Raw genomic sequence first — 144,179 nt, 5'->3', positions numbered from 1 at the left:
TAAGGCACATCTTGAGTTACGCATCATGAGCAGAAGGCCCCGTAACCCGCCTCCCGCCAAAAAGAAATATGAAAAAATCAAATTCATACTAAAGATGTGTGTGCTAAAGGCAAACCTGACTTGGAAATGTCCGAACCAACACAGGGATTATATATTTCAATCTCAAGACTATTTTACTTTTAGCATTACCAATTCAGCCTATATAAATGGGTAATTAAGGTTTTGTTCTGAGCATTGAGCCCAAACAATTTTCTTTTTCTATTTCTCATTGAACTCACAATCATTCACATTGAATCAATGTAAGACCCAATTATCTTCAGCCCAAGGAGTTAATACAGTCGTCAATCGCAACTCTATAGTAACATAGATTAAAATTGACGTGATTTAATCTGTCAATAAATCCAATTTCACAATCTTGAGGGTTTGAAACTGCTCCCAGTTCAACAAATGGTTTCTATTAAGGGCCCAGTTTTACAGTTATTTTGTTCCACGTGTCCCTGAATCAAGTTTTACAGTCTTGTTTGCTTTGACTTGTTATCCCGTTCCACCATTTAGTCAGTTTCATACGCCTCTATCACGGTCATTAGGGACTAATTTGACTTTGCATCCAGTCCCATACATTTTAGGTCTATTTGACATAACAAGTTTGAAAACGTTATTTAGTTTAATAATATCGGATCCTGAATTTTAAGAAAAATATTCCAGACGAAAAAGTTTCATATTTCACCCGTTTCCACTCAGGTTTCAAGTACTGAAATTAGCACCTGTTGACAGCATTGAATAGATAATCAAATACTATATTTAATGTATGAAGCATAAAATTTATGAGCGAATTTTCAGCTTAAAGGTTCCAATACTTAATGCTGCAACCGAACTTTAACTAGAAGGCAGAACCGTAAGTAGATAAGAAAGTGGCCGCGATGACCGTATCGTGTAGTTTATTAAGAGATTCTTATTATTTTTAGATGATTTCGATTCAATTTTTATGAATTTCATAGCCTTAAATTCATTTTGTAACTATGGCGCAGACTTTATTTCATTCAAAAGATTCTCGACAAATAAAGGAATCTGTAAACTTATTTCAATTAATCGACCTTCGTGTTCACAATACGTTGAACTATTAACCGTGTCTAATAATTCCCAGCAGACACAGGGAAGAGAGACCGACGATTTTTCCTGTTTGTCTGATGCCAATCACAAGCAATTTGACCGCCTCGCACTAACGGCTATTGAAACACTCCGCCAACAGAAAGTCACGTGACTACAAGAAGTACTGTATATGCCATTGAAGTGACTTCAAATTGATGAAATGTTACAAGAAAATATTCACTAAATTGGTCATATCTTTTATTCTCATTAAAAAAAAGATGAGACTTAGATGAAAATCAAAACTTTTCATAGTATAGCACTTAAACCAGCAATGCAGAAAAAATCGTTATCGCTGCGTTATTCATCTATGGAGTAATTTGTTTTGATGCAGCATTATTTTCAATCTGTGAAAGACTTTTTACTGAGAGCCCATTGAATACGTGGTAATGATTTCTCAAAATGCCAAATTGCTACTATATTGAATTCAAATTCTTGGCGGTAAAAATGATTGCTTTTTCTAATGATTCTCGTATTTGTTAAAGGTCTGATTGTAGTCTGTAGTCGTTTGCTGCAGGTAATTAATGCAGGCAGTTTAATACGCTTGATTTTATAGCATGTTTTGGATATAAATCAGAATCTCAATTATCAGTAAACAACAATTGTTTTTGATTGGTCTGATTTAATACTAAATCTTTTAAAATTTGTGTTAAGTGGGTGTATGTATTTTTCAATCATTCATTCAAATATCGTTATTACTGTACAAGTCTCCAAACCACTAAGTTTTAAACGAGCATCTACATTTTTCAGATCTCGAAGACACTAAAAAACAGTTTGTGAAATCTGGGCATTCGCAATTAGGACACGTGCTTAAGACGTGTTTTCTGACTGTTGAATTGATGATAGATAAAGATTGATATGATAGATGCGTTTTAAATAATGTCGTTGCTCTCGAATATCTTAAAACATGCATATGGTCAATTAACATACAAAAATGCATTTACAAATACGAAATAAAGAGCACGAAAATGTGTTTACAATTATGAAATAAAGTCCAATTCTTACCAAAGGACCTGTCCTTAAGTTTGATTTTGTCGCGCAACTGATGATACGGTGCAATTACAATGTTTATTAAAAGTCCGTGCAAAACAACGAATTCCCCTTTTAGTATCGCCATCCAAAAGGACATACAGAGCAAGATATATCTTTATTAGGGAAATTCTGCATCTTCTATCATAAGTTTTGCCACATCACCAAACGTGGAAACCTAGGAGTCCCCGTAGCCTTACCGCGATCAACCATTTTCGTAGACCGAAAATGGGAAAAGTGAAAATAATAGTAAGATACTTGGTTTAATCGAGCCGTTCTTGTTTGAAAAAATCAGACGGCATTTGAACCGTTGTTTACAGGTAGTTTTTTCAGTTTTCTTTATAAGTATAGATTTGATGAATAATAATTACAGTCATCGGGGGATCGTCGTATTCTCCCCGTTCCAAGAGTTCTGGGTCGCTGTATAGCGCCAGAGCTACATCTCCGGCATAAGTCGTCGCTTCATAAGGAGTGCTAATCTCGAAAGTTCGCCGCTGATTTCTATTCACAGTTTCACAGTCTCCTCTTTTCTTCGTCTCATGGAAAAAGAAAATCACACATCATGCTATAAAATTAGAATTTGATTGTTTTCAAAACTATGGTGGCTGATTAGGGCCAAGTTAAAAAAAAAAAAATTCGTGCAATATACCATGCAAAAAATATATTGCTTCGTTTCTGCGTCCGTTTCTGCGCGGCGCAAAAACGAAATTTACCGCGCAGAAACGCGCCAAAACGAGCGCAGAAACGAACCTTCGTTTTAGCGCGGTGATTTCTCGTTTTTGCGCCCCGCAAAAACGAAGTTCGTTTCTGCGTCCGTTTTTGCGCGGCGCAAAAACGAAATTTACCGCGCAGAAACGCGCTAAAACGAGCGCAGAAACGAACTTTCGTTTTAGCGCCCGTTTTGGCGCGTTTTAGCGCGGTGATTTCTCGTTTTTGCGCCGCGCAAAAACGAACTTCGTTTCTTCGTTCATGCGCGGTAATTTTGGTCGGATGGTGGCGCCAGGGTTCATCTCGTGATACTAATTACGGCCTTAAAACGTTGTATTATTATACCAATTATTTTCTAATTAATTTAATTTTCAGAGTTACGTTTATACGCAATAAAACTTCCTTTATCGGTGATTTTCTGATTTTTTACGAAAGCCAGTAGCACTGCCTTCACTTAAAAGTAAACAAATTCAAATTAAATATTTGTAAAAATTGACGTTTTGATGCGGTAGCCAGTGCGTCAAGAATAGTGGTTATATTCACGGTTGAGAAGAGAGTAGGGCGTGCGCGTGTAGTTTTAATACAATACAATAAGGTCAGTTCAGTTGAACGTCTGACTGCCCCATTGATACGTGTGATATTGACGACGCGCTATAAGGGTTCCTACGCCGCTACGGCCTCCCAAATCCCACAAATAAACCCCTCGCGCGGTAGATCATGTCGTGTTTTCTACAAGAAGAAGGACAGGATGATGATGTCAGCTCAGGTATGGAAATTGTCTGATTGTCAATACTGATATTTCGAAATTTCATCAAAATATTAATTCTTGGTATTCTAATCCACTCTGAAAACTGGTTATATTTCTTTATAGAGGACAATATCATCACACAATTGTTCAACGACGGATTTACTAATAAGGAAATTTGCCACTCACTCGAGACTTATTTTGGATTGGCAATGAGGTAAGAGGTTATGTAGCCCCTAAATTAATGTTACATGCTGAGAGATCGATTAGGCTTAATTATGCATTTTTGCTAAAATATTCGCAGAATCGTTCTCAAAACCTTGCTCTCTTTGCAGTGAGCGTACATTAAAACGGCGACTCAACAAACTGGGATTAAAAAGGAGATGTAACTATCAATTACATGAAGTTGTCAGTGTAGTAGAGGTAATTATACGGTGAGACCTATCCATATTTAATTTCTAGTGTTTCATTAATATCAAAATGTGTCATCGTAATATCAAGAATGTATGAATGGAGATTCAGATATCATTCTGACAAGTTAATTACTGCCAGTAATATAGGTTTCTTTAATTATAGGAAGAGGTACGTGGCAGTGGTAGCTGTTTGGGCTACAGAGCCATGACTAGTCGATTGAGGAATCGCTATGGAATTCGTGTTCCTAGGTACGATGATGGTCCGTAATTATCAGGAGTGATACATCGACTGTTAACCTATATTTTAACCCAGCATTGATGAATTATTTTCAGGACAGTTGTTTCGGGTGTCCAGCACTTGATTGATCCAGAAGGAGTCAGGGAAAGAGCTAGTGGTATCCTCCGTCGCCGTAATTATTCAGCCAAAGGTCCTAATTATTTGATACATGTTGATGGGCATGATAAGCTTAAGCCGTACGGCTTTGCTATACATGGAGCCATAGATGGGTAGGTAATCGGTTGTTTTTCCATATGCTGGCCTGGATTGTTCTATTATTTGATCTGATATGTGTGTGTGTGTGTGTGTGTGTGTGTATGTCTAAGGTATTGCTCCAATGTATAGTTATTCTAGGAGGATTCTTTGGCTCAACGTAAGCAATACAAATAATGACCCTGCTGTTATTGGCTGGTATTTTGTCGATTTTATAGAGCAAATAAAAGGTAGGTATTTTGTCATTATGCAACAACCCTGAAAATATCATCTCAATTTTCCAATATTTTCGATACTCTAATCGAAATAATGCATGAAAAATATTAAATTGTTATTGCCTTACAACGACTGCTTTGAGAAATACAATGACTTCACTATTACAATGCAATGCCATATATACATGAGTAATAGGGGTTTAGTTGTTTCATACCAAAGGTCGAAAGGTCGAGCCCGAGAAATTTTCCAAAATGTTAAAATAACAATAATTTCTACTTGAATTAGTCGCGTACACTCCTAATTCAAGTAGAAATTATTATTATTTTAACATTTGGAAAATTTATCAACCTCAACCTTTCGACCTTTGATATGAAACAACTAAACCCCTATTACTCATATTCATATATATATGAATAAAATATAAATCATTGAACTTCTAAAATCAATTTTAATAAAAAATATAGTATTAAAATGGAAGCAAATAAGTACTACTGCCCAACATGTAATATCGATATAGATAAATCCCAAAAAGCAAGACACAATAAAACTAGAACACATTTGTTTTTAGTCCAGTTGGTTAAAGCAAAGACATTTATCGAATTAAGGAACTCAACATATAGTGAAAAATATGTTGAATCGTTATAAACGCCTGATAATACTCAGCTATATAGTTGGTTGTATTAGCTCTAGTAAACATATGTTACCAGCTTATATTTCAATTGTAAAGAGTTAATTAATTTCATTGATCTAAATGCCTTTATTATTGATTTTTTTCAACTATATTTACAAGTCTCAACGCGTTGTGTATTATACATCATACGGCGGACGTTAGCGAATCACAAATCTCATAATTTACAAGTCTCAACGCGCTTTTTAGATGTTTCTGGACAACTAAGCTCTAACCAATCAAAAATCTCATAATTCGCAAGTCTCAACACACTTAATCTAGATGTTTCTGAGCATAGAATAGTATAAATAGGCGCGCACATCAGACGCTTGACAGTCTACGGGTGAAAAGCAATTAGTTGCGTATACACACAAAACGAAATACCAGCATATATCGATCGCTTTTCAACGGATATAGTCTCATAAACATTGTGTCATAACCAGGATATTCTCATAAACGCTGTATCATAACAGTCTCATAAACGCCACATCATATACAGTTTACAGTTCGCGAGTTAAATGTAAGTACAGTTTTTGTTTATTAAGGCCGCTAAATATGAAACCTTTAAATATATTTATGTGTAGCAATTTATATTTTGATATATCTTTTAGATAACTGTGGAACTAGGCCCAGAGTCAAATAAACCTATATACAACTGTGGAACTGGTGTCAAATTAAACACGCACAAACCGGTGGATATCAAACCAATAGAATCGCTAAAAGATCGAAGAAGAAATATAAGAATTTCAAAAACATTAAGACTCCAATGATTTAGTTTAACATTTGTTGATGTAGTTAAATATTTACCAGCAATTGAAAAAATGTTTGTAATTATAAATTGTATTTATAGAAATCAAATGATGTATTAGAAGAAATGACTGAACAACTTGTATAATGTATTGTGTAAATCTGATTTGTGAATTTTTATGTTCAGTCGTTTCTATTATGTTTAACACATGCGAATTAAGCAAAACCGGCCATCAATGGCCGCATGTGACGCATTTGACACATGTAACGTATGTGACGAGAACATGAATGCGTTTGAATTTTCTATATTCAGTTGTTTCTATTTTACAGAATTTATAGAATGAATTTATAATTATGTTTAACGCATACGCATTAAGCAAAACCGGCCATAAATGGCCGCATGTAACGCATGTGTTGTTTCTATTTTACAGAATTTATAGAATGAATTTATAATTATGTTTAACGCATGCGCATTAAGCAAAACCGGCCATAAATGGCCGGCCGCTTGTATTATTTATATATCAAGGAATCGAAAAAACTTATCAAAAGCAGCTAGGAATGAAAAAGGATAACGTTAGTCGAAGAAATAGAAGAGGATTATAAATTATTAACCAATTTAGTAAAAAAATACGTATAATAAATGGAACCAGAACAACCACAAACTATCAATATTACAAATAACACTGGTGTTATAAATATATGTTACAAGAAATGTTCTAAATGTGAATTAGATAAATCATTAACAGAATTTAGTAAGCGTAAGATTAGCAAAGATGGTTTTCAATATTACTGTAAAACTTGCATTAAACTATATACCAAACAATATCGAGAAGATAATAGAGAATCTTATAATGATTATATGACAGAATATATGAGAGAAAGATATCAAACAGATCTTAATTTTAGATTGAAACAATGTTTACGGTCTAGATTAACACAATTATTTAACAAAGAAACATATTCAGAAACACTATCTAATTTATTGGGTTGTTCAGATGAATTTCTCAAATCATGGATTATATTTCAATTCGATGATAAAATGAATATAGATAATTACGGTGAATACTTTCATATTGATCACGTGTTACCAATATCTAAATTTAAAAAGGAACGATGAATACAATAAAAAACTTATTTGGAATTGGAAAAATTTAAGACCTTAGAAAAGAAAGAAAATCAAATCAAATCTAATAGAATAGATTTACAGTTATATTTGAATCAACTGGAAAAAGTAAAAAAATTTATTGAATTATGGAATTCAACACATAATGAACAATACGTTGAGTCTTTAATGAGTGGTTAAAGAATAATAGATTTTAAATAAAAAGTATTTAAAAAACAATCACTTCAACTAGCTATCGAATTCTATTATATTTTTAATATTTTCTTTTCAAAAAGAGAATACTTTATATTTTGAATAGATCCGAATAGAAATTCTTTAAATTCAAATAGCTAGTATCAGTAGTCAATACTAGAATTCTTTAACTTTAACTAGCTAGTATCATTTTATAATACTTATAATACTATTCTTATTAAATTTCTCTAATATAAATGTCAAAGAAATCTAATAAGAATAGTATTGATATTGAAAAAACATTAGATGATTTAGGTATTAGTGATAATAAGGATACAGTTGTTTCTAATTCTATTCAAGTTAATAACAATATAGATTATGAATACTATTTATATTGTAAGCATCATCTAGAACTATTGATTGCGAGTGGAAAAACTAAAGAGTTTATTGGTAAAACAACAACTTTTCAAGAATTAGATAATATGAATAAAGAAAAAGTAATAAAATATTTTAAGATTTATGAAGAGGCAAGATTATCTAAAATAAATGATTCTATTTCGAATGGTATTGTCAAATGTTATTCAAAATTATGTAACCAGTTAATACCAATTGATGATGAAAATAAATTATATAATGATTTGAAAAATGACTACTTAGTTATGACTGAATTACAAAAATGGGTCGGTTATGCTTCATTTCAATTAGGATCGGTTATGACATTGATTTCTACTGGCGTCATAACATTTTCGAACATCAAACCTATGGAATATAAATCAGGTAAGAACGAAACAGATGTACTACAACCAAACGTCGAAACAGAAAATGAATCAGAACAAAAATTAACTAAAATAAATGAGTGATGGAGTTAAGAAAAAGGCTAGATCCGAGAAACAAATTAAATGGGCAAGAGAATTAGGTAAAAGATCATCAGAATTAAAAAAAGCTAAGAAAAAGAAATTAACTGATATAAATGAATCACAGAAATTATCTGATGGTGCCGTACGGCACCCACACGGTGGTATTGATTCAAATAATAATCCATCTAATTCTTCTAATGCTGGAAGTAATTATAAATTATATATTACAATTGGATTAGTAACAGTTATTATATTATCTGGTGTAATATATAAATCAAAATTCAAATCTGATGATAAAGATGATTCCAATGACAATAAACCTATCATACCAGAAAATAAGTCAAATGATAAAGTCATTGAAAATAAACCAAGATTATTATTAATGGATTAAAATAAGATGAAAAAAGAACAATATTTGAGAGATTTATATTACAACCCAGAACGTGAAGTATCATATTCTAACGTTTCAGAATTATGGGATAAAATTAAATCTGATAAAGAAAAAATAAAATATAGTGAATTAAAATCATGGTTACAAAATCAACCCACATATCAAATTCATAAAAAGATGGATAAAAAATATTTAACAAGAAAAGTAATGGTTTCATATATTGACCAACAATGGCAAGCTGATTTAATTGACATGAAAAACTTAGAAGAATATAACAAAGGATATTTTTGGATACTAAATGTTATAGATATATTCAGTAGATACGCATGGAGTATCCCGATTAAAAATAAAACTGGTATAGAAGTTACAAATTCTTTCAAATTAATATTTAAAGAAGCTATCCCAGATAAAATACAATTTGATGAAGGTAAAGAATTTTATAACAAACATTTCAAAAAACTATTATCTGATAACGATGTAGAATATTTTTCAACACATTCAGATAAAAAAGCATCCGTTATAGAAAGATTTAATAAAACATTGAAAACTAGAATGTGGAAATATTTCACCGCTAATGAAACATATAAATATATCGATGTGTTAGATGATTTAGTTAAAGGTTATAATAATTCTAAACATAGTTCTATAAATATGAAACCTATACAAGCTAGAAAAGAAGAAAATTCAGAAATAGTTTGGAATAATTTATATGGTGCGTTTGTTACACATGATTTTGGAGAACCTAAATTTAAAATAGGACAACACGTTAGAATTTCTAAATATAGAAAAACATTTTATAAAGGTTATACCCCTAATTTTACTGAAGAAATATTTAAAATTAAAAAGATAATATTAACTAAACCATTTGTTTATAAATTAGAAGATCTAAAAGATGAAGAAATATTAGGTTATTTCTATGAACAAGAATTATCACTTGTACCAAATCCAGATGAAATAGAATACAAAATAGAAAAAGTATTAAAAACTAAAACTCTTAAAGGAAAAAAGTATTCTTTGGTGAAATATAAAGGATATGATGATAAATTCAATGAATGGATTTTATCTAGTAAAATTAAAAGAATAAATGAATAAAGATTTATTTATATTTGAACCACATAATATGTTAGTTACTGGAGTTACAAATTGTGGTAAAACACACTTCATATTAGACTTGTTAGAAACTATTTATAAGAATCATTTTGATAATATAATATTATTCTGTCCTACTTATGAAATGAATGAAACGTATAATAGAGATATAGTTTTTAAAGATAAAAAGTTTATTATATTAAATTCTAAAACAGTGAAAGATAATTTAGATAATTGTATAAAAATTGCAATAGATATTTATAAAGGATCTAATACATTATTTATTATTGATGATTGCGCAAATTTACATGATTCAAAAGTTAGAGAAAGTGAGTTATGTTATTTAGCTTTCTCTGGTAGACATTTTGGGATAACAACATGGGTTTTAAATCAAAAATATAATTCAATTGTGAAAGATTTTAGAGAGAATATAAGATTTCTAGTTTTATTTTATAACAAAGATAAAAAATCTATGCAACAATCATTAGAAGAAAATCAAATTATACCTACTGAATTACATGATGAATATATGAATAAATTAAAGAATAATAAAGGTTCCAAATTACTTATGAGATTACAATTTCCATATGAATATAAATTTATAAAATAACTATTTGTATACCTATGTATTAGATACCTTAATACCTAATACCCCATTAGATGCCCTAATACCTGATACCCTATTAGATACCTTAAATAATTAAAACCTTTTTTTATTTACTATTATTTTATATAATTTTCAACCTTTATTATTCGAGTGTTAGATAATTAATTTCTGAATCACTTTCACTATCAGACGACCCTAACAACATATTTAACTGCTCTACCGAATCTACATCAACATCTTTATAATTTTTTTCCACCTTTTTCACCTTTTTTACCAAATCATCAATAGTTGTTTCATTGTTATGCTTATTCATCCTTTCTATTATATCATCAATAGTTTCTTCTTCATGTTTCATAGAATATTTATTATCAATATGTTTATCTGTAACTATATCACTTTGTGGGTGCTGTATGGCACCATTTTCATTATTATCTTTATTAGTGTTTGCTCCTAATATTTCATTTACAGTGTTTGATCCTAATATTTCATTAGCATCGGTTAAATCTAATTCATCGTTATTAGGTGTTGCTAATAATAAATCTTTATATAATTCTTTACCATTTACTTTTTTATTTGAAACAAATTTTGTAACATATCTAAATGGGTGTTCTATAAATTCTTTTTTGCCAACACGTTCTATAACATTAGTAATATGTGAATTTGTATTCATATGTTTATTCCAATTTGATGGAGCGTTTGAAAATTCACCATTACAATAACCACAATAATTTCTATTTTCACTAACATTTAATATTATTGCATTATTAGATGTAGAAGGTATTACATTATTAGATGTAGAAGGTATTACAGGTGTAGAAGGTATTACGTTATTAGATGTAGAAGGTATTACAGATGTAGTAGGTATTACAGATGTAGTAGTAGGTATTACAGATGTAGTAGTAGGTATTACAGGTGTAGTAGTAGGTATTATAGGTGTAGTAGGTATTACATTACTTAAATTATCAACAACACCACTTTTATTATTATCGATTTCTATCAGTTTAGTTTTATAATTTTTAAAAATAGGATCAAATATCAATGCTATATTACAAGGTATTACATAATATAAACCATCATTATTTTCATGTGTATCGATGTATGGAATATGTTTATATACTTTACCTCCTTCCATTTATTATATACATTTTTATTAAAGTTAAAATTTTAATACATAACACTATCTAATTGTGAATTTACAATATTTAATTGCGCGTCAGATAAAATATAAATATGCATTTTAAAATTTTTGATTCCCTTTTTCTTTGTCATGAATAATTGTATTCCATCTTTTGTATTTTGTAATTTTTTTCCAGAACCATGTAATGAATTATCTTCAGTTGTTCTAAAATCTAACCATAATGCATATTTATTACCGGTATAATAATCAATTTGATTAATGTTACAATTTTCAAATGATTTTATTTTTTCATTCATAAAATGTTTTTTAATTTCTACCCATTGATCAATCATTCTCATTCCTTGACAAAATATTTTATTCGCTATTCCTTCGATAGTTATTTCTACTTTTGTTATTTCAGGATTATAATAATTATCAACATTTATTGCGCCATTAGTATACGTTCCAATGGTAAAAAATATTAATATACCTTTAATAGATCTTCTAGGGAAGTTAATATTCTCATTAATTATTTCATCATTTGCATTAATAGTTACAGTTTTAAATTTATCAATATAATCATATAATAATGAAAACCCTTGATTGTATTGAATTTGAATTATACTTGAAATATTTTCATCAGTTACTGTATCATATTCTAAACATATATTCGATAATTTATAACTCATATCTTTATTAACGCTAGATAATACAATTTCATTTACAGGAGCAAATGTTATCTCAAATATAATATCTTCTTGAATTGCGTATTTATATAAAGGTGCATTATTATTTATCAATTCAAAATCTAATGGAATTTTATATTTACTTCCATATATACTTTTTATCAATTTATCTACATCATTTGTTAATATTGCGCTATTAGCTTCTGATCTTAATTTATTTTGGTTTTCTGATTGAATACCCTGAAATATCATATTATTTCTATTTTCTTTAGTTAACCATAAATCTTTATAATGCATAAATAAATTATAATCATCTAATGAGAAAACTGTTTCCGGACCAATCTTTATTGTTAACTTTTTAATCAAATATCTTCCAACATTATCAACGACATAATTATTATTATTACCGATTACTTTTATATCAGCTGATAAATAAATACTATTTGGAACATAAAAAGTATTTTGTGTTAATCGAGGAATTCTAACATATAACGTTTCATCGGGATTAATATTTGAAGGGTTATGAGTAATTATATGATGTGATCTTTCTGCTTTAATAGCATTAGATATTCTAGAAATCTTAGAAGGACTTATATAACTCCCACTCATTTATTTAACAAAAAAAATTAATTATTTATTTTTAATCATGGTTTACTTGATATTTTTTGATATCATGGTTTACTTGATATTTTTTGATATCATATTTACTAAACCAAAAATAATAGCACTTACAACTGTAATTAAAAATAAAATAATATGTTCAGCAGCAAAGTTAATAATGTTTCCTGCAGATTTCAATATAAAACCAACAATTGAAGCAATAACTCCTGGTAAGGCTGCAGCAGATTTCTTTGATAGTTCCCATAAATATTTTGCTAATTTCTTTAAACCATCTTTAACTTTATCTTGTATAGAATTATTGCCTGGAGGTTTATCTGGTTTATTTGGAGTAGGAGTAGATTTCAAAGCATTTGATATTGCTAAACCAATTGTTGTAAATAACATAGTTACAGCTGTTAGAATTGAAAGAATTGTTATTCCTTCTAATTTAAATAATAACTTTATTCTGTCTTTTAATGATATTTCAGAATTTGGTTTAATCAACAAATCTTTAAAAATAACTTTTAATCTATTAATATTATAATCATATGATTTTAATAATAATTTAATTTCTTCTTTTTGTAATTCTATGTTATATTCTAAATCATCAATTTCTTTTTCTAAATATGCATTTCTTTTTTTAAATTCAATTTCTTCAATAACTTTATTATCTCTATCTAATTTTAATTGTTCTATTTCTTTATTTTTATCAGTTAATTCTTTTTCTAAAGTTCTAATTTTAAAATCTCTTATACTTTTATCATGCGCAATTTTATCAGCTGATTCTTGCGTACCTTTAATTTCTCTACGTGTTTGTTCAGGAAATGCTTCTAATTCATCATCAGTTAAATCAAATAATCCTTTTTCTAGTAAATATTGCAGTCGATTTATTCCAGTACTATTCATTTCTTCTTCTGAATCTCTTAATCTATCAATTTGTTTTTCTAATTGTAATTTACTTGAATCATTATCAATTTGTTGAGTGTCTCTTCTCGATGTTTCGGGTGTTGAAGATCTTAATCTATCTAATCGATTTCTATTCTCTTCCATTTCTGGATCAAAATCAGTAGGATTTGGATTTGGATTTTTAAATGGTGAATATTTGTTTATATCAATATTAGGAATTGGTTCTTTTTCATTTATTCTATCGATTGCATTCCATATAATTCTGAGAAATTCTCTACCACCTTTTGAACCTTCAATTGTAGATAATGCTCGCATTCCAGGTTCAAAAATATTTTCTTGACCCATTCTAGATAATTGAATTGATACAGTATTCCTATTTAATTCAAGATTATAATACCATGAATCATTTTTAAATTCTAAATTATTCGTGAAATATGGGTCATCTTTAAAAATTTGTTCTACAATATCTTCAGTATCAATTTCATCTATTACAGCTATTGGTAGTAATTCGTTAACAATTGTATCTGTTACTCTAGATTTCATTTTATATAATTCCATAGGTTTATCAGGATATTTTTCTTGTTGTTTTACTAATAGTTTCATAAATTCTTTTCTTTCTGTTCTAGTTGAAATTCTACCCCTTTCAGGAGCTTCTAAATATTTATTTAATTTTTCACGTAATTCGGGATCATCATCATAATCATCATCTTCACCTAAATTAGTATTATATGCCGTTTTATTATCATTACTGAAACTTGTTTCATCAAAATCAGGTTGTTGTTCATCACTTATACCAGGTTCATCTAAAGGATCCAATGGAATATCTTCTCCACCTTCTACATCCATTTACATAATAAAAAAATTAAAATTTAAAATATAATATTCCTCCGATTACAATTCCTATACAAGTTATAGCTAATTTAGTATTTTCATGTGATTTATTATCATCATTTTGTTTAATTATATCATGTTGAATTTTATCAGTTCTATTATCACCGTGTGGGTGCCGTACGGCACCATTTTCTGATGTATTGTAATCTTTTATTTTGGAATCATTATTTAATTTAATATTCTTAGTTTTAGTTTCTGTTGATTGAATATGTTTTTTATTTTTTTCACCTTCCATTAATTTTGGGGCAGTAATAATCTTTTTATTTATATCATTTAATCCAAATGAATTATTTATTGTTGCAGTTTTAATTAGATTATTATAACCAATTATATTTCCCATCTTCAATACTAAATCATTAGAAATAATTAATAGATTAGGGCCTATACAATAATTAAGTCTTACATGAGATTTATCTAAATAATTTTGATATCTTATAATGTTTTCTGGAATCGATCTATTTTTATCATTATGAATTGAATCTTCAAATAAAACTTTAAACTGTTTCTGCGCATCGAATGAAGTGTTATCATTTCCAATTATTGGGGATCTTGTTTCAACTTGAGCGCCTAGAATACATATCAAATAAATTCTAATAGATTGATTTATTCTTTGTATACCTGATTTTGTAAAACCTTCACCATTTTCTAAAATGAAATTAACCCAACCATTATTATTATCAATTTTATAATTATGATAAGCTCCAATTCTATGCATATAATCAATTCTTTTTATTTCATACTGTTCACCGACACCTTGCAATTTACCATGCGCTCTAAAATCGGAATTAATATTTATATTAAATTCATTACATATTTTATAAAACTTGGATATATTAATATTATTATCCAATTCTTTAAAATATTTAGACCCAGGTAAAGGACATTCTAATTCATTTAATATTATTCTGATTTGAAAATATGTGTGAAATCTAAATATTGTGTGAATTAATTTTAAATCAGAATACTTCAAATTTTTATCTAAGTTATTTAAATGATCATTCCAACTAATTCCACATCCTGTTGTTGCACAATAAACAGCAAAATTTAATTGATTCTGCCAATATTTCATATTAGATTTTACTTTATATATATTATATTCATCTCGAGTAAAAGTAACTTCATATGTATTAAATATATTTTCCATTTTAGAAATAAAAAACTGTGATTCAGTAACATAAATTTCTAAATTAGTTAATGAATTTAAAACTATATTTTTATATGTAATATTTTTCTTAAAATCTATTGCCGGAATATTATATTTAATTGATTTATTATATTGGAAAGCTTTTGGAAACCCCATTTATATAACTAAAAAATTAATAATTTATTAATTCTTTTAATAATTTATCTTGTTCTTCAACTGTTATATGACCATTTAAACTTATTATATAATCTAGTGTGTTCTTTAATTTATTAATTTCTTTTATATTAGTTTTAATTTTTTCTTTATTACTTTTTATATTTAATTTTGAACTTATACCAGTTAAAACACTTGAACTTAATCCTAATACACCAATTGATATAGCTAAAGGTGTTAATGGGCTGAATATTGCTAGAAATGTTATTACAGAACTAATTGTAACCGAACCACTTATAATCAAATAATATATAATTTTACTTTTTAAATATTTTTTCTTTTTTATCTTTAAGTCACTTTCAAATTCTAATATTTGTTTTTCTAAATATATTTTTAATTTAGTTTTATTTATATCATGAGGAATAATATCAATACTATCAACTTTATCTTCCATTTATTTAGAATAAAAATTACTAATTAGTAAACTTATAAGCAACAAATATAACAATAACTGTTCCACCTAAAATCCATATTATTTCATATTTCTGTTGTTCTTTACTTGGGGTATAATAATCTGATAATTTAGGTTTGTATAGATGTAATTTTTCTTTATTGGTTACCGCGTTATATAAACTCATTGCATCATCAACTGATTGAAAATCTCTATGTGAAATCTTCTGATCATATAATTCTTTATTGATGTAATCCATATAGTTTTGTCTTTTTTCTCTATATTCTTCTGCAGCTTTATTATATTTCTCTAACGCTAAGTTATGTCTTCTTTGTTCTCCTAATGAACTATTTTTATCAATATGTTTAAATAAATAACCACCACCAGTAAATGCTAAAGCGTTAACAATTGCCGATCCTATAATAGTTATAATTGCAGAAGCCATTTATTTAGCAAAGAAATTATGCATTTATATGGGAGGAATATATTTTTGTTTTTCTAAATAATCAATAGTTAAATTAGATAAAGTAACCGCTAATGTTAACTTTAAAATATCATTTATATCAAATCTATCAACATTAACACTTCCCATTTTGAATACTTTTTTTAATACCATTGAATAACCAACAGTTCCAACTGATAGTAATGCGCCATTATATAATCCAGTTATTATCCACTTATTATCACTCATTTATTAATCAAAAAAATTTCTATCATCAAAATATTTAGTTTACTTATTTATGATTAATTCAACATTTATTTCATTACTAGTTTTATGATTATCATATATTTCAATTATTATTTTTTTAATATCATCGATGATAAAATCTTCATCTAATTCATAAAATCTTAAAGATTCTCTAATTAAATTAGTAATCTTTTCTATATTTAAAGTTTCTTTATCAATTGTTGTTTCATACTCAAATGTTGTTTCATTAGAAAATGCAATATTTTTAATATGTGTTATTACATCATTAATGTTAAATTTCATTTCTTTCTCACGTTTAAAATCAAATCCAAAACATATACTCGGTCCAACCGTTATATTCATTTATATATCAAAAAAATTACTCTTTACATCTTATAACTAATTCATATATCACAGGAAAGTTATTTAAATCAATTAAGTATCCATTATGATTTCTTATTTCTAATTTAAAATTATTAAATTTAGGAATGCATGGTTTAAAATCACATTCTGTTAAATTATAATTTATTTGAGTTCCAAATTGTTTAACATTTTTTAGCGGTAAAATATTTAGTATACTAGAACTACAAATTGTTTCTTTAGTTGCTTCGAAAGTTTTTGTAGGCTCGATTAAATTGCAATAAATATAAAAGTGTGTAAAAGGTATTATATTTGAGCTGCCTTCTGCGTTTCCAGTAACTGTAAGCGGTTTAATTCCTAACATTTTAGCCAGTGGTTTGTTTACCATAAATTTATGTTGTTCATTAGATATCTTTATTCTTATTTTATTAGTACTATCAATTTTATTAAATTTAATTTCAAATACAGAAGTGCCCCCGATTTTCAACCGAGCCCTTCTATTAATTTCCTGCGCTAATGATTCTAAATTATATAATCCTGGTTTTAAAAATATATGAAACCATTTATCTTTATTTCTCATATAAATCATAAACCCTCTATGTTCAAAAGTTTTATCCGATATATTATAAAAAGAATTACATAAACTTATATTAACTAATTTTAAATCTACACAATTCTTAAATTCTCTATCTAATTGAACTAGTAAATTATGAGATTTATAATTTGTAAGCCTTCTAGAATCTACAAATATTCTGTATTCTTTTAATTCTACCATTTATTTTACATATTTTCTTATTCGAAATCTATTTCATGGTGCCCTTTTTCATTCTTACCTTTATATACGAAATAGAAATCTCCAGAACATAATTCTTCTAGATCTTCACTTGATAATCTATGAAATCTATCTGGTAAATAAGTTCTGAATTTATATTTATTTCCTTTTAATCCTTCATATTCTAAATGAATTACTAATTTATCTCCATATTTATTAGTAATTGTTTCAATGTTAGTAATTAAATATTTCTTGTGAATTGTTAACTCAGTTAGTTTTTTAAATTTATAATCTACAGATTTGACGCTTGAAGTATCTTTAATTCTATCTAAGAATTCACTGTGTACTTGTTTACTCTCCATTTATTATACAAATTTTTATTGAAATTGATTAACACGTTAGAATCCTTTTCATAATCTCATTTTCTTTTGTTTCTTCTCTTTTGAATTTTATATATTCATCTAAATTGCAACCATAGGCGACTGTGTGGATTCCATCATCTAAAATATATCTTTTATCATCAAATGGATTCAAACTTATCTTCTCTATCTCTTCAATATACATTTCATGATCTTCAGATCTTAAACATTTCATCTTATGTTTTCTAACTTCTTCATTAAATATACAATTGATGTAATCTTTAAAATGAATATTTTTTTCTACTACACTTTTGGTTATTCCTTTTAACTTTTTAGCTTCATGAGTTTTGGTTTTATATGAATACATTTTAGATCTAATACCAATGAACTCTATCATTTCTTCACCACCTAATTCATCCTTAAACTTCCCAGGAACTTTTTTATTATCATTGCTAAACAATTCATGATTTTTAGGATAATTACTAAAATCAAAATGGTGTTTTAATGTTTTTAAATCATCTGTTATGTTATCAGTTTTTATCTTTAATATGTAACTGTCGGTATCAAAGTATAGAATTTCTATGTGTTTTTCTCCAAAATGGGGTTGTAATATGTTATAGTAAAATTTATACATTAGGAATTTTGAAATTTCTAGAACTGCAGCACCAACATAAATAGGTTTATTGAACTTCATTGAAGTTCTTTTCATTTTAACTGCTGCTAAATTTTCATCAAATATTCTGTTACCTATAAACTTAGGATATGATTGTAAATGCCTAATTCTTTTACCATTACTGACTAACTCGATATCATTTCTATTTCTAATATTTTCACAAGTCTTACCATAGAATGCATTATTCATTAACTTAAAAAAATCTTTTTCAAAATCAGTTTTAGATTTAGTTCTCTGTGTAGTATTAAAATCTATATATTTTTCTAACCATTTAGATTGACTGAATGAAATATATCTATGTACTTTTTTTAATATCATTCCTTGATTCAAATAAAACTTCAACATTCTATAATGTACTACATAATTATATTTATCTTCTTGAGTTACCATTAACTTTTCAGTATGAATATGATTATCGGGTTTAATTCTTTTTTGATAATTTGATAATTCTTCATGTTTAACAGTTTTATGTTCGGGACAATATGCTAGATTTCTAGATTTGAATTTAATATTTTCAGGGTATTCTAAATCTACAACAAAGAAGTAACCAATATCTGAATCATCTGCAATATCTAGGATTCTTTTCTTCCAATCAAATTTATCAATTTGTAAAACTTCAGTTATTTCAAACATCCCATAAGGTTGTGGTTCCATCATTGCCCAACCATAAAGATTATTTGCATCTATGTATAATAATTTATATCCAGGATTATCATTTACATTGAAATATCTATCACCTAATACACCTGAAACACCTCCTCTTATAGATTTTTCAAATAATAGTAATTGATCTATATTTGTTAACAAATCCATTTTTATATCTGTAAATTTTAATCCACAATCCCATGTTAATCCTGGCGATGAATAACAATGACAAGGATCAATGTTAAAATATTTTAGGTTTACATCTCTAAACCTTTCGAATATATCGGTTAATAATAATACATCTGATTTTAAATATAAATCTACTAATTGACCATGATTTTCTATTTTGAAATGATTCCAAATATTCAATGTTCTATTATAAACTTCATCTTTAACATATTCATTTTTTAATTCATCATAAAATTGTTCTTTTAATAATTCAGTTATATTAAAATCATTATGATTTTTATAGAAAGAATATGGAATTGCTCCTTTATATCTCATTAATTGAAAATCATCATTATTTGGGTAATATTCTTTTAATATCTTTAATTCATAATCAACTAATGATTTTGATAAGTTATCTAATGAACTACTTAAAAATCTATATGAATCTATAAATCTTAAGACAACCAAATTGGAATGATATATAATTCTCAGATGTTTTAGCTAACATTCTAAATTTATAAGTTGGTATTTTATCTTTTGATCTATTTGAATTTAATATTTCTATTTCATTATTGATTTCTTCTATTTTATGACATAACTGTTTGATAAATAAATGTGCATCATATCCTGATAGATTATGAAATATAACTGGTACAAAGTTAATTTTCTTAGCTTGTAAGTTACAATTCTCATGTGCAGCGCCTCTAAACTTTCCATTCAAATGATTATGGTCTCTTACTTTTTTATCTTTATAATTAAATATCTTTTCACAATAATAACATTTATCTGCAAACTCAAATTCTTCTTTATCTTCTTCTGTCATTATAATTTCTATATTTTTATTTAACTTTTCATTAAATCTTATTTCATATTCAATTAATAAGTCACAAAAATGATTGATAACATTTTCATTTCTATAATTATAATATTCACTTTCGATTAGTTCTGGATAATTAGATTTAATATATAACCCGAAAGCTGCAGCTGATTGATGAATCTTTTTAATTGTATTTGTTTTTGGTGGGTCTTCTGAATAATCACTTTCATTAGAATTTAATTTCTTTCTTTTATATTATATATCTTTTCTATCTTTATCTGTTAATTCTTTATTTAATGATTCAAAATCTCCATATATTACAAATGGTACTTTATTTTTGTAATCATATTTTTTGAATTCTAATATTTTATCCTTTTCATTTGGTAAAACTAATTTACAATAATCATGATTATCACATAGTTGTTTATGATTTAATAATGTACTTTCATTACTAAATCTATGTAAACATTTTCTACATAGATATATTTTATTATGGTGATCACTTTCTGTTCTAAAAAATAAATCTATTTGTTTAATCCACATATAATGATTCTCATAATATAATATATCTATAACATCGTTTGAATCATAATCTTTTGATAGGTATAAAGGTTCTAATGTATAATGTTTAATATTATTTCCTTTTGTATTTGGTAATTTAATTAAATCAAATACATTTATTTTAAGATTATTATCTCTTTCTATTTTGGGGATGTTTTTAATTCTAACAGGATACTTATCTATCTTATAATTATTTTCAAATGGTTTATAATGAGTTAATCTAAAACTATGTGTAATATCTTCTGTTGGATGTAAACAACTTATTATAGCCCATAGAAAACATTTATCATCTTCATTTTGTACATTTATTACAGCATTAGTTTTAAATGGTAGTTTAATATAACTTGTTCCATTTATACTATCATCTTTATAATATGATAAATTATTTTCATCAATTGGTTTTGATTTAGTTAACTTATTATATTTTGTGTTATAAACATGTAAAGTTATAAATATTATCTCATCAAATATTAAACCAGATCCTTCAAAATATTTTTCTTCTATTTTAGTTTTTATTTCATTATAACATTTTTCTAATTTATCATCTATATGTTGTTTAGATATAATATGTTGTGAATGAGAATTTATATTATATATTGGTTTATCTTCAGATTTTATAAACTTTACTTTAACTGATATACTAATTTTAGGATATTCAACACCTGTAATTATTTTTATTATTTCTTTCATATTTTCTAAATGTTTTTTATTTTCTTCTAATGTTTTACCTTTATGAAATTTAAACTCGATAGCTGCTGGACCAATATCACTTTTAAATGCTTCGGTTATCTCTATATCTTTTTTATTATCTAATGAATTAATATAATTTCTTACATCTTCCATGTATGGTCTTTTATTGTTTAATTTATTTTTTATTCTTTTAATTGTCTTCTGTTTCTTATCGTTATCATTATCAAAATAATCTTCACCTAAAATATCATTATTCTTATTTCTAATATGACTTATAGATTTTAAATGTTCTTTATAATATCTTTTATCACTGAATGATTGATTACATGTATCACATTTATATGTTTCTTTTTCATTCTTTAATTCTTCTAATTTAGTTTCTAATATATCATCTTTATATTCTAGTTTCAATTTATTCTCTAAATGTGTTATAGTTTTATTGTGTCTTGCTTTTTGGGATTTATCTATACTTATCTTACATGTTGGGCAGTAGTATTTATTTGCTTCCATTTTAATACTATATTTTTTATTAAAATTGATTTTAGAAGTTCAATGATTTAAATGTTATTCATTTATGTGAATATTTTAAGAGTAATAGGGATAATAGGCTTTCGTATCAAAGGTTGAAGGGGCGAGTGAGTAAAAAAATGAAAATAATAATAATTTACAGTTGAATTAGGAGTGTGCGCGACTAATTCAACTGTAAATTATTATTTTCATTTTTTTACGAGCTCGACCCTTCGACCTTTGGTATGAAAGCCTATTATCCCTATTACTGCAATTTTAGCCAATTTTTAACCCTTTGAATTTTAGGTGGCAGATATTAAGTTGAGGTCAAAGGCACAATATGGCTCGCTGGTATACTTTCTCGATCGATTTCCAGTGATTCTCGGTGATTTGCCAACAAGAGATAACCTAGAAATGGAATTCCTTGAATTTCAAACAGTTTTGGAAGATATATTGCCGAAGGATTTGTTTAAGAAGCAGAGTGAGCCCCCTGAGGATAGAAGTGCTGAAGACCAGTGGAGGCTTATATCTCAAATGAAGGATACCAATGGAAATGTAAGGTAAGAAATAATTTTGATTTTATTAAGAGAAACTGGGACATGAAGTAATGATAATTTCATGATAGTTTATCTGTTTAATAAGTTTAAGAATCCATACATTACCATTAATTTTATGCTTTCAGGCTGATTGATTTATTGAGGATAAAATCATGATGCTATATTTTGAATTAAATAAGTATGCTAATTTCCGTGACCTTATTATTGATTTACAGATTTAAAGTTCTCCCTAGGACCATGTGTAGCGTCCTTCTTATACCTGTGAGCAACTCTCCATGTGAAAGAATATTTAGTTTTGTGAAAAGGAATAAAACGGACTTTCGCGCTTCACTTGGTGAAAGAACCTTGGAATCGTTAATGGTTATGAAATCGCAACCAGGATGTTGTCACCAGTTCGAGCCATCAATGGGACTATTGAGAAAAGCAAATTCTGCTACTCATCACGCTCTTTCAACTTAATTTTCTCATATGTTTTGTTAGCCCACTTGTGTTCACTGTTCATCCGTCCGTCTGCATGTACAGTAGTGAAGAAGAGGTTTAAGAATATAAACAGTATTTGATAGATTTAGTCTGCAATAAGATGCAATAAACAAAGATCTCAACTGAAGTAGATAGTTGTTGGCAGTTCATAGTTTTATTTTCTCTTAGAATATAAACAGTATTTAAAAGGGTTAACCAGCAATAGATGCAATAAACAAAGATCTCATTTGAAGGAAATATGTGTTGGCATAAATAGCTTTATTTTCTTTTAGAATATAAACACTAACAGTATTTGATAGGGTTAGTCTGCAATAAGATGCAATACATTCAGAGGACTCGACTGAAGTAGATAGTTGTTGGCAGTTTATAGTTGTATTTTCATTAAAAAATTAAGTAAGTTTTTCATTAAAAAATGTTGCGCATACAGCATATTCCATCAAAACTGATTGTTATTGCGGAATAAAAAAGTTTTCCTACTTAAGTTTTACTTGTTCTTAATTCTATTTGATCACGTAAAAGTGATATTTTAATGTTACTCCTTGAACCACTGAAAATATGAAAAAAAGTTAAAGGCGTCCTGAATTTGAAAATGATAAGGTTGGCAGCACTGTACTGGATTCAGAGTAAAATTAAACACACATAACACTGGAACTGGAGCCAGAGTCAAATGATTTGGTTCATGGTCGAAAAAGACCTGAATAGAGCGTTAAGTAATTGTACGAACCTTATCTGCAACACCCCTTAATTAATAGTCTATGATATGTAGACCGATATATAAGAATACTCCATCATATAAGGTAAATGAATTTTTTTCCACTTGGATATTCTTTGAACCAATGAGTAATTGCTCATATATTAAGTGGAACCTGGTTCAGGAGCAGTTTTCAGTTTTCTTTGCCTTCATTTACTTATAGAAACCACAGTCCCATTAGTATTTCCATAGATTTCACGACTTCGAATTTAGAAATAATAATTCTCATTATAACGTATAACTATCTAACTATAGGTTAAACTTCACCTAATTGACCTCATCCGTCGCTTGGATATGTTTCAGTTTTATGTTGGTTCATTGCTCAAGGAGATCGGTATCGAATTGACTTTGAAATTGAAGATTCTCGAGTTTAAGAAAAGAAAACTCTCTTTGGATTAACAACACAGTTTCTGCAAAAACTATAAATATGCATGGCGACAATAATATCTAAATGTCCTTTTCAAAATGCGAGAATCATCTTATATAGATAAGTACCTCAATTCACACCAATTTTAGGCGGTCAGTAAAACATGATAATCGTTTAAATGAAAATAATCAATCGGCCAAAAGCATTCGTGTTTGTCAATGAAAGCACAGTCAACACGTTGTATCATATGACGGCACGTCTTTTAACTATAAAACCGTTGTAGTTTGCGGAAACCACGCTACGTCTCTACTGATTGTAAAGATACGTCCTAGTACGGTATTTACACAGAGTTGGGATGGTGGCTTAGATTATTTGCAAATTAGTAGGCCAAATAAAAAATAAAGGATTTGACAGTCCACAAATTTTTGGTAGATTTAAAAGCACTGACGATGACCCGATTGACGGTAAAAACAGGGCGTGACAACTGTGCATGTCGTTTATACAGCGAGTAACTGTGATCTACGGCATTAATTCGGCAGTCGGGACCAAACCCAGTGGTCGACAAAACACGCGCTGGAAATTTACAATCCACACAACCATCGGATTCCATGGTCACTTACAATCGCAGATGTAAGGCCGGTCAGAATAATACGTTCTATACACACACATGGTACATCAGCGAAAATATTTTATTCGATCTCACAGGAATATATCATATTTGATTAGCATATGACAAATTAATATTTGAAATTCTGGAAAACGACAGCTAATCAAATATGATAAATTCCCGTGAGATCGAAACGTTATTTAAACTTAAAGCTCTGTGATGAGCGCAGATCGATTTTAAAGGGCCGTGTGCATATCGATTCTACATCGACGCAAATTTCAATCAATATCAAGCTGTGCAATCATTGGTATAATTTCAGTTGAATTGTATAAGCGCAGAGATGTAATATTCAAATCTATATTTTTCATTATCAAACGTTATTATAAGAAATATCATTATACAAAATGTATAAGTAAATTAGATTAATTGTCATTGTTTTTTCAATTTCGCTAGGGTGGTGTTTGGGTTATGGTGAAAACAAGGGCGGGGTATAAGTAGTAAGAGTGTTACCCTTCAAGTCAATCCTATCCCTTATTTGATAATCTATCGTTTCTTTGTTATATCTATTTTACTTTTCGTTTGAATTTTGTGACTATGATTTACGTTGCTTTTATGTAAAAAACGGTTACGAATATCAGCGCGTTGTTTAACTTTGATTTCACTTTCTGCCCCTTAAGTTTCAGGCTCCAATGTAATATATTATTTTGAAACTTTTTTCAGTTTTCACCTAATACCAAACGCAAGCAACGTGCCCACCCCCAATCTCTGGGCCAGAGAATTACTCAACAACAGGGAGGCCGGTGGCTTTAAAATGTACAGCATATTCCATTTCGTCGATTTCATATTAGTCTAAATTTGCCAAACAAATATTCCCTGAATAAACCATAACTGTGCTGTTGTGGCGAGATTGACCATGGAACCAACCTTCAGACCTGATGACCAGTCCGCGATAGCATTATATCCGTCTTTTGAGGAAAACTCGCCAATTCAGGGCCGCACTATTCAAAATCGCTGAAATCCGGAAGTGCCGTATCACCTCATCGTAGACGGCCGTTTTACGAAATAGTTCCTTTTACCTGGGATATTGCCAAGTCTTTTCCGTGAAGGGTTTCTGCTATTTTAATAGCAAATATCCAAACGAGGATTGATTTTGAGATAGTTCATCGAAAATTCCAGTCATGTGCGCCTACCCAAAGCCGCGTGCGCCGGCGTTTTTTGTCGCGCAGTAATTTGGCTATTAGCCAATCAGCGTAGAAGGCGGCCTATTTAAGAGCGGTCAGAACCGCATTCCTGACATTCCGTGTTTGAGACACGTTGAGAGAGGTTGTAATCACTCGCTGAATAATCGATCTCTTAAAAATCGCCAGACGCACAGTCTAATTGCCTTATTCAGGTCTGTATTGACCCCGGAATGATGCGATAAGTCATTTCAAACCACGTCCCTCGGACAGGGCTCCGGCCCCGCTCGAATACTTCGTCTGAACCCGAAATCAAAGGAGAATCTGACCAAGGATCACTGCAATGGAAGAACATCATAGCCTTTTATCCCGTATGAATTACGTTTATTCGACTTCGAGTGGACTCGCCTCGATTATTAGTCTCTACCTTTTCTCGCTCGAAGACTTTCATCGCTTGAGCTTCGAGCGAATTCTCTCGAATCATGACCCGGGTAATCTGCGTTGTCTTGACAACGCGGGTTTCTTTCGAAGTCGGATACTCGCCCTTGCCGCCTCTCGACCCGAGATCGCTCGGAGGTCCGAGGCCTAGTCAAATCCTAATAGCCCGTTCATTTCGCCACGACTCTCGACCTGAATAAATCAATAAATATTCATACATGTCATTTTTAACTATGAATTGTTACTTTTTTGATTATGCGTTCGATTTTTCGGAGTATATATATTCGAGCATGATATTCTAGTAATGCCATTGCCTTATTTGCCTATGACTGTCGCGAGATTCAGTGGGATTCGGTAGAGCTTATGGAAACCGGAATAAAATTCAGACTGCACTTGAATTTTATAGTCGAGGAAACCGATCGCCTATTTTTAGTTTCTCTCGAATTTACGGTCGGCCTATTTTTAGTTTCTCTCGAATTTACGGTCGGAGCCGATTCGATTACGAATGGCCGACGTAACGAAAATGGTGACTTCCGGCTATGGTTCTTGAGAAATTCGACCGACTGTACTGGTCAGTTATGTTTAGGCGGGGAAACCGAATCGAATGTCACGAGTTAGCAAATCGCATAGTATTTTTCGACGATTGTCCTAGGGCGGTCATTGACTCCTTATTCTGTCCTCTCCAGGGGCAGAATCGACCTAGGCGTACCCACCTGTAGCGGACCTATTCTGGACTTACCTGCTCTCGCTACCAAGATTTAATGCCGTATATACTGTCGACCCCGTGCCTGTACAACCGTCTGGAATGCTTAATACACTACGCTCAAAGCCTTTTTTAGCACACTCAAACGCAATTTCAGTAGTCTGTAATTTCACTACTAATGGGCGAATTGAACGGATTAAGCAAAAATATATTTCGTAATTCGTTTTTCTTTATGGTGCGAAAAATTGAAAGCCGTGGGTTTCATATTTTTTTGAGAAATTAACCAAAAAGTGTCAAAAATTCGACTTATCTGAGCACGTTTTTTTATGCAGCATCTTTAATTGTCCAAAATAACACATGTGAAAATTCAATGCTATTTGCGTCGGTGGAACTTTATCTCGTCAAGATCCGACGCTTTGTTCGGTAGTTATGGGCTTTCAAAGACGAAACCCCCCAAAATCTCGGTTATATATAATTTGTGTTGACCTGTTTTGACTTCATGACGTCATATCATTGAATATGTATGAGTAGGTATGCGTCATAGAATGTTTTACTCAACAAAATGGCGGCACAATTGAATAGGTTGATATTCATCGTTTCTAGCGCGACTACTGATACTCGAGGCGTATTGTATAATGATTTATTTGGCAAAATGTGTTAAATGATTCATATGATTTTGTCATTCCGTGCATAAAGTAACGTTGCATCAAGATATCTGGCGAAGACGTGGGCTGAAAATGCAGAAATTTACCGTCGTGTTCGCCATCATCACCACAGCACACGGCTGATTCGATTGGCAACATCGGATTTTTATTAGTGATAGAAGTGAATATCTGATATTATACGACCGGAATACTTGATTTATCGTCATTAATTAAATACATTTTATGGACTTTTGCGTTGAAGATCCTTTTTGGAGCTCAATTATCTGTATTTAGCGGCACAGTCGGTGACTGGCGAATGCGCGTTGATAACAGTAAGTACGCTCGCGTCGGCAATATCGCCTTATATTCCGCTTTCACCGCACGTATATATCAGTAGTAGATAACACCCGACACAGGGTAGTTTGCGCATACAATCTTACGATTTGCCAAAGAAGGTCAACAACTGAGGATGTTTAGCTTGAGTCGCATTCTTTTTAAAGCTTACTTTATGCGACCTAGATTTCGCCAGTAACCGACCCGGTTTAATTGTACTGCCCTAAAATTTGAAGAACTTTGAGCTTCTGATGATTAAAATGAATATTTGCTTACAGCTTTAGATTTTTACGGTTTGGCGAGCCACTGGACCATTGGTCCTTTATTTTAGACGTGCTATTTTACTAGTCAGTGTATGCTGCCATTTTGTATCGAAGATCTTGAAAGGGATCTACAAAATAGCCAAGAAATAGTGAGGGGTGCAGTGGCTGATACAGGGGGTGGGTTCCGTGGGTTCGAACCCACTCCTTTTTGGTCAGGTGCCCTTTTCAAAAAATACCACTAAAAAATCTGGTGGCAATTTGGAAAATCTGTCTGCGCTAATTTCATTAGAATGTTGTTTTTACTTGTATTTGGGGTCATCTTGACCCAATTAAAGGAGAATTCGGAGTGAAAATGATAATCGGTTTGGTAAGCTTGTACTATTAAACGTATTATCTATTGGATAATATGTTTCTGGATAACGGAAAATGTCTAAAATTGTTACAAATTAACACAAGTATATCGAGACTTAGATCATCGTGATTTTGAGAACGATGCCACTCGAGAGATGGGTGAACCCACCCCTTTCAACCATCCTGTATCCGCCCCTGGGGTTGGTCCAGCTAGGCATAGGGTTAGAGTAAGGTTGAGTCCTATATGCAATTGAAACATGCCGATTTCTATAGCGTTCATGGTCTAGTGGAGGGACTCAATGATAGCAATTTGCTCGCCCGGGTTCGAATACTACTCTGCTCGTAATATTTCTCTAATTTTTTCCCCCACACTTTCTTTGCATTTTCTAAATCGGGCTTCTCAGTACGCATGCGCGGTGTAGATTTAAGCAACCTTCATTTATGAAGTTTAATCACCGTATTCGGCTAAATATCCACTGGCTAGATATTTACTTGACTGATAATGATTGCTGTGATCTGTGTTCTGGCGAAAAAGCACTACCGATCTGACCCCTAGACCTACCAACTGTTATTTTACATCCTTCTTATTGTCTAATGTGTTTCTCCCTGGATTAAACATGCACCATCATTTGAAATTATGAAAGTCAATGTTAAGAATTTTGTTTTTGTTAAGTATTTGTACCGGTTGTATCCAGCTTGTTAAGACTCTCTTAATCAATATAAAGTGTTATATTTTTAGTGCCAACTTCTGGGACATTAGCTGCCTTGAATAAGCTGCAGATTTGCTATTTCTGCGAAAAGGGAATTCTCAAAATTGCACGTCATCTTACCGGACAGCAAAGTACTGAAGCTGCTGTAGCAAAGGCAATAGCTGATACAAAGGAGAACTTGAACAAAACTTTGAAGATGTTAAAGCTTATGGGTAATTTCAACCACAATAATAAAGTCATTGCGAATGGAGGAACAGATTTAGTCATGGAAGTTTAGACGACCATCCACACCAAGAACAGTCGATGAATGTCTGCCGTGTATCTACTGCTATGGATTTTATGTTTTTTTATGAACTGTGGCGGCATTGTAGCAGATGTGAGTTTTCCCCCTCTGAGGGTGAGAAAGAAGATGAAAATACCAAGCATATGGCATTCATTGCAAGATCTCGTCTTTAGATTGAGAGCGCATTAGTTACAATCAAACTTTTCACTCGCAACCATTTTCAAGCCTGAAAATGCAGGTTCTGCCCCAAGGAAAGCGAGACGATGTTTATTTAGCCATACAAAACGATCCTCTCTTGCTCAGCTTTGGAACAATATTATTGAAGAAACTTGGCTCACAGGAGGCAAATGATATTTGCCAAAGACTTCAACAGGTTGCCCGTTTAAAGATGCAACTGAATCTTGACCAACCCAAAAAGGAGATGAGTTACTTCATAAGTGCACAAAGATTTAACAATGTCATCGAGGCAACCGAATTATTGTGTGGTCGGATTACAACAGAAACTGGGCGTGATGTCTTTAAAATACCATCTTTGGCTTTAAGATTTGGTCATATTTTGTTGAAATTGGCTCGTGTAAACTCTGGAATAGCAATAAGGCGTCAAGATTTATCAGTCTTCATGAGAGTGAATGGACGCACACGATATCGTCTGTTGCGTTGAACACATTGAAGAGGAACATAGATTCGAAAGTAGAATTGTTGCCTCTAACGTCTGACCTCGTCAAATTGCGTGATCATATCGTACACAATATATCGTCTATACTTGCGTCAACAATGGATACCTAGACTCAGTGGCGTAAGCTTTCAGTGTATGTTTCAGCCCACACGACGATCTTCAATAAGCCCCGTGAAGGTGAAGCTTCCAAACTGTTAAAAGATGCTTTTGTTCAAAGACCCAATTGGGTGGAGATAGCCAATGAAGAAATAAAAAAGATATTAGACAGCCTTGAATTTAAACTTATCGAAAGGTAATCATACAGAATAGGTAACATATTAATATTTCTTAGTTTGTTTTGAAAAAGTTTCTAAATTCATTTCCAAGCTGAACGAAGGGTCCGAACCAAACCGAATTCTCTAATGACATGGCTTGAGCTTTGAATTACATTTTTTTGCATAGATCCATGCAATATGGTAGCCTGTTGGTTTTTGTATATGGTCACCAGTGGGCTAGCCAACTAACTTGGTATTTTCATATTCTATTGGTGCCAAAAAATAAAAATAGGAATGGCAACATTGTTTTATTTGTGAGCCTCAAAAAGCCGTTTCAGCCATTTTACATTTTTTTACAGGCTTGACATGGTTTTTATGCCTGGGAAAAAAAAAACGAAAAGTTCCCATGCTTCTAACACCAGAAGTTGTCCGCGCTATGGACACACTTCTTTCGCTTCGTGAGCGTGTCAACATCCCATTAACTAACCCATATTTCTTCGCGAGCAAGTCGAAGAATGGCCATCTGAGCGCGTGGCAGGCCATCAATATTGTTGCAAAAGAGGCAGGCATCTTTCATCCAGAGGTTATCAATACAATAAAGTTGAGGAAGTATAACGCGACTGTTTGCCAGGTTAGTGGATCTTCGCCATACCCCAGGGATTATCTTTTATGCATAGTTTTGATGCATGCCAACCTTTTTTGACGCCTTATAAAACGTTACCATTATGAAACCTAAACAATGATAACCATTCAGCGTCATTTTACAAACGACAACCGTAAATCGATGTGCAAAACGTCACAGGTTTATGTGTACACATGCAAGCTATTTGGCAAAATATTATTGATAAAGATGTAGAATGGCTCCCTGGGATTATATAATGACCTCTATTTGAACGTCGAAATGTTATATCGCATCGAATATCACGAGAAGACGTATTGTAATAGTAAAGGATGTATGATTATATCAGGGGCGGCAGGGATAAATAGAAATGATAAGTAAATCGGATTATTCGGTTAAATGGCGGATGTATACACGATTTGGAAGTCCGATATAAAAGTCAGACCCAGACATGGGGATGCTAGTGGAATGACGAAGCTATCTACGATCTGAGTTGGGCCGGCGTGAATTTCATCGGCGGCTACAAGCGGTCTATATAAAAACGTGTAAACATATAATTTCAATATTCAAATGTTTTAGAAAATATGTTCGATATTAGACGTATGCAGGTTTCATGAGATTAGCAATTTATAATAGCATAGCTGTCATATACGGCTCCGCGTCCACTGATGGCATGTGTATAAGGTGACAATTCAATTCAATACTTTATTGCATATGCTTATTACATTGAAATTCCGGGATAAAATTCCAAAAATCAATAAATTTACCAATTTTGAAATTAGAAAATACAAGACACACGGGTAATTCATACAGAATAACATGAATAAGTTAATTATATGACAATGTCTACTTCAACCCAGACTCAAGTCTAGGACATCAAGTGACAGCCAGACCGGGCCCTAGGACAGGACTGGCTGGCTACACGATATGCTCGAAGTCACGATGAAGCAGACATCAGAAGAGCTCTTTCTTCAACCATGGAGGCAATGAAGTGGCAGACCAGCTTAGAGGCAAAAGTGAATCGAAGTCACAAGTTGACAATTTCTTTTTAAATTAGACCAGTTGAAGACTGTATCATCTACCCAATCGCCAAATCTCATAATTCCCGAAATTTCTTAAAACTTCGATTTCAAATTTGCAATTCCACATTAGCTTATACCAGAAATTCTACATTTTTTCGCAGGCGTCAAATAATTTATTAAAGTTAATTTTCTTGTTGATTCTGTCATACTTAGTTTTTTGTCAAAAGATTAATGAAAAAGAAAATCTGAAAATGTGGGTTGAAGGAATTTTAGAAACTGTTTGATTTTTACAGGATATCGAAAATCATATGATGCCATAATGGTTCTTCCACATTGTATTTTGGGAATTTAGTCCCAGCGAGCTATTGCGTTCACTTTTCGTCAGTATGTCTTCGTTTATCAGACAGAATCCAGTTATTTTGGGAAGTTTTGAAGACCCTTCAATGGACTGTCTTCATATTTGGTTATATATGTATGTACCCAAGATACATCTTCAACCCACAAATTGGCCTAAACAGAAGTTTTGAAGACTATTCGATCAATTATCTTGATCTTTTACATATATTTGTTTTCCCCGTGGGCCCATCAGCATGAAAAAAAATTGTGTCTATTGGACTCAACATGGCTGTCTTTTGACCTTTTTTTGTGCCCAATTATATCAGTTTTGGCCTGAATTCTGAGACCTGTTGCGTCCTAATGATATGCCCTTTTTTCATTGAAATTTTCGATGGGCATTCTATAAAAGAAGTCATTAATACATCAGACAGGTAGTATTTTCGCAATTGGTGGTCATCTTACTGTCATCAGTACTCATTCGTAGGTGGAAAAAAAGTGGTTTTTTTGGAGGAAAATATCGACAGGTTTTAACTGATAGCCTTTATATTTGAATTTTATTAGCAATGTCATAGGACGCATCTCCTCACTTATAATTGGGATCAACATAATTTTTGTTTTTGGTTTATCTTTATCATTGAGCCAATTATGTTAAACCGCGGTACGTTTTATTATGTGAGCATATGTTCCATTGGTTCTCGGCCTAAACGACGTATAATGATGCGATTGAAGACATGGGAAACCTCCGTCGATGACATGGTCAGCTTCTTTTAAATTCCCCTTTTTGGCGGGAAAATTCTTAGCTCTCGAAATATAAAATTGCAATGAACTTGATTGGGGGGCGTCGTCTCTACAAGCGAATGTGATTGGCTCGTTTTGGGATATACAGGAAATTCCATGAATTTCGGGAGCTCATGACGTTTGGGAAAACCTTAGTATCAAAACAATCTAAAAACAAAATGGCGAGCATTTCATTTGGCTAGGTACAGGTAAGGTACCGTACGTGGTTCACTTGCAATTTGGATGACATGTTGTTATGAACATAATCTAATGGGTTATTTAATTTAGTAGTACGTATATCGGTAGAGTCCTGTCTTGGATTTGTCTTTTCAATGTCTTAGCCCAAAGAAATAGGCTAATATACCTTTGTTTACGGTTTCCGACAGGCCCTGTCAGTCAAAAAAGTGCTGACTGAAAATAGCTTTTGGAATTACTGGAAGAAAAAAATAATGAAGAGCAAATTCTGACCGTTTCAGCTTATGGGAATATAGGATAATAAAATATATTTCACGTAGGCCCATATATCCGCTGTCAGTACTGTCGGATTGCCTTCTATGCGCTAGTGTTGAACACACAGACAGTAGGCCTACATACACAAATAGTGATAGTGCTGCAAACCACGCTCTAGCCTAATGCTCGCTCTAGCATGTATGAATGCATTTGTTTCAAATGGTGTTCAAATGAAAGTTTTTTTCTTGATAAAGTAACTTATCATCGATAATCATTTAAACTATTATAACAGAAGATGAGCAGTGTGTGTTTTCTGTTTCATGGAATTTGTAATACACCAAAATAGTTATTCATATCAAAATTTTGGGCATGGACCGTAAACAAATGTATATTTCTGGCCTTATTTGACTACAAAATATTTCTTTGAAAAAGATAAAATACAATATGATTAAACGATAACCTTGAACTCTAGAATTAAAAAGATTTCTCATTGGCAATGCCCTTGGCTCCAGTTTTCAGGGTAAATCACTTTGCCGTGGGCAATTTATTTCATAATTGTGAAAAAAATTTTTTTTTCAAAATATAAAATAGTTTTCCTGCCTACCTACCCTACGAAATTTTGGACGTGCACCGTAAACAAATGTATATTTTTGGTCTTATTTGACTACAAAATAATTCTTTGAGAAAGATAAAATACAATATAAACTCTTTGAAGTCACGAATTAAAAAGATTTTTCGTAAGCAGTGCCCTTGCTCCAAACAACCAAGGTAAACCTCACTTTGCCCATGGGCAATTTATTTTCTTATTGTTTTACGTAGCTCATGGACCTGAAGCATGGTGAATTGGAGTGGCTAGCCAATCATATGGGCCATGAGTTAGATATCCATCGCCAGTTTTATAGACTACATGAATCAACGGTAGAAATGGCCAAAGTCGGTCGTCTTCTCATGGCAGTTGATGCCGGCAAAGTTGCAAAATTCCATGGCAAACGCATTGAAGACATCAAACTAAATGGTATATTTCTCTTCAACCTTGTGTACCTTGTTTTTTATGAGGGACAGATAATTCCTGGGTATGAATTTTGAAGGGTTAATTTCGTTCCGCAATCTCATCAAGAAGACATAGAAAATGATTTATCTGAGGTACTGATTCCTACCATCTCCCTGTGTTACTTTGAACACGGTTGTCATGGTTCATAGGACAAAGCTTCTGACACACTGGGTGGTTCAGTCTGCTGACTCGATCAACGGACTCTGTCACCGGTGATTTTCTGAACGATTTGATAGCCAAGAGTAGCTGACACTGTTGGCTATGCTATCATGTGGTTTAGTGCACAGACGTTGTGAAAAAACAGGATGCTAGCACCACCCTATTTATTGAATACCTTACTTAATGAACACTCTTTGCCCGGAACCAAATTTTCCCTACTCATTTTCAAGTAACGTGTGACAGTGAACTATAGTGAACAGTGAAAACTTTTTTTTGGTACCAAATGAGAATTTTACCTCTCTATAGTGAACAGTGGTCCCATCTGAAATTCTGCGAAAAACTTCATGCCGAAGATAGGTACCGGTATACATTTTCATTCATAATTTGAAAAAAAAGAAATCTTTTTCTTGATAATTTCCGTCCTTATTTTCGATTTGATTATCTGTAAAAAGTAAGTTTTCTCTCATCATTTGAATTCAATCCAATAGAGTTTTCACTCCTTTTCATTTGTTCTGCTTAATCTTTAGAGTACCGGTACCAATGTTTAATTTTGATGCTGGATTAAACATACACTACACTATCATATTGTAAATTTAGGAAAGTCCGTATTAAGAATTTTGTTTCTTGTTTACATATTGTATTGGTACCTAGGCATACCACAACGAATTGCAAAATTGTAGCTTGTGGCATGTTCTATGAATGTGTTGACCTTCTAGGACATTGGTACTTGTATATGGCCACCTGGTGGCAATGGATAGCCGAATAACTTGGTATTTTCAGATAATATTGGTATCTAGGCATATTTTGTAATGCAAAATTATAGCTAGTGACATGTTCTATGATTGTGATGAGTTCTAAGGTCATTCCTGTCTTAATATGTTCACCAGGGGGCATTGAATATTGAAATTTCCTTGTGTTGAGCATGTGAAGTGGGTCCCTGGACTCCTAGTTGTCTGACTGTCAGTTAGTTAGATTCGGTTAAGAATACACTTTGTACCACACATAGTCGTATTTTTTCAAAGAAACGTCCTCCTGAGGCATCCGTGGCATCCGTCTACTATATTGTCAGGTACTGATTGTTTGTTTTTTGCGAAATCATATCACTTAGAGCAAATAATACAAGTAGACATAGTTACATAGTTATAAGAGGACTATAATTCGTGATTGAAGTGTGTATGCAGACAGGACAGTCAATTGAATCAATTTAACACGGACTGACTTTGATTGACAGACGAAAAATGCCCTGTTCGGCGTGATAATAGAAAAAAAGATATATACTTAATGAGAAAATTGAATTTCTTTTCACTGATATCTCGCATCCACCTCACTACTAGTTAATTTTAAACTCTGTCTTCCACCATATGCAGACCTGTCAACTGTTCCTGATTTTCAGTAATTGTTTCTATTTTATGATGAGAAATACTGATCATATTTGATTTGTTCGATGAATAAAGAAATATGAAAGGTGTTACTGAGGGTCTTATAGTTGAATTAAATGTTACTGAAAAAAATTAAAATTGGTCCTCTTGTCTTTTATAGGTAAAATCAATACATTTTCCTGCCCATGCTTTATAAAAATATCTGTAGAAATATGTTTTTAAAATGCAAGGAAATTCAAATAGAATTGGGTTGTGTCTATCCAATGCCCATCCAGTGCTATGGGCTGAGAGCTGGATCAGATACTGTAAACAGATGTAGTTAAAACAGATTTATCACATATCTGATATTTTTTAATATGCCTGAATTCATTTTCACATTATTTGAAATAAAAGTTTACATCAACTTTATTTACATTATGAAATATTTATAATGAGCTATTTCGATTTTCCTAGGTCCGGAAGGAAAAAGATAAATGCCATTAAACGCTCGTTATGAAGTTAACTGTTTTATAAGCTTTTGATCATGTGCTAGTTAGTTTCAAGGTTATTGGTATCTTTACTTGTTCACCAGGGGCGTCGAATATTGGAACTGTCCAACATTTCATCTAGCACCCTAGTTTTGTTGTAATATTAGAGAACATGTTTAATAAAGTGTTTCAAACGTTTGCAATTATTTTACACATGTATCACTTTGTAACTAAGGCTTTTTAAAATCTTTTAAGTGCCAGAAAGAAAAAGAAAAGCTCCATTAGACGTTCGTCATGAAGGTAACTACAGTGAACTCCTCTTAATCCGGATCCCATTAATCCGGATTTGCTTATTTTGTGGTTTGTTAAGTCCGTTTTTTCTTCAAATCCTTAATGAATAATTCAGTTCATCTGTTAATTAGAAATCCATATTTCCACTCTTACCGTACAAACATTTTGGTCCATTCATGCATAATCAATGGTTTCCATGTCACTTATTCCCGTATCGCTAAAGGTTGAATGGGTCATACTACTGTGAGGCCTAGTTCATACGTCAAACTTCGTTGATTACTTTTCTATCCTTTGGGAATTCCCCATTTTTAGCCCACTTGGGACTTCAGTCCCAGCGGGCTATTGCGTTCACTTTTCGTCCGTCGTCCGTAGACGAAATCCAGTTATTTGAGTTATTTCAGTTGTTTTGAAGACGCTTCAAGGGATTGTTATGACATTTGGTTTACATATGTTTCTAACCTAGATACATCTTCAGCCCAAAAACTGGCCCGGCCAGAATCAATATGGCCGACTGGCAGCCATTGTTGTTTACCGAAAGCAGCACTTCACACAGCTTTGAAGTTTTCGAGGGGAAACTCGAAGCCACTCGAATTTATTAACTTGATCATTCATGTATATTTGTATCCCCCAAAGGCCCATCACCTTTAGGAAAATTGGGTCGATCAGACTCAAGATGGCTGTCCTGTGACCTTTTTTTTGTGTCGAAAAATGTCAATTCTGACCCAAATTCTTGAGTCCTGTAGCTTCCTATTGGTTTGCTATTTTCCATTGAAATTCATGATGGATATTCTATGAAAAGGGACATTAATACATGAGACAGGAATGATCAGCCAATTACCACGCAATTGGCGGCCATCATAGTGTCGTCAATACTCATTCGTTGGTGGAAAAAAGTTTTTTGAGGAAAATATCAACAGGTTTTAACTTATAGTGTTGCTATTTGAAAGTTTTAGCTCATGACTATGATTGTGGTGAGTTTCAGGGTCATTGGTTTTTTTAACCCACTTGGGACCCCAGAGGGCTATTGCGTTCACTATTCGTCCGTCCGACCATTCGTCCGTAGACGGATTCCAGTTATTTTGGGAAGTTTTGAAGACACTTCATGGGATTGTCTTGATATTGGGTTTATTATACCTGTATCTGGGTTTATACGTGTATCTACCCTAGACCCATCTTCAGCCCGATCAGAATCTAAATGGCTGACTGGTGTCCATTGTCATTCGCCGAGCCCGAAACCAGCACTTTTTACACATTTTTGAAGTTTTGAAGGGAAAATTTGAAGACGCTTTCATTAATTATCTTGATCTTTCAAATATATATATTTGTAAACCCCCATCAGTGTTAGAAATATTGGGTTAATCGAACTCAAGATTGCCGTCCTGTGACCTTTTTGTGCCAAAAATAGCCAATATTGGCCTGAATTCTGAGACCTGTAACTTCCCACTAGTTCAGCATATTTCATTGAAATTTGTGATGGGCATTCAGTGGAAAAGGATCTTTAATAAACCAGACCGGTATTTTCGATCAGCCAATTACCACGCAATCGGCGGCCAAATTGGTGGCCATCATAGTGTCATCAGTACTCATTCGTAGGTGGAAAAAGGTTTTTTGAGTAAAATATCAACAGGTTTTAAGTTATTGTCTTGAATTTTGTGTATCATTAGCACTGTCATAGGATGCATCTCCTCACTTGGAATTGACACGATTTAATGGATATACCATGTTCCAAACAGTATCCAGGTTGCATTTTGTTTTCTCTACTTATACAAATTGGTGCAAATGCATGCACGTGTAAGTAGTAGATGACGCGCATCGGGAAGCAGGTCATGCATCAATCCACGTACATATCAACCTATCATCCTTGATTTGTCAAAAAGTCTTTTATAGTCACAGAATTGTTGGTGTGAAGCTTAGGTCTATGACTTTTACTGGAAAAACTATCCTAAAAAACGAGTCAGACGATGGACTTTTGTCAGTAATTAGTTTTAACCTGACTGTTGTTTGGTTCCACTCGGATATTTTCAAAAAACTGAAAATCTGATTTATAAAAGCTTACCACCTGCAATAAGGTAACTAACTTTTCAGCAACTGGCCTGGTTTAATTTGTAATGCCGTAAAATTTGAAATACTTAAGGGCTCCTGGTGTATGATATTTTGTTGATCGAGCTTCCATATTTTGAGCCTCAGGACTTATCAAAGTGCTAACGTTTTGGATTAATACATCTGTATATCGTCTATATTCCCAACTCATTGTCTAATCCAGTTGAGCTTCGTTTGGACCAACTTGCAAAAATGTTTGATAAGCATTATAACACTGTACAGTGTGTACCAACCAAGCTAACTCGTCATCACCCAGAGTTTGAGTTTTGATTTCTCTTTCGTCCTATTAGAAAGTATCTTTCTAGTTTTTTACGCAGGTATAACTTTAAAACTCACACTTTTTACTATCTTTTAAGGGCCGGAACGAAAAAGAAAAGCTGCATTAGACACTGTTTGCGAAGGTAACTAGTTTAGTGGCCTTTGATTATGCGCAAGTTTGCACTACAATTTTAGTGTCCAGCAACAAATGGTGCTTGTGTCCAAACTAAATACAATTCAATTCACAGAAGTTAACTGACATCCGGTTACAAGCTGTTAGTGGTCGAATCTGAGGGGAGAAACATTTATCTTTTTTTATATTTGCTGTCTGGAAAGGGGAGTCATAATAATCTATATATGTGTATGAATGTGAATGTAATTTTTTAATTTTTGGTTGTATTGGAGGATGACGAGTTATGCGATTCATGAGAAGAATGGACAGTCGGAGGTTAGAGAAAGTGATCGTTATCGATACCAATATTTACCTATGTTGTGTGAGAATTGGTGTTCAATGTATAAATTTGTAGGCCAGCTTTAAGCTGAGCCTGTTACTATATAAATGGAGCGAATTCAAATGACATGGTTTCCAATAAAAGGCCTTTCGACCATGCGACTAAGCATATATTCTTACAAGTCATGCATTCAAGCTGATCCGCAGCAAGATTTCGTAGTACCAAAAAAATGTTTGTAATGTTGATTTCCTGAATGCGTTGGTGGTTATTAATGGTTTCAGACAACAAACGTAGTAAGATGTAGTAAGCAGGTTGTTGTTTGATGCTTTGATCTATCAGCGCTGACCATAAATCAGCCTGGTGTAAAAATAATTCTTTCTCGGTTCTTCCGCTGCGTTATCTGGCAAACATTCAGAAATCTTTTTATAAACTTAAGGATAGACGGAACCGTATTTGGTCGGAACAATGGGTTGCATTAATTATGCGGCTGGTGAAAGAATCACGCTGTTACTTCATGATACTCCCGACTACTTTCTATAAAAAGACAAAAAAGGAAGTATGGGGAGATATTGTTGTTATGCTTTGTCCCGTATTATAATCAAATTTATTTAATATAACAGTTATAGAATGATTTTAAGAAAGATAATGGATCATAATGAAGTTCCGAATCAAATGTATTTTCAATAATTCAAAAGGGAACATTCAGTGTTCATATATTTGATTTAAATATCCTGGATGTTGATTGAGAACAAAGTCTCTATAATCGCTAAAGTGTAATGAAAATTAATTTGTGTTAACTGTTAATACTAGCTCTCTAAATTTTCTCTTGTTGTATACGTCTGTTGGTAACTTGCTGGGAATAGCTGTTCTCTCAACAATGATAAGCAAGGAGTGAGTAAATCATTCCGCGTCATGACAGGAGGGTTGGAAGGAAAATGTTAGTTCAGCAAATCAGTTTTGAAAATAATTTTAGTTCAGCGAATCATTAAGGCTAAATTTTATATAACCAAAACAGTCATGACAGTTAGGTTGCTGCTCCTTGCCAAAAGTCGAGTGGGGGAGTCGGTATTTTAAGAATGCCGATTCTTTCTATAAAAGGGACCCGCATCTTGAGAGAGCAGACACTTGGTAAACACTCAAAAGATACTCGATAGAGGTTCGATAGATACTTATTAAAAGCTTGTTTGGGACTTGATTCAGGACGGGTTACCAGCAGGAGAGTGCAATAGGAACTTAGAGCTAGGAACTGGACTGTTTTTTAACTGGAGAGCTGAGTTTAAATATTAAGGTAAATAAATTCGTCTTGTTATTGTTATAATCATCCAAATTTCCGGTATTCTAGTTTTTTACTTGGGTTTGTGCGCGGACACGTTCTCTCGCCAGGGACTGATCATTACTTTTATTAATTAACGACTAAGGAGAGGATTGTGACCGGCGTATCAAAGCGTTATCCATTCTCCAGGTTGCTGGATTTTTAAAAAGGGCCTCATTGAGGTGTAAAAGAGGTTTTTCGAAAAAAGCTGAAAGCAAAAATATCAGTTTTAAAAAGCCAATCTCCTCTATGATTGGATTAGCTGCAGAAATCAGCAGGTGTTCATGTGAACCCGCGGTATCGTTTACTGTTTTACTTCAGGTTTTATTTTAAGATTTAAAATTGTATTTCAAGATCGATTTCTGTGAAATCTATATTTGATTTTGTTTCGGAGGAATCATTATTTACACTACAAAAGAAATTCATCCTTGACAATTGCGCATCCCTTACAAAAAAATCACACATGTGATTTTTTAAAAAACACGTGTGATTCACATGTGTAAAAATGGGACATTATCACACATGTGATTTTGTATGTGAATCACACGTGTGATTTTGTCCCATTTTTACACATGTGAATCACACATGTGATTCGCATTCAAGCTGTATCACACGTGTGATTTTCTAAATCACACATGTGATTTTGTCCCATTTTTACACATGTGAATCACACTTGTGATACAGCCCAGAATGCAAATCACACATGTCATAACACAGTGATGTGTGATTTATAACGCATGTGATCTGCAGTCATCCTCATTGTTCCAGCTCCGCACGACTGTATTCAAGAAGAAGTATAAGTACACATTCATAATGGTCAAAATTTGACCACTTCTTTCATTGGACATGATGTTTCATCCATACTTCACAATTTCCTAAAAACTCATTGGCTGAAAGGAGATCCCCATAGTGGCAAAACAAAATGAAATTTCAAAATTACCAACGAAATGTAATAACTCACTTGTGTAAGCTTACATATTAATGGGAATTTTATTTTCAAATATTTACAGATTTACCTCGTCAATTTATACTGTTTCAGCATTTGTCCAATCTTCTTTCTAATTTGGGCCGCGGTAACCCCCAATCTACAATTCAGAACATGATCTGGAATGAGACAAAATTATAAAACATTTAAATACTACACACAATTCCAAACAATTCAAATCAATAAATCAATAACCCTAATATCAATCATTTGATAAAAAAAGCCAAAGTTACATTATTATGATAAGTGAAACAAGACAAAAATAAACGGTGCTATTGTAACACTAGCTTATAATTTTTTGCAATCAACACTTACCATAACAGGACTCAAAACCTCTTTTTCAGTAATTTGTTCCGGCTGAAAGTATACGTTTCATTCTCCGTGAAGATAAATTACTACTCCAGGAAATGTACTGACTCCCTAGATTAATAACGGAAAATTCCATTTTAATTTGTAAATGATTCATTCAAATGTAGAAAGAATTGGCAAATACTGTTCAATACCGGCTGATCATTCAGTTTAGGAATTATACAGTAGGCTTATAGTATGCAAACGAGTGTCTTTTTCCTGGACATATCGTGATTTAAAAATAGTTCATGGTGTAATCTAGGCCTACTTGTTAGGCATGGACATGTTGTACTTTGCATGCATCAATAAATGAAATATTTGTAATGCATCAATCATGTCCATGAAATAAAGTTTGGATGAATTTGATTTAATTGATTGATTGGTACACGCCACTGATTTTACCGACTACAGTACATTCAATTAACATCATCGACGATAAATATTTGATGAAACACAATAATACTTGCTTTTGAGCTTGGATTCAAACACCAGACTTTTCGAACTAAGAAATTAACCATGAAAATTGATTAAAAACAGCAACGACTATCCTCGAAATAATTGCAAATGGCGCCGTGCGTGCCTGCACGCTCATTCCAAGTCCTTTGCTAGCCGTCGTCAACAGTTCGAATCCCGTAAATACCTGCGGATTTTTCGAAGTCGTTTTTGAATATTTATATTTTTTTAAGAACTCAACAGCGAGTGTAAAACATATCATAACCTTATTTTATTTATTAAGCCGAATGAAAATACAAACTCAATAGTCCGTGGACATTCGTACTTGGTTTTTGCACAGTAGGGGCGCCAGTGTTAGATAAAATCTAACCATGTGTTACAAATATTGAAATAATGAGTTCAGTTATGGAAATATTCTTATTCTAACATGGATTCTATGACGAAAATGCAGATGTTCATAATTTGGAACCAACATGGGAATGGTTCATATCCGAAATATTCACACTGTGTTGCAGATTAGAATAACTGATGTTAATCACATGTGTTATTCTAATGACATGTGTGATCCTAGCGGTTACACATGTGATCTGTGTTGTTGAGCCAATCACATGTGTGAATCACACATGTATTTCTCAATCACACATGTATTTCAAACGTACATGTGAACATGTGTTATTCAACCATGTGATATGCTCCACAACACAGATCACACATGTGATAGCTGGAATCACATGTGTTTTCTGTGTCTTTCACACCCTTCACACATGTTATGTGTGTTATTCACACACATAACATGTGTGAATTTTTTGTAAGGTAAAGGTCAAGAAAATTATCTTTGTCTCATATCGGATAGATGACCTTGATATGCTAATTAGCCATGTGCTCAAATTGCAAATTCAATAGGCAATCAATACAGGACTGATATTTAATGTATTTCCAGTAGGTCACCGAATACCTTTCTCTGTGTCCGCCGTGCGCTGGTCCCTTTACACCTCGTTTGTGCGATACAGGCTGCAATTCTTAATGGATTCTTATTATGGACTCGTTTGAGTCCATTTTGCTAGCGTGTTTCTTCAGAGGTTTCGCGTCAGCGACAAAAGGAAGTTGTTGACGTCGGCTCTGCGCGAAATGGGTGGCTCGTGCAAAGCAGCAGTGCTGGCCAAGCAGCTGGCGCATTCGCTTAAAACGGCCAATATTTCCAAAAATGGATGTATTTTTTCACCACAAATGGAGGAAATAATAATAAATCGAAAAGGATAAAATAAACACCGACAGAAGGCGCGATCGTGCATTCCTATGACAGACCCGAGTACGTGAAACCAATCCTCGAGAACCATTCAATTCATGCCAAACAGGTCGTCGAGTTTGATTCGACTATTCATCGAGACAGAGATCAAATATCGAATGCTACGATTTTAGCCTAAAATTTCGTACCGAAATGTTATCTAAACTATCCAATAAACTTTAGTGGAGATTCACTTTATATTTCCGTATATCTTTATACAATGGTGCAAACTCAATCTTAATGTTGAAGGATTTGCTTCAGGAATTAAGAATATGGTCTAAGGCTTTGTGCAGTCACGCGGCACTATTGTGTAGTAGAGCGTATGGCAGGTCTCCAGTGAGTGATTCTCTATTGGATAGTCGTTTTTTATACACACGTTCGCCAGACATCGCCGGGTACCGTACACATCTACTCCGAATGTAGTCTGCAAAGTGAAAGAAAAAAACTATAGTTTTTCCATCACTTGAGAAATTAACTCGGAGATTGATCACCGAACTACGTGTAAAGATCTACGGAATTCCTGCTGCGATTTTCTTCAATTTCTTTGAGGAAATAAAACAAGAATAAAAAAAGTTTCCAAAACCCTCACCAATCAACTTAGAATAACAAACTAATATTGTAAGAAAAGTCGAAGGCCCCTGTTGGAATTACTCCGCAGCCTGGACCGGTATTGTGGGATAAATAAATAATTCGGCCAGAAACGACTGAATTAAACATGATTTACCCCACACCAGATATTTTGTAGGACTCACGCATTAGTAACCTCATTCCAGGGAGGACAACTCTCGACTCGCTCGCTTACCGGAGATCAATTCACATCCTGACCCGCCCCCTCCGAGACTCGAACCTGGGCCACATCAGTGACACACTAGTCGCCGACCTACTAAGCCATCCGGTCCGCCCGAACATATTCGTCGGCCGCGACCGAACAAGTGGTGACGTCACCGAAGCCTAGGACAGCGTGAAGACAATTCGTCTGGTTTTCGCTTTTTAAGTGCTAATTTAGAACAGCAATAAAGAACAAATATGAAATACTGATTGTATTCAAATCCAAAATAACTTCAATGATCTTTGGTTTTATATAATTTATTTTATATCACCTATTGTCGACAATCCAAAATCAATCAGTTCATAAATTCAACCTGACTATTATGATATTTGACATTTTTGGCATTTTAATCGTTTTTTTGTCAATTTATGATGTCCAGACTGGCTCGTATCAGAGTTGTAGATTAATCTAAAAACGATAATGTGAATCAAATGTCTATAACATGTATAAAATGATATATTAGTTATTTCATAGTACTATACTATAGGCATTTGATTAACAGATTATTTTTACAGTATTTGCAACTCTGATACAAGCCCCTGTGTCCTATACCACTTAGGAATTAGATAATGACAGATAATGACTAGACCTGACCATCGATTCTATAGATATATCGTTAATTCCGTAAATTCCCCCGATTACATCAATATATAACAATTTGCTAAATTCAAATTCGATACTTGGTCGACTTTTTTCGTTAGATACGGTTAGAAAAAGCGAACGCGAACCACCCGCTGCGTCTGACTCAAACTGCATCGCCATACAAGGATGACTGTGGCCTAGGCGCTGAATATAAGATGCACACGGTGGTCCCGGGCTTGCGAACCCAGTAATGACCGATACTGATTCTGAGAGGTCCGGAATGTGGATTACCGGGTTTACATAGGATTTTATCCAGTTTCAAATCCAGAGTTTCCAGTTTCAATAATCGGTTTACTAAGTGAGCAATTTATCATTATGTGTTAATGATAATTGCAGTGAATATCTTTATATGTACATGTATATACACATATACGTTAGATTGAAAAAGTCAAACAACAAATATAAACCACTACAGCACCCGCATACATTAAAAAGGAATTCTGACAATTAACTTCTCATCTTTATTTATAAGTCGTATCACAACAACCATCTTCAACTGAGATGCATTCCCAAGTTCCATTTGTCTTGTTGCACTAATTCTATCCTCCGAAAACACGCGTTCCTCAATCAAACACAGTGATTTTCTCGGAATTCGAACCGTCCGTGCACTGTTTAAAGGCGAATATATCCTCGATAATTATACACTGTCTTCAAACGTAACAAAACCTGTAGTCAGCAACTTGTCTGTGGTTTTGGTTTAGTCAATGAACTCGAGTTCTATGGATTAATTTTCACGATCAGATTCACCCAAGTCCATCCGATGAGAACAGCTTACCACCAACAGTGGAACCTCGTTACAGCAAAGTTTACTGGACCAGAAAATATGTTCGTTATATCCAGTATGCAATTAATCAAATTTTCTTACTTGGGTCGAAATTCTATATTTGTTAAATCCGACGAATCGTTGTATCCGAGTATGTTTGTAATGAGGTTTTACTGGTAGTGGGGAAACCCGTATGCCAGACGCATATCCACCATCAGTACGCTCGCTATATTTAATGTACGTACGAATAGAGGTGTAATGTGGCGTGGTCAGTAACCCGGTCAATAGCTTATGCGGCTCTAAGTCAACGCTTCAATGAAATCAAAATCATTGAATATGGCCACTGCGTAAATTATATGACATCATCACCATAACGGCATCGAGAGAAGTGGTCGCCCTTTGAAGAAAATTTTAGAAGGTCTAGCGATATATGGCAACGGAAAGGAATTGCTGCATTGATTCGCCCCATCCGGAAAATGCAATTGCCATAACGCCATCAAACGTAGTTACACCAAAACCAAAGGAAATGACAATGACCAAATATACATTTATATATAAGGATATTCTTTATTCTGAATTAGAATATGGATGAATTATTATCACAATCTGTCGCCTATAAGGACATTCTAATAATACGTGAACCACATCGTTCTGCTATTTTCGGTTTTGTGTTCAGTACTTTACCGGAGAAAAACTGATTGTCCACGTTCCATATGTATTCAGCGCTTCAGCTGAGACACCTTTTTTATCAAAAATGAACTACAAACACCAGACATTGGACATTTTATCAGCACACTTTAAAAAATTGATCATCCACACTTCAAACGTGTTCATTCTCCCCTTGAGACATTCTTAATCGAATACCAATTTCAAACACCAGGCATTAGATAGTCTATCAGCACACTTTCCAATACATCATTTCATACTGAATCGGTGAATGTCTTAAGGGGTGGTTTTTAGGGCAGCAACGAAGTAGATTTGATTTTTAAAAAAACATATTGGCTTCAGATACGTAAAAGATCAGTAATTAATGATTAACCCAAAAAAATCGTAATGAGTATCCGCAAAAATTATTTATGATTATGATTAAAATTATGCGAAAATCTATATCACCTTGAAATGTAGAAGGTATGATAGATAATCTTTCTACATTTACTCAATTCTCGATTATCAAAACGAATGCATCAGTCATTTTTATAAAAAAATCGTTATGATCTATTCCAAAAAATTGCGATGGTTAAGACAAAAAAGTTTAGATAAACTCGAAAAATTGGGGATCATTAACGCCAAATAATCGCAAATCATTAACACCAAAAGTAGTAAAGAGTAAATGCAAAAATCATGCTGATTCACAAACAATATGTTACAATTAACAAAAATATGCAAAGAACAATTATCTTAGGAATGTAGATGTCATAATAGGAAATTTCTCTACATTCAACTAAATTCTCGATTATTCAAATGAATGAATCAGTCACTTTTACAACAAGATCGTCATGATTCTTATTCCCGAAAAAATTGAGACGATTGACACAAAAAAGCCGTTAGTTAAACACCAAAAAATCGTAATGATCAACACCAAAATTCGTAAATCGTTTTGATTTAGTAACAAACAATATGTTTCAATTAACAAAAATTATGCAAAGAACAGTCATCTTGAATAATCTCTCGACATTCGTTTAGTTCTCGGTTACCTTATTACTCAACTAATTAACATGACTTTAATCAATCGATTTTAATACAAAATTGTTAAGATCTACTCCAAATAACCGTAATGATTGACCTAAAAAAATGTTATGATTAGCCGCCAAAAATTGCGATGAGTATCCACAAAAAAATCGATAAACGATTTATAAAACATGTTTCAATTAACAAAATTATGCGAAGAACAATGATCTTGAAATGTAGACGGTATAATAGATAATCTCTCTACATTTACTGAATTCTCGATTATCTGATATTTCACAATTGATTGACACGATTGAATCAGTCGATTTCATTACAAAATCGCTCTGTGATTCCGATTCAGTCACAAAAAAATCGTAATGATTAACCCCCGAAACATTCTCATGGATGATTGACAAATCGTACAAAAAATGTTTCAACGATTAAAGCCAGAAAATCGTCAACATTAACAAAATACGTTTTTAACAAAAGATCACCAAAATACCTTTAAATTTACAAAATGCGATTCAATCAAACAGAAATTTTCAATTGATAAAATACGCTTCAATCATTTCAATCGATACAAGACAAACCGTTTCAGTTAACAGAAGAAAAGAAATCGAAAATGCTTTACCGTGATACGAAATCTGGATTTATATGTAACCTATAATAAACCGTTCCTTTATAAGTACGTCCCCGCCTGCTGCAAACGCTTCGGTTTCGTGCGCAAAAAAACACGAAGTCCAGTCAACGTGAAGAAGCGTTATCCATTTCACAACCGCGCCTCTATCTGAAGTTGGCGTACATGTCGAAATCGCGGAAGTACAAGACGAGAATTTCGTGCAGAATTCGAAATTGAGCCTGAAACAAAATATAAAAGTACGTAGTACTTAAGACTCTCAATACGCAGGGAGCTGGGAACAATTTCGCCAAACTGGATGGTGCGTCACCTTAAGCGTTTAGGAGACAACTTTCCCGTCTGGATGGCGTTTCCTACCGCGTAGGTAGAAGCGGGGTGTTTTGATTTTATTTCACTTGCTATTTTTCTGACTTTTCCCTGACATGCACGTCATTTTCCCGGACTTAATCTGCTAAGAATCCGATCAATTAACGCAGTCAAATATGCGGACATAGACGGAAACTGTTTGATTTTACGCGCGATCTAACAATCACAACAAATCTAACCGACATTTGCCTGATCTTAAGCTTTTTTACGAAATCCCCTGACTTTTGTAAAGAAAAGATATTTCCCTGATTTCTCCGTGATATCCTGGTAAGTGGCCGCCCTGAGGTGATCAGTATTTTACCAATAAGGACGGTGTCTCCTAATATGACAAAGAGGCCGCTTTCCAAGTCTGGCTGCTGTTTCAAATTAACGATCGAGAAAGCGTCACGACAGTGTACTGTGGTATGAGATTCTCTCCAATCAAAAGTATCACAGATACTCACGCAGTTGGGGATGAATTGAGCGCGTGTTCTCCTCATGTACTGCAGTTCGTTGTAGATGTCGATAGTATCGTCAGACGCCGCTCTGCTCAATAAATCGTAGGCTCCGCAAAACAAACCAGTCCGCGTCGCGCCATCCCTATCAAACCACGAAAACAAAATCACGATTTGTTACTGTAAACGGCCTAGACCCCATTCTAATCGAATTTAACAAATCAGTAAAATTATGATTAGTTACTAATGACGATCTTCTCACTCTCGATAACTTCAACGATTCATTAAGTTATACTTACATGCAATGTACTAGAATCGGGCTCGTTTTGCGTTCGTTGGTGACGATGTCGACGAGCGAAAACAACGTCTCTTTACTCGGAAGCAGTTGATTGGCGTCCCATTCCGTGAACTGGAATTGGCAAACGTATCTCGCCGCCTACAAGAACAATGCGCACACTTCCAGCTTGAAAAAGAAGAGTCCATTAAGCCATCTTACAATGCAAGGATACCATTAAATATGCCCCTGGGTATCATTGAACACCCTTAGCAACATTTGAGTACTTTTCTCTGAGGGCAAACGCTTGCTGTCATTGAAGATAATTAGCTCAAAACACCGCCGATGGAGAAAATGAACTTACGCCGCCTTTCTTTTCGACCTCGAATTCCCGGCTGACAACTGTGGAGTTGGGGACAACGATCGCGCCTCCTCGTGGCGTGACGGTGAACAATCCGTAAGTCGTCGGTGCGTCGCTCGGCCAGTAGTCGCAGTAAGTCTGTATATAAACATATAATATATTATTACAAATGCTCAAAAGTTGTTTAGAGTTCAACGAGTGGATAGTTGAAATGGTGACAATTAGAATTCCGTTGTTTCTACGGTACTTATCGGCCGGTTATCGTTAACCACCCTTTGAACAACTGTCATTTGTCTCGTGCGTACTAACCCGGTCATTTTGATCCTCTTGGTGCATCATGACGAGTATCTCGCATCCGTGATCGAAAACCGTGCACCAGAATTCGTTGACGGTTGACGGCAGCGGCGTCTGAGTGGCGATAAACATGTTGTCTCGAGTTGAAGTCTGTAAGAAAATGATTTTATCAACGCGAGTCTATTACCGAGAAAAATGTATTCAACTCGCTGCTTTCCCGCTATAGCTGTGAGGAGAGGGGGTTCACCGATAACCTATTGCATCTGGTCTACTCGCTGCTCTCCCGCTACAGCTGTCAGGAGAGAGGGTTCACGGATAACCTATTGCTTCTGTTCTACTCGCTGCTCTCCCGCTACAGCTGTGATGAGAGGGGGTTCACAGATAATCTATTGCGTCTGTTCTACTCGCTGCTCTTCCGCTACAGCTGTGAGGAGAGTAGGTTCACCGAGAACCTTTTTGTCGAGACACCTGTTTGTATATATACAATGAATGTTTCTCCTCACGTGTATAAAGGTCGCGTTGACGAAGGTCGGGTTTTTCACCGGGTCGGCCGCAAATTTGTCCATCGACGGTAACGGAACTAAATGTTGCTTTTCGGGTATGATATCGGGGTGTCGCGATTTGGTGGCTATATTCGCCGACTTGGCGTACGCGACCGATTCGTTACTTTGCACGACTGTCGACGCCTTGTAAACCTGTAAAACAACAACGTGAAGATCAGTCTCTCGAATTCAAACAAATTTTCGGTTATATTCAAATATGTAGTTCGCAGCTTTAAGGAACGCCTCAATCGAGCCCTATTTGACAGGCATTCACTTATGCGGACTGTAGACAATCAGTTTTTTGAAACTGTGCAGATAAAATATCTAATATCTAGTGTTTGTAGTTCATTTTCTTTTGAACATATCTCAGGTGAAGCACTGAACACACTTGAAGTGTGGACAATCACTTTTTCGAAAGTGTGATGAAGTGTGTAATGTCTGGTGTTTATAGTTCATTTTAAATTCGAAATGTCTCGGGTGAAACATTGAACAGAATGTGTGGACTATCAGTTTTTGAAAGTGTGCGGATAAAAAAATGTCTAATGTCTGGTTTTTTTGTAATTCATTTTCAATTGAAAATGTCTCTCATATGAAGCACTGAACACATGTGAAGTGAGGACGATCAGTTTTTGAAAATGCGCTGATAAGATACACGTATTCACAAAGCCCGGTGTTCGTTTTTTTGTGTATACGTACCAAGAATTGCTCCTCGATTTTGTCGTAGATCGCCAACGAACGCGACGAGACGATATCGGTCGAATCGAGCAGTCTGCGGTACGACTGTTCGAATCCGGCGACCGGATGCCGCGATACGCCCAACACAAGTTCCTCCAGTAAAATCTGGTGCACGAGCAGGTACTGTTTCTGTAATCGAGAAGAAAGAAACCACGAGTCAGTACCGGCAGATTAGGCTGGCCACTTTCCACCCGTTCCCAAATCCCCTGGGGCCGGTTTTAAAGACTGGTACTAACTTTAACCCGGGGGCTAACTTATTTCACTTTCAATTGAGTTAACCCCTCGGGTTAAATATAACACCAGTCTCTAAAACCGGGCCCTAGGTTTTTTCCCTGCCATGTGATTACATAAAATTCCCCGTGAGTGAATCAGAGAAATTACTCGGTTTAAAATGTTACAATCCATTCATCTTTGATTGAATGACGTATTGATAAAGAAACACGTGGTCAGTATCACTATTCGAATTACCAGGTGTTTGGTCAAACTTGTAAAACTCCCTGAGTAATCCCCGATTTTTTCCTTACCAGATTTTGGATCATCTCCGGCCTGCTATCCCGCATCTGTTTGTATATGGAGAAAATGCTCGCTTTGCCGCAGCGAGCGATTTCGTTCATCAAATACTCGGCCGCCAAGTAGCTGCCTGTCCATCCACATCCGGAGCTTGGAATAAAGAGAAAACGACATGTCACTTTATGCGTTGATAAAATGCCTAATGTCTGTGGTGATCATTTTCAATATTTCATGTCAAATTCTGATCATACGTGTGAAACGTGGATGATCGTTTTTTAATTTTGAAGTGTGCTGATTAAATATCTAATGTATGTTGTTTGTAGTTCATTTTTCAATTAAAAATGTCTCAGGTGAAGCGGTGAACACATGTGAAGTGTGGACGATCAGTTGTTGAAAGTGTGCTGATAAAATGTCTAATGTCTGTTGTTTGTAGTTCATATTCAATTTTAAACGTTAAAAGTGAAACCGATATCACATAAGTGTTGCGCGGATTGCTTGAAAATTTACCTGCAGTGGACGACTACCGGTCCGGGGATGCCAGCCATGCGTTCCTTGATGAACTGCTGCAAAATGACGACCTCCGAAGCGGGGAACGGCACCCCGTGATCGGGCCAACCCTTGTATTGGAATATTACCAGATCGTGGCTATCGCACTTTGGCTGGAATGGAACGGGTTATATAATGAGGAAAAAACTAGAATCTTTAGAACTGGGCAACTGCAACACGAACCATCCCACTAGAGAAGCACGCAGTCTTACATTGTCTGAAAGTTTATAATCTTCGATCAACTTTAAACTTGATTTTTAGACTCTTGAATCCATAAATCATCGCAGGACCATGAATATTTACATAGACGAATTTTTTTCTACTCAACAATTGGTATATTTTTCATTTACGATCGAATTATTATTTAAAAGAAACCGAGTGATTTTGACTAAAAAATTTCGCGAACAGAGCGGACGATCCTTCTTTGCGGTAAGTATAGGATTTTTAGATTTGAGAGAACACGAAAGATCTATATACCTTCGATATCGTCAGGTAGTGACAGTAAACCACCGGATCGCTGTATATTTTCGTTTCCTTGCGAATCGACACGGTCAAATTCCCGTACGTTCTCGGCGCTTCCGTCGGCCAGTACGGCGTACATTTTACCTGAAATCGAATAGCACCCTATTGTTTCCCACGAATTTTATGTTCCGGAGATCCTTCATTCCCAGGGTGAAAGGCGTTTTTAACGGGGGAAATTTCATAGATTTGACCAGAGAGGGCGATAGGGTCACATTTCAGCTCGCTTTATGAGCCTAAATATGAGAAATGCATTAATAAATGAATATAATAGGTAGCTATCATTTGGACCCAGTATTAACGCATCATTTCTGAACAAACCACGATCGAAGAAATTATCCGCCGCAATATACGTGTTAACTACCTTTCCTCCTTTGTTGGCCTCGGTGAGTTCGGTTAGTATAACGATACACGGACATTTCAGCTGCCACACCATCCGCCAGTGGTCTTCGATAGTCGACTCCAACGGTGCTGAAAACGTATAATGACAGTATCAGTCCACGACCCGGACCGTCCGTCGCGTTCGGGCATCGTGTCTAATATCCGGTGTTTATCATTCAATTTCGATCGATATATTTCAGGTGAAATCCTGAACACTCGTTTATCGAGTACGATCACGTTTTTTTCTCGTGAAGTTTGTTATTAAAACGTTTATGTCCGATGTTTGCGAGGTTCAGGCTGTACATTGATACCAGCAAGATTCACTTGCACCGGCAATCGGTCGTATATACTCCGCACATTTATTGAAGATTTTCAATAGAAAAAACTATTAAAAATAACTGCAAGGTTCAAAAGTCTTTACATTTTGAAAACAAGACAAAGCTGATCGCCATTGCTTTACTAAAACGACGAAGAACGCAAATAAATACCTTGACAAGCGATGTGTCCTTCTCCCTGTACAAAGCCCTGCAAGTTCAACAACGAATACGTGTTTGTATTGAATACATTCGCTTGTAATTATTGGGTAACCCCCTATAATATCTGTCCCTATGCCTCATCGCACCCCCTAACCTCATTATTACCTGTATGTAGTTGGCGTTGACATAGTCGCTATAAGGATCAGCGCCCGGCTCCACTTCCAGCACGACTCGAGAGGCATCATCTGGAAGATGAAAGACAAAGATGGTCGAAACGACAAAGTACGATAATCAGGGCGAGGAGGGCTGAGCGCGGTAAAAATGAGATCAACGTAGTAAGCATTGACAATGATAACAACATTTAGTACAACGCTGTAATTCTATGCCGCGATTAAGTTCGAAATGTCAAAGTAAGCCTCAGAAAAATACTGTTTCGCACAGCCAAAGGAGCCGTAAGGTCAGAAAAAGGAAGAGAACCTAACGCGGGAGTTAGGAAGAATTGGGAAAAAAGCAACGAAATTAATGCAAAATTCTAGATTAGAATTGAAGAAGCAAAACTCCGAAGAGCACACTTACAGGGCACGATGTTACGGTATCTGTTCTTCATCATATTCTCTTTGTTGGATGCCACCTCGCTGGCGCCTTCTTTCAATTTCGGAACGCTCTATCGAAGAATTGAGAATAAGGGATACGATATACGCCGATTGTGAATGATAATTTACGTAACGTCGGATTAAAGCGTAGGATCTGGTCGCTCTACCTCGAATTCGTTTTTAAGAATCTTCATGTTATCGTCCAGTTTATGCAGCGTATGCTTGAGAAGGTCGTGAACAGAGACGCCGGACCACACGACCGTTTCGTACAAGTCGTCTTCAGCTTCTGCTCCTGAAGTGGTGGCTCTTGCTGCTGCTGCCGTCGCTGTTGCTGCTGCCACTGATGTGGAAGCTATTGCTACAGCTGGTGCTCCTGTGGCTCTCGTTACTGCTGCTACGGGGGCAGCTGCAAATGTTTCAAATATCAATAAAACCTGAACAGAATAAGTGAGCTGAATAGGCCAAGACAAACTAGCCGCGTTGGCACATAACCACTGTTCACTAAAGGGAAGTAAAATGAACCTTCTGTACCTGACACATTGTTCACTGTTCGCTATTGAGAGGTGCACACGATTAGGGAGGTACTGATCTATGTATCTTAGATAGTAACATTTTGGGACCGGGCAAATGGTGTTCATTATAGGGAGGTGTTCACTAAGGAAGTTGGTAGACAGACCTGGATGTGCGCTCGAGGAGGGAAGAATGAAACAGGGCCGAGCTTGCTGTAAGCATGCTTTTGAATGGCTATGGAAATGGAGTCGAACCAAAAACAAGAAATAAGGATTTTCCGAGAAAAAGGAAGAGAACCCCACGCGAGAGTTAGGAGGAATTGGAAAAAAGCAACGAAATGAATGCAAAAGTCTAGAATTAAATTAATGAAGCAAAACTCCCAAGAGCACACTTACAGGTCACGATGTTATGGTATCTGTTCTTCTTCATATTCTCTTTGTTGGATGCCACCTCGCTGGCGCCTTCTTTCAATTTCGGAACGCTCTATCGAAGAATTGAGAAATAGAAATACGAAATAACGCCGATTGTGAATGGTTATTTACGCAACGTCGGATTAAAGCGGAGGATCTGGTCGCTCTACCTCGAATTCGTTTTTAAGAATCTTCATGTTGTCGTCCAGTTTATGCTGCGTGTGCTTGAGAAGGTCTTGAACGGAGACGCCGGACAACTCGACCGTTTCGTACAAGTCGTCTTCAGCTTCTGCTCCTGAAGTGGTGGCTTTTGCTGCTGCTGCTGATGCGGAAGCTATTGCTACAGCTGGTGCTCCTCCGGCTCTTGCTATTGCTGGATCGGGGACAGCTGCAAATGTAACAAATATCAATAAACCTGAACAGAGTAAGTGAGCTGAATAGGCCAAGACTAACTAGCCGCGTTGGCACATAACCACTGTTCATTCACTATAGGGAAGTAAAATGAACCTCATGTACCTGAAACAGTGTTCACTGTTCGCTATTGGGAGGTGCACACTATTAGGGAGGTACTGATCTATGTATTTTAGTAACATTTTGGGACCGGGCAAATGATGTTCATTATAGGGAGGGTTCATTATATTGAGGTGTTCACTAAGGAAGTTGGTAGACCTGGATGTTCGCTCGAGGATGGAAGATTGAAACATGGCCGAGCTCGCTGTAAGCATGCTTTTGAATGACTATGGAAATGGAGTCGAACCAAAAACAAGAAATAAGGATTTTCCGTGACTGAAAATTAGGAACATTTGAATCAGAATACTGAAAATCAGGAAACAGTTGGCCGCTCCACACTCTGAGCGGATCCTCCTCGCCTGCCGCAGTAGACGTGCCGGTACAACGTCAAATTTCACAGATAAAAGCTATTAATAGAATGCTCACTTATGACGGGTTGACCGCCTGAGGTGGCGGCGGGTTGTCGACCTTGTATGTTCTGCATCGGCGCCGACTCTCCGGTTGTTTCGTTCGACCGCTTCGTGAGGCATACCACACGCCGTTTGTTCCTGCGATGAAAAAAACGTGAAATATGCATCGCCGCCGTACAATAAATAGATCGTAACGATTCGACTATGATTCGACTATTTTGGTTCTATTTCTGGGAAACGAGTTAACGAGATTGTACTGAAGGCGGTTTAAATGTAATCGATGCAGACGTTTCTGTTTACAAAACAGATTGTAGTCTGACATGTCGATGGTCGTTTTGGAAATTGCACTGATCAGATGTCTCAGGTGAGATACTGAACACATGTTCAGTGTGGACGACAAATCTTTTGAAGGAGGGCTGATAAAATGTTTGATGTCTGTATGGTGTTTGTAGTTAATTTACAATTTAAAATGTCTCGGGTAAAGCGCAGAACACACGTGAAATGTGGACGATCAGTAAGTTTTTTTAAAGTGAGCTGATAAAATGTCTAATATCTGGTGTTTGATTTACATTTTCAATCGAAATTCTTAGGTGAGGCACTGAACACATGTGAAGTGTGAACGATCAGTTTTTGAAAGTGAGCTGATAAAATGTCTAATGTCTGGTTGATTTTGAAATCGTTCTTAGTCAAAGACTCCTCAGGTGAAGCGCTGAAGCCTGGACGATCGAAAATCGCTGTAGCTCGGAAATAACCTAAATCGCGATAGTTCGCCGGCGTCAATTCTCGAAATCTGGGAGCGGGACAGGGGCGAAATATCGTATACGTTACCTCACGAGCAAGAAAACAGCGACGGCGCACAACACGACGAGTAACACCGCCGCCGCCACCACTACCAACAACACGACCGAGCTCTGATCATCGCGAGGGTAGATCGGTTCGCCTTGCATGCGCGTGTACGTCACGTCGACATTCTGCTAAATTTCGAGAAAAAAAATTTTTCAGACTCGATTTATTTCATTCTTGGTCTAGGATTAGTGGGAAAGCATAGGGATATGACCCTCATAAAGCTACAATATACCGGGGGCCTTAAAAACGTATTCCCATTACTCATCTTACTGCTTAATGACACATAAATGCATTAAACATTTGTTATACTGCACCGTTGCAGATTTCTTGACATCCATAATACGTCCGATAGTAGCTGTGCTGAGCTAAGCCTGTTTTTGCGCCCTACTCCCCCACCCTACCCCTTAGAGGTATACGATCTCAATCGACACTTGTTGTATTATATCACGACCTCAGCAGTCTACACTAATGCGCCATCTATCGAAATTAGCTGTCATTATCGTCGCGGCTGATTTGCGACTTAAAGCACTCTTTAGGGTTAAATAATATCTATGCGTACCCCGTCGACGGTAGTTTCGACGCCCAGTATGACGACGTACGGCGTCTCTTTCTGTAACGGCGCGTTGTAGAATCCGCTGTAGTTCTTACCGTCGCCGATCGTAAACGCCGTAAGCGACAATTCGACGACAACCGCCGCCAGGTACGCCTTCAGTCCGCGTCGGCGCGCTTCCTCGTAGTTCTCATATCGACGTTCGCCGCGGATCGCCACAGCGCGCTTCTTGCGACCGCCGATTGGGACGTCTTGTTTCTCGACCACGAAGTGGTACGCGCTGAAATCGATTCAAGAATTCAAAAGTAAGACCCTCAGTAACGTCTTTCATATTTCTGTTCAAATTAATCAGTAATCAAAAGTAATATCCCCAGTAACATCTTTCATATTTCTGTTCAAATTAATCAGTAATCAACAATAAGACCCTGAGTAACATCTTTCATATTTCTGTTCAAATTAATCAGTAATCAACAGTAAGACCCTTAGTAACATCTACTCGCTTTGACTAGACCCTTAGTCATCTTCACAAATACAAGATTGCTGAAAAGTTCAGATAAACTAAAAGCTCGAAGAAAAATTTCGGACTTTTCGTTTTTAATATTTTTCTACCATCTCTACAACGCGGGCTCAAGAGTATTTCATCAAAATTGTCGTCGTTACCTGACATTGCCTTTGGTCACGGGCGTCAGTTTGATGTCGATGGTCGAATTTGTGACTCTAACTACCTCGGGCGGTGAAATGTCGAGTTGACCTACAGAGATACCGCACGATCAACGATCAATGAATATTATAATTGTATAAATCTCTCTGTAAACATTTAAAATCGTTTTTCGTTTTATTTATTTCTCTTTTACAGAAGCGTATCTGTGACTATTTCCCACTGCTTACCCCCTTACGCTAAAAAAATTCGTTTCAAGGGATCCGCCCTGAGGGGTCCCTAGTTTCGCTCCAGGCTGGCGTACAATAGAAGGTTTGTAAGGGACACCGAATCAAATCAAAGTCAAATGATCATATTTATAAGAGGGACAGTCCGCATTGCAAGATACAAAACCAGGACAATCACGCCTACCTGATGTCCAGAATTTCCACTGCGCCGAATTACCATACCCCTTGCCGGTTTTAGCTGTCACGTTACAGGCGTACTGCGTAAAAGACTCGAGTTTAGTCAATTCTTTCCGCGTTTCCTTTACTTCGAATTCGATCGGCGTTCCAACTGCTTGTGCTAACGCTTTGCCCTGTAAAGTTTGCACGGGTTTACACGCCAACTGTTTTTATTTTTCACCGTCCATATATCGACATAGGATGTTACGGGGAAAATGAAATTAAAAGAAAAGAGAAAAACAGCTAAGATGTCGTGAAATCCAACACTGAGAAAGAGAGAAGGGATCGAGGCATTTCCTTGGGCTAATAATCTATCTTTATTTATACAACGTTTCGACTATATTCTTATGAAAGTCAACAAGCGGATATAACAGGATCTTCTGTATACCTGACGATGACCATAAGGATATAGTCGATACGTTGAAATAGATCATCAACTCATCAAGGAAACCTATCTATTAAGACTCCTATATTTTCACTCAATGTGGAATTATGTCTTCATTTAGGGTGCCTGATATTACAAGCTCTGTTTTTCTCTGGTTGCCCTGCTGTTTACGTTTATATAATGTATATGCAAAACAAATCAATTATCTATTGTCATCTGGTGATTCTGGTATTCATTGATGTAAATAATTCAGGAAATAAATAAATAAATAAATGAACAAATAAATAAATGCATGTAATATCGTTACAGCATTTACAAGGACGAGGGATATTTCAGGTACACGGTGATCACGTTAGGTGGATTAACAATAAATACAATATCATTTGTTGCAAATGACAAACGAAGTCAGTCGATACTTCTCATTGATGCGTTTATTTTCAAATTACGACGACAAAAACAAACGACGAATATTACACGTTTCTACAAAAACAAATATTATAAGGGTAGGAAATGTTGTAAACAGTTACAATAATTAATTTATATAAATTTGCACAAAACTTACATGACGACTGAGGGAGATTCCAATATAGCAAGCACACAGACAAGCACTGATACTCCGAGGAGCTCCAACGACCAAGTGCCAAAAATATTACACAAAATGCGGGAGTAACCCGGAAACGGATATGCCAATAAACTTTGAGGCGGGAAAATAACAATACCAGACAACAACAACAATACAACACAATACTACAGAATACTGGAATACTGACAAGAGAACGAACAAAAGAACGACCAACTACCGTTACACTTTATACAAACAAATAACTTTACATATAACATATACATTGACTTCACATCATTTATTCTATCACGAATATTTCTCGGAATCTCAACGTCGCCTACGGCAGGGTTTCGCTTCCTGCACCGCGGCTCATATACACAAAATGCGAATAGTAACGGTGTATTGTTGACTATAGGCACTGTATATATGTCTTGCAGCCACAGACTTCCCTGACTTTTTCTAAAGAAAATTCCCTGATCCTGAGCTCTTTTTTACAAGATTCTCTGACTTTTTTGAAGACAAGAAAATGCCCCGACTTTCATTTATTTCAAGGTAAGTGGCTAACATGTTCGTCCATACCTTATATCCGGAGATTTTCCCGTTCGGACTTTTGGGCGGCTTCCACGTCAGCTCGGCGCCGGATTCGGTTATGTCGGACGCGTTGACGGCGTCGGGGGGCCCGGGTTCTGAAACGTGTGTACAGATGTTATCAAGAAAGAGGAGAAATGCGTCTAGCAAGTTTCGAATGATTTCATGTCCCGAGCGGTGATGATCATAGCCGCGATCACACGGAACTAATTTGGCACGGATCAGGCCCCGAGTCAAATTTGGCCTGTGTCTAATAAGAGAGCGCGTTCACTCATAAACCACTCACTCGATACTAAAAACGAAGCGAAGCTATTCACTTCTGAAACCAGTTGCAATTCACATGCAATAATTTGACCCGTACTCACAGAGATCTAGTATTCGAGTTTGGTTATCGAAAAAAGAATCATTTTTATGTATCGGTATACGGGTAAGTGAACTATTGAATGAGATCATAATACAGGGTCTCTACCGATCAGTCAGTCATTCGAGAATGCAATGACTTTTCAGGAAGAAAATTTCAAATTTTGAGTTAGTGTCCGCATCAATTTCATATCCAAATTACTATCGACTCCTCCTGAATCGGTAAAGAGTTCTCGCTGATTCATTTAATTCGGTGGTATCTGTGCGTATAATAACAAGGCCTAAAAAACCTAACAATTTTCTAATTGCTAATTTCACAAAATTCCACGAGTTTTCAAGGACTTTTGGACATTTTGCTCAAATTCAAGGATATTCAAGGACCTTCAAAACTATTTTTTGGTTCGGAAAGTGTTTTCAAGGAATCAAGGAGTCGTTGGGACCCTGTAATAAGCGTTTCGACCGGTTAGAAACATTCGAATTATTGTAGCTATATTCCGGCTTAGAATCGGTATTTTCGAAGAAGTCTCTTAATCTCAGTGCCTTACACATGCGATCCCGCGGAGTCAGTTTCATATTTCTAGGTACGCTAGCATTGACTCTTGAGTCCAAATATGGACTCTAAAACGAATTGATTTTTATAGTCCGTGGTCTAAACAATCGGAAATCGACCTGCAACAACTGACGAGGAATCGGTTTGTATTGTGTGTTATTGAAACGTTTGTTGTGTCTTCATTTATCAATTTACGAGCTGCACTTACTGCCTTCTATTGTGTAAAAGTAAACCATTCGACTGTATCCAGACCATCCTTTTTTACCGTTGGCTGCCACCTCAAATAGTAAATATTGACATATTACAGTACAGTGTATAGAGGCCGTCCATAGAAGACAACCACGCAGTTGGGGAAGGGGTTTTAGATTTGTTGGACTTGTGGACAAGGGAAAGGGGGTTCCTCTGATATGGATGTCCATCTTAAAAGAGGGGGGACACTAGTTTAGGGACATCGTTTGTGGATGAAAGTATGAGTAAAACCACTCAATCCTCAATGACTAGTTATCAGAACTTACCAGAACAAGTTATAACTGTAATACCAGTTTAAGGGAATAAATGTAAATACGTTAATAATATTTAAGTTTTTTTTATGCTGCATCAAATCTTTATCAAGTGTGAAACTTAAGGTCTACTGTCCATCGGACTAGGAGGGAGGGGGCACCAAGCTGATATATGGATTTTAGGGGGGTCAGATTTTCCATATTTTGTATGGACGTCTTTTATGGATAGCCCCATACCTTTCAGTATTACAACACTCGGCTTTTAACCCCTCACCCATACCACGCATGCTCCCAGGTCACAACTGCTCACAACCATGCACTCATCCGGCTTTTAAATCATCCTCCCCGGGAAAGATTAAGTCTGATGGTGTCGAATCTCGCCACGGTACAAAACCCTGCCACACATACATGCAGGAGTGCGCAGCTTAGATTAAGTCATCATTAGCGAAACATCCTGTATTATCTTAGCACAAGTACCTGCGCACCCGGTCTAAGTGTGGCAGGGTTTCGTACCAAGGCTAAGTGTAGCGATGCCATCAGGTTCAAATCCCAGCCGAGGGAGGATGATTTTGATGCACCGTATATCACATCACGAAGATTACGTATTAAGATATCTTACCCGGCACCAGTACCAGCTACTCGCTCTCAAATTCTTCAGGATCACTTGATAATGCGGCGGACGAAACGATTGTCTGTAAAAGATTCGATGCTGTTCTCCCGATGCTGTTCGATTACCAGTTGCATTACCGCATCGAACGTGGTACCCGGTGATTTTAGCGAACGGTGGCTGTTTCGGCTGCCAGGCGAATATCAACGAATCGGTCGACGCTGATTGCGCGATAGGTTTCGCAACTTGCGGAACTATCGACAAAATAAGAAACAACACTCACAAAACGATAACGATTAGAACATTTACAGTTCGAGAATGAGACGTGAAAACTGCAATTAAGCCCATGCGCCTTTTTCATTACTCGATCGCGCCTCATGTTAAATTAACATGACAGATATCAGGGCTGCAGTTGCTCAAAAGTTGGTGGTCGAAGATATCCAGCGGATAATTACCATAGTAACAATGAACTGAACTGTTAATTGTCACTATGTCAACTATCCACTGGTTAACTCTAACCAACCCTTGAGCAACTGGCCCCTGGGCCTTATCTAGCATTGGAATTTTTTTGAACTCGAAAACGGTCTGGGTGTTCTATTAGATTTATGAATAATATCTGTAAAAGGGCACTTTTGCAAAATTTCTGGAGGGCAACTGCCCCGCGCTAAGTACGACCCTTGATACCAGTAGTTTCTAGATTCCCAGCATCATGTTAATAATTTACATTACAGATAGCAGTAGTTTCTAGACGTATCGGCCCGATTACGATGACGATTTATTTACACTCCAACCATTTCCATGGTATATGGAGGAAAACTATTAAACATGTATATACAAATATTTACAAAAGCCCCACTCCGCGCGGTTGCGCCACCGCGCGGGATTTACGCGAAGCAGCAAACACAAACATGGCCACTCTCTCAATTTTCAATGATAGAAATCGTGTGTGCATTTCAATTATTTCGGCTGTTAGGGTTTTAAGGCACAATATCAGTTGATGATGTGATATGGCGATGTTAATAAATGATAATTCCGCAGTGAAGCTAGTCACGAACGGTGCAGAGTGAGTGTACAGCTGCCAAAAACACTGAAATGTGCGTAGTTGCGTAACTATTTGCAGTGAATTGCAGACGAAACATGAAGCCTTAACGGCCGTTTAAAAAAAAATATACCAATCGCAATTGTAAAATAAAAATGAGATAGAACCTAAGTTAAAATTCTGGCCATTTCTAAAATGTTATTACTAATTTTTAGTCAGTGCCGAACGTTTAGTTTTCCAACAATAATGAGGGGTGGTAGGTAGTCATGCAATTCAAGTCATCATTTATTACACGTTACTTCAGTGTTGTTGAAAATCTCGCGAGTCCTGGACCAAACCCCATTGAACAATGTGATCTGTGTGCTGGCCACAAATGCACACAGATCACACTACACTACCCATTACACACTCCAGTACCCACAGCTTTCATATATCCATCAAAATATTTAGAGTGTTTTTCTTCCTGGATTACCAGTATCATGTTAATGGTCAACATATTCCAGTAGTTTCTAGATTACCAGTTTCATGTTAATGGTCACATATAACAATAGTTTCCAGATTCCCAGTATCATCTTTTAAGCTCGCATTAAAGATCCCAGTGGTTTCTAGATTCCCAGTATCGAACAAATAAAGCCACAACGGAATCGCAACCGAAACACAATTCAGGTATAATGTATTGAATGAACTATGTAAAGAAGCGCATACAAGCCCCACAGCGGAAATAAACAAAGTGTACATACTAAATACATTGACTAAATACATTGACTAAATACATTGTACCTGATGAGGCTGAAATCGGTCGCACTGGAATATTATATTTTTCAGCTTTGTTTTTGTGCGCGCGGTGTAGGCGAGTGGTCAGAGCGTTCGACTGTGGTAAGCCAAGTCTCAAACCCCGAACATTACGGTAGCGTCCTCGGGCAAGACACTTATCCTCATTGCCTCTCTCCACCCAGGAGTAGATGAGGAACTTAGTCTGATAGATGACACCCGGGCACCTATAGCAGCTGCTTGGATATCACTTCTCCCCAGGGAGAAGTGACTGATACATTGAATAGAACTATAGGCTGGGGGTGATAATACCAAATTTGGAGCGCATTTTGAACTGACTCCGGTTATAGGATACCTGCGCTATATAAATAACATTATTATGAAATTATTTTTCCAGGATGAACCTTTTTTTAAAAAAATGTGATTCTGTTGCTGTTTTATCGTTCATTCGACTCTCGACAAAAAGTCTCTCGTGTAAATATTCGCACGATACGATACTTTTTTTCAGGGCCGGATCCAGGATTTAGACATAGAGGGGCGAAATCCGGTGGTAACGGCACGCGGGTCCCGCCACACTCATCGCACGAAACGACCCACGATATATCGGCGCCCCGATAAACGAGCCATACATCATAGTCATTGTATGCGTGAAGTCCAAGATTAATTACGCTCATACGAAACCATTCATCAAATCATTGCTATAATACGCGACAACGTAATTTTCCACGAATTTCCTATCACCGAAAAAATGTATTTCATAACTCATTTCGACGTTCAATACCTAGTCTTTGGCAAAACCTTCCCAACAGTTTACACATTTCTAAATCTCTGCGTGAACTCAAATACTCCAACTATATGATTTAGCTAATTATTCGCCATTTATTACATTATTGATTTTTCTTTTGTACGAATGTGAATGTGTATGTGATTATGTTATAATTTCTATGTAAATAAAGATTATTATTATTATTATTATTATTATTATTATTATAACCACTGAAATAATAGAGCGCGGTTGAAATACTCTATGATTAGGGATTGCTAATTCTATACGTAAGCGGTATGAGCAGCAGAGGGTTTTCAAAGTAAAAGATGACGAACTTACCTGATTCATCGGTTTTGAATATTGTCTTTTGAGAAAATTCAGTTTCGCCTATAGAATTCCCCCATTTGTATTTGAGATAATAATCGGTGTAAGGCGTCAAACCAGTTATTGCAGACCAGTACTGATGTGCAGTTTTGCTGTCAACTATCGTATGATCAGATGTCTTCCTAACTTCATAGTTGAAACCAGTGAATTTTCCATTCATATTCTTACAAGTGAACCGCGGAAACCTGACAGTAGCTCTAGTTGTCATATGTTCTGTTGATACAGTAGCCTTCGCCGGTGTACCCACAGGAGCTGTAACGATAGACGACAGAGTCAAATTCGAAAACCGCATAACCGTAGAAAAGGATCAACACGGTCACGCGAAACTTCAATCTGATTTCTAAATGATCCTCATTCGAAGTATGGATTTTTAATTCATCTCTGGATCCAGTTCCGCAGTTGCGTAGATTTAATTTGACTCTAGATCCAGTTCCGCAGTTGCGTAGATTTAATTTGACTCTAGATCCAGTTCCACAGTTGTGTGGGTTTAATCTATCTGTGGATCCAGTTCCACACTTGTGTGAGTTTACTTTGACTCTAGACCCAGTTCTATGGGTTTGATTCGATTCTGGGCCCTGATTCACAGTAAGTGAGGGCTTAACCCGACTTAAAACCCAGTTCCATAGGTTTAATTTGATTCTGGACCCAGTTTCAGTTTTGTGGGTTCTGTTGCCACTGGCACGCTTTCATCGGCGTAGCCGCGAACTCATACATAATCTTAAACTAAAAACACACCATTTATACCCGCACTGCAATGAATCGATAGTTCGGCAGTCGTGATGAATCCGCGGGAGGCCACCAACCCCACCCCCTTCCGCGAGTTAATCTAATTGAAGTAACTATCAAAATTTTGAGATGCTCCCTTAAAGAATTTGAATGTTTTCGAAAATCTCGCTACAACGATATTTCGAATCGACCTGGCGTCTCCTGACACTATCACCTACCAGCTGGTTCAGTCGATGCTGTGATACATTCTTTATTTTTCTCTGATCCAGTACTAGCTGAAGTGAACGGCTGAACAGTGATCTCGTATTCGCTAAACGGGATTAAACCGGTTATAGTCTTGGTAAGCAGTGATGTTTCAGGTTTTTGGTGAAACTGATCCGCGACCGTCTTAGAGCACGCTTTATACTTGAGTTGTCTATACCAAACTTTGTACTTGGAAATCTCCCCGTTTAATGTCGTTGGTGGAGACCAGTTTACTGTTAAACTAGTATCCGACTTCACTGTAGTTTCCAAATCGCGTACCGGACCTGGAACTATAAACAAATAAAACATACAAATCATCATATATCCAATACGTACGCATAAAACCAGACAACTGAAGGATCTTTTTTTCGATTCATCAAATTCCATAAGTCGGAACCGTAACAATGGTTTCATCGATCGAATAAGTTTTTCTGCGCGCGTAGGTTGATTCGTGCGGGCGCTGGGAGTCGTCAGGGAATCCGTTTTTTTCGAGAATGTGCCGATCAAATTGGAAGCGGTGTGAAATGCAATCATCGAACGATTGTTCTAACGTACATGTAGCTCTGGGGTGTGGGTTTACACCAGTTTTTGAAAGTATGCTGATAAAATTTCCAATGTCTGATGTTCGTAGTTCATTTTCAATTAGAAATGGTGCAGGTAAAGCACTGAACACGTGTGAAGTGAGGACGATCAGTTTTTGAAAATGCGCTGATAAAATATCTAATGTCTGGTGTTCGTAATTTATTTTTTGTTGTTCATTTTCAGTTAAAACTCTCTCGGTCGAAGCATCCGTGAAGTGTGGACGATCTGTTTCGTTCGAAAGTGCGCTGATGTTTACTGTTCCGCGGTGTTCAGTGGTATGGGGTTCAGAAGTTCCGCGGCCACACATGAGGTGCGGAAGATCCGGTTTGTTTTTGAAAACGTGTCGATTGGAATTGGAAGAATAGCGATATTAAGTAATTGAATGAACGAACCTCCGGTAGCTGTTGTTATCTCAATTTCGTCGCTGTACTTATAGGTGGCACCGGATTTATTCCTAACTCCTACTCTTATGATATACCGAGTATAAGGAGTCAACCCGGTGATTGTCGCTGATGGGATACCAGTCCCGGCATTGAGTTTCATCCATATCTCTTCGTCTTTCTTCTTGTATTCGACCTGATACCAAGCGCTGTCTGCTTTGCACCGGAATTCATCAGCCGTCAAACCCTATAACGCGAAATTCGAATTTAAAAACATACGCACATCTCGAATTATCATCAATCCGCTTCGGAAATAGATATTATAGAATGAACAAGGTAATCAACAAAAATATAAATCCCACAATCACGAGATCGATAAAGTTTTTAGGATATCGAAACAATCTAAATTTATTAAGAACGCGAATTTTCGGTCCTACACTAAAAACCATTTTCAAGGGGAATGAACCCGAAAGAGTGTAAAACCGAACATTCGGGCGGGTTCATGAACAAATTTTGACAGTAGTTTCGATATTTTAAAAACTTTTTCGATCACGTAATTGTGGGATTTATACCGTACTCGTCTCTCGCGATTCAGTGCGTAGATTTACCGCGTTGGGCTTATCTACAAGACAACGACTCGAAATCTATCCGTGAATTATCGAGTTGAAATAGTCGTCAACGCCATAACAGACTATATCAAAATGAAGACTAACCGTCTGATACCCAATTCGAAGAATATCGAAGGCCCAATCGAACGCGCTTATCAGTAATAGGGATAATAGGCTTTCAGGCCAAAGGTCGAACGGTCGAGCTCGTAAAAATGAAAAACATAAAAATAATTACAATTTCTACTTGAATTAGGAGTGAAACTCATAAAAATGAAAAATAAATTCTCACACGCTCGAATTTATTTTTCATTTTTATGAGTTTCACTCCTAATTCAAGTAGAAATTGTAATTATTTTTATGTTTTTCATTTTTACTCACCCACCCGTTCAACCTTTGACCTGAAAGCCTATATCCCTATTACTCTTAAATGTTATTCATATATATATGAATAACATTTAAATCATTGAACTTCTAAAATCAATTTTAATAAAAAATATAGTATTAAAATGGAAGCAAATAAATACTACTGTCCAACATGTAATATCGATATAGACAAGTCTCAAAAAGCAAGACACAATAAAACTATAACACATTTGTTTTTAGTCCAGTTGGTTAAAGCAAAGACATTTATCGAATTAAGGAACTCAACACATGGTGAAAAATATGTTGAATCGTTATAAACACCCGATAATACTCAGATATATAGTTGGTTGTATTAACTATAGTAAACATATGTTACTAGCTTATATTTCAATTGTAAAGAGTTAATTAATTTCATTAATCTAAATTCTTTTATTATTGTTTTTTTTCAACTTCAACACGTTGTGTATACAGCGAACGTAGCGAATCACAAATCTCATAATTTACAAGTCTCAACACGCTTGTTCTAGATGTTTATACTAGAACATGATTCTATTTGAGCCTATATACATTCAATGTATAGAGCCATAGAATAAATCTATAAATTCACAGCTGTTACAGTTGTTACTATGACGACGAGACATTATTACACATCATAATTAGAAACGTGTAGAGAATATTCTAGAAAGGCGTGCCGGAACTAGATGGCGCTGTATAATTAACGACGTGTCATTCTAGAAATCGCCCCGGAAATGGATATACGCTGTAATATTGTGCTCAGGATATTCTATCTTTCGAAACGAAATTAGGAGTTTATAGTTTACAATTATAAATCTAAATGTAAGTACTGTTTGTTGTAGTTATTAAGGCTATTAAATACGAAACCTTTAGATATATTTAAGCGTATTTAGAATATCTTTTAGATTGCTAGAGTTACCGCTAATATCTTTTAGATTAATAAAACGCCATACGCATCAAGAAGCGATAGAGAAACTCAAGATACTCTTTCTGACTGAGGAATCAACAGCAATGGATATCAAACCAATATAAATTAGCACAAGAAACACAAGAATCACCAAAAGATCGTCGAAGAAACTATATAAGAATTTCAAAAACATTAAGACTCCAATGATTAAGTTTAACATTTGTTGATGTAGTTAAATATTTACAAGCAATTGAAAAAATGTTTGTAATTATAAATTGTATTTATAGAAATCAAATGATGTATTGGAAGAAACGACCGAACAACTTGTATAATGTATTGTGTAAATCTGATTGATGAATTTTTATGTTCGGTCGTTTCTATTCAGAATGAATATATAATTATGATTAACGCATGCGCATTAAGCACAAGCGCGCATGAATGCGCGGTTTTGCCCAGTGGTATTATTTAGATATCAAGGAATCGAAACTGACTTATCAAAAGCAGCGAGGAATGAAAAAGGATGACGTTAGTCGGAGAAATGGAAGAGGATTCTTCCAGAGGGAAGAGAACAACCACAAACTACCAATATTACAAATAACACTGGCGTTATAAACATATACTACAAAAAGTGTTCTAAATGTGAATTAGATAAATTAGCTATAACAGAATTTAGTAAGCGTAAGATTAGCAAAGATGGTTTTCAAAATTGCTGTAAAACTTGTTTTAAACTATATACCAAACAATATCGAGAAGATAATAGAGAATCTTATAATGATTATATGACAAAATATATGAGAGAAAGATATCAAACAGATCTTAATTTTAGATTGAAACAATGTTTACGGTCTAGATTAACACAATTATTCAGCAAAGACAGTCACTCATACACATTATCTGATCTATTAGGTTGTTCAGATGAATTTCTCAAATCATGGATAATATATCAATTCGATGATAAAATGAATATAGATAATTATGGTGAATACTTTCATATTGATCACGTGTTGCCGATTTCTGAATTTGATATGAATGATGAATATTATAAGAAGCTGATCTGGAATTGGAAGAATCTAAGACCTTTAGAAAAGAAAGAAAATATAATTAAATCTAACAAACTAGATATGAAATTATATTTAGATCAACTGGATAAAGCAAAGAAATTTATTGAATTATGGAACAATAATCCAAATAATGAACAATATGTTGAGTCTTTAATGAGTGGTTAAAGAATAATATATCTCAAATAAAATATAATAAAAATTACATACCTTCAACTAGCTATTATTTCTATTTTAATTTTTAATATTTTCTTTCAAAAAAGAATACTTTATATCACAAATAAAAAATACTAAAAAACAATAACTAATACTAGAATTCTTTAGCTTTAACTAGCTAGTATCATTTGAAGAATACTTATAATACTATTCTTATTAAATTTCTCTAATATAAATGTCTAAGAAATCGAATAAGAATAATATTAAGGTTGAAAAAACATTAGATGATTTGGGTATAAGTGATAATAAAGATACAGTTGCAACTAATTGTGCTCAAGTTAATAACAATATAGATTATGAATACTATTTATATTGTAAGCATCATCTTGAATTATTAATTGCTGGTGGGAAATCTAAGGACTTCTTAGGAAAAATAATAACTTTTCAAGAATTAGATAATATGAATAAAGAAAAAGTAATCAAATATTTTAAGATTTATGAAGAGTCAAGATTAGCTAGAATAAACGACTCTATAAGTGATGGTATTATCAAATGTTATTCAAAATTATGTAACCGGCTAATACCAATTGATGATGAAAATAAATTATATAATGATTTGAAAAATGACTATTTAGTTATGACTGAATTACAAAAATGGGTTGGATATGCTTCATTTCAATTAGGATCGGTTATGACATTGATTTCTACTGGAGTTATAACATTTTCGAACATCAAACCTATGGAATATAAATCAGGTAAGAACGAAACAGATGTACTACAACCAAACCACGAAACAGAAGATGAATCAGAACAAAAATTAACTAAAATAAATGAGTGATGGAGTTAAGAAAAAGGCTAGATCCGAGAAACAAATTAAATGGGCAAGAGAATTAGGTAAAAGATCTTCAGAATTAAAAAAAGCTAAGAAAAAGAAATTAACTGATATAAATGAATCACCTGGTATTGATTCAAATAATAATCCATCTGATTCTTCTAATGTTGGAAGTAATTATAAATTATATATTACAATTGGGTTAATCACAGTTATTATATTATCCGGTGTAATATATAAATCAAAATTCAAATCTGACGATAAAGATGATTCCAATGATGATCGGAAACTTAGTTATCCGTGTACAAACAGTAAACCTATTATAACAGAAAATAAATCAAATGAAAATAAATCTAAAATATTATTAATGGATTAAAATATGATGAAAAAAGAACAATATTTAAGAGAGTTATATTATAACCCAGAAAGTGAAGTATCATATTCTAACGTTTCAGAATTATGGAATAAAATTAAATCCGATAATAGCAATGGTGCCGTACGGCACCCACACAGTGATATAAAATATAGTGAATTAAAATCATGGTTACAAAATCAACCCACATATCAAATTCATAAAAAGATGGATAAAAAATATTTAACAAGAAAAGTTATGGTTTCATATATTGACCAACAATGGCAAGCTGATTTAATTGACATGAAAAACTTAGAAGAATACAACAAAGGATATTTCTGGATACTGAATGTTATAGATATATTCAGTAGATACGCATGGAGTATCCCGATTAAAAATAAAACTGGATTAGAAGTTACAAATGCTTTTAAATCTATATTTAAAGAAGCTATCCCAGATAAGATACAATTTGATGAAGGTAAGGAATTTTATAACAAACATTTCAAAAAACTATTATCTGATAACGATGTAGAATATTTTTCAACACATTCAGATAAAAAAGCATCTGTTATAGAAAGATTTAATAAAACATTGAAAACTAGAATGTGGAAATATTTCACCGCTAATGAAACATATAAATATATCGATGTGTTAGATGATTTAGTTAAAGGTTATAATAATTCTAAACATAGTTCTATAAATATGAAACCTATACAAGCTAGAAAAGAAGAAAATTCAGAAATAGTTTGGAATAATTTATATGGAGCATTTGTTACACATGATTTTGGAGAACCTAAATTTAAAATAGGACAACACGTAAGAATATCTAAATATAGAAAAACATTTTATAAAGGTTATACCCCTAATTTTACAGAAGAAATATTTAAAATTAAAAAGATAATATTAACTAAACCATTTGTTTATAAATTAGAAGATTTAAAAGATGAAGAAATATTAGGTTATTTCTATGAACAAGAATTATCACTTGTACCAAATCCAGATGAAATAGAATACAAAATAGAAAAGGTATTAAAAACTAAAACTCTTAAAGGAAAAAAGTATTCTTTGGTGAAATATAAAGGATATGATGATAAATTTAATGAATGGATTTTATCTAGTAAAATTAAAAGAATAAATGAATAAAGATTTATTTATATTTGAACCACATAATATGTTAGTTACTGGAGTTACAAATTGTGGTAAAACACATTTCATATTAGATTTGTTAGAAACTATTTATAAAAATCATTTTGATAATATAATATTATTCTGTCCTACATATGAAATGAATAAAACATATAATAGAGATATAGTTAAGATAAAAAAGTTTATTATATTAGACCCCAAAACAGTAAAAGAAAATTTAGATAATTGTATAAAAATTGCATTAGATATTTATAAAGGATCAAATACATTATTTATTATTGATGATTGTGCAAATTTACATGATTCTAAAATTAGAGAAAGTGAGTTATGTTATTTAGCTTTCTCTGGTAGACATTTTGGGATAACAACTTGGGTTTTAAATCAAAAATATAATTCAATTGTTAAAGACTTTAGAGAGAATATAAGATTTCTAGTTTTATTTTATAACAAAGATAGAAAATCTATGCAACAATCATTGGAAGAAAATCAAATTATACCTACTGAATTACATGATGAATATATGAATAAATTAAAAAATAATAAAGGTTCAAAATTATTAATGAGATTACAATTTCCTTATGAATATAAATTTATAAAATAAAATTTATAATTTGGATCATTATAGAAACTAATTTATATATCTATCTACTAGACGTATGAGTAAGAAAGTAAGATTCTTACCTTTTTACTTTCTTGGCAAGAATCTTGGATTCTTACGTACGTCTAGTCCATAGAAATATGAATTATTAAATGAAATATATAATAATGAATAAATCATATATTAAAACTATGTTTATAATTTATGTTTATAATTTATATTTATAATTTATGTTTATAATTTATATTTATAATTTATGTTTATAATTTATATTTATAATTTATATTTATAATTTATGTTTATAATCTATGTTTATAATTTATATTTCTTGGTAAGGATTCTTGGATTCTTACTTTCTTACTCATACGTCTAGTACATAGATATATAAATAGTTTTATAGATATATAAATAGTTTTATAATAATTATTCTAATTTTGTTTCTAATACATTTATAAAATCATCTTCGTTTATATCAAATTCTCCATAAGTCTTTGGTATATTTATTGAGTTTAGCCGATCCATCATTAATCTATAATCAGTAGGCATATTAATTTTTTCTTTTATTTTTTCAAAGTTTTCATCAAAATCATAATAATAAAAATCAATATCATATCCAAAATTAATTATCAAATAAGTTGAATCTTTTCTTCTCAAATATAAAAATTTATACATTTGTTCAAGATTATCGTTTGCATAATCTAAAAATTTATGTAATAACAAATTATAGAATATATCATATTGGTTAATATTATAATCAAAATATTTTATATATTCTAAAGGGTTATTTAACAATGGTAACATACCCACTTTTTTATAAACATTAATTAGATGTAATTTTGATTTATAATGAGTAATTTTATCAACAGGTTCAATTTCTTTATTACAATAATCACATATTAATTCTTTTTCATTTTCTATGTGCCACTTAGATTTTTTATGTTTAGAAAAATTACTTTTAGAAATATCTAAATTACAAATGTTACAATGTTTTTTAGAATCATCAATTATTTCATTATCTGTTATATCATTATCATTAGTTTCAATTGGGTTAATATTATTTATTACATTATCTGTTATATTATCTATGGTATCATTAGTTTTAATTGGGTTAACATTATCTTTTATATTACTAACTGATATATTATTATCATTATTATTCTTTTCTTTTTCTATATGTTTCTTTGATTTCTTATGTGATGCCCAATTTTTATATGATATATATTTCTTACATACATCACAATATTTTTGATTATAATCTTTTTTTGATTCAATATCATATGTAGATGGTATATTATAAGATGTAGATGCTGTTACATCTTCTATTTTAGTTTCAATATTATTACTATCTTCTATTTTAGATTCAATATTATCTTCTATTTTATATTCAATATCATTCTTATCTTCTATTTTAGTTTCAATATTATCTTCTATTTTTGTTTCAATATTCTTATCTATTTTACTTATTCTATATTTGAATTGATTAAAGTAATCTCCAAAATACTTACTGTATTCATCATAAGGTAATATATAATATATATCTGATATCATTTCACTTGGAGATTGTATTTCATATATTCCACCTTCCATTTATTATATACATTTTTATTAAAGTTAAAATTTTAATACATAACACTATTTAATTGAGAATTTACAATATTTAATTGCGCGTCAGATATAATATAAATGTGCATTTTAAAATTTTTGATTCCTTTTTTCTTTGTCATGAATAATTGTATTCCATCTTTTGTATTTTGTAGTTTTTTTCCAGAACCATGTAATGAATTATCTTCAGTTGTTCTAAAATCTAACCATAATGCATATTTATTACCGGTATAATAATCAATTTGATGCATTAAAGGTGCATTATTATTTATCAATTCAAAGTCTAATGGAATTTTATATTTGCTTCCATATATACTTTTTATCAATTTATCTACATCATTTGTTAATATTGCGCTATTAGCTTCTGATCTTAATTTATTTTGGTTTTCTGATTGGATGCCTTGAAATATCATATTATTTCTATTTTCTTTAGTTAACCATAAATCTTTATAATGCATAAATAAATTATAATCATCTAATGAGAAAACTGTTTCTGGACCAATCTTTATTGTTAACTTTTTAATCAAATATCTTCCAACATTATCAACGACATAATTATTATTATTACCGATTACTTTTATATCGGCTGATAAATAAATACTATTTGGAACATAAAAAGTATTTTGTGTTAATCGAGGGATTCTAACGTATAAAGTTTCATCGGGATTAATATTTGAAGCGTTATGAGTAATTATATGATGTGATCTTTCTGCTTTAATAGCATTAGATATTCTAGAAATCTTAGAAGGACTTATATAACTCCCACTCATTTATTTAACAAAAAAATTAATTATTTATTTTTTGATATTTTTTGATATCATATTTACTAACCCAAAAATAATAGCACTTACAACTGTAATTAAAAATAAAATAATATGTTCAGCAGCAAAGTTAATAATGTTTCCTGCAGATTTTAAAACAAAACCAACAATTGAAGCAATAACTCCTGGCAATGCTGCAGCAGATTTCTTTGATAGTTCCCATAAATATTTTGCTAATTTCTTTAAACCATCTTTAACTTTATCTTGTATAGAATTATTACCTGGAGGTTTATCCGGTTTATTTGGAGTAGGAGTAGATTTTAAAGCATTTGATATAGCTAAACCAATTGTTGTAAATAACATAGTTACAGCTGTTAGAATTGAAAGAATTGTTATACCTTCTAATTTAAATAATAACTTTATTCTGTCTTTTAATGATATTTCAGAATCTGGTTTAATCAACAAATCTTTAAAAATAACTTTTAATCTATTAATATTATTATCATATAATTTTAATAATGTATCTCTTTCTTTTTCCTGTAATTCTTTGTTATATTTTAAATCATCTATTTCTTTTTCTAAACGTAATTCTTTTTGCCTATATTCTATTTCATCAATTACTTGATGATCTAAATCAGACTTTAATCGTTCTATTTCTTTATTTTTATCAGTTAATTCTTTTTCTAAAGTTCTAATTTTAAAATCTCTTATACTTTTATCATGCGCAATTTTATCAGCTGATTCTTGCATACCTTTAATTTCTCTACGTGCTTGTTCAGGAAATGCTTCTAATTCATCATCAGTTAAATCAAATAATCCTTTTTCTAGTAAATATTGCAGTTGATTTATTCCAGTACTATTCATTTCTTCTTCTGAATCACTTAATCTATTAATTTGTTTTTCTAATGTTAATTGTAATTGACTTGAATCATTATCAATTTGTTGAGTGTCTCTTCTCGATGTTTCGGGTGTTGAAGATCTTAATTTATCTAATTGATTTCTATTCTCTTCCATTTCTGGATCAAAATCAGTAGGATTTGGATTTTTAAATGGTGAATATTTGTTTATATCAATATTAGGAATTGGTTCTTCTTCATTTACTCTATCGAGTGCATTCCATATAATTCTGAGAAATTCTCTACCACCTTTTGAACTTTCAATTGTAGATAATGCTCGCATTCCAGGTTCATAAATATTTTCTTGACCCATTTTAGATAATTGAATTGATACAATTTTGTTATTTAAATTAACATTATAATACCATGAATCATTTTTAAATTCTAAATTATTTGTGAAATATGGGTCATCTTTAAAAATTTGTTCTACAACATCTTCAGTATCAATTTCATCTATTACAACTTTTGGTAATAATTCGTTAACAATTGTATCTGTTACTCTAGATTTCATTCTATATAATTCCATAGGTTTATCAGGATATTTTTCTTGTTGTTCTACTAATAGTTTCATAAATTCTTTTCTTTCTCTTCTAGTTGAAATTCTACCCCTTTCAGGAGCTTCTAAATATTTATTTAATTTTTCACGTAATTCGGGATCATCATCATAATCATCATCATAATCATCTTCTTCACCTAAATTAGTATTATATGCTGATTCATCATTATTATCAATATTAGTTTCTGCATCATTATAATCATCATCAATATATCCTTCATTATCATTTCCCATTTCTCCCATTTCATAATCTTCTCCACCTTCTACATCCATTTACATAATAAAAAATTAAAATTTAAAATATAATATTCCTCCGATTACAATTCCTATACAAGTTATAGCTAATTTAGTATTTTCATGGGATTTATTATCATCATTAGTTTTAATTATATCATGTTGAATAATATCAGTTCTATTATTTTCTGATGTATTGTAATCTTTTATTTTGGAATCATTAACCAATTTAATATTCTTAGTTTTAGTTTCTGTTGATTGAATGTGTTTTTTATTTTTTTCACCTTCCATTAATTTTGGAGCAGTAATAATCTTTTTATTTATATCATTTAACCCAAATGAATTATTTATTGTTGCAGTTTTAATTAGATTATTATAACCAATTATATTTCCCATCTTCAATACTAAATCATTAGAAATAATTAATAGATTAGGGCCTATACAATAATTTAGTCTTACATGAGATTTATCTAAATAATTTTGATATCTTATAATGTTTTCTGGAATCGATCTATTTTTATCATCATGTATGGAATCTTCAAATAAAACTTTAAACTGTTTCTGCGCATCGAATGAAGTGTTATCATTTCCAATTATTGGGGATCTTGTTTCAACTTGCGCACCTAAAATACATATCAAATAAATTCTAATAGATTGATTTATTCTTTGTATACCTGATTTTGTAAAACCTTCACCATTTTCTAAAATGAAATTAACCCAACCATTATTATTATCAATTTTATAATTATGACAAGCTGAAATTCTATGCATATAATCAATTCTTTTTATTTCAAACTCTTCACCAACACCTTGTAATTTACCATGCGCTCTAAAATCGGAATTAATATTTATATTAAATTCATTACATATTTTATAAAACTTGGATATATTAATATTATTATCCAATTCTTTAAAATATTTAGACCCGGGTAAAGGACATTCTAATTCATTTAATATTATTCTGATTTGAAAATATGTGTGAAATCTAAATATTGTGTGAATTAATTTTAAATCAGAATACTTCAAATTTTTATCTAAGTTATTTAAATGATCATTCCAACTTATTCCACATCCTGTTGTTGCACAATAAACAGCAAAATTTAATTGATTCTGCCAATACTTCATATTAGATTTTACTTTATATATATGATATTCATCTCGAGTAAAAGTAACTTCATATGTATTAAATATATTTTCCATTTTAGAAATAAAAAACTGTGATTCATTAACATAAATTTCTAAATTAGTTAATGAATTTAAAACTATATTTTTATATGTAATATTTTTCTTAAAATCTATTGCCGGAATATTATATTTAATTGATTTATTATATTGGAAAGCTTTTGGAAACCCCATTTATATAACTAAAAAATTAATAATTTATTAATTCTTTTAATCATTTATCTTGTTCTTCAACTGTTATATGACCATTTAAACTTATTATATAATCTAGTGTGTTCTTCAATTTATTAATTTCTTTTATATTAGTTTTAATTTTTTCTTTATTACTTTTTATATTTAATTTTGAACTTATACCAGTTAAAACACTTGAACTTAATCCTAATACACCAATTGATATAGCTAAAGGTGTTAATGGACTAAATATTGCTAGAAATGTTATTACAGAACTAATTGTAACCGAACCACTTATAATCAAATAATATATAATTTTACTTTTTAAATATTTTTTCTTTTTTATCTTTAAGTCACTTTCAAATTCTAATATTTGTTTTTCTAAATATGTTTTTAATTTAGTTTTATTTATATCATGAGGAATAATATCAATACTATCAACTTTATCTTCCATTTATTTAGAATAAAAATTACTAATTAGTAAACTTATAAGCAACAAATATAACAATAACAGTTCCACCTAAAATCCATATTATTTCATATTTCTGTTGTTCTTTACTTGGGGTATAATAATCTGATAATTTAGGTTTGTATAGATGTAATTTTTCTTTATTGGTTACTGCGTTATATAAACTCATTGCATCATCAACTGATTGAAAATCTCTGTGTGAAATCTTCTGATCATATAATTCTTTGTTAATATAATCCATATAGTTTTGTCTCTTTTCTCTATATTCTTCTGCATCTTTATTATATTTCTCTAACGCTAAATTATGTCTTTTTTGTTCTGTTAATGATCCATTTTTATCAATATGTTTAAATAAATATCCACCACCAGTAAATGCTAAAGCGTTAACAATTGCTGATCCTATAATAGTTATAATTGCAGAAGCCATTTATTTAGCAACAAAAATTATACATTTATATGGGAGGAATATATTTTTGTTTTTCCAAGTAATCAATAGTTAAATTAGATAAAGTAACTGCTAATGTTAATTTTAAAATATCATTTATATCAAATCTATCAACATTAACACTTCCCATTTTGAATACTTTTTTTTAATACCATTGAATAACCAACAGTTCCAACTGATAATAATGCGCCATTATATAATCCAGTTATTATCCACTTATTATCACTCATTTATTTATCAAAAAAATTACTATCATCAAAATATTTAGTTAACTTATTTATGATTAATTCAACATTTATTTCATTACTAGTTTTATGATTATCATATATTTCAATTATTATTTTTTAAATATCATCGATGATAAAATCTTCATCTAATTCATAAAATCTTAAAGATTCTCTAATTAAATTAGTAATCTTTTCTACATTTAAAGTTTCTTTATCAATTGTTGTTTCATACTCAAATGTTGTTTCATTAGAAAATACAACATTTTTGATATGTGTTATTACATCATTAATGTTAAATTTCATTTCTTTCTCACGTTTAAAATCAAACCCAAAACATATACTCGGTCCAACAGTTATATTCATTTATATAATAAAAAAATTACTCTTTACATCTTATAACTAATTCATATATCACAGGAAAGTTATTCAAATCAATTAAATAACCATTATGATTTCTTATTTCTAATTTAAAATTATTAAATTTAGGAATGCAAGGTTTAAAATCACATTCAGTTAAATTATAATTTATTTGCGTTCCAAATTGTTTAACATTTTTTATTGGTAAAATATTTAGTATACTAAAATTACAAAATGGTTCTTTAGTTGCTTCGAAAGTTTTTGTAGGCTCGATTAAATTGCAATAAATATAAAAGTGTGTAAAAGGTATTATATTTGAGCTGCCTTCTGCGTTTACTGTAACAACATCTGGTTCAATTCCTAGCAATTTAGCTATAGGTTTTTTTACCATAAATGCATGTTGACTTTCATCAAATACTTTTATTTTAATTCTATTTGAGCTATCACTTTTACTAAATTTAATTAAAAATTTATCTTCACTTTTAATTTTCAACCGTGCTCTACGATTAATTTCTTGAGCTAATGTTTCTAAATTATATAATCCTGGTCTTAGAAATAGATGAAACCATTTATTTATACTTCTAATATGAATTAAAAAAGTATTATGTTCAATAGTTTTATTCGATATATTGTAAAAAGAATTACATAAACTTATATTTACTAATTTTAAATCTACACAATTCTTAAATTCTCTATCTAATTGTACTAGTAAATTATGAGATTTATAATTTGTAAGCCTTCTAGAATCTACAAATATTCTGTATTCTTTTAATTCCGCCATTTATTTTACATATTTTCTTATTCGAAATCTATTTCATGGTGTCCTTTTTCATTCTTACCTTTGTATACGAAATAGAAATCTCCAGAACATAATTCTTCTAAATCTTCACTTGATAATCTATGAAATCTATCTGGTAAATAAGTTCTGAATTTATATTTATTTCCTTTTAATCCTTCATATTCTAAATGAATTACTAATTTATCTCCATATTTGTTAGTAACTGTAACAATATTTGTAATTAAATATTTCTTGTGAATTGTTAATTCTGTTAACTTTTTGAATTTATAATCTACAGATTTTACATTTGTGGTATCTTTAATTCTATCTAAGAATTCACTGTGTACTTGTTTACTCTCCATTTATTATACAAATTTTTATTGAAATTTATTAACACGCTAGAATCCTTTTCATAATCTCATTTTCTTTTGTTTCTTCTCTTTTGCATTTTATATATTCATCTAAATTGCAACCATATGCGACTGTGTGGATTCCATCATCTAAAATATATCTTTTATCATCAAATGGGTTTAGACTTATCTTTTCAATTTCTTCAATAAACATTTCATGATCTTCAGATCTTAAACATTTCATTTTATGTTTTCTAACTTCTTCTTTGAATATACAATTGATGTAATCTTTGAAATGAATATTCTTTTCTACTACATTTTTCGTTATTCCTTTTAACTTTTTAGCTTCATGTTCTTTAGTTTTATATGAATACATTTTAGATCTAATACCAATGAACTCTATCATTTCTTCACCACCTAATTCATCCTTAAACTTCCCAGGAACTTTTTTATTATCATTGCTAAACAATTCATGATCTTTAGGATAGTTACTAAAATCAAAATGGTGTTTTAATATTTTTAAATCATCTGTTATGTTATCAGTTTTTATCTTTAATATGTAAGAATCTGTATCAAAATATAATATTTCTATGTGTTTTTCTCCAAAAAGTGGTTGTAATATATTATAATAGAATTCATACATTAGTAATTTTGATAATTCTAAAACTGATGCACCAACATAGATTGGTTTATTGAATTTCATACTTGTTCTTCTCATTTTAACTGCTGCTAAATTTTCATCAAATATTCTGTTACCTAAAAACTTAGGATATGATTGTAAATGCCTTATCCTTTTACCATTACTAACTAACTCAATATCATTTCGATTTCTAATATTTTCACAAGTCTTACCATAGAACGCATTGTTCATTAACTTAAAAAAATCTTTTTCAAAATCAGTTTTTGCTTCAGTTCTCTGTTTGGTGTTAAAATCTATATATTTTTCTAACCACTTCGATTGATTGAATGAAATATATCTATGTACTTTTTTAATATTATTCCTTGATTCAAATAAAACTTCAACATTCTATAATGCACAACGTAATTATATTTATCTTCTTGAGTTACCATTAACTTTTCAGTATGAATATGATTTTCAGGTTTAATTCTTTTTTGATAATTTGATAATTCTTCATGTTTAACAGTTTTATGTTCGGGACAATATGCTAGATTTCTAGATTTGAATTTAATATTTTCAGGATATTCTAAATCTACAACAAAGAAGTAACCAATATCTGAATCATCTGCAATATCTAGGATTCTTTTCTTCCAATCAAATTTATCAATTTGTAAAACTTCAGTTATTTCAAACATCCCATAAGGTTGTGGTTCCATCATTGCCCAACCATAAAGATTATTTGCATCTATGTATAATAATTTATATCCAGGATTATCATTTACATTGAAATATCTATCACCCAATACACCTGAAACACCTCCTCTTATAGATTTTTCAAATAATAGTAATTGATCTATATTTGTTAACAAATCCATTTTTATATCTGTAAATTTTAATCCACAATCCCATGTTAATCCTGGTGATGAATAACAATGACAAGGATCAATATTGAAATATTTTAAGTTTACATCTCTAAACCTTTCGAATATATCGGTTAATAATAATACATCTGATTTTAAATATAAATCTACTAATTGACCATGATTTTCTATTTTGAAATGATTCCAAATATTCAATGTTCTATTATAAACTTCATCTTTAACATATTCATTTTTTAATTCATCATAGAATTGTTCTTTCAATAATTCAGTTATTTTAAAATCATTATGATTTTTATAGAAAGAATATGGAATCGCTCCTTTATATCTCATTAATTTAAAATCATCATTATTTGGGTAATATTCTTTTAATATCTTTAATTCATCATCAACTAATGATTTAGATAAGTTATCTAATGAACTATTTAAAAATCTATATGAATCTATAAATCTTAAACACCCAAATTGGAAAGATATATAATTCTCGGATGTTTTAGCTAGTATTTTAAATTTATAAGTTGATACTTTGTCATCTTTTAATCTATTTGAATTTAATCTTTCTATTTCATTATTGATTTCTTCTATTTTATGACACAGTTGCTTAATGAATAAATGCGCGTCATACCCCGATAAATTGTGAAATATAATGGGGACAAAATTTACTTTTTTGGCTTGTAAATTGCAATTCTCATGTGCAGCGCCTCTAAACTTTCCATTCAAATGATCATGGTCTCTTACTTTTTTATCTTTATAATTAAATATCTTTTCACAATAATAACATTTATCTGCAAACTCAAATTCTTCTTTATCTTCTTCTGTCATAATTATTTCTTTATTTGTATTCAACTTTTCATTAAATCTTATTTCATATTCAATTAATAAGTCACAAAAATGATTGATAACATTTTCATTTCTATAATGATAATATTCACTTTCAATTAGTTCTGGATAATCAGATTTTATATATAACCCGAAAGCAGCAGCTGATTGATGAATCTTTTTAATAGTATTTGTTTTTGGTGGTTCTTCTGAATAATCACTTTCATTAGAATTTAATTTCTTTCTTTTATAATATATATCTTTTCTATCTTTATCTGTTAATTCTTTATTTAATGATTCAAAATCTCCATATATTACAAATGGTACTTTATTTTTGTAATCATATTTTTTGAATTCTAATATTTTATCTTTTTCATTTGGTAAAACTAATTTACAATAATCATGATTATCACATAGTTGTTTATGATTTAATAATGTACTTTCATTACTAAATTTATGTAAACATTTTCTACATAGATATATTTTATTATGGTGATCATTTTCTGATTTGAAAAATAAATCTATTTGTTTAATCCACATGTAATGATTCTCATAATATAATATATCTATAACATCGTTTGAATCATAATCTTTTGATAGGTATAAAGGTTCTAATGTATAATGTTTAATATTATTTCCTTTTGTATTTGGTAATTTGATTAAATCAAATACATTTATCTTTAAATGATTATCTCTTTCTATTTTTGGAATATTTTTAATTCTAACAGGATACTTATCTATCTTATAATTATTTTCAAATGGTTTATAATGAGTTAATCTATAAGTATGTTTATTTTAATCTTCAACTGGATGTAAGCAACTTATTATAGCCCATAGAAAACATTTATCATCTTCATTTTGTATATTTATTACAGCATTAGTTTTAAATGGTAGTTTAATATAACTTGATGCTTCAATATCAGGTTCTTTATAATATGATAAATTATTTTCATCAATTGGTTTTGATTTAGTTAACTTATTATATTTTGTGTTATAAACATGTAAAGTTATAAATATTATTTCATCAAATATTAAACCAGATCCTTCAAAATATTTCTCTTCTATTTTAGTTTTTACTTCATTATAACATTTATCTAATTTATCATCTATATGTTGTTTAGATATAATATGTTGTGAATGAGAATTTATATTATATATTGGTTTATCTTCAGATTTTATAAACTTTACTTTAACTGATATACTAATTTTAGGATATTCAACATCTGTAATTATTTTTATTATTTCTTTCATATTTTCTAAATGTTTTTTATTTTCTTCTAATGTTTTACTTTTATGAAATTTAAACTCAATAGCTGCTGGACCAATATCACTTTTAAATGCTTCGGTTATCTCTATATCTTTTTTATTATCTAATGAATTAATATAATTTCTTACATCTTCCATATATGGTCTTTTATTGTTTAATTTATTTTGTATTCTTTTAATTGTCTTCTGTTTCTTATCGTTATCATTATCAAAATAATCTTCACCTAAAATATCATTATTCTTATTTCTAATATGACTTATAGATTTTAAATGTTCTTTATAATATCTTTTATCACTGAATGATTGATTACATGTATCACATTTATATGTTTCTTTTTCATTCTTTAATTCTTCTAATTTAGTTTCTAATATATCATCTTTATATTCTAGTTTCAATTTATTCTCTAAATGTGTTATAGTTTTATTGTGTCTTGCTTTTTGAGACTTGTCTATATCGATATTGTATGTTGGACAGTAGTATTTATTTGCTTCCATTTTAATACTATATTTTTTATTAAAATTGATTTTAGAAGTTCAATGATTTAAATGTTATTCATATATATATGAATAACATTTAAGAGTAATAGGGATAATAGGCTTTCAGGTCAAAGGTTGAACGGGTGGGTGAGTAAAAATGAAAAACATAAAAATAATTACAATTTCTACTTGAATTAGGAGTGAAACTCATAAAAATGAAAAATAAATTCGAGCGTGTGAGAATTTATTTTTCATTTTTATGAGTTTCACTCCTAATTCAAGTAGAAATTGTAATTATTTTTATGTTTTTCATTTTTACGAGCTCGACCGTTCGACCTTTGGCCTGAAAGCCTATTATCCCTATTACTCTTATCGAATACCGAATTCCCCAACATTCAAAACTCATTTTACTTCGCGCCATCTTGAAGATACAGTGGCGATATTTTTCAGGGCACGTTTCCCACCGGCAACTAACAAGACAGCAGTCCGCGGCGCAAGATTTAGCTTAAATTCTCGCTATTGTCCCTCGAGTTTCTAGAAATTGTGTGTATGAAAATCAAGCGCGTTGGAAGCTTTTTTATTGCCGCCGCGGCCAATTGCCCATTTTGACACGCAAAATTTACCTCAATTTCGTCAAAAACATGGTATCATAAAAAACGTCATTCACTAAATTTGCACTTCCAACGCCCTCTGAAAATGCATTGGAATTTCAAATTTTTCCAGACCCTAGTTTTGGCTGCGTGGAAACTTAACTTGCCCATTTTCAGTATAATGCCCTTTTCATTTTTTGCGCTCCTGTCCAAGTCCGCACTTGGATCCGCCCCTAAATCGATACTTACATGCCACGATACTTCTGCCTTGGCCTTGGTGTACTGCGACAAAGGTCTACTATCACCCTGAAGCTGAGTGGATTCTAACTTCAAACCGGTCGGTCCTTTCGCAGGCTCTATTTCCATCAAAAGAATCGATAATAAATCATTGACAATAGCCGTGCAGTATTTCCGTAGAAATGTGCGAAAACTGTCAAAAACATTTTAGGTCCTTCGAATTTCGGATAGTTTTTTATTCAGGATAACGGCCATACACCGCCGCCACCAATTCCAGGATGGTCTGACAAACAGACGATTAACGTTTAGTCGAAAATTGGTTGATCATTTCTTATTCACCTTCGATCTAATTTTGATCGCTGGATTTGCAGAGGCTCACGGCGAACCAAAATATCATAACGCGAGCGCAGTATGATATATAAGCGGATATACTGGGGGTTATCCATTTACTATCAATGTGTGACGAGTCCCCGCGAACGCGAGTCTTGTATGAAGGATTCGTATTTTCTACTCGGCGATTATAATAGGGAGCTGCAGCACCGCCTATCCCGCCAGATGGGGTGACGAGCACTCTGTCTCTCCAATAATTAGGTTGTAAATAGTGTATGTTGTTAATAACTTTGTGATATTTTATTAAGACAAGTTTATATTTAATGTTGATTGTAAATATTGTATACTTTCTATAAGTCTCCCTCCATGTACCATAGAAATGGTTGGAGTGTAAATAAAATCCTAATAAAATCCTAAACCATGCGTTGTCAAAATTAGTTCATTTCCAATTGATTTTAAACTGCATTTCTAGGCTCCCGAATCCGTATATCGTTATAGGCCCCACCGAATATACAATAATCTTTCTACTCAGTGATCGGTACAGTTTCAATTAATTAATGATTGATTTAATCGAGAGAAAAGTCCATTCGGTTTTTTGATAGAAATGTAGAAGAAATCGATCGCGCAAGACCGAGTAACCTACTCTAACAGCGAACCTGGCGGATTCTCGCCTGCTATAAGTAGAATCAGCGATTGCTTAAAAGTTTCCGTATTTCCCTACCGTTATCCCGGAACTTACCTCCACATGTGGTTTTTGCATTCGATACCAATTTCACTAGTAGACTGGATTTTGACACCATGGAATCGCCCTGATATTTGTGGAGGTACACGGCCACGGTGTAGTTGGTATTCTGCGTCAAACCTGTGAGCTGTGCTTGAGTTTGACTAGTGACGCCGACGTGAAACCAGGGCGGGATGCCATCACCTTTCTTCGATTCTACAATGTACCAGACATCGTAGTACACAGTGATGTTACCGCGTCCGGAATCGACGACGGAACCGGAATAAGCCGGCCAGTTGATAGTGATACTGTTCTCGGTGCTGGTAGTCGTCGGAGTCGACGGCGAAGTCCATTTGAATTCTGGAATAAGAAGCAAATCGAACACGCACGGTCCGCATGATACGCGTGTTAGCAATTACGCACAAAAGCCAGCGCTACATTATAAACCACTCGAATGAAATTTCTGACAACTTCTGCCATTATTTTCGCAGACGAAACTATTCTCGTGCTTAAGTCATACGACAAACGAGCTGGCGACATCCTCATTGCTTCTTTCCACCCATAAGAAAATGGGTGCCTGATCGATGACTCCTGAGCGCTTAGCATATGGGCGGCCATCCCCGCCAAACATACGCTAAAGTCATCACGTGAAGGATAAACCCATTCACGTCATGACAATATCCTTCACGTTATGAGTTTATCCTTCACGTTACTACATTATACTTCACGTTATGGGTTTATCCTTCACGTGATAACTTTAGCGTCTGTTTGGCGGGGATGGCCGCCCATATTAGCAGCTGTTATGTTACTTCTTCCCATGGAAAGATTACTGATTAAGTTAGAATCTTAGGCTGGGGGTAATAATACCGATTTAATGGAATTTGCTGTTGAAAATTGTATCACAGTTAAAAGGGTGCGATAGAAATATCTAGCTCTCACTATCACTATAACGCAGTAATTTTGAACTACCGACACGCAATAACTTTTACAGTTAGCATTCCTTCTTCGAATGAAGTTAGAAAATTTGATGCACGGTCCTTACAGATCGGTCATTCCTGGATTTAAGGAGTCTTCATGGAGTTTTTTATTGGAGAAGATTTCAAATTTCGAGGAAGCGTATAGTCTACTCGACAATTACAAAATAGACAAACAAGCAAGTGAAAGGAGCTTCGAGCACCTTCAGAAGCAAAGGGAGCTGTAGGGAGCCTGTTAACGAAGAAAAAATGGAAAACCTGACACTCTGATAATAGAATTTCGTTTGCAACTAGGCCTACATAAAAGGAGTGAGTAATAAAACTGACCTTGTTCGCAGCTGTGCCCGATGTAATTCGGCAAACATCCAGTTGAGCATGTACCGCTCAGATAGTCGCAGATTGCATTACCGTCGCAGCGACAGTCGAGCATACAACCAAACGATGCCGGTTTGCTGCAATCCGATTTGGCTACAAAATAACAATATCACATGAGGACGAAACGTCAGTTGCTAAAAAAGTTATTCATACTTCACAGTGACAATTCAAGTTCCAAGTTCAAATCTATTAACGGAGGGCATATCTAAGGATACTGATACACCGGTCACAATCCTCTCTTTAATTGTTATCTATAAAATACTTGAGTAAGGCCCTGGCGAGAGAACGTGTCCGTGCACAAATCCGAATGAATAAATTGAAATACTGGATGATAATATTGAAGAAAATATATTTTATTTACCTTGAACAAAGAATGATTTTCCTAATCCATATTGTATATGAATCCCTATCGTTCCGAAGCTTCTCCTGTCCTGCTGTCGACACTCGTCTTACTAAGGTACAGATTCTCTCCTCTCTCTCGATAGCGGCCCCCTTTTGTAGAAAGAACCGGCATTTTCAGAATTCCGATTCTCTCACGCAGGGTCTTCCGCTCTTTAGCAAGGAGCAGCTACCCAACTGTCATGACCGTTTTTAGTTACGGAAAATTTAGCCCTACTGATTTGCTGATCTAAAGGTTTTTTTAGAAACTGATTAGCTGATATAAACGTTTTCTTCCAACCCTCCTGTCATGTCGCGTTGTGATTTACTCACTCCTTGCTAGTCGTTGTTGAGAGAGCAGCTATTGTCTGTGAATTACCAACGAGCGCATACAGACAACAGAAACTTCAGACAGCTAGTTTTAACATTAAACACAAATTAATTTTTCTAAAACATTAGCGATTATTAACAATTTGTTCTTAAACAACATCTAGATTACTCAAATTAAATATCTTTTCAAAACTTTAATTTCTTTTCTAATTACAGTACAAATTCATTGTTTCTTTTTTTAATTATTATAATTAACTACGATTCAGAATACATTGTGATTGATTATCAATTCTTAAATCATTTGAAATACTAAGGCAGTTTTGGCTTTACATGTATCATAACATCTATTATTGCATGTATTTGACGGATTCAAATGTCGTAATCAGCATATGAGGGTATGAAACAAACATGATTATCCTAAACGGTTTCACCGGCTGGGGTCAATAAAAATCGGTGTAGAAAAATCATAGTATTTCAAATATCATTGCAAACATATTGATATAACGGTTTTAACTAATTATTTTATCTACAATCTAACTAATTCTATTTTAATACAGGATAAGCAAAACAACCACATCTTCCTAAACTTCCGGTTTTTTCCTTTTACGGAAAGTAGCCGGGAATATCATCAAGTATCAGCGTGATCCCTTCACGAGCCTCATTATAAATACACTCCATTGTTCCGACCCAACCAAATATGGTTCCAACTATTTAAAAGTTTTATATAAAGATTTTCTGAATGTTTGCCAGATCTCACAGAAGAAGAACCGAGAAAGAATTGTTGTTTATAGACTGATTAATGGTTTGCGTTGGTAGATGAAAGCATCAAACAAGAACTTTCGTAATTCTTACTACTAGTACGTTCTTGTCTGACGGCTTTAACGTAACCCCCACGCATACGGAAACAACATTAAGAACATTTCTAAATACTACGAAATATTTTCAAATACTACGAAAATCTAGCTGTGGATCAATACGTACAGAGATGTATAGAAAACAAACGAATGATAAATTTACAATTTTTTGCAATAAGCGAAAGTAACTTGGCCGCCGTCGCGAGAACCGCGGTAAAAAATGCGAAAGGAAAAAGAAAGAACAATAAGGAAAGTTCACAAGGTGGAGCAATTACGACAATCCTGGTCGTTGTATTGGAAGATGACATCGACAATAGAGGGCGGTCATAGAGCGTATAGTGACGATTAAAAGCGCATCGCTACCGTAGCAGCATTTGTCCGAACGGCGATCAACATCATCGTCAGATTTCGGCGAGGAGTCTTTGCGGAATTGCCCCTAGTCCATCCTCAGAGAATAAGCGTAGGAATATTTTTCATTAAGAGATTGTCATTTAGTTGCCTAGCTAGTTATATTTTTTTTGGTTTTGGTACATATTCACAGGCCGGCCACTTTTATTTGACTCGCTTTTTCCCCTGACTATTCCCCGACACGCACGCGTTGTTTTCCCTGATTTGATCCGTATAACCTAGACAGAAACTGTTTGATTCCAAGCGCGATCTAGCAATCTCGACAAATTTATCCGAGTTTTCCCGATTTTTTGAAAACGAAATTCCCTGTCTCTTCCCCGACTTTTCACTGATTTTCAGGTAGGTGACTACTCTGGATCAGTTTAAACTATAACCCGAAGCCTTTTATTTGCAAATGCAGTTGACGATTCAACCTTTCATTTTCTGATAATTTCGAGGCTTTTCACTAAACTTCGTCATCACAGAAACCAAAGACGATTTTTTTAGAAAAAAAACATCCAAATATCTACCAGCGTAGATCTAGTTTAAAAAATGTCCATGTTAAAGTAGTGAATTCTGTTTTAAGGTTATTCTATTTCAGTTTTTGAGAGAAGAAAACTGAATTTTGACTTGATTTAAACATAAATTTAAATTTATCAATTTAATAATTTTAAAATTTAAAAAACTTTGTTTGAGAAAATTGTCTTTTAGTTTAAATGTATCAAGTTTACGTTTAACGAACAATTTTGAGCAACTGGCCCCTGATATCTATAGATAAGGGCCATTCTCGCGATTCTAGGATTGAAGGTATCTTAACATTCGGGGCGGCCCGATTCAAAGATTTAATTAAGGCTTACCTGTATATACGTATCCGCGCACTTCAACTTCGGCTAAACCTAAATATTCCCGTTTTCCAATTCCGTGATGTTGAACTGTAACATATCTACCGATTAGAGGTGTACTACAACGTATAAAAATATGTCCCCCGCACAGAGCAGGACCGTGATATCCACATTTCACGTTAGATCCGGGAACACCTGCGTTCGTTCTAGCAGTATTGTTACCTACACGTACTTCAAGATTACGAGATCTTCGTTCTGAAATATCATTAATGTAAACGAATGTAGGTAAAAATCCCCCGGGTAAAATTCCCTTCATAGGTATAAAAATCACCAATTCTTCGAAGTAGGTATAAACCCTACACCAATTCATCAATGGAGTGCATATATATACAATTTTAGGTCGCAAATTGCCTAACTATAGACAACTTAAGCGAGTTCACACTGTAAAGTTACGTTTGGAAAAAGCCATCGAAATGGCCACAAATTGGCCCACATCGATGCCGAGAAGAAAAAATATATTTTCAGTACTTTTATTTAATGATAGGAGGAATTACTTTTCAATGCTGTCACATGATCCTTACCCATAGATCTGGGTTGTTAGGTTAAAGGTAAGATTAGCTTTCGACTCAAATTTCAACTCAAAAATGGAATACCCAGATCACGTCGAATGTTCTCATGCGCAAAATCCTAAAACGAATACGATAATAGAAAAAAAGCTTACTCCACGAATTATCTGGATTGTTATCACAGTTAGTAGCGTCTGATCGATCATACAGGTCGACACCCAGCACGACGTGTTGCGCGTCAAGATCAACTTGAAACCAGGCGTCAGTTTCATTCTTAGTGTGGCAAAGTCCCTTTTCTCTCCCGCCGCTAATCAACCCATCGACGCATTTGTCAGGTCCATAAAGACTATAAGTGAGAACAGAAGACGACGTTGCCTGTTTGTCGCGAGCTACATTACCTAGAAGACAACAACAGAACAACATTTCAGATACGTGTGTCGTACATGGCATTAGAAAACATATATACAGCGATTTCTCTGTTTCGACGAAATCCTTTCGATGGCATTATCCGATCATGTTTTTTACACTGTGACTACACAAATTCAATTATTTTCAGCCACTGTTATGCTTTTCGACAACACATATAGTTAAAAAACTATCAGTCCTATATAACTTAGCAGTATAATGAAAGTTTGCTCATTATACGTTTCATATGTCACCAGGTTTGAGTATTACATAACATTGATCAGTTTTTGTCAGTTAAAAGGGATGTCGCAACCTCAAATTTTCCATTTATACTATTTTGCATATAGCTGCGATCACACGAGCGTTTTTAGCACCGGCCAAATTTGGCTCGAGCCTGATCCGTGCCAATTTGGTCCAGGCCAAATCATCTCCTCGTGATCGCGGCTATAGTAGAGACCAAAGACGTTTGCGTTGCATTCTTTATCTTTTGCTGAAATTATTCGGCGATATCTCGCGTATTAAACTTACGCGGAAATACCGTAATCTTCTCACGTAGGATGACTAATTGGGATATAGTCAAAACGTCGAATGAAACTTTCCGGACTCTTTCCCCGAACCAGAACCAAACCAGGGATTTTAACGACAGTACATTCAAACATGGAGACTATAGGCGATATGATGATGAAAAATCCCTGCGATTTGAAAATGTTTTCAAAACTAAGAATTCATTTAATCGACGAATTAAAATGACTCGGCGTTTCGAACTCCTGCTAGAGAGAACCGCGTCAGGTGTGTGAGTGTTGATGTCCGAATCGGAATGGTTCGAGGCTTCGGACTCGCAACCGGCAGCAAACGTAATTTATATCGTTTCGATCTTAACTTACCGATTTGACATCCGGGTCCGTTCCATCCGGCATCACACTCGCTGTCGTCTGGACATTTTAGTTCAACCCCAGGTGTCTGTGTTACTGGTGCCAGACCGGGTTTACAGTGTTTCGCCCACTTGCTGTTGTTACAACTACTACCGTAACAAGTTGTGGCTAGAAAAGAATAGGTAAAACATATCCGAGAGACATTTTATCAACAAACCTTGAAAAACTGTTCGTCTTCCAGTCTATAGTTCGGGTTTTAGTGACTTTTGAATGAACTACAAAAAGCAGACGTTAAATATTTTATCAGCTCACTTTCAAAACTGATCATCCACACTTTACTTGTGTTCAGTGCTTCACCTGAGACTTTTTTAATTGAATAAGAACTACATTAGACATATTATCTGCACACTTTAAAACACTGATCATCCGCACTTCACATGTGTTCAGTGCTACCCCGAGATAATTCGAATTGAAAAGTGAAATACAAGCACCATACATTAGACATGATCACCACACTTTCTACAATGGAACCTCGTTGATAGAAGTATTGAGGCTAAAAGTGATATTGACAAACGAGCTTCGTATTATGATATGAATATGTTAGCTGGGCGACATTCTTGTCATACCACACCACTCCCTGTACAAATGTACGTTGTGTAAAGTATGTATTTCGTATTTTTGTTTTTGACTTTAGAATTCCTTGACGATTAGGATGAAGTCAAAACGCTGAATAAAATATTAGCTCATGGGAAGATTTTTGGACTCTTTTTTTGTATTGTCGGATTATATCTTATATCGTTCGAGTGAAGTTCCTTCTTTGTAGGGATTTGAACCTGATGGCATCGCGAGACTCTGCCACGTTCCTCCCTCGCACGGATTTGAACCTGATGGCATCGTGAGACTGTCACATTCCTCCTTCGCAGGGATTCAAACCTGATAGCTTCGCGAGACTACCTCGTTACTCCCTCTCTCGGAGATTCGAACCTGCTGGTACCAGGACTCGGTTGTTTCAGAGAAAAAAAAATACTTTTTTCAGAAATTGAATGAACTGGGGATATTTCCGGTTGAACAAAAGAAGCTTTCAAATCGCATTTCAATTCCCGATCTATCTCTATAGCAACGTTTGCGTCATAAATGACACCGGAAATAAATTATCAGCGTAAAAAACAGACGAACAAAAGCAAATGTTTCGATCATTTGCCAATTTTCCTTTTGTGTCGGGTTTCCGCCCGCGTTGATCAATAAAATGGGAAGTTTTCTGGATCTGGATGATATATGATGACCGTCCTATTTTCGAAAATCGTTAATTCTTAAATCTATTTATTCAATTTGTCTGCGATCCATTTTGTTTTTAGATATTTCTCTCAATCTTTGGAACGCACACCTCAATTTGGTCATAATACCACCAGTGAAACTATACTTTCCGAATAAACCGTCGTTTTCTATATCAATTCCACACTGTACTGAAGGATTTCTAAAACGTCCTACTTTTTCGTGTTGAAAAGTGGAAAGATTTTAAGTCATTGTTAGATTGTCAATTTCCTGCCTACGAATGGACTTAGATGATTTGAAAATAATTTTGAACGGCAGGCATGGAAAAATATCGTTCAAATCGGTTTAGTTCACCTTGCTATAATGTCTGCATGCACTGGTTAATATGATATAGTTGTTAGGTTACATAAATTGAGAATTCATACAGACTTGAAATCGAATAGTCGTGTTTCTTGAACATAGTCCGATAGACGAACCGATCGGATCGAAAGATCATCAGGTAGGCAGGATTTTGTTCAACAATTAATGTATGGAATTCTTTTTGAAATATAGAAATGGAAGTTTCCGAATATGGATATTGGATATCAAAGAGGCAGCTTATGATTGTCAACACTCCAATGCTGACAAGGAAACAAGCTGTGACGTCATGTGCACGGTGTCTTAAGGTCTTAATGTTTTCAAGTGACATATGGCCATATTGCCGGTACCAAATATCATGGAACTATAAGGGAATAGTCGCCGAGATGGAGTGGGCGTCGGCGTTCTGTGTTAATATCATGTAAAATGGCCCGACCAACAGTCGAAAGTACAGCTATACATTGAACTCCTTCCGTGGCCCTGAGCGTGAGAACGCGTGGTAAACCAAAGTTTTTCCTAAAATGGAATGCGCCACGGAAAACTTATACATCAATAGATTAATGAATTTTCTTTACCGTCTCTCCGTTGAATTTCCACTCGAATTTCATTCACGATAAATGATTAATACGAACTCACATCCAGTTTTATTTACCCACGGCAGGCCGGATTAGCCGCTAGGAATTTTTTCATACTTGGTTAATTTTCAGCATGATTGATCCGACCTGGTTACTTAAAAACACCATTGATAAAATACTATGTCCGTGTTGAGACGATTCTATAACGAGAATCCGACAATAAAGACGAGAAAATATAAAAGTTACTTCAGGTATCATATTTAGCCTTATTTTAATTTCGTCTGTCTGCTATGACATTTTGGATCAATTCAGAAATCCGCCTTGAAAGCTGGTTTCGTAATGTTGTTTGTGAAGACGCGCGCACGCAATTAAGAATGAAAATGTCAGTTCTGAAAAGCACACGAAAGTACACTTGGGCGATGTTGAATTCATAAAAATGGCATGAAAATGAGAAAAACCCGATAAATACCAATCACGACGCGCACTTCGAATAATGTATGAAATTGATTTAATTATTCGGTAAAATAAAGATTACACAAATTGAAGAAACCTTTTCATTCTAAATGAATTCAGCGATTCAGTAAAAATCATGATAAGCTACTAATAACGTGATAAAACTACGCAATAAATCGCGAGAGACGAATAAAATATGAGTCCCACAATCACAAGTTCGAAAAAGATTTAAAACATCAAAACTATAAGGAATTTATAAAAAACTCAAATTTTCGGTTTTATCCTAAAAACCATTCTCAAGAGTGACTAAAACTATGACATTTCACAGTATATATACCAGTAACAACGACGCACACTATTGCACATGAAAACTAGGTAATATTAACCAGAGAGGAAATGTATAGGCACAAAAGTTTATTATGAGGGGAGAAACCAAGGTTACCATTGACACAGGAATTTGAATGGGAATTTATTAAAGCCGACTCAACTATGTGACGTCGGGTAATACTGTGAGAGGGAAAAATTATTCGAGAAATATAGCTGCCAACTGTGTGTACCGTAGTAGGCTATCGATAATTTGTTAATATTACCTAGTTTTCATGTGCAATAGTGTGCGTCGTTCTTACTGGTATATATACTGTGAAATGTCATAATTTTAGTCACTCTTGAGAATGGTTTTTAGGATAAAACCGAAAATTCGAGTTTTTAATAAATTCCTTATAGTTTTGATGTTTTAAATCTTTTTCGAACTTGTGATTGTGGGACTCATATTTTATAAGCTACTAATGACGACATTTTTATTCTTAACTCAATAATTTCAACGATTTAGTAAAACTATGATTAGTTACTTAAGACGACCTTCCCATTCTCAATGACTTCAAAGATTCAGTAAAATAATTATTGGTATGACGACCTACCCATTCTCAATTACTTCAACGATTCAGTAAAATTACGACCAGTTACTAATACAAAGACTTTTCCATTCTCTATAACTTCAACGCATTCATCAAATCTTAATTACCTCAATTTCGCAATTTAATTTTCCACTGATCACTGGGGCACTTGTTTTTCTATCAAAAATCGTAGCGTTCTTTAAGACTCTTTCGTTGGGGATTAAAGAAAAAACAAACCCTGATCATTCGTTTTTGCGATTTAATCATTTAACCAGAAAGAAACTTTCCATGATGGGTTTTGGTATTGACTTTGAACTTGAAAAGTGAATGGAAATAACTGCGTTGATGCGGTGCATGTTCAATCCATACTTTCAAGGTAAAACGTCAGTAATTATACTTACCATGACCACTGGATACAGTCTGCTCTCGATATAAGCGCCAAGAACCCACGACATAGGCCAAGTAGATTGGCCATACAGTACATGGGGTACAAGCTTCAAATCCAAGATTCAACACGAGTGTTTTGAAGCTGTTCACAGACTGAACCCCAAGGCCAACTGCTAGCTGTACCCTGAGGGCCTATAGCTAGTCTAACGATTGACCAAGTGGAAGAGGAAAACAATATTCACCAGCGGAAGATAGACAGTTACGCAATATTAATAATGGGCATTTTGGACTTGACAATTTTGAACCCGTGAGACAGTGACATAAAACAACTTTAGCATAAACTGCGATTCGGGCCGGGACAGTAACTAAACCAGAAGCTTCTATATATAAGTTTTTCAAATTTCAGGGCAGTACATATTAAACCAGGCCGGCCGGTGACTGTTGAAATCAAGTTCATCAACTGAATGTGGCTTTCAATTGTTTTATGATAGGATGCATCTTTTAATGTAAAGCAATTCAGGCCTTAGCTTAATACTAAGTATAAACAAAATCAAAATCATCAATCAGTGTTGCAAACTAAACACAGATAATCGGGCGATTGCTAACGTAAGGGCATAAAATGAGTTCAATTGATGACACTTTAAACCATCTTTAATTACTTAAAAATAGTTTTGATGGGTTCATCTAACGACGAAACCCATAAAAACTCAAAGAAACAAAATGAACAACACAAGTTTTATGTATTATAACTGAACGTACCTTTTACGCGGGTTGAACCAAAAAATACGACTAGAAACGAAGCTAGAAATAGTAAGACTTTGGTGGCCATCGGATTCGAATACGAGTTCACTTCCTAAGTCGGTAAATGTTAGATCCAGTCAAATCGTAGACAATTGTCTTCCTACGGTCTATACGGTTTTAGAACGATGAACTTGGAGAGTTTATTGTCCAATTCGCAATAAAAAAAGTCTTCTGCATAAATAAGAATAAGAAGTAAGTTGCTAAATATGTTCCGCAATGTTCCGGAATGTCTATTTACAAGTACCCCGTGGGGTATGTCACCCGGGTTTCCCGTCGCACCCGTGCGCGAGAGCCTGTCGATTCGTGTTTAAAAACAAACCAATTAACGCGTAAAAAAGGTAAAAACAAACAGAAATGCCGATTTCGATCGGTTCAATTTGATTCAATTTGATTACGTCGTTCTCTACCACAGCTGGACGCGCACTATCGTCCTAAAATGGTAACTTTCATAGAAAAAGCAAACAAACGAAAACGGAATAAACTTCCTCTTTCATAACTTGTGTTGCGAATATGTGTATAGATTTACTGAACTAGATATTTTAAATATCTAGTTCAGTAAATCTATTCGATTCTAGTTTTTTGCTTCCTGCATTAGAGCGCATAATATTATCTTCGGCAGTTAGGGATGTTTTCAGTTTCACCAGGCGCCATTATGGGGGCATGTACCTCAGCGTGCCGCAGCATCGTTGAACAGATTTAAACATATTATTTCTGTTGCACTTAAACCTCAAGCGCGATTTACTTATTTTCTTTTATCACTACTTATTTTAATTGTAGTTCATCCCCTTTTGCCACACCGATTAGATTTACATATCGTTAAAAAAGGTGACGATTTCTATTTTCTGATTGTGTTCATATTATTTTCCGCAAAATTCTGACACGGCTATAGTTTAAAAGCAATACGTCTTTTTTCAGGAAACGTTTGAGAAAAATAGGTAATTTCGTGGCACTGTGAATAGTTCAGATACAATTTAGAACTTTTTTTTCCGAAGAAGAGAGTTTTACCAGAAGATCTATCAATGATGCAATCGTAAAAAATTTTTCATAGAAACGCGCGCGGCCACCGGTTGTGTTTAGCGCAAGGCGCGCGCGTGAGTGGTCGATTTTCTGTTTCACCTTGGCAGTGGCGATCATCTCGTAGAGATCGTACTGCGGGAATATGTGAAGAACCAAATAGCAACAATCGCCTTCGAAAAATTAGGCAAAAAATTGAGAAAACTATGGAAGCCCTGAAACGACATTACGAATTACGTTTTACGAAATACGTTTTACAAACGTTTTCCATTTTCTTATTAGCTATTGCTTCAAATTTTTTTCGGAAAAACACGGGCTTTGCAATGGAGTCGAATCATGACTGAAGATTGCAGTAGAATCTGACTGAATTTATTTTGCATTTCGAAATATATACATGTATATATCCGTGATATTGAGGGAGTTTCGTACGCATTTCTTATTACAAGTAATAATGAGACCAAGGAAGTCAAAAAGTGACTTATGATAATTTCAAATGATTAAACGTATGGAGATTCAGCCTGCATACACCCTGATTCATTAATTAATAAATTACAAACACTGGCACTGTCCTGTTTGGCAAGGGAACAATGATTTAGACGATACAAAACTGGACATTATTCGGGGTTCATGGAGATAAAAAGGAATTGGACTCCATATCGGTGCGGATACAATTGTTCAATTGTAACAAATGATCAGAACAAGTCTTAGCTTTTAATAATGAAAATATATATTTATATTTGAAAGCAAAGCGTTTGTTTGGGCTGCAATGTCATCGATGATCGTTATTAGTTGAAGCATTCGGCAAAAAATACAACCGATCACACTACTTAAGTACTGCCTTCTGCCTGCTACCCAAAGTTTAATATTCACGACACGGAGAGTGCACCACAACCTTGACCTCTTGTTCGAAATGTTGTGGTAAATCGTTGCCCAAAATGCAAGTCGTAAAACGTAACTCGTAAGACGTAATTCGTAAAACGTAATTCGTAATGTCGTTTCAGGGCTTCCATAGAAAACTAATATATTTTCATTCCATTATTTATTCATCACCAAAGTCAAACATACCTTAATGCTGAACACAGCGACGTACCAAACAGTAAAATGCGTTAATTAAGTTTATGAGAAAAGATATTGAAAGGAACTATGTTTGTGATCTAAGGTAAGTAACCTCATTCAAAAAACATAATTCTTAAGGTGAAAACAGAAAGAAAAAAGGCTTTTCCTACCTTTTTACATGTCCAGGTGGCATAACGTATAATTCATGAGGGTGTGGAACCGTTGAAAGCAAGGTACAGCACACATTGCAACGTTACATTGAATACACTTATATTTCGATTGTTTTCTGCCTCTGGGTCGAGTAGAATCTGAGCAAACTACACAATTCGGCCTGCCGCTTTCAACATTCCCTGGAAAGGGTGTTTCTACCAAACTTTGTGGCATTTCTCCAGTTGGTTGACGGCCACGAGAAAGTGGGGTTTCGTTTATATATCCTTCCAGTAGTGATTCGGACGCCATTCGCTGAAATCTCTGCAGAGTGACATTGCCATTGTTATGCAACTTGTGTATTGATTATGTAGGTATTCAGCATGCACACTGATAAGAGGGATTGAAATATTCTCGGGTACCACTTTCGAGATCTATGTGGAAATCTGTAGGTTTTTGTACGCTGATCCGAGACGTCAACGCCTCCCATGTATTTGTTATACTCATTGATACAACTCGGCTTCATGATGTCCCGAAAACCCGTTTCTGTTCCACGTGCACGTATCTGTTTATCCACACAGTTATTTGTATATACATTTGTGAGGACATGTACCCTTTTGTATCATGCCATGCGACAACTAACATCTTTCCATTACGACTGAAAACTGGGTCATCGCCTTTAGATAGTGGGTTGTGATGCGGTTTAATTGACAAATGTAATCCTTTTTGTGACACACGAATTGTTACACAGATACCAGTTTGACGATCACTAAACAATGTAGCTAGCGGTACACTGGTATAAAATTGTCCATGAACACAATGTGGCCTTTATCATAGTTATACTCACAAAGTTTATAAACAATTCTATACGTAGCGCTGTTCTCATCTTCAGTGTCCACATCATTTCGATCATCGGCAGCATGGATTTCCCTGTGTAAGGAATCCAATCTACTATATATGCTGACTTGGAACCTGAGAGAACAAATGCCTTGTACCCCCATTTATCTGGTTTATTTGGGTTGTACTGCTTGAATGTACTTCCGCCTTTGAAAGCAATTGTCATTTCATCTAGGGCTATATGTTATGACGGCACATAAAATTGCTTGAATTTAGGTATAAGTAGATCTATAAGTGGTTTTGTTTTGAAGGCTCTCACATGACCTGGTTCCCCACGTGGTATTCTGTTCTCATTGTTGACTTAGTGAAGTAAACTCATAATCAAGGTGAATCGATCTCTTCTCATTATTTTTTTGAACCCAGGTGTTTCTGTTGTCCAGTAAGTATCCCAGTATAGTTCAATTTCATGCTTTTCTACCAGTCCCATTATGAAGCATATAGAAATAAAAGCTTTCATTTCATGTATTGTTACAGGTTTCCATTCACGAAATCGCGACCTTGGTTTTAGATTCACGTTATTTTCAAGAAATTGTTTGAAATTGTTTCACACGCAATTTTTCAACTGTTTACATTGGTGTTCACAATCCACTCTTCTCGTATGGCTATGTAATTTCTTACCGGGTCTGTTAGTGTATTCTTTCGCGTAATTCTCAGCAATCAGTATTAATATAAATCCGACAATAAACAACACGATATCCATATTGTAGTTTCAACACTAGACGGACTTGAAGCCCCTGGCAGACGGTGCCGGATTGAAAAACTTGCAACACGAGATCACTCGCTCCTCACCAGCTCACATTGGCACATACAGCGCAGGCCCGAGCGTATGTCGCCGCCACAGACGATGCGCTATTACGTATAAATCGAACGTATTCTCTATGAATGTCCCCGTGAAAAACAAATATTCAAAGGCCCTTGCCACGCGACGCGTCTATGGAATGTAGGATGGTATCCGGTTCTGCTATTTATATCATCACAAAAGAAGTCGAAGTAGTTATAGTGTTTGCCTCGATCAGTTTTATATTTAGCATCAAACGGTGTCTACGCACCACAGTTATCATCCAGCGTTCATGTAGAGTACACGCTAGCGCTCAATTTGATCTCAGAGTTTCAGCGCAAGGTACTACACTTGCTTACCGAAATCCAAGCTGATGCGAGGAGGTGCCTAGCTGATAGAAAAGATAATGAATCGGACATTCATATCAACGCATTATCGGACATAGAGGATTTTCCAGCTTCTCAAATCAGAATTAAGCGACCCTGAGAAACATGTAACACTGGTATGTTGTTTAAGTTGATTAAAAGTAGGTGGTGACACATATAAGGATGCAATATCGAATGTTATGAAGAGGTAAATATTATTCAAGCTGCATCTTTTATAGATTTCATTTTTGACCAACAGTACTCTTAAGTCGATGAATACTCCCAGGAAAACCAACCCCCGTGAAGCTAGTTCCCGGTTCCCGGTTTGGCTCCCGATTGAAAATCATTTTGTGTGCGATGATCAAAACAAACATTTGCGCGATGTGAGCGTCAGCTGTTGCTCGGATTTTGTATAGTGTGCTTGACTACAGAGACGCTGGTGATCTAATTTCATTTTGTCTGCCTACAGAGATGCGGATGACCTCAATTCTGGAGAATGTAATAGTGGAGAATACTGCGATGTGAGCATCACCGGTCTGATACGAGGAAGATTGTACTGCATGATTTGTTATATGTTGCTAGTTTTTCACACAGCCAATTGCGTTACTGCCCTGGGCCCGGTTTAGGTGATAATTCTAATGGAAAATGCTTAATTGGGGGTAGTTAATTGGTTTACCTTTGTCAGCGATATGAAGTTCATTATGAGTTTTACGGTTTGCTCGGCTACCCGTACTGGCGGGGTAGTCTAGATAGGCAAATGAAAGCTCCGGTTTGCTTATTACTTAATGTGGTACATATGGTGGTTTAAAAAAAGATTTCATAATAATACGCTCAAAGTATAGGCCTACCGCGTGGGCTTCGTAGAAAGACCACTGCCTGTGGCCTTCCCAAATTTTAATTGATCTGTCCGATTTGGTTTCGTCCAATCGAAAGACTGCCTTAGGTTAGGGCATTTTTGGATCACATCACTCAGGAAATGACTCACGCTTTTGGGCCCTTTCGACGGTCCCACGTGTTTCATTTGAGCTATAGACCACAATGGTGACACCATGATGGTCAGAAACTGACCAATTGAGATATTCCCGAGTCTGAACACCTGACTGCGAATTTCGAAAATTTATCAAGTCATGTTTGTTTTCAAACTACCGAGGCATCATCATTGCAAATTCATAAATTGACCATCACTGACCACCACTGACCAATTCAAACTTCTCGAATATGAGTTCGATACCGCCTTATGGTGTCAAACTAGAAAGGATTCGCCATAAATATCGAGAATTCATAAATTGACCATCACTGACCACCACTGACCAATTCAACCTTCTCGAATATGAGAACGATATACCGCGTTATGGTGTCAAACTAGAAAGGATTCGCCATTGAAAATTCATGAATTGACCATCACTGACCACCACTGACCAATTGAAACTTCTCGAACTTAAGAAAGATATACCGGTACCGCATTTGGTGTGAAACTAGAAAGCATTCCCCATTAGAATCACTGACCACCACTGCCCAAGTGAAACTTCTCGAATATCGTCGAATTCGAAAGTGGTTGTCGTCGTATTGTTATTTTTAGAGACCAGCAGTATGTTTTGCTACTGTTTCTGAATGGCGTTGACATGATGGAAATATATTACTCCTTAATAGGTTACACATCTGGATCACAGCACCTCACTTGCCGCAGTGCGTTATTTTGACTGCATAGTAATGCTAATACATAACCTTTTTTACTACTTGACTCAAAGCTTGACGCGAATCATCTGAACAGTACTGCGTTTGAAAACGAATAGAAAATGTTTGCGAGAAGCACCTGCAAATAAGTTATGATAAGATTAAATCTATGGTTAATCGATACTAAAAAAAACAATTAAATCACAGGCAAGATGACTAACAACCGTCTTTCAACCAATCAGCGCGATGCCAATTAATTAAATCATTAAACGCATTAGGCTCCTAATATTTGTAATCATTTGTCGTTCTGTAAACTTGGCCACTTTTGTTTCAGAAAACCGCGTACTAGACCAGTGGTCACCAAGGCATTAAAAAAGTTTTGAAAATTCGATGGTAACGATTTGTCCGTCAAAAAACTGTTTCGTTAATATTTCAAGTTTTTTTTAACTCTTGTACAGAATTCACTATATGAAAAGTATTCATAGGAATTGAAATTCGGTGTGATATCAGTCACCTGTTACCCCTTTTTCATTGTCCACGAGTGTACAAGCTTTCAGCTGAATTTGACCTTGACCCTTGACAGTGGCGTACGTGCGCGTCCTTAGTTACCGTGCGTGAACTTGCTGATTATATTTTTGCGCTGCGCTGTGTGTCATAATATGAATTTTCAATCATTGTTCTAAATCTTTAACAGATATTCATTCAGGAAATATGTTTTTGTGGTTTTTAGATTGATAAAATCATATTTCATTATAAAAATACGCAGTGGTCCTCCTGGTGGTGATTTTCCTAAAATGGCCGCCGTCGGCGATGTTTTCAATAATTTTTGACGTCAAATTCAAAGATTTCACAGGATAACACTGGATTATGTGCATACGATATCATATTTGATATTGGCAACAGATGAAGGAAGATAACGATGGCTTAATTGGTGTAAATGCGTACGATAGATGCTGTATTTACCTCTGAAATGCAATATTTCTGTTCTATTTCCGGGTTCTCGAGTCGACTGACCAGCTGACAGTAAGTACTGCTGATACGTGTGTAGGCTTTTAGTTGACTTTGTAGCTTACCAAAACCACCTGAACCATTTCTTTACGCAAAATGATAAATAGGTATGGTAGATTCTCTTTGTATAATGGCAGATAATTCGACATTCAATAGTAAAATGATACTCGAAAGACCTCCTGTCCTGGAGGACTGGACCTGGTGTAGTAGCCGTAGGTCACCGCAGCTCCACAATACTAAAAAGTTCATGCTGATACTTTGAAATGAAAAGGCCTAATGCACCGAAGCTGTTTCGGCAGAATATGTGACATGAATTTTTATCCGAATATAGGTCTATTGCAGACTGTACCAGGACTGAACTCAGATTGGCTATGCCGTAAAGACTTTCCAGTCGAAAATAAGTGGACCAGAATTTCATGTTTTAAGAAAAGGATGGAATTCACCAACAGGAAAGATGATTTGGCTGATAATGTGGCTGTGGCCACAGTTATATCTCGGTAAGTCAATATCTCATAGGCCTACGAACAGACGTAAGCACGAAATTCTGATTTTTTAACCTCCCTGCCCCATGTACGAAGTAATAACTGGTAAGCAGATTATATCTTAATTGTTTATTTTATTCGTATAGGACTATAGGCTACGGCTGACAGTAGAGCGAGCGGGAGGGAATAAACCCGAACATAACTCTATAACAAAACCATAAAGTTGCCCATTTCCCATCCACTTCTCTACTGTCAGACAAACAGATAGATAGACAGACAGACAGACAGACAGACATAGATAGACAGAATACATTAATAGTTAATAGACTGACAGTAGAGCGAGCGGGAGGGAATAAACCCGAACATAACTCTATGTTTTAAAAACCATAAAGTTGCCCATTTCCCATCCACTTCTCTACTGTCAGACAAACAGATATATAGACAGACATAGATAGACAGAATACATTAATAGTTAATAGGCTGACAGTAGAGCGAGCGGGAGGGAATAAACCCGAACATAACTTTATGGTTTAAAAACCATAAAGTTGCCCATTTACCATCCACTTCTCTACTGTCAGACAAACAGATAGATAGACAGACATAGATATACAGAATACATTAATAGTTAATAGACTGACAGTAGAGCGAGCGGGAGGGAATAAACCCGAACATAACTCTATGGTTTAAAAACCATAAAGTTGCCCATTTCCCATCCACTTCTCTACTGTCAGACATCACGGTGAAAATATTACTATCACTCCGAAAATGCACATAACAAAGTATAGGCCTTGATGTTTGGTACTTGATTGAAAATTTAGCTCTTACTACATTTTTGACATTTTCGTTCATTTTGTTTAGTTATAAAAAATCCACCGCACAGACATTTGCGTGGAACAGTTTCGATACTTAGCGTTTTCGTAGTATATAGACCCTGATTAATGAAGATTAACTTGGTTCGTAGAATATTGTCCCTTATAGTGCAATAAACTCGTCCATCTTTATTGACACTAGCATGTTTAGATTCCAGTCCTTGTTCGCCAAACATGCCAATTGTCCTCCAGACACGAACAAATTCTGGTACATGATAAATTAGCATGTGCATTTTCGGAGTGATGTTTGTGTCCGGAAACGCGTTCGGATACCACATACCGAAATCATCACAAAGCCTACCTAGTTCTTCAACTTCAGAATTTTCAAGGAAACGGTTTGCCGTATATAATGTATAGATTGAGTGAAATTTCTCAAACAAAAGTTGGAATAATGACTGAGTAGCTGGGTCAAATTCTAGTGCTTCACATAATTTACGCGGATTATTGATTCCTTTTGATTCATCGATTTTGAACATTTTATGGATATGATTGCCGACAAAACTATTCGAATGGTAGGCCTGTCGATCAATACCAATCTCAGATAGGATATTGTTGAGTTTTTTTTGGGTCGGTCCTTGAATACTATTAATTTCTTTGAAAATTTCATTCAGAAGAGATTGTTCCGGGGCTATTTGTGTTTTCAAAGTTGAGATGTCTTTTTTTAGCTTTGTGATGATGATGTTTTGTTTTTTTATGATAGAATCTGCTGATGGTTTGCGACCAGTAAAACATTCTATATTCGATACGCATTGTTTATGAAAAGGTAAGTTGCAATCTACGCAGTATGTATATTCATTTGGGTTTGCATTTTCAATAGAGCGAATGAAGCAGATGGATGCCGTGCAGTCAATTACCGATGAACCTTTACGGTGGGAAATTTTCATGAGATTAAGTAATTGGCTGGATGATTCAAAAGACAATTGTTTCGATTCGATTTCTAGTCTTAATTTTGAAACTACTTCTGATTGGTCTTGCCATTTTTTTGTTTAATTCAGGGTTCGATTCCCTTAAGTTTGTCTGGTCGTGTTCTTTGCACTTGTTTTCCATCATCTCAAAGAAACGGTGGCCTAATCCTAGGGAAATATGGAGAACTGGAGGAACGAGATGAAGCATGTCTGATGGTTTGAATAGCATTGATGATGAAATACTCAAGGTTTCTGGGCCGAATGATTGTGGTGATTTTGATGAATTTTCGAGATATGATGCGATAGTACGGTTTTGATATGGATGGGAAGATGGATTGTGTGGTGTTCTGTTCTTTTTCCTAAGATCTTCAAGTTTTACTTGGCACCATAAACAGGGATAGGTAGCCGAGGGCCCCTGGTGACCCATGCAGTTACACAGATATGCATAATCCCCAATGAGGAACATCCTAACAGGCAAATCTAATTTTCTATTATCAATCATTGTTGATATAGTGATATCATTAGCATCGATTTCATCTTTGAAAATCCCGAATACCGTTCTCATATTCTCAACAATATCAGTGCCTTCAAAATAGCCAATCATTTCGCTGGCATCTGCACTGTTGTTCCCTTCCCCATTTATAACCGAGTATATAATTTTTGTACTACCCCCTCCCTTGTCAATACCCACTTTGACCCAAACTTCATTGTGAAAATTTGGATGAAAACTCATTTTCTTTCGGTCAGATAGATTTTGTACAGTTCTTTGAATTTGTAACTTCAAATTGGTCAGAGTTGCATGAGGAGCTGTCTTTTTTTCATGGGTTCTCGAATTAACTTCTAATTCTGTTTGGCCTACAGTGATATAGGGGGTGAAAGATTTTCCCCTCTGCAAGATCTCTTGTCGGATTTTGTTTGCAGATGGAAAGATTGGCGTTCCATAGCTTTTTAGAACCCGTTTCAAGTCGAAAAGTCGTCTCATCGGCAGACGCAGAGCAAGTTTTAATTCAACAGATTGCGATGCGGTTAATGGTTTGAGTAGATGTAATTGTTGAGAATGGTCTATTGCAGATTTAGATAATTTGGGATTGTGTGATAGAAATGTTGAAAGCGTGATGCTGCTCTGATATGAATTGATTGGTTTAGCTGATATTGTGTCTAATACATTTTTCATTGTCAATGCTCGAGCTTCTAGAGTTTGGGAACTTGCCGCTGATGATGGGACATTAGGGATGCTCAATTTGCAAAACTTTTCAGGGCGAGACTTCGTTAAGTGACGAGCATCGAAGATGCTATTCATATTTCCTCCGCATATTTCTAATAAGCTTTTATTTCTGATTAGAGATTCATATTGTTCGTATTGCAATATCTGATTTTGTAACTCTTCTAATTTCTGATCTTTAATTTTGATTTGCTCTGCTAAATTTACATTTTCTGATTGCAAAACCAATTTCTCACTTTCTATCTGTCTCATTTTCGACTCAAGTAGTTTGATCTTAATTTCTTGTTTATTTTCAGTTGCAGTGTTCTCCGTTTGACAGCTGCGATCCTCTTTGAAATGATAGGTCGGTACAGATGTTTCAACGTTGGTACTTGGTACATACATAACAGGGGACGTAAATGGAGTACTGGTAAATGGAGGCTGAATATTTGATTCTTTTTCGTCAAATGAAGTTTGCGATTGAGGAGAAAACTGGCTAGACACACTTTCACTCAATAGGCTCGTATTTCCCCATTTTGCATTTCCTATTGAATCAATAGATGGTAAAATACAATCAATTTCAATGAATTAATTTTCATGCATACGAGTCCCTTCATTTATAAACCAATGTCGATCATTATCAGTTGAAATAAAAGATCAATGGAAGTGTACATATGGTACTAATTAATTTAGTTTTGTTGTTTTCTCATTAATCCATATATTCATAAATAGGAAGTATTAGTCACCAGTTAGTAAATATAATTCAACTTACCTAACCATTTTTATCATAATTTCTTTCCATTTCAAATATAAGACCCACAATAACATTATACGTAGAACATTGTGTCTTTACACTTGCTAGGGTTCATTTGAGTTCTTAAGTTTGTAGTTAACAACAATCCAGATAAATGCCAATGGAATAGTGGTGAGAGTTTTACCCTTTTGTTATTGTGGGTTGTTGTCACTCATAAACCCTCAAATTCTCAGTCTCACTCACTGGCAGTCATCATAATATAATTACTTCACCTCCTTTTTCTGAACAATTCTTAAATATGAACATGTGCATTGTATACATTGTAAACCTGAGGCCTGTTTTCCAAGAATACATACGAGACTCTTATTAATGTTTCAATACTGATATTGGCTTAGGGGGGAATGGGTTAATAGGCACAACAGGAGTAGACTATACACGAAACACATTTATTTGAGAATTGCCATTTAAGATCTTCATGATCCCTAGATACTTTGATTCAGAGCATGTTTAGAAATCAGTTCCTTTTTGAAAAATAAATCAGAACTTAAAAAGTCAGAAAATAAGTCAGAAAATATAATTATTGTTTTTATTCAATCAGAAAATAAACACTTAATTTAAATAACAAATTCCAAAGTTTATTTTTCACTCTCATTTGAATGCAGCTATAGATTATATTTTTAACAAATATACTTACAAATCAAAAATCGAAAATGTATACCTTATTCATGAATAACTAACTTGCCAGCAAAATGCAATGGGCACAGCCGAGGCATAGGCATGATTCATAGTTGGCATTTTGGGAGTGAAGAATGAAACTACTGGGACATAAAAAGAATTGTATTGATATACGTACTTGCTTCGATCATTTTTTTTACTTTAGCTTTATTTTTCTTACTTTTCTGGTTGGACCCATAATAAAGCTTACGTTTGCCTTGACCAACTTTCCTGTCAAAATTTTCTGCCATTCTGAAATTGAAATCATGCCAATTCAAGTAACAAAGTAACCGCTTATTTGTAAGCATGAGATGGTTTTTCAACTTAGCATACGAAATTAAATTGTTGGTTTACCTCACCTGACTAAATTAAAAATATGGCCAGACTGCAGTCTAAACGATATCAATATCAACACTTGCGGTTGGACTCTTGACACTGCGAATCTGAAATTATAAACAAAAAACTACAGCTTAATCAAGGAATTTTTAACTTTTTGGTATAGACTGACACTGCGACTGCGAAAAATCTGAAATTATAAACAAAAGTACAGCTTAATCAAGGAATTTTTAGCCCGAGGAGAACTTTTTAGTATGAAATACATTTTTCGGCCTACCTAACTAGACGATATTGAAGGGCCCCACCCGACGGCAGCCTGCCACTGAAGGACCACGAAAAATCTGAAATTATTGAAGTTACATGCATGATTGATCAATTTTTTTATTTCAAAGTCCAAGAAAAAGTTTTCGATTTGAAAAATGACTGATTTTTGAGCCTACCTCACGAGACGATATCTTATTTTATGAGTACAGTAGGAATTTAAACGACGAAAAATATCCTGAAAGAGAAAAGTGGATATTCGAACAGAAAGTCTAAAAGGGGACTACTATTTGATTTGGCTTTGCTTTTGGACATGAATCAGGCCTCTCTACTATTGAACATACGATTCAATATGAATTATCTCTCATGGATATCACTAAATTCGGTGTTCAAATGAGGCAAGGCCTATAAAGATAAAGATACTGCAAATTTGAATGATGATCGAAATCGACTAAAACTTATTTCCGGGTTAGGAGCGACACGATTTCTCAGCGATACGGTTACAAAAACACCACTTATAATATATCAATTAAAACTAGATAAGCTCACGCTCAGCGCTATGTTTACAGATATAATTATTCTTATCCTCAGATTAAGTATTTCCTGATGTATTTGGTGGTATACTTACACATAGGTCGTCCGATTATCGCTAGACTTTCGAGCCGGACAGGCGAAAAACGTCGGGGAAATTTCAAAAAACGGCAAATTTAGCGCGGTGGAGCCAGGCCAGTTGAATGTTATTTGCAATCTGGCAGGGGACGATTATGCTAAATAGCGCAAGAAACATGCCACTAAAAACCGTAGATTTTCCTATTCACTAGCATTATGCCTCGTGACGTCATGAAGTCACGCGATCAGAAAGTTAAAAATAGCGCGCCCTTGCTTAACTACGCGCTCACATTGTTAGTCGTTATTGCCTTATCGCGTATCGTCGTGTGTCAGTTCTTTATTGCACTATCATGCGCTCTTCTAAAATAGAAAAGAACATGTGTGTTTCGTTATAAACAAGGTTAAATTCCAAACGCACATGAAATATCACACAATATACACATCTAGCATTTTCTCTAACTAGGCCCTTTCCAAATGGCAATTGTTTAGTTTTTTAACGGCCGACATTCAGAAGCACCTAAAAACCAGTGGTAGCGCTTGAGATTTTCAGTGTAGGCCACATCTCACATCGACTCGGCTCGCAGTCGGTTCGTTTAATGGGAACACATCTGGTTGACACTAGTTTCACAGTTGACGAAATCAGAATGCCTTTGATAACATCTTAAACATAGTATTCTTCTTAATTACATTTCGTTGACTCCATAGATATGTTTTTATGAAAATTGCTCCAGTTATAACGGATTCAAACATACATGTGAAATCATTATTTTCAAAATATTCAATTTTCTCCGCTTTTGAAGAAATTCTGACACAATATCATCTCCACTCGACACCTGATTTTACTATGGCGCCTTTAAGGGAGTGTCCCTTAAAGTTGAGTTCTTACTTAGTCAAGCAAGGAGATATGCCTGATTCCTTTTTAAAATTCAGATTTCGACAGATATCATCAAATTACTAGAAAGGGACGGCAGCGTTCGGTCATCCACGAAAAATACCTAAAATGCAGTCCTAGGGTTATGGAAAAACAGGACACGAAACATACAGAAAAATCCTTTGTTTGGTTGACTGAAATTATTATTGAACTCTTAAATAGCGACATTCAGAGAAACAAAAACATAAGGATATAATCTCGCCCACCCGTTAAAAAACATAACGTAATGATATGAGGCCATGTGTCATCTTTAATTGAAATCACATTATATTCATTCTCATGCGAGGATGGGTCTCCAAATTCATAGGATAAGGAGAATAATGGGTTTGAATGATGAATACAACTGATAAAGCGCCAATTTCACTGATTCTTGCATATAATGCTCAAAGGCGCTTTACAGTAATCGAGTAAACAGGTGCGTTTTTAGGAGTCTTTTGAATTTGAATTCAAATCGGGTGTTCATGACGACTATAATTGAGCATTCTAGGGCTGGAGCAAGAAACTTGTGGGATCGTCCGCCAAGGTATCGCTAAGGAGTCAGTCCGTGGTGGCTTTTGAAAGCGACGACCGCATATGAATGCATTGATTGAATGACATCTCAAAAGTCAGATTATATAAAATTAAACATGATGTACGGATAGGTTCTTCCAATTAGGCCTATACTGGTAAAAATGAAATGACCCAATATGTGATATAAATGTTCAATCGAAAAGTAGAAAGTGAATCCGTAATTCAGTATGGTAGGCCTATTGTTACAACATCAAACACTCAAATTCAATCCTTTGTTAAATTGGTAGCCAGTGTAGATGAGCAAGTATCGTGGTCCCTGATTTTAGTTATCGTAATAATTCAAGCCACGCGATGTTGAACTGTTCAACAAGTTGGAGTTTGTGTAAAGATGAATGAGTTTGAAATGGAGTGGACTTCAGATATTACTGTTTGCATGCCTATGTCTATTACATAATCTTTTTACTAATCATAGAAAATTGTGGTAAAATATTTGACTCGACGGTTGGTTTTAGATTGTATCTCTCCAAGCCAGAGGTAATCACGGATATCGGACTACAAAAAAATTCCTTGTGTAAAGCTCAACTTCGTAAATTCCTGGAAAAGCTCGCCTCGGATATTTCAATAATGATTAAAAATTAATTTTCCCAACGAAAAACCTAAACAACCAATGTACGCTTGCTTTAAGTTTACCAATGCACTATCGTTGCTTTTTCTAGCTATTTGTACTGTTTGCCGCAAAAATATTGCATCCTCTATTACAGGATTTAAGGATACAACTCTAAAACCAGTTAGTTTAAATTAACCATTATACAATATGATAGGCTACATGACCAAATACACTGTTAATATGAAAAAGATCCACTATGTACACATTTCAAATCTCAAACCAAGTTTTATCATTAGAAAATTACGACACAACGTTCGATCGTTCACTAGAGATCATCTTTTTTGACGCCTTATAAAACGTTACCATTATGAAACCTAAACAATGTTAACCATTCAGCGTCATTTTACAAACGACAGCCGTAAATCGATGTGCAAAACCTCACAGGTCTATGTGTACACAAACAAGCTATCTGGCAAAATATTATCGACATAGATGTAGAATGGCTTCCTGTGATTATATAATGACCCATATTTGAACGTCGAAATGTTATATTGCATTGAATATCATTAGAAGACGTATTGTAATAATAAAGGATGTATGATTATATCAGAAGCGGCAGGCATAAATAGAAATGATAAGTAAATCGGATTATTCGGTTAAATGGCGGATGTATACACGATGCGGAAGGCTGATATAAAAGTCAGACCCTGACGTGGGCATGCCGGTGGAATGACGAAGCTATCTACGATGTGTGTAGGGCCGGCGTGAATTTCATCAGCGGCTACAAGCGGTTAAGATGAAAATGTGTAAACATATAATTTCAATATTCAAACGTTTTAGAAAATATGTTTGATATTAGGAGTATGCGGGTTTCGTGAGATTAGCAATTTATAATAGCATAGCTGTCATATACGGCTCCGCGTCCTCTGATGGCATGTGTATTAGGTGACAATTCAATTCAATTCTTTATTGATCCTGATTACATTGAAATTCCGGGATAAAATTCCCAAATTCAATAATTACAAATTTTAAAATAAATTAATACAACATACATGACACACGGGTAATTCATACAGAACAACATAAGCATGTTATTTTAAATGACAATGTCTACTTCAACCCACCCAGACTCAAGACTCTAGGATATCGAGTGACAGCCAAATCCGTGGCACGGGCCCGAGGACCGGGCCGGCTGGCTAGGCCACACGATATGCTCGAAGTCATGATGAAGCAGACATCAGAAGATCTATTTCTTCAACCATGGAGGTAATGAAGTTGCAGACCAGCTTAGAGGCATAAGTAAATGAAGTCGGTCGCAAGTTCGCGATCAATTATTGAGAATTTTCAATAAAAAAATTTAAACCACTACTAGAGTCGAAGACCTGTATCATCTACCCAATCGCCAAATCTCATCTTTCCCCAAATTTCTTAAAACTTCGATTTCAAATTTGCAATTCCACATTAGCTTAGCCCAGAAATTCTACATTTTTTTCGCAGGCGTCAAATAATTTTCTAAAATTAATTTTCTTGTTGAATTTGTACACAGTGAATTTTCGTATCGTATTATGGTATTATCAATTCTCCGCATTTGAGTGTGACTATTCTACAAATACAAAGTTATTTTTAGCAATGAAGTTTTAATTGTCATTTTAAATGTTAACTATCCACTGGTATGTAAACTTACTTACTTTTGGCAACTGACCTTTAATCGTGGAATGGGCTCAGGTAGCCTGCAGATCCACTCTTTATTAATACTACTAAAGAAATATTCAGTATAAGAAGTAAAAAGTACATTAAAGTACTATTTATCTTTATATCGCAATAATTTGTGTACGTATGATTGAAAAACGATATTCTATGGAGTCTCATGTTACGTACTTATGATTATTGTGTATAAGATCAATAATGAGCAACCTTCCACGGATACGAAGCGGCCTAAGTTTACATCCTACCATAATTTTCTCTAAACTCTCAGCATTATATCAAGATCGGTCTTAGAAAATATGTGAAGGACGTGTTCACAGGTTAACGAGGCCAAAAATCTTCCTCAAAATTTCAAATTTTTACGAGCAAAGATGATATACTTCATGCTTTTGGTGCAGAAATGATGGATGTCCACAAATTGCAAATTGTGTTTTCAAAGTAAACGATCCGAGTGTGGAATTGTTTCGAATTCAGGGTTCTCCCATTTACTCTCTGGTATTTTACAATGTTTCGATAAGATACGTAAGTCGCACTTTTGTTGTGATACAGCTTTCTCTATTGTGATCACTAAAAATTACCCATAAGTTTGAATTCTCACTGAACTACTACATCCCTTATAACGAATATATATATTTCATATGAGGCGATTAACTTTGATGATCTGCGGTCAGCAGTTACGAAACATTCAAAACTACTACATTATCTTCCATCTATTTATTATTCATATATATGATATGATATGATATGATATGATATGATATGATATAATATCTCCTTTAGTGTTCAGTTTAAACGTCTTGAACGCAAAAGTTTTACAAGTTTCGCATAATGGTACCGATACGCACGTTCACACTAGTGAAATGTGCACGTTACAGGCTCAAATGCGCACGTTACAATTACAAATCGAAACGTTGTTCGTTCAAAACCCGACGTGAAAATCATTTGCATTTAGTGGGAAATTTCAAAGTTAGCTCGCTTCCTACAATAAAAATTGGACAAGACTTTTAAAACGACACATTTAATAAGAGTAGTACTGACGAAGGATTCAGGCAATACCCCGTGTTATTTCTAAAAACATTTAACCGGTAATCAGACAGTACTGGTGTAGCTTGTACAGGTAAAAGAGTTGTTACATTTACGTTCAGACCGAATGAAATTATTTGATACAAGACACGACTAAGTTGTGTCCGAAACAGATAAATATAGCTATGTGGTCAGTATTGGTCAAGATTTGGTCACTTGAATAGTTGTTAGATGAAAGCCCACACCATTTCTAATTATTTGACACCAAACACGACTGTGTTGCTTCTAGAATAAACGAATTACTTTAAGGTCAGTATTGGTCAGTTAAATAGTTGTTAGATCATAGCCCGCACCGTATCTAGTAGCTCGACGCCCAAACACGATTTTATTGCTTTACTAAACATATAAATTACTTATGGTGGGTTCTAGTTAGTGGTAACTGGTCAGTACTGGTCAAGCATTGGTCAGTTAAACAATTTTTAGTTTTATGTCCGCATTATATCTGGTTATTTGACACCAAACAACTTAATTGTTTGCAAAACAGATAATTTACTATATAGCCAGTACTGGTCATGCATTGGTCAGTTGATAGACCAAGGTCCAAGCCACGAGTTATTTGATATTAAACATGATTGTGTCGTTTCCGAAAATTTATCTGTTGGGCAATTTGTGGTCAGCCCTGGTTCGTTGGTTCTTATTTTGCGGGCATTTTATCTCGAACCACCGAAAGACTGAATTACTAATTAATTCAACAGATCATTAATTAATGGAAATGAAGATCAGTGTTAACTAAGTCCTTAGTCTGAATAAAATGTATGTTGTATTATATGGGTGCTATGGTGCTGTACACCGAACTGTAACTTTTTTTATTTTCACTACTACCGTAATTGACTATGATGTTTTCAATTGGTCTTAAGTACCGCTAATAGCCGAAAGTCATTGATTTATGTGAAATTTACACACAGCGCCACCCGTTGGTAGTAAAAGTCATCCGAGCAATACGGGTGTTAAATAGATACGCTAGCAAACCGGCATTCTCATTATGGGCTATTGAAATGTGTAATGAAATAAATATCTTCATTACACGCATTGTCAACATATTTGAAAATCATTTTGAATCGGTAGCCGAACCGGGAAGCGGGAGCCGGCTACTGGTTCGGCTCCCGATTCAAAATGTGAAACTGGCTACTTATTCGATTCGACTCTATTGCGGACAGCAGGTAAACATAATTGCGTAACTATGTCTCCTGAAATGAGTTAACCGCAACCTTGACCTCGTCCATCAGGCTAATCGAGACGTCTGAATTAACACCATGCGTGTGATGATTTCCTTCCGATTCAAAATCATTTTCAATCGGGAGCCGAATCGGGGACTGGTTCCCGGGAGCCGGCTACTGGTTCCCGGTTCCCGGTTCAAAACCATTTTGAATCGGGAGCCGAACCGGGAACCGGGAACCGGTAGCCGGCTACTGGTTCGGCTCCCGATTCAAAATGTAAAGCTGGCTACTTATTCGATTCGACTCTATTGCGGACAGTTTAATGTTATGATTGCGTAAGCATGGTGTCTGCTCTTGAAGTGCTAGCCGTAACCTTGACCAACAGTCGAGACGAGGGCAATCGAGACGTCTAAACACAACGCGCAACCATGTCCACTGACTGCGAGCGTTGCCCGGAGTGTTGACCTACACTATGACTCAGCAAGTCATGATATCTTCTTTCATTCATTGAATGTTTTGTGAAATAAGCGAAATCCTCGGAAATGTCTTTCTTATTATAAACTGCAAGCTGCTGCTACTACGTCATCATTCCGATATGAATGTATGAAGCTACGAGATCGCTTGTACGAGTGACTTGTGATATGTAGGTTTCCATAGACAAGTGGCTGCCCAATATCAATAGTAGATAAAAACCCACAATAAATGGAAAAACTATCTGGTTTCAACTCAATTCTATGAGCCATTTTCAAAAACTGTTTTTGAAAATGGCTCAGAGAATTGAGTTGAAACGTTGAGCTACCAGATAGTTTTTCTTTTTTATTGTGGGTTTTTATCTACTTGTGATATGTCGTTTTTCCCCACAGCCAAATGGGTTAATGCCCTGGGCCCGGTTTAGGTGATAATTCGAATCGAAAGTGCTATATTTTAGTTAGTGAATTCGATAATGAAATCTGTTTCACCAACGCATATTAGGGAAAAGTGAATTAATTGTAATTATCTCCGAAGTTAATTCCAAATTAATTAGTGCATTAATCCTATACGATGAAGAAACTATCATTCATAGAATGACCAGCCCCGTCGCTAATTATGCACCGGAATGAGGGGGGGCTTAAATTCCCGTTCGTGAAACCCGAAACCCTACCCTGTTGAAAACGCGATCAACGAGATCAAAAATGTGACATGTCAAATAAACAGGCGTTCGAACGATACGTCCGCCCACCGTTCGAATCACCTCTTTAATCCTACAGACGCCTATCTTTTGTTAAGTATTATATTTTCCTTAAAAGATATTTCTATATACGTTGGTTATTCTAGAGTTTCAATTTCATCGTTTTTTCGTATTGCGTCTAAATACTGAATACGTGTTAAATACTGAATACGTGTGCGTTTCTATTCGAATCGTACGGTATTATTGAACAGCTGTTCGGCTTGAACTCTAGAACGACTGAACCGACCGTTTCGACGTTGACGAGAAATATTCACGCTGACAAGCGCGCAGTGAATTGGTTACGAGCGATACGAGTATATATGATAACAATACTTATATACCAACTCCAAAGCTTCGATCACCGGCCGCTCATCTAAACTGTTTTCAGAACTGAAACGCGCAGTGAATTGGTTATGAAGCAAGACGAGTAGCTTTGACGATACTTACTAGCTCCAAAGCTTCGATCGCCGCTAGTTCAAAACTGTTTTCACAACTGAAACGTCGTTAAGTGAATTGGCGAAACGGATGGCTTATGCTAGTACTTACTCGCTCGCAAGCTGCTATCGTCGTCGCTTCCGAGATCGATTCTTATAAATTCGACGATTGTTTACGCTTTGAGCTGTTTGCTGTAGACGCATTACTCCGACGACGAACTGAAATATGAGAAAGCCGCGACAATCGGTGAAAAGGTATGGTATTTACGTCTTAACATTCTGTAACCATCGCGCACGACGATGCGAGTGACAATATGGGAGCCCTCGCCCGTTTATTGATTTTCGATAAACTCGATGGCGAAATAATCATTCGTTTCATGATAAATAGAATTATTATATTATTTCATATGCTCAGCGAAAGATTCAATTGAATGCGATAATGAACATTCCACGCAAGATTAATTGCGAGACTCTAAAGTCAATTACTGTGATGGACTGACTGGCTTTATAAAGTAACAAGTGGATGTGATGCATATGAACATGGGCCAATTGCAAAGTAGGGGCTTAAATTCCAGATGGGATTAAGACCATCTTGGTTCTATAGTCGATCTTACAATCTATGACCAGACTTGTGATGATGACCACTTTTGGACTAAGTCGCACTGAGGTCCCGACAGGTTTCGCTGGTGGGTTATTAGTCGACCGCGTTTCAATTTTCATCGATATCCAATTTCACTGAAAATGAAGCATAACCACTGGATGTAAGTTTAGTTCTCTAACTACTTATTGTTTTGGTCTTGGGCTACATTCAAATAAGGCACATAGCTGTTTGAATTGAATTGAATTTATTTTGCTTTTCAAAATTACATTATGAAATGGAAAAATTAACAGAGTTTCGCGTGAAATTTTTACAATATATAGCATTAATGAAAATAGAGGGGATCATGAGAAGTCAAAAAGTGACGTATACGAATCTGAGAACCCCAACTTTATGCAAATACATGTGTAATACAAAGATTATGACGATTATGCAAGTATTAATTAGATAAATTAGATAATTACAATTAGATAAAATGCAAATATATAATCATACTATACTTAAATGTCACTAGATAGGAATTATACAATATTTGTCTATGTCTTTTAGACAGATGCATTACGTCATAACTCTGGGAGCCGCGCTGCTGCTGTTGGTGACGTCTTGTAGGTCGTCATGTCTGATATCGAGGGCTAGTAAGTTATAGTGAAGCGGCGCTGTCACTGTCACGCCCAAATTTATTTAGCCAAAAATACAACGAGGAAACGAAGTAGTTGAAATTGTCGCTACATTTTACGCCGTCCGTCCAAGAACGGAGTTCTGATAAGAAAGCGAATATATTAAACTGTTAAATAAATGTCACCTGACTCTTTGGCTATAGGTAAGACATCACTACGAACACTGATAGTAAAGTGGCAATTAAAATGCTATAACAGGGAATTTGAAAACCAAAAACACTTGAGATATAATTCTTAGAAATGACTAAGTTCTCAAAACTATTTATACGAATACTTCAACATTATTGCACAGTATACTAAGTTTGTTCGGAATAGTTATTTGAGTATCAAATAATCAAATTCATCCACAGGAGGGACCCTAGATCCAGTTCCGTCCCAAACACCGTTTGTTTCTTATTTAGAGTGTAAATGCGAGACGGGTTGGTCACCGACAGGAAACGACAAATGCTTCAAGATTTCATCGGTTTACGGTCCATTCGATAGGATCAAACTTTGCCCCAACAGTTCAATGGCTAAAATTGAGAACCAAGAGCAAAACGATGTTGCCAGAAGTAATTACTATTTTAGTCAAACGTGTTTCGATATGAAATTATGGAAATATAGTTTTCAGGAACTAAGTATTAAGTACTTCACCTTTGGCATTCAATACCTAAAACGCAGAGAAAGCCCGTCTATTGATGCTTTTTAGAGTAATCTTGAAGCCAACCGTTTCGGCCCTATAAAAGCTGAGCTGTCAACATATTGGGAAAAATGTATGAGAACTCAGATTCTGTATAATATCTTTTACACCTCCAATATTCGTATTGATACACCGGTCACAATCCTCTCTTTAATCGTTATCTATAAAATACTTGAGTAAGGCCCTGGCGAGAGAACGTGTCCGTGCACAAATCCGAATGAATAAATTGAAATACCGGATGATAATATTGAAGATAATATATTTTATTTACCTTGAACAAAGAATGATTTTCCTAATCCCTATTGTATATGAATCCCTATTGTTCCGAAGCTTCTCCTGTCCTGCTGTCGACACTCGTCTTACTAAGGTACAGATTCTCTCCTCTCTCGATAGCGGCCCCCTTTTGTAGAAAGAACCGGCATTTTCAGAATTCCGATTCTCCCACGCAGGGTCTTCCGCTTTTTAGCAAGGAGCAGCTACCCAACTGTCATGACCGTTTTTAGTTACGGAAAATTTAGCCCTACTGATTTGCTGATCTAAAGGTTTTTTAGAAACTGATTTGCTGATATAAACTTTTTCTTCCAACCCTCCTGTCATGACGCGTGATTTACTCGCTCCTTGCTAGTCGTTGTTGAGAGAGCAGCTATTGTCTGTGAATTACCAACGAGTGCATACAGACAACAGAAACTTCAGACAGCTAGTTTTAACATTTAACACAAATTAATTTTTCTAAAACATTAGCGATTATTAACAATTTGTTCTTAAACAACATCTAGATTACTCAAATTAAATATCTTTTCAAAACTTTGTTTTCTTTTCTAATTACAGTACAAATTCATAGTTTCTTTTTTTATTTATTATAATTAACTACGATTCAGAATACATTGTGATATATTATCAATTCTTAAATTATTTGAAATACTTATACTAATTATTTTATCTACAATTTAACTAATTCTATTTTAATACAGGATAAGCAAAACAACTACATCTTCCTAAACTTCCGGTTTTTCCTTTTACGGAAAGTAGCCGGGAATATCTTCAAGTATCAGCGTGATCCCTTCACGAGCCTCATTATAAATACACTCCATTGTTCCGACCCAACCAAATATGGTTCCAACTATTTAAAAGTTTTATATAAAGATTTTCTGAATGTTTGCCAGATCTCACAGCAGAAGAACCGAGAAAGAATTGTTGTTTATAGACTGATTTATGGTTTGCGTTGGTAGATGAAAGCATCAAACAAGAACTTTCGTAATTCTTACTACTAATACGTTCTTGTCTGACGGCTTTAACGTAATCCCCACGCATACGGAAACAACATTAAGAACATTTCTAAATACTACGAAACATTTTCAAATACTACGAAAATCTAGCTGTGGATCAATTGTTCGGATAATTTAAAGAAAAAATTAAAGTAAATGCGTTAGTATTGTTTTGATCTATCGTCCGTAGCTGTCAAGGATCTCATTTTGACAGAATGAAATTACCTAAATTTGAAAGAACAGTGTTTCAGGGTAAAATCATATTTACTGCCATCGACGACCAGATTACGGTCAATTTTACTCGAAACGTGAGGCGAATATGCAGGATAGCTATACACACTGAATGACTGCGGTTTACAATATCTATTCGGCAGTCTAGATCAATTGCATCTTTCGGCCCAAAGAAATACGCACAGCTCAATTCGACAATTCGAAAAAATGATCCCGTCGTCGCTTTACAATCATAGACCTAAGACAGGTGCGTTACTAGTCAGAATGTTGTGCACGGCTCTACAGCTCTTCTACGAAGTTAGAAACTTGACCTTTTAAACGTTTCGGCGTGAAAGTCTTGTTGATAGGCTAAGGCGCGCACGTGACCTAACGCGCACCTGCTGGTAACGCTTTAAAGCTGAAGAAACCGGGCTTTGGCATTCGTATTTGAGCGTACATAGTACATGAATGGATAGGCATATATTAATTCGTAACCAGTATAGATCGCTTCCTGAAGACCCGAGGTACCTCGCGGTATATTGTTTGAGACTTTAGTTCGTGGTGGAGAAACCGTGACAACCTGCTCCGAAATCGTAAGTAATTTTTTGATAATTTAGGCATCTCCAAATGCCAAGCTATTCATAGTTTAATGCCAAAGCGAACATTAAAACATAATACTTCATAGTGGATTCCGATTTAGCGAGGTAGATCATAAAAAGATGAAGAAATTGACATACAATAACCCCTATTGACGAATTAGGGCTTCAGAGATTTTTTGACGCTCGTAAATTTGTACCTCGTAAGAATTCGACCGATTTTATAGAGCGGCCACTTTCCGGCCCCTAAAATGATTTCCCCTCCCATGTATTTCCTCTTGGAGTAGAATAATGGTGCTCTCCTATTTTTTTACAGAAATTTGATATATAAGAAGCCCAGAAATACCCGATGAAAAGGCCTAGAAATTTTATTTAGTGAAATGAAGTACATTTATTTGACCAGATATTTATTCTTTCATTTTTAGCATGATTAGTACTGACCGTTAGGAATGTCTGCTGCTGAGCAAGCCACTGGTAAATATATCAAATTTTTTAAACTTGAGATTAAGATTAAGGCAATATGAAAACATTAAGATGCACTATATTTCACTTTTTACAGCATCAAAAAAGCGCTCAGTAAATCTCACTACCAAGCAAGGTGCCCATTCGAGAAAGAAGTACTTCGGAAGTTCCAGAAAAAAGCGTAGGAGTGAGTCTTATATCTATATTTTTTGGAATGTTTTTATTAAAGAATTAAAATTCATTACACATGTTAGAAATTTTGGTTATTCGTTAGTTGATTGTGAGGTTTACAAGTTTTTTTATATTTCGAACTCTGATTGAGTGACTGTCAATCAAATGACTTAAATGAAAGGATAACGACAATGAGGATAATGCAAGTATAAGTATGAGGATAATGCAGGTATGATAAATATGTTGTTCTCTATTAAACCCCTGAGGCCAGTTTCAGTTTCTCTGTTTAAGGTGGTACAGGTTTATTCGGTACAGGTTTATTTTTTACTAACATCTGCAAAAAATATGAGACAAATATTTCTGATTCTGCTCAATTCAACACATATTTCATTCAAATAATGAAGGTCTTTGAAAGGACCCATTTTCTACAATCATATTTATTCTTCCCTCTTAACATTTCCCTAGGAACAAAAACTAGGGACATAGTTGCAAATTCAACATTTGAAGAAAGCCAGAGTAGTGAATTTACGGAAAGAGAGGAAAGCTCGACTAATGACGATATTTTGCTGGAAAATCCACTCGAGATATCTGCTGTTGATGGTGTAGATGGTGTAGATTTGTCTGATATTGATGTCCTCCTCCAGTGTAGTGATCTAAATTCGGTTTCCTTATGTTCAATATCACCTGTTAAGTCTCATTGTCAATGTTCTTGTCATCCTGATTTGATTACCATGAAAGAGAAAATCGATGAATTATCCGACCAAATTCGACAGAAGAATGAAGAAATTCAAAATTTGAAAGCGAAACTTGAGCAAATTTATTCACAAGATTTATTAAAAATTGACACAGATTCATCAAACTTAGAAACATTTGAAGCTACTCCCCTTGTTACTAGTTTTCGCAGTAAAAGCAGTTGTTACACCAAATTAGAACATCCAACAATTAATTCCAGTTCAGCCTCAAAGAAAACTCTTGACTCGAGAGCAAGAAAATTGAAACTTGTTTTGGATAAATTATCCTCTATTTCATCGTCAGGCAATGATATGGCTGTAACATTATCTTGTTTCATGAAAAGGTATCCTGATTTAGTCAAAAAGGCTCTGGAGTTGGCCGGTATCGCAACTGTAAATCAATTAGATCCAACTCAAGTAATAGAATTGAAATTAAATTTGAGACTACCGATGAATAAGTTACTTGAACTTAAAAAAATCTTGAAACATTACAATATTCAGATTTTTCCGTCTAGTCGAAATATTAGACAAGAGCTTGCAGCCAGACAAGAGTCGTTTTCTACATTCATTGAAGCTGGTGAAATAGAACTGGAAATTAATAGCAGAACGCATGAAAAGCAATTGTCAGCGTTTGTTTCTGTGACATCAATAGAGCTATTAATACAAAAGTCAGTAGAAAAACTGATAATGAAAAATCAGTTAAATAGGTCCCCAGAATTTCATGACGAAATATGGGCAAAGATCGGGGTGGATAAAGGGGGCGGTAGTACAAAGATGGTACTAGCCATCATAAACGGACCATCCCCGAATAGTCCAGATCAAACGCATTTGATCAGTTTTTATGAAGGGGTTGACTGTTTGGAGAATTTGAATAAGGTTTTTGGAAAATTCCAGGGTGAAATTTCAACTGTCAAAACCATCATCGTTTTTGATCAAGAAATTACCGTTAGACTATTTCTAATGGGGGACCTTCATTTCCTTTGCCAGATGATGGGCCATCAAGGCAGCGCATCATCTTATCCATGCCTATGGTGTGAGGTAACACTCCATGATTTGCGCAAAAAAGATGCAACACCTCATACCCCAACATTCAAGCAGTACCAATCGCGTTCAATCGGGTCCTATTTAAGGAATGCACAAACTGCTGAAGCTACACCACGGGTTATTGGTGCGGAGACACAAAATATTCAAAGTAGTATGCTTTTCAAGCCCTCTGATTTAGGCCATCTAGTTCCTCCTGGTCTCCATGTTTCTCTTGGCTTAGGGTTAATGTTCTTCGAGATGCTAGAAAAACGTTGTTGTGAACTTGATGAATCTTCCCTCGGAGAACGTTTTCCCGAGCAATGGGAAGCATGGAGAGCAGCTTCAGCATCTGTAACTAGCTTGCAGGATGAACTGGATAGCCTAAAACAGAAGTTACAATCTTGTCAAGAGCTAGTCGACTTATTGAAAAATGCAAAGAAAAAACGCTCTAGTCCATTAAACTGTGGGGCGCCGATTTGTATAATTCGTTCTATTGAGAATCCGCAGCCACATATATATTTGTATTGCACGAACTGCGAAGCACCATACCACAGCCAATGTGTTCAATCTGTATATGATCCTGATATTTCTGATAGCGATTTCCTTTGTTTGAAATGTCGGCCACTTGCGGACAAAAAAATAACACCGGATAAATTCCTGAAACAAGCAGAAGAAAACATGAGCAAAATCAAAGATATAGAAATTCCATCAATAAAAGTACTGTTAAATCCGAGAAGAACCAAGCTTAACCAAATATATAAGGACATAACCTTAGAGATGGGACCAATACAAAAAGATCTAAATGAAAATCTTAAAAAGATAGGAGTCGACAGACAGGCATATCACTCGAATAGCTTTGTAGGAAACCATGTACACAAGTTGTTTAAAAAGGATGAGGAAAATGGAATTAACAATCCACAAATACTATTATCCTGTCTCAACAATTATCCGAATGACCGAAAGTTATTTTTGGATCTTTTCGAGAAGTTTCAAGATATCTATCAAGTATATTCAGCTTGTCGGTTTTTGTCCGAACCTGAAATAGAACATGTAGTGAACAGTATTCATGAATTTGGTACATGGTTTCCTCAAAATTTCCCCACGGCGAATATAACTCCCAAATTGCATGTTTTGATCTATCACGTGCCTGAATTCATCCAAACATGGAAGTCATTGGGGCTCTTTGGAGAGCAGGGGCTTGAAAGCAAGCATGCGAGTATGAACCAAGATGCCAGAATCTATTCCTGTTTGCGGAACAGAGTAGTCCGCACAAAATTAATGTTTTTGAATCAAGGTCTCTACTCAACAAAATCACTGCACTTACACAAAATAATCCGGAAGTGTAACTGTGGAGGATTCTTCAAGAAAATGTCACCATCGAGTAATACACGAACTTGCCAGAAATGTAGCAATGTCAGTGATCAGGTTTAACCTATAATGAGAAATATTTCTTCATGAGCTGAATATGCATTGATATAAGTTTATTCATCATACTTGTTATAATGTTTAAAAACTTAAAATGCCGAAAATTTTGAGGAACTGTACCTTCGAAGCTAGCTTCCCAATCAGTTCCAGATTCTCTAATTAGTTTTTGTTCTATGATGTAAATCACTGTTGCACGTCATAAATTTATGTAATTTCTGAAAAATAAAAGAAAAAACAAGCTGAAACTTATAACCAGTTTTAGTTCATACTTAATTACTGATTCTCATTGACAGCCCTGCCTGATTCGGTCTTAAGTGATGACGAGAGATAAAACAAAATAGGGAGGGCAAGGGAGAGAGATGTAGCCTACAGCCAGCAAGCCTCTGATAGGCCTACCGCCCGCCCGCATCAGTATTAAGCTAGGGACACACGAGCGCTAGCGAATTCGCCGGCGAATTCATACACCCGATCGCCGGTGTAAATAATCGGCCGAAAATATTAAACATGTTTGATACGGGCGATTCGCCGGGCGATCGAGTCGGCCGACGAAATCGTCGTCGCCGTGAGTGGCCACACGAGCGAATTTTTCGGGCGATTTATAAATTCGCCGCGATCGGGCGAAAATACGCTTGTGTGCCGCTACATTTAAGGATTTTGACAGTATAGAAAGTATGGCGGTTTATAGAGGATAATTAACTATACATTTGAATAGACGTGTACTACAAATGAATGGAGTTTGTGGACGTGATGTATAGGTAGGCTAGTAGCCTAGGCTATCGGCAGCAAATCGAACGAAGGTGCATACATTCTGGCCTCATATTTTGTTTATTCATATAGCAATAAAGTACTTACCGTGGGTGAACTCATGCTTTATCCTTTATACGTGATTTGATCAGCGGCAGTTTTCAATAAAACTAATTGAATTTGGATTGAATCGCTTTCCGGTGACAAGCTGTCGTTTCATTCTTCCATTTGAAAGCATGATGATCTTAAAACAATAGTAACCGTCGTATCCTAATAGTTGATCATTGTTATTTGGTAGGAAAACACATTTTTGGGTGTAATTTAAAGACATATTCATCTTCTCTAGCTGTCATCACTTTTTGTTTACAATCCGCCATGATGTACGGTCACATGACTCCGCACGAAATCTAATTTTATAAAATACCGTAATATCAATTTATTTATGAAAAGAAAGTTTAAATATCGTATATTAGCAAAATACAATTGAATATTCATCACAAGACTAATAAAATATAGCTTACAAACTTATTTAATATGAATCGGAAATCATCGACAAACGCCGATGACTCCGCTGGCTGAATATGCTACAGGTGCGCGTTCGCATACTAAGTAGGGTCAAGGTTGCTTCAAGTTTCCTCGCTGTACAGCCGTGTGTGTTCTATACACGCGCAGTACATCAGCGAAAATGATAAAATAGTATATGAAAACCTAATATCAGTGACAGCTCATTAAATATAATGATTTCCGATCCTATGAAACCAATGAAAAACGATGTACTTATGATCGACTCTATACGAGTACATAGTGATGCGCGTGCATCGATTATGCCTAAGTAATTGGAAAAGTAGGCTTTCAGATCAGAGGGCGAGAGGGCGACACACCACTCATCACCACAAGTAATTTTTTTCCTAATAAATGGGGGAGAATGAACACCAGCCAGAAAATAATAATGTTGATAAAAATCAATATTATTGCACATATTGTCAAAAATACGTCGATACATCTCATAAAACACGACACGAAAAAACTGCAAATCATATAAAAAATGTAATAGATTTTGAAACTCCAGAAAATTCCAATGAAAGAAAAGAAAGATTAGAAAATATGAATGTGGATGAAATAAAATGTGAAGTTTGTAATGAATTTATAGTAAAAAGGAATTATAATAGACATCTCGAATCACAAAAACACCATCAAAATTTGAGTAATAATGTTTTAGGAAAAGATTATTTTGATGATAAACCTCAAAAAGTAAAAAAAAACAACTTCAAAAACTAAATCCATTTCAAATAAACCTTACATGGAAAATGTTAGAAATTATATTGATTCACTAGAAATAAAAGATACAATTGAAATTTTAGAAACATTACATAGTTAAATGTCCTGCAGCTATTATATTTAGATTTTTTAAAGGTATAACAATAGAAGATTATAGTACATTTAATGAAATAATAGAAAAAATACTAGATTTGATAACAGATGTTGAATATCCAAAAATTAGTATCTCTGGGAAAGTAAGTTTTATAAAGTCAGAAGAAAAAATGAATTATAATTTTCAAACACAGGAAATAATTTCAAAAACACAAAAAAAGAGAAGTTAGAAAAAATATTTAATGAATTTAAACGTCATATTGAAGAAAGATATTTTGAGGGTTCTGGCTTAACATTGAATGAAATTATATATTTAGATTTAAATGTTTACAATACAAAAAGAAATAAAACATCAAAAAGTAATAAAATGTTTAAAAATGATTCAAACTTTACAACAGAAAAGGATATTAAAGCATCATCTTATATTAAATTACCATTTACAACAAAAGCAGTAATAAATATTCAAAATGAAGACAATAAATGTTTTCTATGGTCAATTATTAGTTGCTTACATCCAACACAGGAAAATGTTTGTAGAATAACAAATTACCGAAATATGAAACATTATATAAAATTGATCAATATCCAGTAACTATAAAAATGATTCCTAAAATAGAAAAAGTTAATAATTTAAAAATAAATGTATTTGAATTAATGCAATTACCAAAGACAAAAGGTGAAAATATCAAAGATTATACATTGGAAGCTTTATATTTAACAGAATATTATGATGATGAAAATGCTATAGATTTGTTATATTACAAAAAAGATGAAAATGAACATTATATGTGGTTAAAACAAATTGATTTATTCTTTAGAACAGAAAGTGATCACCATAATAAAATTTATCTATGTAGAAAATGTTTATCTAAATTCATGACTGAGAATACATTATTAAAACATAAAGAATAATAAAGATTTTTGTAAATTAATAATGCCAACAGAAAAAGATTATAAATTGAAATTTACTAATCATAAATTTAAAAAAAACTGTTCAATTTGTAATTTATGGGGATTTTGAATCGTTAAATAAAGAATTAACTGATCAAGATAGAAAAGAAATATATAACAAAAAAAAAATTATTAAAATCAATGGATAAAGGAAATGAATTAAATGAAGACACAACACAAGACCCACCAATTATAAATACAATTAAAAAGGTTCATCAAAGAGCTGCTGCTTATGGAATTTATATAAAATCAAATTATCCTGAATTATATGAAAGTCAATATATTTCTTTTAGAGGTGAAAATGTAGTTAATGATTTTTGTAACAAAATGATTGAATTAGAAAGTGATTTTGCAAAATTATTAAACAAAAATAAAAGAATAGTTATGACAAAAGAAGATGAAATTGATTTTAATTATGCAACTCATTGTTGTTATTGTGAAAATCGTTTTTATTCATTTGATAAAAAAGTTAGAGATCATGATCATTTAAATTCAAAATATCGTGGAGCTGCTCATGAAGATTGTAATTTACAAGCTAAGAAAGTTAATTTCGTACCAATATTATTTCATAATTTATCAGGCTATGATACCCATCTATTTATAAAACAATTATCAAGGAAATTGGGTACAATTAATCAAGAAATAGAAGAATATAATGCTATGAATGGTGTAAATGTAAGAAAATATGATTTTAAACTATTAGCTAAAACATCTGAAAATTATGTTTCATTTCAATTTGGTTGCATTAGATTTTTAGATTCTTATAGATTTCTAGCAAGTTCATTAGATAATTCATCAAAAAGTTTAGTTGATAACGATTTTGTTATAACTCGATATTATTATCCAAATGAACAAGATTTTAAATTATTGAGATATAAAGGTGCAATTCCTTATTCATTTTATAAAACACACAATGATTTTAATGTAACAGAATTATTAAAAGATCAATTTTATGATCAATTTAAAGAGGAGTATGTGAAAGACGAAGTGTTTAATAGAACATTAAATATTTGGAACCATTTTAAGATGAAAAATCATGGTGAATTAGTTGATTTATATTTAAAATCAGATGTTATGATATTGGCTGACATATTTGAAAAATTTTAGAGAAGTTAATTTGAATCATTTTAATGTTGATCCTTGTTATTGCTGGTTTAACCCGGCAATGTGGTTTAAAATACATAAATGTAGAATTAGATTTATTAAAAGAACCAGACATGGTTTCATTATTTGAAAAATCAATTAGAGGTGGAATTAGTGGTGTTATGGGAGGTATTTTAAAGCAAATGATGAATATAAATTATTATATATTGACGCCAATAATTTGTATGGTTGGGCAATGATGCAACCTCAACCATATAAAAAATTTATATTAACAGAAGTTGAAAATGATGATAAAACTGATTGGGAAAGCGCAATTATGAGTTTAAAAGATGAAGCACCAATTGGTTATTTCTTTGTAGTTGATTTAGAATATCCTGAAATTATAAAGTTTAAAACAAGAAACTTACCTTATTGCCCAGAACATTTAACTGTAGATGATAGTCGTTTAAGTGAATACCAGAAGAAAATAAAACCGAAAGATCGTGTTTTTACAGAAAAATTAATACTTACTCAAAATAATAAATACAATTATATCGTTCATTATAGAATGTTAAAATTTTATTTAAAACAAGGAATGAAATTAAAGAAAGTACATAGATATATTGAATTTAATCAATCGAAGTGGTTAGAAAAATATATAGATTTCAATACTCAACAGAGAACAATATCAAAAACAGATTTTGAAAAAGATTTCTTCAAATTAATGAATAATAGTTTTTATGGTAAAACATGTGAAAATATTAGAAATAGAAATGATATTGAATTAGTAAATAATTCTGAAAGATTAAGACATTTACAATCAAGTCCTAGACATTTAGGAAATAAAAGATTTGAAGATTATTTACTAGCAGTTAAATTAAAAAGAACGTCAATGAAATTTAATAAACCTATATTCATTGGTTCAACTGTTTTAAGAGTATCAAAATTATTAATGTATGATTTTTATTATAATGTTTTACAACCACTTTTTGGGGAAAAGCATATTGAAATATTATATTTTGATTCTGTAACAGCTGACACCCCAATATTGTTAAAATGTAATGATAAAATATTGATAAGAAGAATTTCAGAAATAATTCCAAAACAAAATGAATGTTATATTTCATATGGTGAAAAAGACTTAATACAAATAAATGGTTTAATGGATTTTTGGACAAGAAATGGATGGAAAAAATTAAAGAATACTATTAGGCCTAAAACAAATAACAAAATCTATAAGGTTAGAACTAAATTAGGGTTTGTAGATGTTACAGAAGATCATAGTTTAATTAAACGAAATGGTAATGAAATAAAACCAACTGATATAAAAATTGGAGATGAATTATTACATAAAAGATTTTTCCAAAGAATGAATCATACGTCATTCGACGAAATTATTGATAATATTTATGATATAGAACCTTAAACATTAGAAGAAAAAGAATATTTTATCGAAGGATTTTTATGGGAGATGGTTCAGCAGGTGTGTATAAATATGTTTGTGGTAATAAATATTGTTGGTATTTATGCAATCAAGATTTGATATTATTAGAAAGAATAAAGAAATATTGTGAAGAAGTTTATCCAAATAAAACATTTAAAATCATGGATGTTATAAAATCATCAGCAGTTTATAGAATACTTGTAAATAATCCTAAAGATTTTGCTATAAAATATAATGATGAATTCTATATTCATGCAATAGTGAAAAGTAATACTTCAACTAAAGAAAAGATAGTTCCAGATTATGTATTAAATGCAAAAAAATAATCTAAGAAAATGGTTCTTCATTGGATTCTACGCAGCAGATGGTGCTAAAAAATTTACAAAGGATAAAAAGATAACCTTTGCACAGAAAGGAAAAGTTACTTCATCAGGGTTAAATATATTATGTAATTCATTAGGCTTCTATATGAATATTGGATTGATTAAATCTAAACCAAATTGCTTTAATTTAAGCCACACAGATAAAGATTTAACTGAAGAAGTTAAAGATTTATTTGAAATATATAACCCAACAGATTATGTTTATGATTTATCAACTGAAGATGGCACATTTAACTGTGGATTTCCATTAATTTGCTTCAATACTGACAGTTACATGCTAAAAATCAAGACAAATGACATAACAAAAGACTTAAAAACATTAAAACATCATTTTGATTTTAGCAATTATCCCAAAGATCATGAACTATTTAGCAATGATAATAAAACGATTCCTGGTAAGTTTAAAGATGAATTAGGGGGTGATGAAATGATTGAATTTGTTGGGATAAGAAGTAAAATGTATAGTTACAGAACAAAAGATCATGAAGCTAAAAAGTTAAAAGGAATAACAAAACATGTGGTTGATAAACATATAGAATTTCAAGATTATATAAAGTGTTTATATAACTCAATTGTAATGAAACATAAAATGAATTGTTTAAGATCCGAAAATCACGAGATGTACATTAATGAAGTTGAAAAAACTAGTTTGAATCCATTTGACAATAAAAGGCATATTTTAGATGATGGTATAAAATCATTACCTTATGGCCATATAAATCAATATCATCATACTCGAAATCAATATTGGCTTCTTCATTTTCATTTAATTGTTCTTGTATAATTTGTTTAGGTTCTTCCATTCCATTTTTCTCATTTAAATAAAGTTCTATCTTGTACCACATTTCATCTCGCTCTCTTTGTTTCTTTTTGTTTGTTAATTCGTCAAATGGAATTATAATATCGATGTTTAAATAATTTACAATCTTATTTAAAAAGAATTCATAATTAATTGAATCTGTTATTCTATTTTCCAAATGATACGTTAATATTTGTTTGAATGTTTTTTTTTATATTTTCCATATCTTCTTCTGTTAATTTAGGTTTTTTCATAATAATCATTAAATAATAAATATAAATACATTTTCTTTTGTTTTGTGTTAAATGTTGATGGAATAATTGTTTTTATAATATCTTTTCTAGTTATTTCACCATTTTTATTTTCTATTATTTTCATTTTTTTAAAGCCATTGCTTGTAATCTGGTGTATGATCTTCTATAGAAAATATTTTAAAAATTTCATCTAGATAATTTAATTTTGGTTCCATGAGAAAATCTCTAGTTTTTTCTTCACGCCATAAATTCTTTTGCCATCCACATTCATTACAAAATAACACAGTACCTTCTTGCCTTAAGGTCGCATAATTACATTGTGGGCATTTTTGTTTATAATTTATTGGTAATAAATCTTCATTAAGCTCTTGGTATTTTCTTACGTTTTCATTATGTTTTATTGTTCTATTATGTAGATTTGAATTACTTGTTGTAATAATCAATTTACAATATTTACAATAATATGTTTTTCTTGTTAATTCATTATATGGTTTTTCTAACTTTTTAACTGTTTCTTTATTATCTGGTAACGTTTTCTCATATTTTATTTTTTCTAATAAACTATTTTTTCTTTCATTGAATTCTGCTTCAAATTTATTAGTAATTTTATCTATATGTACTTTACGAAGTTGATGATTCTCCCAATCTTCTTTATTTTCAGGGTTATATTTTTTTCGACAAGGCTCACAGAAATGATCTTTTATATTATCCTTGTCATAGAATAAGAAAGGTCTTTTCCAAATAATTTCAGGTTCAACTTCAACAGAATTACTAATAAATATATTACTTTCGTTACTATCAACATTAGCCGTTGCGCCATTAATTTTACACTTCTCTGAATGTTTTTTAACATAATTTCTTGAGAATAATTTATTACATTTTGGGCAGTTTATTTTAGGGGGTTTATAATTTTCATCATGTTTTTTCATATGTCGAGCCATATTACTTTTTCTTAGAAGTTCACCACAAATTTCGCATGGTATCTTCTTGTCCATTTATTGAGGAAAAATTTCATTAAAATTAATTTTTAGTGATGAGCGGTAATTTTTTTATGTTATAAATAATGGTAGAATTAAAAGAATACAGAATATTTGTTGATTCTAGAAAACTTACAAATTATAAATCACATAATTTACTAGTTCAATTAGATAGAGAATTTAAGAATTGTGTTGATTTTAATGAAAATTAGTAAATATAAGTTTATGTAACTCTTTTTATAATATATCAGATAAAACTGATGAACATAGAAGCCTTTTTATTTTTGATAAAATTAGTAGTAAATGGTTTCAACTTATGCTTACACCAGGATTATATAATTTAGAAACATTAGCGAAAGAAATTAATAGTAAATCTCGGATTGGATTAGGTAGTGATTCTAAATTTAATATTAAATTCATAAAAAGTGAGATCTCTAATGAAATTAAAGTAAAGTTTGATGATGAAAATATTAATCCTGCTTTATTTACAAGAAGACATGCTTACTTGGTAAAAAAAACCTTTTGCTAAACTGTTAGGAATTCTTCCAAATAAACTTAATGTCGGAAACATATACGGTATATCAAATTTAATACCTTTTACACAATTTTATATTTATTGCAATTTAATTGATCCTACAAAAACATTTGAAGCAACAAAAGATACAATTTGTAATTCTAGTATATTGAATATTCTACCATTAAAAAATGTTAAACAATTTGGAACGCAAATAAATTATAATTTAGCTGAATGTGATTTTAAACCTTGTATACCACAATTTAATAATTTTAAATTAGAAATAAGAAATCATAATGGATATTTAATTGATTCAAATAACTTTCCTGTGATATATGAATTAGTTATAAGATGTAGAGAGTAATTTTTTCATTATATAAATGAATATAACTGTTGGACCGAGTATATGTTTTGGATTTGATTTTAAACGTGAGAATGAAATGAAATTTAACATTAATGATGGAATAACACATATTAAAAATATTGCATTTTCTAATGAAACAACATTTAAGTATGAAACAACAATAGATAAAGAAACTTTAAATGCAGAAAAGATTTCTAATTTAATTAGAGAATCTTTAAGATTTTATGAATTAGATGAAGATTTTATCATGGATGATATAAAAAAAATAATAATTGAAATATATGATAATCATAAAAGTAGTAATGAAATAAATGTTGATTTAATCATAAATAAGATAACTAAATATTTTGAATATAGTAATTTTTTTGATAAATAAATGAGTGATAATAAGTGGATAATAACTGGCTTATATAATGGAGCATTACTATCAGTTGGAACTGTTGGTTATTCAATGGTATTAAAAAAAGTATTTAAAATGGGAAGTGTTAATGTTGATAGATTTGATATAAATGATATCTTAAAATTAACATTAGCAGTTACTTTATCTAGTTTAACTATTGATTATTTGGAAAAACAAAAATATATTCCTCCTATATAATTACGTAATTTTTTTTCTAAATGAATGGCTTCTGTAATTCTAACTATTATAGGAACAGCAATTGTTAACGCTTTAGCATTTACTGGTGGTAGTTATTTATTTAGGCATATAGATAAAAATAGTTCATTAGAAGAACAAAAAAGACATAACATAGCATTAGAGAAATGTAATAAAGCAGCAGAAGAATACAGAGAAAAGAGGCAAAACTATATGGATTACATCAATAAAGAATTATATGATCAGAAGATTTCACATAGAGATTTCCAATCAGTTGATGATGCAATGAGTTTATATAACGCGGTAACCAATAAAGAAAAATTACATCTATACCAACCTAAATTATTAGATTATTATTCCCCAAGTAAAGAACAAAAGAAATATGAAATAATTTGGATTTTAGGTGGAACAGTTATTGTTATATTTGTTGCATATAAATTTACTAATTAGTAATTTTTTTGTTAAATAAATGGATGAAAAAGTTGATAATATTGATATTATTCCTCATGATATAAATAAAACTAAATTAAAAATATATTTAGAAAAACAAATATTAGAATTTGAAAGTGACTTAAAGATAAAAAAGAAAAAATATTTAAAAAGTAAAATTATATATTATCTTATTATTAGTGGTTCAGTTACAATTAGTTCTGTAATAACATTTCGACGGTATTCTCACCATTAACACCTTTAGCTATATCAATTGGTGTGTTAGGTTTAAGTTCAAGTGTTTTAACCGGCATAAGTTCAAAATTAAATATAAAAAAGTAATAAAGAAAAAATTAAAACTAATATAAAAGAAATTAATAAATTGAAGAATGCACTAGATTATATAATAAGTTTAAATGGCCATATAACGGTTGAAGAACAAGATAAATTATTAAAAGAATTAATAAATTATTAATTTTTCAATTATATAAATGGGGTTTCCAAAAGCTTTCCAATATAATAAATCATATAGATATTTAATTCCACCTATAGATTTTAATAGTATTATAACACATAAAAATGTAGTTTCACCTTCATTGATTAATTTAGAAATTTATGTTACTGAAAAAAAGTTTTTCATTTCTAGAATGGAAAATATATTTAATACATATGAAGTTACTTTTACTCGAGATGAATATAATATATATAAAATAAAATCTAATATGAAATATTGGCAGAATCAATTAAATTTTGCTGTTTATTGTGCAACAACAGGGTGTGGTATAAGTTGAAATGATCACTTGAATAATTTATATAACAATTTGTCTTATTCAGATTTAAAATTCATTCATACAATATTTAGATTTCATGCATACTTTCAAATTAGAGTTATATTAAATGAATTAGAATGTCCTTTACCTGGATCGAAATATTTTAAAGAATTGGATAATAATATAAATCTATCAAAGTTTTATAAAATATGTAATGAATTTAATATAAATATTAATTCCGATTTTAGAGCGCATGGTAAATTGCAAGGTGTTGGTGAAGAGTATGAAATAAAAATAATCGATTATATGCATAGAATTTCAGCTTATCATAATTATAAAATCGATAATGATGATGGTTGGAATAATTTTACTATAGATAATGGTGAAGGTTTTACAAAACCTGGTATACAAAGAATAAATCAATCAATTAGAACTTATTTAATTTGTATTTTAGGTGCACAAGTTGAAACAAGATCACCAATAGTTGGAAATGATAGTACTTCTTTTGATGCGCAGAAACAATTCAAAGTATTATTTGAAGATTCCATTCATAATGATAAAAATAGATCGATTCCAGAAAACATTGTAAGATATCAAAATTATTTAGATAAATCACATATTAGATTAAATTATTGTATAGGCCCTAATCTATTAATTATTTCTAATGATTTAGTATTAAAGATGGGAAATATAATTGGTTATAATAATCTAATTAAAACTGCAACAATAAAAAATTCATTTGGATTAAATGATATAAATAAAAAGATTATTACTGCTCCAAAATTAATGGAAGGTGAAACAAATAAAAAACATATTCAATTAACAGAAACTAAAACTAAAAATATTAAATTGGATAATGTTTCCAAAATAAAAGATTACAATACTACAGAAAATATTAAAACTGATAATATTCAACGTGATATAATTAAAACTGATAATGATAATAAATCCCATGAAAATACTAAATTAGCTTTAACTTGTATAGGAATTGTTATAGGAGGAATATTATATTTTAAATTTTAATTTCTTTATTATATAAATGGATGTAGAAGGTGGAGAAGATATTGGAATGGATAATTTTGATGAACCTGGCATAACTGATGAACAACAACCTGATTTTAGTGAAACAAGTTTTAATGACGGTAATGAGCCAGGATATAATAATAATTTAAATATGCCTGATTATATTAAAAATGCAGAATCACAATTAAATCCTGAAGATTTAGACCCAGATTTAGTAAAACATGATTTAGATAATTTAAACAAAATACCTAAATTAGAACGTATAATTGAAAATTCTAAACTTAACATAAATGATGAAGACGTTGGACCTTTAGCAGATCAATTAAATTTTTTAGATAATGGTAAATGGTATTATCAATTGAAAGGTGATTATTATATTGATATCACTTATAAAAATAATAAAAATTAAATATCAACAAAATCAACTTTGAGTGATTAAGATCCAGATAGAATCAAAAGAATTAGTAATAGTAATGTAATAACTGATGTTATAAAACAAGTATTAACTAGTTATGATATAGACGTATTTAAACAAAGAATTAATGAATTATTTGAAATAATCAAAAAGAAATCAGAAACAGAAACAACTTCTGAACAGAATATAACTTCCGAAACTAATAAACTTAAATCAAATAAAGTTCCAATTGAAAAACTTTTACCGAATGGATTAATTGATGCAACAGATCAACAATTAGAAGATTTAAATATGTTTTCTGATGAAACAATTAGAGAAATTATTAGTATAAGAAATGAAGCTGATAAAATTGCACATAATAAAAGTATAAGATATTTTAAAATTAGATTTTTAGAAAAAGAATTAACTGATAAAAATAAAGAAATAGAACAATTAAAGTCTGATTTAGATCATCAAGTAATTGATGAAATAGAATATAGGCAAAAAGAATTACGTTTAGAAAAAGAAATTAATAATTTAAAAGATAATTTAGAATTACAAAAAGATGAAATTAAATCATTATTAAAATCAAATGATTATATTATTAATAGATTAAAAGTTATTTTTTAAAATTTGTTGATAAAACCATATTCTGAAATATCATTGAAAATAGAACAAAATTATTATTTAAATTAGAAGGAATAACAATTCTTTCAATTCTAACAGCTGTAACTATGTTATTTACAACAATTGGTTTAGCTATATCAAATTCACTGAAATCTACTCCTACTCCCAATAAACCAGATAAACCCCCGGATAATAGTTCTATACAAGATAAAGTTAAAGATGGTTTAAAGAAATTAGCAAATTATTCATGGAAACTATCTAAAAAATCTGCTGCAGCTTTACCAGGAATTATTGCATCAATTGTTGGTTTTATATTGAAATCTGCAGGTAATATTCTTAACTTTGCTGCTGAACATATCATTTTATTTTTAATTACAGTTGTAAGTGCAATTATTTTTGGGTTAGTTAATATGATATCAAAAAATATCAAGTAAACATGATAAAAAATAAATAATTAATTTTTTTGTTAAATAAATGAGTGGGAGTTATATCAATCCTTCTAAGAATCATAGAATATCTAATGCTATTAAAGCAGAAAGATCACATCATATAATCACTCATAATCCTTCAAATATTAATCCCGATGAAACTTTATATGTTAGAATTCCTAGATTAACACAAAATACTTTTTATGTTCCAAATAGTATTTATTTATCAGCCGATATAAAAGTAACCGGTAATGATAATAATTATGTTGTTGATAATGTCGGAAGATATTTGATTAAAGAATTAACTATAAAGATTAGCCCAGAAACAGTTTTCTCATTAGATGATTATAATTTATTTATGCATTATAAAGATTTATGGTTAACTAAAGAAAATAGAAATAATATGATATTTCAAGGCATCCAATCAGAAAACCAAAATAAATTAAGATCTGAAGCCAATAATGCAGTAGTAGCTAATGATGTAGATAATTTGATTAAAAAGATTTATGGAAGCAAATATAAAATTCCATTAGACTTTGAATTGATAAATAATAATGCACCTTCATATAAATATATAATTCAAGAAGATATCATATGTGAGATAACATTTGCTCCTGTAAATGAAATTGTATTATCTAGCGTTGCTAAAGATATGGGTTATAAATTATCGAATATATGTTTAGAATATAATACAGTAACTAATGAAAATATTGCTAACGCAATTCAAACACAATACAATCAAGGATTTTCATTATTATATGATTATATTGATAAATTTAAAACTGTAACTATTAATGCAAATGATGAAATAATTAATGAGAATATTAACTTCCCAAGAAGATCTATTAAAGGTATATTAATATTTTTTTACCATTGTAACATATTCTAATGGTGCAATAAAGGTAGATAATTATTATAATCCTGAAATAACAAAAGTAGAAATAACTATCGAAGGAATAGCAAATAAAATATTTTGTCAAGGAATGAGAATGATAGATCAATGGCCAGAAATTAGAAAACATTTTATGAATGAAAAAGTAAAATCATCTGAAAATTGTAATATTAATCAAATTGATTATTGTACCGGTAATAGATATGCATTATGGTTAGATTTTAGAATAACAGAGGATAATTCATTACATTGTTCTGGGAAAAAACTACAGAACACTTAAGATGGAATACAATTTTTCATGGCAAAGAAAAGAGAAGACAAAAATTTCAAAATGCACATTTATATTATATCTGACGCACAATTAAATATTGTAAATTCACAATTAGATAGTATTCAATATTAGAAATATAAAGTTAAAATTAACGATATATAAATGGGTGGTAAAAAAACTCCTAATACTAAAGAACAATATTTATAACTTATATTACAACCCTGGAAGTTCGGTTGCTTATTCTTCTACCAAAAATATATGGCGTCAAGTAAAACAAGATAAATTAGATAAGATAATCCCACAAAATTTAGTTAAATATAAAGATATAAATGAATTTATGTTAGAACAACCAACATACACAACACATAAAAAAATTGTTAGAAAATATAAAACTCGTAAAACTATGGTAAGTTATGTAGATCAACAGTGGCAAGGAGATTTAATTGATATGAAAAATGTGAAGAAAGATAATGATGATTATTGGTGGATATTGAATATAATTGATATTTTTACAGTCTTGATCGGGTTTATTTACATTGTCACGATTAGGTTTTTGGTAGCTTTTAATGAGACCGATATCAAGAGGCAACTTTCCAGTCACCATTGCGCGATAGTCTGAGATAGACTGAGCTTGCTATCCCGAAGCCAAAAAACGGAGGCAGCTTTCCAGCTATCGCGGCTGTGGGACTGAGTTCACAATCAAAACATCAGTAACAGTAAACTTATGTAATGCGTATGTGGTGAAATAAAGCAAAAGTGGTTAGAAAGTTCTATGCGTATTGATAGACCGTCATTCCAGTTCGATCTATATCAAAAAATACCCCAAGTGTCAAAATCGGGGTATGTAGGTGTATTTAATAAAAGAAAATGGCGTTGGGTTTAATTGGGTTAGACTTCGCTAATCGTATCGATTGTGATTCTGTTTACTGCATTCAGTCCGCTTACTTGCTCCACTATGTATATGTATATTGTTAAGACTCCAAATATGAAGGTTTTGTTGAAGCATGATTTCTTGGTTTAGGCGATCTATTAGTGAGTTTTTGAGATAAATTATCGTGTTGATGCGTCCAGAGCCTTGTTCTAGATTGTAAGGATTTTTGTACAAAATGGATTGTGCGAGAAATAAAAGATAGTTCGCGAGTGTGTGTTTGAAGAAATCTGTTTCTATTGTTTTAGTAATTCCTGTGTAGACGATGCCTTGAGTGATATTTATAGGTGCGTTTAGTATGCGTTGACAGATTGGTTGTATACGTGAATATAATTGCTGTGCTTCTGTGCATGAATATACTACATGGTCATTTGTAGCCGCGCGTCCACAAATTTTACAATTTGGATCAGTTTTAATTTTCCAAAACACTAATTTTGAAGCTGTTGCAAGAGTATTATGTAGTAATTTCCAATGAATATCACTATACCGTCTATCAATATGTTTATTGTAAACTTCATTCCAAATTTCCGGCCAATTCAGATTAGTATTTAGAATTTCAGTAATTTTGGTTTGCCCAATCGGTGTGATTTGATGGAGATTTTTTAATAATAGTATTCTATCAATTTGGGATGATGAAAGTTTTCCTATAGTACAGTCTATATTATCAAATTCTATATTATCAAATTGCACATAGATTTTTGGTAATTCACCAGGATCTAAATTTTGTTCCGATAAAATTAGTTTCCAATGTTGCGGAATCGCTCGTATATACATGTGTGTTTTAATCTATTTGTTAATGGTGTTTCGTTAAATGCTTTGTAGTTGCCATGATTATCGAATAGATGTCTTAGATTGGTTATACCGTGATGTATGTATTCTGTAAACCTGATTTTCTTGTTGAGTTTAATTTTTGGGTTGCCAAAAATAGGTTTTTGCAGAATTTCGGTAATGGTCTCAGTTGGAACTAGATGTTGTTGAAAAACTGTCCATGATTTTAATAGATGTCTGTAGTAGTCATTTGTAATGACTCCTTTTGGTATTTCATTGTGAATCATGCTTGAAATATTCCAGCCTGGGCCTAGATATTTTTGCAGGTTGTAGTTGATTAGTGGTTTCCAGTGTTTAGGTTTAAAAGCAAGGTTAATTATCGTCTTAATTGCCTGTGTTTGCTGTCTGTCTTTGACGCTGTGTATGTCGAGGCCTCCGTGTTCGATTGTTTTGTGTATTATGTCTTTACCGACAAGGCGTTTTCCATTGTCCCATAGGAAATGATGACTTTTGTTCAAAAAGTTTTTGATATATTTATCTGGGATTGGAAAAATTTCGGAAGTGTACCATAACATAGGTAATATGAAAGAATTTATGACGACCTTTTTGCCATGTAAAGATAATTTATTTTGG

The 144,179-nt window shown here is 33.4% G+C and overlaps 3 protein-coding genes and 2 long non-coding RNA genes across 5 annotated transcripts; 3 read left to right on the top strand and 2 right to left on the bottom strand.

Annotated features, from left to right (window-relative positions):
• The first annotated feature begins 3,397 nt into the window (after nucleotides 1-3,397).
• Nucleotides 3,398-30,246, top strand: LOC141913840 (uncharacterized). The gene is made up of 6 exons (XM_074805005.1): nucleotides 3,398-3,649; nucleotides 3,755-3,845; nucleotides 3,964-4,051; nucleotides 4,205-4,290; nucleotides 4,375-4,436; nucleotides 29,999-30,246. Exons 1-6 carry the CDS (start codon nucleotides 3,601-3,603, stop codon nucleotides 30,244-30,246), a joined length of 624 nt encoding a protein of 207 aa, XP_074661106.1. The 5' UTR covers nucleotides 3,398-3,600.
• Nucleotides 30,247-48,366: 18,120 nt separating this feature from the next.
• LOC141913839 (receptor-type tyrosine-protein phosphatase kappa-like) lies at nucleotides 48,367-89,805 on the bottom strand. Its single transcript, XM_074805004.1, has 31 exons — nucleotides 89,578-89,805; nucleotides 88,295-88,636; nucleotides 87,238-87,344; nucleotides 68,289-68,523; nucleotides 67,290-67,604; nucleotides 66,301-66,597; nucleotides 63,398-63,639; nucleotides 62,487-62,556; nucleotides 61,360-61,466; nucleotides 59,802-59,997; nucleotides 59,393-59,483; nucleotides 58,742-59,012; nucleotides 58,165-58,310; nucleotides 57,353-57,474; nucleotides 56,587-56,804; nucleotides 56,402-56,489; nucleotides 55,664-55,902; nucleotides 55,480-55,567; nucleotides 55,069-55,148; nucleotides 54,916-54,952; nucleotides 54,411-54,517; nucleotides 54,005-54,133; nucleotides 53,489-53,640; nucleotides 52,996-53,131; nucleotides 52,433-52,600; nucleotides 51,698-51,889; nucleotides 51,210-51,344; nucleotides 50,904-51,038; nucleotides 50,565-50,701; nucleotides 50,275-50,410; nucleotides 48,367-49,686 (listed from the first exon to the last, which is right to left on the bottom strand). The coding sequence occupies exons 1-31, from the start codon at nucleotides 89,678-89,680 to the stop codon at nucleotides 49,612-49,614; spliced, it is 4,896 nt and encodes a 1,631-aa protein (XP_074661105.1). The 5' UTR covers nucleotides 89,681-89,805; the 3' UTR covers nucleotides 48,367-49,611.
• A 2,615-nt stretch (nucleotides 89,806-92,420) lies between these two features.
• On the bottom strand, nucleotides 92,421-93,432 carry LOC141913838 (fucolectin-5-like). Its single transcript, XM_074805002.1, has 3 exons — nucleotides 93,426-93,432; nucleotides 93,138-93,380; nucleotides 92,421-92,671 (listed from the first exon to the last, which is right to left on the bottom strand). Exons 1-3 carry the CDS (start codon nucleotides 93,430-93,432, stop codon nucleotides 92,421-92,423), a joined length of 501 nt encoding a protein of 166 aa, XP_074661103.1.
• A 12,291-nt stretch (nucleotides 93,433-105,723) lies between these two features.
• Nucleotides 105,724-110,054, top strand: LOC141914058 (uncharacterized). Its single transcript, XR_012620687.1, has 4 exons — nucleotides 105,724-105,951; nucleotides 106,268-106,433; nucleotides 107,988-108,050; nucleotides 109,711-110,054. It is a non-coding gene; the product is annotated as an uncharacterized LOC141914058 (long non-coding RNA).
• Nucleotides 110,055-123,693: 13,639 nt separating this feature from the next.
• Nucleotides 123,694-124,420, top strand: LOC141914318 (uncharacterized). Its single transcript, XR_012620771.1, has 3 exons — nucleotides 123,694-123,722; nucleotides 124,151-124,199; nucleotides 124,285-124,420. It is a non-coding gene; the product is annotated as an uncharacterized LOC141914318 (long non-coding RNA).
• Nucleotides 124,421-144,179: the final 19,759 nt, after the last annotated feature.

This window comes from Tubulanus polymorphus, chromosome 12, assembly GCF_964204645.1.
Source record: "Tubulanus polymorphus chromosome 12, tnTubPoly1.2, whole genome shotgun sequence".
Taxonomy (NCBI): Eukaryota; Metazoa; Nemertea; class Palaeonemertea; order Tubulaniformes; family Tubulanidae; genus Tubulanus; species Tubulanus polymorphus.
The sequence above is the reverse complement of the archived record's forward strand: the minus strand, read 5'-3'. Positions and strand labels throughout refer to the sequence as shown.

Bases quoted from the DNA above. Each gene is read 5' to 3' on its own strand.
- LOC141913840 (XM_074805005.1), top strand. From the start codon at position 3,601: ATGTCGTGTTTTCTACAAGAAGAAGGACAGGATGATGATGTCAGCTCA. The intron at 3,846-3,963 runs GTAAGAGGTTAT...CTCTCTTTGCAG, and splicing joins TATTTTGGATTGGCAATGAG to TGAGCGTACATTAAAACGGC. The intron at 4,052-4,204 runs GTAATTATACGG...CTTTAATTATAG, and splicing joins AAGTTGTCAGTGTAGTAGAG to GAAGAGGTACGTGGCAGTGG.
- LOC141913838 (XM_074805002.1), bottom strand. The intron at 92,672-93,137 runs GTAAGCTTTTTT...ATGATATTTCAG, and splicing joins CAATCCAGATAATTCGTGGA to AACGAAGATCTCGTAATCTT.
- LOC141913839 (XM_074805004.1), bottom strand. From the start codon at position 89,680: ATGCTCGACTGTCGCTGCGACGGTAATGCAATCTGCGACTATCTGAGC. The intron at 68,524-87,237 runs GTAAGTATCGAT...TTCGCGTTATAG, and splicing joins AGGCAGAAGTATCGTGGCAT to GGTTTGACGGCTGATGAATT. The intron at 58,311-58,741 runs GTACGCATAGAT...CTCGAAATTTAG, and splicing joins TCGAAACTACCGTCGACGGG to CAGAATGTCGACGTGACGTA.